Below are 144,179 nucleotides of genomic sequence, written 5' to 3' on the forward strand. Positions count from 1 at the left end.
CTCTGGGGAGTGGACCTGCGTGAGGACAGTCAGCCTCGGCTGAGCTTCCGCTGGCCATGGTCTCATGGGGGCACAAGGACCATGTCACTGATTGTTTCAAGAAGCCAGAAACCTGCATTCTCATGTGACTCTCCTATTTAAAACCAAGCAATTAATTCTAATGAAGAAAAACACCCTGAGTGAACAGATAGGGGGAGGGGTATCAAAAAAGTGGGTGCTGCAAGCAGGGGAATTTCAGGGCAGTAAAACTCCTCTGTACAATAATACCACGATGAGGGACACATGTCATCACATACCGCATCAAACCCATAGAGTGTACACCACCACAAGTGAGTCCTAATGTGAACTCTGAACTTTAGTTAGGAATAATGTATTCATATTGGCTCATCGATTATAACAAATGTACCACACCAAAGCAAGATGTTGATAAGAGGGGAAGCACAGAGCATGTAGCAGGCTGGGGGGAGGTGATATATGGAGACTCTATTTTCCTTTCAATTTTTCTGTAAACCTAAATGTGCCTAAAAAATAAAGTCTATTAATTAAAAAAAAATGGGTGCTCTACCCAAATTGTCAGGATAAGCTCATTAAGATGCAGTCTTTTAAGGCATTTATTCATTTATTTTTTAAAAAAGATTTTATTTTTTTATTTGATGGAAAGTAGCGAGCACAAGTAGGCAGAGCAGCAGGCAGAGGGAGAGGGAAAACCAGGCTCTCCGCTGAGCAGGGAGCCCGATGTGGGGCTTGATCCCAGGACCCTGGGATCACAACCTGAGCCGAAGGCAGATGCTTAACTGATTGAGCTACCCAGGTGCCCCTAAGACATTTATTTTTATTTTCATTTTTTAAAAAGTTTCTATTTAAGTTCCAGTTGGTTAACATACAGTGTAATGTCAGTTTCAGACGTACAATTTAGTTGTTCAACACTTTCATACGATACCCGGAATTATCATGAGTGCATTTCTTTTTAGCATAGCGTCCTGCAGGCTTTCTGATGGAGCCATCTAATTCAGATTCAAGGCTCGTGGGAAAGCTCACAGGAAGAGGAGGTTTCTTAGACCACCAATGGGGAAAGTGGGGTAGGGGCTGGGATAGGAGTTCAAATCCTTAAGAAGCTGGAGTGGGAAGGAGTAGGCATGGTGTGCACTTTGCAGGTGGGTAATATAATCAATCAAAACACACAACACTAGCAGGTTCCACGGCAAGGAGAGAATTCCCCGTGGAGGATGTAGGTTGTGGGGACCTACCATGGGGGTAGGGATGGGAAGTTGTCCAACTAAGGGGAGGAGTGTATAGCACAGACATTATTTAGAAGTACTATGCATGGTGATGATTTTTTTTAAGTAGGTGGCTTTTAGTTCTGTTATACTTTTAAAATTCTCTGCAGACAATGCACTCAGTGGCCTGATCAGGGCAGGCCCTTCCCATTGTTTTCCCTTCTTCCCCCACTGCACACTCACCACTGACAAACAAAGACACCGGATTCAAGGAACTGCCGCCATGGTCAGGGCCTTCAGATTTCACCAAGCGACCCTTCAAGGACTGTGGGAGACAGGTGTGATGGGACCCAACCCTCAGCCGTCTCTCTATATTTCAAGAGTTTTCTTTGTTAAATAGTTTTTTTTTTTTAAGATTTTATTTATTTACTTGACAGAGAGAGAGATCACAAGTAGGCAGAGAGAGAAGGGGAAGCAGGCTCTCCGCTCAGCAGGGATGCTGAGGCAGATGCGGGGCTCGATCCCAGGACCCTGAGATCATGACCTGAGCCGAAGGCAGCGGCTTAATCCACTGAGCCACCCAGACGCCCCTCTTTGTTAAATAGTAAAACGGAAAGTCCCTTCTGTTTAAGTCCAACACGGGGAGGCTCAAGATTCTTCTTTGCTTGTGCCCCTCCTCCAATATACAATTAGTTCTGTTAAAAACAGCATCGGCAACATCATTTGGGTGGCACCAGCAACAGAGGTCCTCTTTGTTCTTGGTAAGGAGAAATTTATGGATCACAGGGAATCGTCCTACCGCACAAGGACATCGGCCCAGAGAAACCTCCCTGGCTTTGTCTCATGAACAGAGACCTCCTGACAAAGGTGGACACTCAAGTTGTGACTCCCTTGGAGTCTACTCAGATGCTCAGATAATGGAGAATCCAGAAAACTGAACTCTGCTTCTCTGCCACCCATTTCTCTGATGCTGATCCTTGAGGCAGCTAGTGTGTTGTTCTTCCGTCCCCTCCGGGATCCTTACGAATCCTTGCAAAACAGCAGCCACAACCGAAATGGTGATGAGGATGTTGGTAACGACCACAATGGGGAGAGAAAGGGAGAGATGTGATGGCCAGTGGGTCTCTCCAACAAATCTAATCACTGCCGGGAAGGTGTGACTGCTTCTTTTATGCAGAGCATCGCTTAAAAATTCCGGAGACCCAGGCAGGGGGTAGGGAAACATGACACTTCAGTTGGAACAGAAGCACAGAGGAAGAAGACAGCTGGAAATTTGGGATGATATTTAGCACAGTGTGCATGGGCTTTCCCTAAGGAAGGATTTAAAGGAAACAAAACAACGTAGAATGTAAGTCAAAATTGGAGGCTTGAGCTTTAGCCGAATGCAGTCCTTGTAGAAACGCAGATTCCCTGTGGCTACATCTTTGGATAGTCCAAGAAGCAGAATTTAGGTTCTGGAAAACCAAACCAGCCAATAAGAACACAAAAAGATGCTCAACACCATTAGCTATCCGAGAAATGCAAATCAAACCCACAATGAGATGCCACTTGATACCCTCTAGGATGGCTAATATGAGAAGGACAGATGATGACAAGAGTTGGGGAGGATGTGGAAGAAATGGAACCCTCATACGTTGCTGAAGGGAATGTAAACTGGGATAACCACTTTGGAAAATGTTCCAGCAGTTTCTCAAAGGTTTAAAAGGGAGTCACCATATGACCCAGCAATGCCCTTCTAGGTACATATCCAAGAGAAACAAAAGCATACACTCACCAAAAAAACCTTGTACACGAATGTTTAAAACAGCATTATTCATAACAGCCAATAAGTGGAAACAGTCCAGTTGTCCATCAACTAGTGAGTACAGTGTGCTACATGTATACAACGGAATATTATTTAACCATCAAAAGAAATAAATTTCTGACACCTGCTATAATATGGATGAGCCTTGAAAACATTATGTGAAGAGAAAGAAGGTTAAGTGCCACATATTATAGGATTCCATTTATATGAAATGTCTAGAATAGGCAAATATGTAGAGACAGAAAGTAGACCAGGGTTTGCCCAGGACTGAGCTGTGGGGGAATGGGAAGGGGCTGCTCATGAGTATGGGGTTTCTTGGTGGGGGGGTAAGTGATAAAAAGTTTCCAAAATTGATTGTGGTCATGGTTGCACAACTCTGTGAATATACTAAAAATCACTGAATTGTACACTGCGGATGTGTGAACTTTATGTTATGTAAATCATATTTCAATAAAGCTATGAAAAAACAAAACCAGTGAGGTGAGGTACAAACATGAGAAATTATCTCAAAACGCAGAGGGTTAGTAATCCAGGTGACAAAATGAAAGACGAGGAGGCAACAAAGTGGAGGACTGGCATGCAGATACCTAGAGGTTCTGAAGGAGATGCGGAAGCCAGGAGCCTGAAAGTCACAAATAAAGGTTTAAGACTCCCCGGCCCCCCATCTGTTGATTCCTTGCAGAATCATTCAGACACACAGATACCTAGATGTATCTGGCTCCTACAAATGGCCCATAAGCACATTCAAAAATAACTTGATTCGCACTAAGAGTTGTTTGCTTGAATAGTTGGCAATGGTTTGGTTTGGTTTGTTTGTAAAATAAAAATGCCAACTCTTAGTGAGGCTAGGCGGGAGCTCGCCCCTCATGGATTCAAGTAGAACCTTCTGGAGAACAGTTTAGACATATCAAATCTGAGCATTTCTCATCCGCTTTCCCAGCATTTCCGCCTCTAAGAATCCACCCAGGGGTGGAGGGGCTCTGGAGAGGGAATGGATTTCCCCAGACATTTAGCTTCAAGAATATTATGAAAATTTGTACACATCTCACACGCTCGGTGATACAGAGATTTGTTGAATAAATTTTGCTATCTCTATGTAATTGTAGACTATGAGGCCATGAATGATGTTTTGGGAAAACACTTAATAAGATAACTACTTACGTGTTTTGCCTTATTTCATTTTTGTCACGGGAGGATAACAGCTTATAAAACAGCATACATACTAATTTTTAAATTTAAAATACATACACACATTATATATACTCATAAATAGAAAAAGAGTGATGGAGATCGAGATGGGAAAATCCCCTTACACATTAAATGGTTAACAGTGATTTTTGAGATTTTTTTTTTAAAAAATATTTTATTTATTTGTCAGAGAGAGAGAGGGAGAGCGAGCACATGCAGGGGGAGAGGCAGGCAGAGGAAGAAGCAAGCTCCCTACTGAGCAGGGAGCTAGACAGGGCCCCATCTCACGACCCTGGGACCATGACCTGAGCCGTAGGCAGACGCTTAACCGACTGAGCCACCCAGGTGTTCTGATGTTTATGTTCTTTATGCTTATTGAAATCTTCTCTGAAGATCATGCATGGACTACTGTAATGGTAAAAGTAACAATAAAAAGGATGTTTAAAAAAGCTCTCCAAAGACTGTCACCTCAGAGTGGAGTCCAATCCCTCAGGCTGCACATCAGGCCTGGGTCCAGCAGGCCGGACCCCGTCCGCCCGGCTCCCCCTCAGCCTTGGTCTGGTGCACCATTTCCAAACTTCCCTGGGAATGGGTCTGTGTTCTAGCAGCCATCTGCTGTTTCATCTGCCTCGACGTCCTCCTCCTGCTCCCCCGCCTTCCTTCGCACCTGGCTGCTCTCCCCTGAGTCACCTCTCTTGGGAAGCCATCCCTGGCCACCCAAGCCGAGCCCACCGTTTCTTGCTGTCACCCTACCCTGTGCGTGCACTCTTTTTAATAGCTCAAACAGCACTGCCATTATGTTTACACTTCTCTCTTTCACTGAGTCATTTGGGGATTAGGCTAGGATCTTAATCTTCCTTGTTTACTCAGAGTCCAGCCCGGTCCTGGATAAATGTTTATGGAGTGGATGAGTGAACGAAAGAATGGATTTCTCTGCTGAGCTTTGGGTTCAAGACAGCTGTGCTCCAGGGTTTCACAGGTCTCTAAAGGGAACGTTCCCCCAACTGAGCCCACTGGCTTCTCCCTCTGGCAACTGACTCCCCGCTAGTCTCTCGTCCTTAGCAACCTCGTCAGCAACACTCACTCTTTTGGTGCAGTCTCTGACCTTGTGATGGGAGCCCATCCCCGGACTGGAGCCAGGACCATGCACATCTCTTTTCTTCCTACAGAAATTCCCTTGGGCAGTCAATCCCACCGCCAGAATGGCTCACCTCGTTTTCCCTTCTTTGCCTGCACACTGCCACTGACCTTTCCCTCTCCCTGGCTCTCACCTGGCCATCTGCCATAGCCCCTCATCCAGACCCCAATAATAACGTCTACATGGCTTCTCTTTCCTCTAGGGTAAAGTCACTACTCTTACCGAAGCCTACCAGGGGTCCATCCCCAATCTAGCCATCTCTCCATCTCTCCTCCCTCCTACCCCTTTCACCCTTTCCCAGAGCAACCTAATGAGTTCTTTCCTTCCTCTGTGCCTCTTGCATGCCTTTGTTTGTCTGGAAGCCTTTCCCAACTCACCTGCCTCCCTAAGTCCTTCATCAAACCTTAATGTAAAAGACATTTCTCCCAGGAAACCTTCCTTCACTCCCCAGGTCCCTGTGAGGCACCTCAGATATAAACTCCCATAATTCCCTACACTTCTCCCAACATAACTCTTCTCTCAACAAACTGTTGAGAGCAGAAACATGAAAGCAGAAACAAAGTTCATGGACATTCCTCCAAAGTCTAGCAAAAATGAAGTCCTTACTCAAGAAATGGTTAATACTCAGTAAGCAAACAGATGAATGGATTTTTGCTTTTGTTTTTGCTACTGCAAATGCTGATTTAAACTTTGGGGCCAGACAGGACATCCAGTTCTTCATTTCCTGAAGGTCAGGAAGAAGGGGAGAAGCCCCACCACAGACAGCTGCTCTCTAACCCTGTCCAGCAGCTGGCTGACCCCGAGTGGGCTCCTCAGAGGGAAGGCTGCTGGGTTGGGCCTTTCCAGGGGTGCTTTTCATCTGATCGCCTTTCCAAGCATTCATAGCCAACTTCCCCATCAGTCATGAGTTTTTCCAAGACTTACAGGAACCTACCCTAAAGAGTAAAGGAAGTTCTCTGTATGTTTCTAAGTGCTACCTTTAAAATATTTTCAGCGTTCCTGAGTTAAAGGTCCCAGTACTAGAACTTTGGATCATGTCAACTTCACTATGGAGGTGCTGCTGAGCTGGGGCTCAGGATGGTTATCCACTGCTCCTCCCCTCCAAGCCAAGATAGAAAAAAAGAGCAGTGGTGTTTGGCCAAAATGCAGAGTTGGGGTTCCAAAATCTCTGGTAGGCTGAGTCAGCTTCAAAGCACCCCAGCACCCCTGGGGAAGTTGGAAAGTAGCTAGGTGAACTGGGTTAGTGTGATGGGTTGGAGATTTGATCAGCAAGTAATCACTCCCTTCTCCCCTCCCCCACCACCTCAGCGTTGTATGTACTTCCTATCTCCCTGCCTTTGAACTTGGCCATGTGATGTGTGTGTTGGCTCCTGGAATATGAGCAGACATGATGCAAGCAGAGGCTTGAAGAATGTGTATGTGGTTCTTCCTTCTTACGTTCCTTTTGTTCACAATGAGAATATACCTCAGGTCACCATTGCTCCTTCAGCTTGGTCCCCTGAATAAAAGTTTTAGGCATGATTAGTTTGAGATGGTTGTGCGATATCTAAGCAGAGATGTGTACGATTTGGGGTTTGGGGTGGTCTGGGCTAAAGTTCTACACTGGCCCTATCAGCAGATGCATGGCAATCAAACCCTAGAGATAGGTGAGCTCACCCAAGTGTGGGTATCAATGGAAAAGAAGTCCACTGTGTGAGTCTTGGTTTTCTCCAATATTTGGCAGTAAGAGAGATGAGAAGGAACCAGCAAGGAACCAGAGAAGGAGCAGCTGGAAAGGCAGGCAGATGACCAGGCCAGTGAGGCATTGTGGGAGCCAAGCGGAGAGAGAGCTCAGAGTTGGAGAGAGTGATCAGCGTGTCCAAAGCTGCCAGTAGGGCACTGGGCTGACATGTAGCCCAGTCTATCACTGGTCCATCACTGACAGTGATTTAGTGACAGGGATGCCATTGATGTCCTTGATAAGAACGTATTCTGTAAAGTCCTGAGGGCAGAAACATCAACAGAAAGGTTTCAGGAGGGAATAATAGGACAAGCATTTGCAAATGTAGACAATCCTTACCAAAGCATTGCTCCAAAATGAAGAAAAGAAATAGGGCTGTAGCAGGAGGAGGAAGTAGAATGTAGAGATTTTTTTTTTTTTAAACAAGCTTGAATGCTGATGGGAATTATCCGAGAGAGAGAGAAGGAATTAATTCAGATGGAGGAATGATAGGGGAGCCTGGGCGGGGGGGTTAAGTTTGTCCAGCTCTTGGTTTCGGCTGAGGTATGATCCCAGGGTGGTGAGATCGAGCCCTATGTCAGGCTCTGTGCTCAGCGTAGAGTCTGCTTGGGATTCTCTCTCTCCCTCTGACCCTCTCCCTGCTCATGCTCGCTAAATAAATAAATAAATAAATAAATAAATAAATAAATAAATATTTTTAAAAAATAATCGAAAAAAAGATGGAGGAGCGATAATATGGCTCATTGACTATAACTGGGAGGAGGCTGAGTGTACAGACTTACATGTCTGTACACATGTAAGACACGTAACCGTGTCTACTACCTAGACACGGTAGTAGGATACAGACATTCTCTTCCAGTTGTACCAACTTTTCTCAATAAAACAGGAAGTAAGGTCGTCAACAGAGAATGAGCATATGTGAGATGAAGAAGAAAGTACGACCAAGTCATCCAAGAGGGTTGAAGAATGAATGGACCAAAGATGTGTAGTTTGCATGCTGACTAACAGTGACTCCCGTGAGCACTTTTACCTACTAATAAAGCCTCACAACACACCTATGAAGTAGGGCCTGTTATTTGCCTCATTCACCGATGAAGAAATTGAGACACAGAGTGGTGAAGAAACTTGTCCAAAGTTAACACAGCAAAAAAGTGATGGAACCAGGATTTGAACACAAGCAGTCTGGCTCTGGACTCAAATACTTAATCACTAGATTAGGCTGAGTCAGTTAAACATGTGAAAGCCTGTCACAGAGCTGAAGTAAATGAGATAAAGTTTGAATTAGCATCAGTGGTACAACCACCGTGTGCTAAGCTCTATACAGGATGCCTTCATGACTCTCTGCAGTCATGGTTTTTATCGACCTCATTTTTCTGCCTGAGAACATTGAGGCCCAGAGAGATTCAGTTGTTTGTGAAAAGCTGCAGAGCTAAGAAGTGGAAGATCTGCGTTCTGAACCCAGGTGAGTCTGATTCTTAAACCCACACCCTGTACGCAATGCCAAAGAACCATTAAATCACGCGAGTGGGTCTACCCAGCCAAAGCCAGCTTAGTAGCTAAGTACCTCAGAGCCCTCCCCACATGAGGCTTTATCCCAAGCAGGAGGAGAACTTACTCTCTGGTCCTAACAGCAGGGAGAATTTAAAAGAAGGAAACTTTGCGGGGTGGGGGAACGCAGGTTGTCTTACTGACCATTTTTGGATGCCTGATCCACTCCGTTGGGAGGAAGGCTTAGAGGTACGTGGTGGGACACTTGAAATTTTGTATTTCGTTTTCTTTTGATCAAAGCTATAGCCTTAGATCACAAGAACATTCATTCTACTTATACGAGCATTTCCAAAAACGGTTTTCTCAAGAAAGAGTGCTCATAATGCATCATCTACACCGAACAGCCACCCACTTCCTCAAATGCAAGGAAGCAGACAGTTAAAGAAAAAAAAAAAAAAAAAAAAAGCCGAGAGGCAGCAGTTGTTGTTGATCACGACCTCGCCTCCGTGAGGCCTGAGAGTCTTTCGAACAGGAGCTCTGCTTCTCATGACGCAGAGTGAAGTATCAACTGGGATATTTCTGGTAAAACTGAAAGCAAGAAAAAGCAAGGTGCACAGTTCAGGAAGCACCAGCCCCTGTGGGACCGTTGGAGGCCTTGGGGGGATTCGGGTGCCATCCCCAAAGTGACAGACAGATGGATGGACCTTTCTTCTGAAAGAAAGGGGGACTCATGCTGGCCAATCAACTCCAAACCCAGGATTGCTTGTGAAGAACCCATAAAGGGGAACACACACACAAAACCTAGAGGGAAACATCGAGAAAGCGAGAAGGGCGGGAATCGTGACAGACCTGTCGCTTCGGCAGCTACTCACCCGAAGAGGGAGCAAAATGTCCCTGAAGTTGCCAAGAAACTGGGAGTTCAACCTGAAAGTGGAGGCTGGGAAAATAGGTACGGTCAATGTCTTTTTGCTGCCCTTGGGTTCTTATACTTGAACACCCCCATTTGCATGTTGGTCTACAGGGAGCTTAATCTACTTAAAAATGGATCTCTCGCCAAATCCGAGTCTGGGGGAAATTTGCATTCAAATTGATATGTTGGCTCAAAGTTCCCAAACTGGGAGAGGGGGGGTTCTTTTCTGGTTGGAGCTGGTGTCGGAATAGAGCTTGTTGGGGTGTGATGGGCTGAGGCCACAATGGGGCACTTTGGATGGGCTAAGTCTGCAGATCACACACGAAACTGAGAGTTTTTCTCTTATTTTTCATGAAAGGATAATATCCCTCCTGTTTGGACACTTGTCCGTATTTTGAGTGGTCTTTCCTGGGATCACAGGGAGCAGTCTTTCTGAAGTGCTTGATTGGTGAAGAAACTCAAAGGGTCCTGTTTGTGAGGCAAAAAGTAAACATTGAAGACCAGATAGGAATGTAGAGACAGTTGAAGGTATAATAAAGACACTTAGTTGAAGGGACAGAATGGGAGGAAATTCTTAGCGAAGCTGAAAAAGAGAAATGCATTGTAGATTAATTAAAAGATGATAGCGTGTTGTCTGAAATATTCTGGCCTTTAATCCATGCTTCTTATTAATGATCATAGTGACACATCGATTTTAATCTGTTATATAACTGTTATCATGAGTTTCTTTATATGGGTTACTTCTATTATGTAATCGATCACAGTAATTTGGGGGAGAGAAGTTGGGCTGAAATTGGTTTCCCTGTGTTTTACAACCACACCTGCACAGTGAGCTAACTTCCTTGACATTAGATAAGTTGGGGGGGGGGGCAGGGTTTCTCATGCCTTGGAAAAGTTTTGTTTTGAACGAGGTTTAGATGAGGTCTTCTACTGGTGGTTAATATGTTCCTAAAATAAGTGGTCCACTGCAAAGCCACATAACAGAGGGTAATGATGTAGATCTGAGAAGAGATTTGAAAAACAATCGAGAGTAATCAGAGAAGCCATTAATCTTCGTGTCCAGGGAGGATTCATGGTCCCTAATCAAGCTAGGAATCATTGCATGCTGAGGCTGGTTCCGAGAATAGGTAGTGTGCATAACTCTTACATAAGCAAGAGATTTTTCTCCTAATTACTGTTGATACCAGTGTAGTTGGCAAATGCTCATTTTATTATATGTCATAAAAATTAGTTTTTAGAAGTAAAACTTCTATGGTTTTGTTCCTTTTTAAGTGTCTGGCTTCTCTCCACCTGGGGTCATTCTAACATTTTACCATCGGTGTTTGAACAGGTCTTACTCTCCTGCTTAAAAATAGGAAATGTGAGATTAATGATTAAATGATTAATAGATTAAATGGTTATATGATCCCCCCCCCCCCAGCTGTATAGGAAATGACCACATTAGAGCTCAGTTTCTACATGTTCTCAGACCTGGGATTAGGTTGGGTAAATTTCATGATTTTACCAATGTTTATTAAATCATGGTCCCATGGATAGCCTCTATGAGAGTCACCTCAAGCACTTGCTAAAAATGCAGGTTTCTGGGCATGATCCTGACTTGTGAAATCAGAATATCTGGAGGGGGGCTCATGCACCTGTAAATTCGCAAGCACCCCTTGCTCCATCCCATCTGATGAAGGAATTCTGCTGTAAGATGTGTGGTCTACATGAGTAGACTTGAAGAACTACCATTCAGCCAGCATAGAATACAGTGTCTGGTCCTGGTGGGCACACAAAAACATTTGTTGACTAAATGAATGATGGACTGTAAGCTGATGATATTATTTAGTAGTATTTAATGAAAAAAATAATAACTACATCATGAAATATAAAGAAGCCCTTCTCACTATCCATGTCATTTACAAGTTTGTCACCCTCCAAGAGAATGGACTACAGCCAGAATATCTTTCATGAGTATCATGCTGATGAGAATTCAGATCACAAGCTGAGTTCTCCTAGGAGAGAGAGTCACTGACTCAGCCACAGGACCCCTGGTCCCCTCTCCAGCAACTGGTGTCCAGGTTGACTGTAAGAACTGGCTTAATGGTCTAGCAGAGAATCGCACAGCTGTTAAGAAGGTGTGTGGAATGGGGAGTCATGTCAGGGAAGTCAATGACCATTCTGTATATTGAGGAGGGGTAGGTCAGGGTTTCTCAACCTGCACACTATGGATATTTGGGGGCGGGATGGGTCTTAGTGATGGGGGCCTCTCCTGTGCTTTAGAGGATGTAAGCAGCATCCTTGGCCTCTACCCATTCGATGATGGCAGCACTCTCCTACTCCGACCAACTATGACAACCAAAAATGTCTCTAGACATTGCCAGATGTCTGGGGAGAGACATCTGTCCTAGTTGGGAACCACTGGAGAAGAAGATCATCCCAAAGAGTGGAACCCAAGTATCACCTTACGATTCACTTCCTGGGTCAGTTTTCAAGAGACCCTTCGTAAGCTGTAACTTCAGGGGGCTGAGCAGTGGCCTAGGGGGGATACCAGAACCAGCACTTGCTTATGGAAACAGCAAGGCTCTGACAAATGATGTGACACAGGAGGGGATTCCAGCTATTTCTTTTTGCCAGCTATGCTTCCAGTTTCCCCTAAACCCTGTGAGTGCGGAGTCTGGGTTGGAGTGAAAGTGAAAGTCTGTGAGAGTGGGGGAGAGGATCCCTCTCAGAGAGCTGACAGTGGGGTGTTGGGGGGGGTGCAGGGACTGGCTGGCAGGGCTGACCCAGAGACCACCAGCATGGGCCCAACAGTGCTGGGAGGATGTGACCCAGGCCAGCCTGCCTCTGCCTGGTGATCCTAGTGGACCACCCTGGAGGAAAGGGGAATGGAGAGCAAACAGATATGACTTCAGGTGGAGCCCAGAGCACACATTTCTCTGATCCTTTATCATCTTCTGTTTAGTCCAACAATGAAAACCATGGTAGCCTTCCACTGCTTTCTTGCTCTTTGAGTGAAATCTCCTTTTCCACCTATCTGTCCTCCTCACTGAAGCGTAAGCTTCAGAGGGCGGGTTCCAGGGCTCAGCATCTTCTCTTGCACATAGTCCAGGGGTCTGGCACCCCCAGCGCCCAGCATGCAGAGGGCATTGACCATCCAGGGAAAGCCCCCTTTCTGCCCCGTGGGTTGGGAGCACTCAGTGGGAAGATTACCTGTCAATTTCCGGACTGCCTGTATTGCCTTCTGTCTCAGGTCCATCTTATTTTGTGCTTGGTTCCCCCAAGTTAAAATGGGAAGCAGACCCTAAAGAGCATATGGACTCTGAGATCCATAATGAAAGGTACTGCGGACATGGTGTTTCAATTTTTCTTCTCCCCTCTGAAATTTAATGTTGAAATCAGAAACAATTGAGAAACAAAATTTCATTACTCTAGTCTCCCAAGTAGTAAAAGTCATAATGACAATGGTGGGGCTTCTTTTCCCTACTTAATTTTTTCTTCTGTTTGATAAATCATTATTTGTCTGATATAGTTTGTCTAGTTTGGCCTTTTAGAAAATCTGAGTAGAGAGAATGAAAACATTTTGTTCCTTAAGATTGTCCTAACTAATCCCAATTTATAAAACCTAAGGTTTTATTCCTGTTAAAAGAAGTCTGATTTGAAAGTATAGGTTTTTTTTTTTTAAAGATTTTATTTATTTATTTGACAGACAGAGACACAGTGGGAGAGAGAACACAAGCAGGGGGAGTGGGAGAGGGAGAAGCAGGCTTCTCACTGAGTAGGGAGCCTGAAGAGGGGCTCGATCCCAGATCCCTGGGATGATGACATGAGCTGGTGGCAGACGCTTAAGGATTGAGCCATCCAGGCGCCCCTGACAGTATAGTTTTAGATAAATAGATGCATCAATAGATCCACAGATACACAGAGATAGAATTCATATATAAAGCAGTTCTATGAATCAATAAAAAGGATAAAAGAAAATACACAACATGAAGAGGAATTTTACAGAAGAGGAATGATAACACCAGTAAACATATGGAAATAGGCTTAATCACGATAATCAGGAAATGTAAGTTAAAAACACAACAAACTTGTCACCCAGCAAATTGGCTAAAATGAAAGTCTGACAACACCAAGTGCTCTTGAGGACATGGAACAAAAGAAACTCTCCTATGCTGAAGACACAACCATTTTTGGAAAAGCATTTTAACATGGCTTTGTGAAATTGATGACGCACCAGCCCTCCGAAGTGGCCATTTCACTGCTCGGAGACAGTCCTTTGGAGAAGCTCCCATGCGTGGGAATCAGAATAGAGGCAGGGACGTTCCCGAGTAGCATTGCTTATAATAAGAGGGGCAGGAAGCAAGCCACAGCAACAGGTGGAAAAGGAAACTGCAGTATTTTTATTAAATGGAATGCTGCATAAGACCAAAAAGAAATTACAGTTACCTGTGCAAAAACGGAAACTTTGGCAGAAAAGGAGAGGTGCAGAAGAGCAGAATGGGAGTCATGTACATTCAGGTTAAAAACCCTATCTGTCCTTGGCCTCACTGTAAGGAGCAGCAAGGAGCTGACTCATATAAAACTCAGGTGATGGTTATTTCCAGAGGGAAAGCAAGGGAAAATACATCTGAGAAGCTTCAAAGGTGTAACTACAGTGGAAGGTACATGAGAGTTTATTTGATTATTGTAAGTAAAAGGAACAAAGAAATGAACACATGCTTAAAGTAGTTAACTAGTGAAGGATTTATGGGTGAGACATACACACGCATATGTATTATTATTATTATTATTTACTCCTTAATCCCCATTACCATTCCCTCCACACTCTTCCCCTCTGGTAACCATTAGTTTGTTCTCTATAGTTAAGAGTCTGTTTCTTGATTTGTATCTCTTTCTCTCTCTCTTATTTTTTTCCCTTCGCTCATTTGTTTTGTTTCTTTAACCCACTGAGCCACCCAGGCGCCCCTTGTTTTGTTTCTTAACTTCCACATATGAGTGAAATCATATGATATTTGTCTTTCTCTGACTGACCTATTTCATTTAGCATTATACTCTTTAGCTCCATCCATGTTGTTGCAAATGGTGAGATTTCATTCTGTTTTATGGCTGAATAATATATTCCATTGTGTGTGTGTTTGTGTGTGTGTGTGGCGGGGGCGGGGGAGGGTGGGTGGGTTCTTCTTTATCTGTTCATCAGTTGACGGACATTTGGGCTATTTCCATATCTTGGCTATAGTAAATAATACCGCTATAAACATAGGGGTGCATGCATCCCTTTGAATGAGTGTTATTGTATTCTTTGGGTAAATACCCAGAAGTTTGATCACTGGATCGTAGGGTAGTTCTATTTTTAGCTTTTTGAGGCATCTCCATAGTGTTTTCCATAGTGGCTGTACCAGTGTGCATTCCCACCAACAGTGCAAGAGGGCTCCCCTTTTTCCACATCCTTACTAATACCTGTTGTTTCTTCTGTCATTGATGTTAGCTGTTCTGACAGGTGTGAGGCGATATCTCATTGCAGATTTGATATGCATTTCCCTGATGATGAGGGATGGTGAGCATCATTCATGTGTCTGTTGGCCATTCTGTAGGTCTTCTTGGAGAAATGTCTGTTCATGTCTTCCCATTTTTAATTGGATTATATTTTTTGGATGTTGAGTTGTATCAGCTCTTTATATATTTTGGGCACTAGACCTTGTTTATTTATTTATTTATTTTAAAATTTTTATTTATTTATTTGTCAGAGAGAGAGAGCACAAGCAGGTAGAGTGACAGGAGAGGCAGAGGGAGAAGAAAAGCGGGCTCCCTGCTGAGCAAGGAGCCCAATGTGGGACTCTATCCCAGGACAGTGTGATCATGACCTGAGCCGAAGGCAGCCGCTTAACCAACTGAGCCACCCAGGTGTCCCTCGCCCTTTTTTAGATATGTCATTTGTAAATATCTTCTCCCATTCCATGGGTTGCCTTTTAGTTTTGCTGATTGTTTCCTTCACTGTGCAGATTTTTATTTTGATGAAGTTCCAATAGTTTATTTTTGCTTTTGTTTCCTTTGCCTCAGGAGACATATCTAGAAAGAGGTTGCTATGGCCGATGTCAAAGAGGTTACTGACTATGTTCTCCTCCAGGATTTTTATGGTTTCAGGTCTCATAATTAGGTCTTTAACCCATTTTGAACTTGTTTTTGTGTATGGTGTAAGAAAGTGGTCCAGTTTCATTTTTTTGCACATGGCTTCCTGTTTTCTGAAACCATCTGTTGAAGAGACTATTTCCCGTTGGATATTCTTTCCTGCTTTGTCAAAGATTAATTGGCCATATAATTGCGGGTTTATTTCTGGGTGTCCTAATCTGTTCCATTGATCTATGTGTCTATTTTTGTGCCAGTCCCATGCTGGTTTGATTACTACAGCTTTGTAATATAACTTGAAGTCTGGAATTGTGATGGCTTTACTTTTCTTTTTCAAGATTGCTTTGGCTATTCAGGGACTTTTGTGGTTCCAAACAAATTTTATGATTCTTTGTTCTTGTTCTGTGAAAAATGCTGTTTGTATTTTTATAGGGATTGTATTATTGTTTTATAAATGTTTTATAAATGAGTTGGGCTCCCTGCTCATCAAGGGAGTCTGCTTCTCCCTCTCCCTCTGCCTCTGCTTGTGCTCTCTTGTTCGCTCACGCTCTCTTAGATAAATAAAAAAAATCTTTAGAAAAATGACGAAAGCTAAAACAAATTCCAGAGTGCTTGGTCAAGCATGTTGGCACAAAGTATTATAGGCAACAAGTGCTCTTTGGTGATCCGCTGGCAGCTGCAAAGCCTCCATCTGACTGCAGAGGTTGGAACAAGCCAGGACCCACAGCTGGTTGTCTGTAGACTTTCTGCACCTCTAGACCCAGGAGAGAGGGTTTTCTTGGAAGAGCTACATGGTCCCAAAGTCACCAGGCCTCCCTCTTTGAGCATATTTCTCATTTTGAATGAACACAGATATACCGGATCCCCAGGTTGGGAATCCCAAGACCATGAAGCCCACAGTGAGCTGGTCTGTTTGTTTGGCATTCAACTTTGGTAGATGCTTGTTTTCTTTCTTTCTTTTTTTTTTTTTTTTAATCATTTTATTTATTTGAGAGAGCGAGACAGAGAGAGCATGAGCAGGGGAAGGGGCAAATGGAGAGGGACAAGCAGGCTCCCTCCTGAGCGGGGAGCTTGACATGGGACTCGATCCCAGGACCCTGGGATCATGACCTGAGCCGAAGGCAGATGCTTAACTGACTGAGCCACCCAGGTGCCCAGGTTGATTCCTTGTTCAAGTAAAAAAGCCTGCCCTATGTTGTCATCGACTTACCCTTAGTCATCAATTAAATTCTTTCCACAAGGTGCACATTTCCTGCTGCCCAAATGGCCTCCTGGCCATTTGGGGAAGAGAGACTGATGCTATTCTAAACAGCAGTGGAGCGAGGCTCACCTTGAGTGGTGACAGGGAGTCAAAATCTTGTTTTCTGTTCACTCATTGACAAAGTCCTCCCTGCAGAGGCCAGACAAGGTCGATTTAGATTCTGGACGTTGTGTTAGATCGGGGACTAAAGTATACTTGGATTGGCAGAGGTGAGCTCAAATCTCAGAAAATTGGACTTGAGTGAGATACCCTGTAGTCCTCGCATGGTATACACGGCCACAAGCGTCTTCCAGTCTCGGGACTACTGCTGTCTCTGGCTTGCAATTTACAAAGCCTCCGCACAGTGTCCAGTGGGAAACCATGTGGAGACTCGGCCTGTCCACTTCAGAGCTGGAGTGTGATCCCTTGGGTAAGGAATGCACATTATGGGGTTTTGGAAAGATCCTGGGAATGATTGAGAAGAATAAGCTGGTGATGATGACCCTTCATGTACCAGATGCTTGGAAGGAAAATAGTAAAACCTCTCATGAAGCAGCCCCACGGTTGGCTAACTGGATACAAGAGAAGGGAGCGTGTGAAGAGCCGACATGCAGCCCCAGCTGTGACCACAGTGACTGGCAAGACCCGCTGGTAACAGTGATGAACTGGGGACAACACCAGGGGACATCCCTGGGGCGGCACAGACCAATTGAGGGATCCTTTCCAGGGGATGGTATGTAAATTTTGTAGAGTTCCCAGACAGGAACTGAGATATGGAAGTTACAAAAAGAGAAAATAATTTACATTTCTTGTTTTATGCTTTACTTGTCACCATGTTGCTCCTTGAAATATTTTTTCCTTTGATCATTTTCTAAAAAACCAAGTATCACTTAAACAAAATTATACCCGTAGGTCTGGTAGCCAAATACAAAGACAGTCTTGCCTTCTGCTCCTGTGGGCTTACAGGCTAGTGGGGCACAGAAAAGGAGACAATATTAAGACAAGTCCTGTGGTGAGAATAGCCATGGGAGCCAGAGGAGGGTGTCTATGGAGAGGAATTCTGGTCCAGCCCCCCCACCCCCCACCGCCCCGCTGCCGTTCTTTTCTCTAAGGTATGGATGTGTGCTGTCTATAGCGAGTTGCAGCCTTTGCCATCTTTCTCAGGCTGGTTTTCCTGTACTACTTTCTGTTTCTTTGGAGAAGAAAAAAGCTTTGTAATTTTGGGTAGCTTCTCCTAGCAAAGGGATTAAACTCAAAGTCCTTAGGATCTGGCCCTGCTCACTTGCCCGTGTGTCCCCTGCCACCTTGCCTCCCCAGGCACAAACACAGACTCATACTCCAGACCTCAGCTGTATCTCACTTTTCTCATCTGCATGGAGCCCCTCCCTACTCAGGGCTCCCTTTGTAGAACCCGATTCCTACCCATGCTTTGGTCACAGCGTAGACATCTTGCCTTCTCAGAGTACTTTCCTCAGAAGGAGAGTAAAAGAATCCTTTCTCAAGCTTTTCAAACAGAGAGGCTTACAGCTTAGAGACTGTGGACTTCCTCTGAGGTAAATGTTCCTGAGGTGAATGTTCCTGAACTTGCCTACATGCGTCAACTCCACCCACCTAGGGTTTTTGAACCACAGAAATCTGTCCTATTCTGAAATACATAGCACCAATGTTCTAGGCCCTCACTGGAGAGAACAAACTCGAATTGCCCATAAAAACTGTCTAAGGGACGAATTGCTCATTGGCTTTTCTCGATAGGAGTGTGTGATAGGAGGTGGGTAGGAGGGTGTGTGGTAGAAAAAAGAATTCATGTGCTTAAGATCCTTTTGCTAATTTGCTGTGAATCCCAAGGCAAGTTACTTAATTATCAAATAGGATAATGATATGTATGTTGAGAGGAAAAAAATATGTCGTGCCCGTAGCACATGTTTAGGTGTTCAGCAAACTTCCTTTCTTTATAGATAATCTCATTTCCAACTCAGATCAAACTAGAGGCTGAACTTGGACTACGTGGACTTGGTTCCCGCACAGAATGAGCTCACTGAGTTATGCTTCCATATTGCACATTCTTTTTTTTTTTTTTTTTTTATCTTTACTGCAAATAATGACTTCATGAAATTTGCCCCAGGTTTGTGTTGTAAAATGAGAACGAGGAATGGACAATGCCATTGACACCTATGTGAGACTCTGTGTCAGAAAACTCACTGAGAAGGGGCACCTGGGTGGCTCAGTGGGTTAAAACCTCTGCCTTCAGCTCGGGTCATGATCCCACGGTCCTGGGATCAAGTCCCACATCGGGCTCTCTGCTCAGCAGGGAGCCTGCTTCCTCCTCTCTCTCTGCCTGCCTCTCTGCTTACTTGTGATCTCTATCTGTCAAATAAATAAATAAAATCTTAAAAAAAAAACTCACTGAGAATTCAGTGTTCGGAAATACTTTGTCTCTTTGGAGGGACTGGTGCACTTTCTCCTTTCTGCATAGTTGTGCAAATTATTGTTTCTCTTTTTGTCTTGGCTGCCAGGAAGCTCAGAGCTAAACTGAAGCTCAATCACAACTTTTATCTATTCACTTCACACACGTATATTTTCCTTTGTCTTTGATATAAATTTACGTGTTCATTGTAAATGAGCTTTCTGTTTGAACATGAGAAGCCAATTAAACCTTTGAGGAAAGGAGGGTGATTATAGGCAATGTATTAGCACACAATTCCTCAAATGTGCTGTGGCTAGGTTTTCCACTTATCGGTAGCAACTGGGCATGACAATTTTTTAAAGAATGGTGTTCAAAGAATGTCAGTGCTGAGAATGAGGGATTTTGTTTGTTTGTTTGTTTTTTAGTTTATAAGTGAAAATGTAACTCTATGGCCGCTTATATTCTTCCCCTGGAGTTGTGGGAAATGTGGTTGGTCCAGTCATGTTTCTCATTCATTCATAAAACGTTTATTTGCTGACTTCAATATGATAGGTCCTTTGCAAAGAGCATTCTCAATGTTGTGCTCCTCACACTGATAACACACGCTCACCCACACCTCCATCTTCCTAAAAGAAGTATTTTCAAATGTTGGTGCCACCACATTTTCTCCGTAAGCTGTGAGGTGTCAGTCACCAGGACTGTGACTGACTCAGGTGACAGCTACTTCACTTCCTTGCTTCCTCCTTATGCTACCCCCCCCCCAAATGTGTACACACAGATCTTAGTTCCAGATGGGACTGATGATTCTCTACTGCTGGAACCCTGGCCTGTGGCTTCTGAACCAGTCGTGTGCTTCCTTGTTGGTTTGGGAATTTCAAAGTGAAAGAGGAAGTGCTATGGTATAAAGATTTTAGGCTATGTAGAATTCTTTTAATATTTTAAAAGGAGCCAACTGTAGATGTGGTGTGGTAATTCAAAAGCTAGCTTGGAGTCAGACTGCCTAAATTGGATCCCATCGTCACTAATTGCTAGCTAGGGGATTTTGATCCTCAGTTTCTTCATCTGTAAAATGGGCACAATCATAGGGCTAACCAATACGGTTATTGTGAGGATTAAAGGACATGATCTTTGCAAAACCTGTAACATAATAGCAAGTACTGGTGTGCGCTGCATAAATATCACTTGTCACCATCACTGCACAGGCATTACGACACTGTAATAGGTACAATACCAAATCCTAACAAATCAGCACTGAGAGGGCCAGCCAGCATTATGAACATTTTGTTTGTCTTGGTCCAGTTTAATTCTTCTCTCTTTCGTTTCCTTTTCTTTTCTTTTTAAAAGATTTTATTCATTTATTTGGCAGAGAGAGACACAGCAAAAGAGGGAACACAAGCAGGGGGAGAGTGGGAGAGGGAGAAGCAGGCTCTCTGCTGAACAGGGAGTCCGAAGTGGGGCTTGATCCCAGGACCCCAGGATCATGACCTGAGCCGAAGGCAGATTTAACCAGCTGAGCCACCCAGGTGCCCCCTTTCTGTCTTTTCTTTAGATAAGCGGTCTTTGTAACCTCTGCAGATCTACTTTCCTGCTCAGTGTTGGTCCCAGTCCCAAGGCAACCAAGCTGGGCTATTGCTGACTAGCTATCTTTCGTTTCTTAACTCCTTTTATCTCCAATCTTTGAAAATAGAGCCCTTCCTTACATTTACGTAGCTTCTTTTTTTCTGTTTTCTTTCTTTCTTTTTTTTTTTCAAGATTTTACTTATTTATTTTAGAGAGAGATAGAGTGCAGGTGGGGACAGGGGTAGAGGGAGAGAGAGAATCTCAAGCAGAATCCAAGCCGAGCAAGGAGGCTGACTCGGGACTCGATTACAGGACCCTGAGATCAGGACGTGAGCCAAAATCAAAAGCCGACTGCTTAACCAACTGAGCCACCCAGGTGCCTCTCTTCTTGCTTTTCTTTCCTTTTTCTTTTTTGTCATCTATTTCCTAAACCTGTAAAGTACCTGAGTGATAACATTCCAGGAAGCCTAATGGGGAGTTTGTGCTAGGTCACTGTCCCCGTGCTGTTGTGAAAGGAGATGTTCCTCAGACTCCCCTTACTTTGGGAAGGAAAAGAGTGACTCTGGGCTGTGCCTGGCCTGGAAGACCCTCCCCCATGACTGAGGCACCACTTCCTCCAGAGCTGCTAACCTCTGCTGCTGTCATAAGTGTCCCTGGCCACAGAAGTGAGGGTGAAAGTTGTTTGTTTGGGCCTCCCTGGAGTCCGTGTTTAATGTTGGCAATCACTTCCATGGGGCTTACAGCAGCAGCAGGCAAGTTTTTCCAGTTTACTGTAAGAATCTTGCTATTGTGGCCTACCATTCATTTTCAGATCATTTTTATTTAGGTGTGCTTATGAGGAAACAGCAGGACCTTCACAATGAGGCTTCCATTTTCCTTTGGCCTCAACTCTGCTGTTGCAACCCAAGGTTTTTTGTGAGTGTATTCCTCCCCTCTGATATCCTTCTGCATTGTATTCTGTGTGCTCGTTGAGTTAGGGCTCAGAAGCCTGTTTTGCTGGTGGGTGAAAAATCTCACCATGCACACCACCCAGAGTTCTGATGATAACAGGGACAGAGTAGAGTTGTCCCCTTCTCAGCCAAGGCCCTTTGCGCTGGGTCCTGCCACCAACCTGCCTCCTCTTCACTTGGCACTGACCTCCTTGTGAACCATCCTGCTTTTTCACACTCAGCTAGGATGACCAGCTGTCCTGATTTGTCTGGAACCCAGGGGTTCCTGAGCTATGAGACTCTCAGTATGAAAACCAGGAAAGTCACCCTGCTCCTAGTGCTCAGTCTGAGAAAATAAGGCATTTGGGGACCATTGTGAGAGGAGCTCTGTATAGCTATAGAATTGAATTTTGGTGATGTCACACAGTTTAGGGTAAAAATGAAATTATAGGAAAATTTCTTTAAACCTTGAATTGTTCTTTTTTTTTAGTGCCCATAGTCCGAAGTCCTTCCAAATTCTTTCTTTAGCCTACCTGCAACTGTTATACTAGCTTCCTTTACCTATTTTTATGAAACTTAAAATTCTTGCTTATACTTTCTCTGGAAGGATCGGGAGCCTCACCTGTCAGCCATATGGCAAGGTACTTCCTTCCAGAATCACACACACACAAAATCTCTGTCCTGTGGGTCTCTGTATCTGGCCCCCTAGGTTTGCCATTCTACTTTCTGTATTTTCTTTTTGATTCTACTTCCCTCACCCCTATCACTATAGCCACCACCCGTCTCCTCCTGGAAGCCTTCCTGAATTGCCCAAGTGGAATAGTCCCTCCTATTCTGTGAAATTGCAACACTTTGTTCACTTTCCTCTTTTCTGGTTGATACATATTTATTGGATGCCTACAATGTGCTGGACACTTTACTAGGCTCATGATGTAAGAATATGAAAAAGACTAAGGTCTTGATCTCAAGTAGCTTGCAGTCTCAATGGGGAGACACTCAGAGGAAAGCAGGGCTCTCCCACTAAAGAGAATCAGAAGTTCTTTTTTTTTCCTCCATGCATAATTTTTTAAAATTATTTTTATTAACATATAATGTATTATTAGCCCCAGGGGTACAGGTCTGTGAATCATCAGACTTACACATTTCACAGCACTCACCATAGCACATACCCTCTCAATGAGAATCAGAAGTTCTTAAGTGAAATAACAGTGATTGCGAAAATTTAAAGATTTTGTTTATTTATTTATTTGAGAGCTAGAGAGAGAGAGAGAGAGAGAGACAGCATGAGCAGGAGGAGGGGGAGTGGCAGGCAAAGGGAGAAGCAAACTCCCTGCTGAGCAGGGAGCCTGATGCGGAACTCCATCCCAGGACCCTGGGATCCTGACCTGAGCCCAAGGCAAAAGATTAACCGGCTGAGCCACCCAGGTGCCCTCGATTGTGAAATTTCAAAAGTTTCTGTAACTAAAGCTTCCTTGCCCCACTTGAACCACAGTCCCTAAATATCTACAAGGGGTAAGTTTTCACTTGGTAATTCAAGTCTATTGTCTTCCAAGAAGAGACAAATCAAGTTTCTAATCCCAGGCTGCGATTCTCATTGGCCGCAGTAGAGGGCATTCGCAGACGGTGTAGTTGCATTTCTACCCCTAAACTTGGTTTCTACTGTTTCTCTCCAGAAAGCCCTGGAATTTAACCAGTCTCTGGGCAGCACAGTGTTGTCTTTATATTTTATCCTTCAGTGGCCTGAAATGCCCAGCATTAAAATGAAAGCAAATGGTAATTTGGTCCCTTTTGCATCTTTACAGATAAAAAGTGAGGTTCCAGATAAAAACTGTCTCTTGAAAGAAAAAAAAAAACAAAACCCACAAACCAACTCGGTTTAACTAAGAAGCCAGATCTGAGTGTAGTCAGGGGATGGAGCAGGGGGCGGTAGGGGGAGGTTTGTTGTTGTTTTTTTTTTTTTTTAAAGAACACAGCCCTTGAAGTCAAATAAGCCTGGATTTGATGTCCAAGTCAGTCTCTGGGCAAGTAGCTTTAATCTTGCTGTGCCTCGGTTTTTTCATTTGAAAAATGGGGGCAGTCATCCTGCCCACTTTATAGACCTGTTTTAAGAATCAAATAATGTGTGTACATGTCACTAGGCAATGAACTGGTGTTTTTATTATTGGAAGTATTTCTCCTTTGATGGTCTCATCTCTAATAATACTTTCTCCACCCAGCTCAGCTGCTCCTAGTCATAAGTAAACCGTGTCATCCCCTACAACTATACCACCCCTGAAAGCCCACTTTCAGGCTTCCAGTGCCGTGGTACCCAATTCACCCTTCAGTAATTCTCTGACCTCAATGAGCTACTGTTCCAGTGGTTCTACCACTTTTTCACTGCTGAACAGATGTCCTTGAGTCCCCCACCTCTCTCCCATGTCATCACCACGGGGATATCCCCTAACCCTGTTTAAACCCAATGATCCCCTTTCTGGGTGCCTGTACCTAGGCAACTGAACGTGGCTGAGGAGAATGAGACCACTGAGCTGTGTGGATTTACTTCAGTTTGTGACCAGTAATATCCGGTGGATAGTCAACAGAGCCAGCCAGGCTTACCTACCATGCCTACCTAGTAGATTTACTTCCCTTTTCCCAAAATCTTTTTTTCTCTCTTCAAGGCTTTATCACCTCCTCCTGCCTTCACCCTCACTTCTATATTTCATAGAGAAAAACATGGGCAGCTGTGTGAAAACCCCCTCCTTTTCCCACCACCCAGTGCTTTCACCTCTAGCAATAACCACTAGAGTTGGGCCACGGGGCTCCCATCTGGAGGCCCAGCTCTTGGAGGGCCCTGCTCTGGCCCGGCTGCAGCTGTGTTCTTCCTGGGGCAAGGCGCCTGGCCAAGGGGACATGCCCTGCTTGCTTTGGGACCACGTGGGACCATAAAATTCCCTACACCATTGGCCAGAGCCGTCTCCAGACACTCAGGAATGTTTTCCTGGGACCACCCCCACCCCGGGTGGTTGACTGTAGGGAGGCCCACAGCACAGCCAGCGTGTCCGGCTGACATGTCCCCAGGCACGTGTATGAGGCCCCTCACTGTGAGAAACAGAGTTGGGTGCAGAGAGAAGGGGCGTGAAGTACACAACGAGGCCTCCATTTGTGTTCTCAGTGGTGGATCCGGTCACGTCTTGTTCTGCAGTAACCCAGTTAAGCATCAGAGCACACCACTCCACCAAGAAGGTCGTCATCAAAATCACTAATCTCTGTACCTTGGCTCGCCAAGGGTGAACTCTCTGTCCTCATCTCACTTGGCTGCCCTGCAACATTTGACACGCTCAGCCATTTTCCCGCAGAGATACGGGCACGGCTTCCTGGACAGCACACTCCCCAGCTTCCCTTTGCCTCATTAGCCACTCTTTCTGGGTCTTTGTGATGGAGTCTCCCACCCCCCCGGAACTCTTAACTCGCAAGTGTCCTGGGCAGATCCAGCCACGTCCTTTAAGGGGCCCAGAGCAATATGAAGATGTGGAATCTCTTGTGCCAAATTAGTAAGACTTTCAAGAGGGTGACGGCAGAGCATTAAACCAAGCTCAGGGACGGGATGAGCGTGGGGCCCAGGAGGGCTGCTGCACAAGCTGTGTGACCAAGAAGCCAGCCCTGCTCCCATCACTCAGTTCCCTTGCCCTGACTCTCTCCTCACTAGCTGGGTGACCCCATCCTTTCCATGGCTTTACCTTCCTTCTGCACTGCTTCACGAGAGCCCCACCTCTCCACTGGGTTCTAGACTGCTCACTACTCCCCGGGGAGGTCACGTGGGCTTCTCTCTCCCAGCGAGTCTCTCTGTTCCTGCCCCTCCCCACGCAGTACACTGGCCTCAATAAAGGCACCAGGTGGCAGGGACTCAAGACCTACAAACCTCTTCCATCCACCTTCCTCTCTCCTACCTTTCATCTAATCCACTATGGAAAACTTTTGGATTCATTCCCATGTAAGGCCCCCTATCTGATTATTTCTATCTCTCGGGTATTAGAAACACATCGTGTCTCGGCTGAATCTACTGAGATCATTTTCCAGCCAGTTTTCCTGCTGCCACTCTTGTCCCGTATCTTCCTTCTATTCTCTGTACTGCGGCCAGACTCAATATCTTCAACAGAGAAATCAGGTTATGTCATGTCTTCTGTGAAACCTTCCATTCATGTAGAATGAACTTCAATCTAAGGATCCCTGCCTGTGGGATCTGAACCCTGCCCCTCTCTCCCCACCTATCCGTCATTCCTTGGCTCTTCTCACACTGCCCTTCAGCCAAGCCCATCTTCTAGTTCCTTCCACACAGTTGCTCAAGGCTCTTGTGCAGCATGTCTGTTGCTGTGTCTGAAACACGTGTCCCCAGATCTCACCACAGTCTTTCCTCTACCCCATTAGTTTCAGTTCAAATATTGGCTCTCTAAAGAGCTCTTTCCTGACCACAGTATCTAACACGGCCCTCCTGCTCCAGTCTGTCTTAATCCCAATATCTGATTTTATTTTCTTCTTAACACTTTTTATACCTGAAATGAGATTTACTTGTTTGTGCATCTGTGGCCTCCAACCCCCTGTAGACTATAAGCTTCCTGAAGGCAGAGCTTCGCCTGTTTTGTTCCCTTTGATATTACCACTGCCAACAACAGTGCCTGACACACAGCTGCTGTTCAAGGGATTTTTGTGGGCTAGCCGGGGACTGGTTTGTGGCCCGCTGGCTTTCTTCTATCCCAGTGAGATGAAGAAAGTCAAAATAAGACCAATGCATGTTTTTTCGCCACCCTTATGATTGCTGAGGAAGAGTTTGAACCAGAGAGGCAGATCTGAATTTCTTGTGGAGAGAGAGGTAGGACTCTTGGTTTCTGAAGCTCATTTGGACAGCATGTGGAGGACAGAACATTCACCTATTCTTGAGAGAGATCACAGGGCTCAGCCTGCTGGGTAAGTTCACAAGGGATACTTCTTGCCCCTTTAATCAATCTTCTTGATGACTGAATGTGGTCAACGAATTCTTCCACCTCAGACTCGGGGGCTGGGAGCCACGTTCACAGGCCTGCTTCCTTCCCTCTTCTCTTTAACTGGACACCGGTTCTCCTCTTTAGCATCCAGGGAGCTCCTAACTCACACGCAAGGTAGCTTTACTCAGGAAATGCAAATATTAAAATTGTATATTAAAGTTGTACAACTAGTTAGTACAATGGATGGCTGATTAAGGATCAAGGATGAGCAAGGGAGAGGCGGAAAGGAAGGAAGATGGAGAGTAGGAGAAAGATTCTAGTCTCCTATAATACCCCCAGCTAGCACTTCGGTGACTCTTTCCAAGGGACAAAATCATCAGTCCAGTGGTCTTCCATTCTGGTCTTTTCTCTCCATGCACCCCCCTGCTCCACACTCCCTACTCTACAAGCGGCTAACATTCCCTCTTCAGGGCTGGCTGTGTGGACACGTGACCTGTGTGTTTGCATGTGGCCCCATGCTCCCAGAATCCCGAGTGTGTTTTAGGGCTCTGCTCTTGCCATCTTGAAAGTCAATAATTTTTTTAAAGATTTATTTATTTATTTGAGAGAGAGAGAGAAAGAGCGAGTGAGGGAGGAAAGGGACAGAGGGAGAGGGAGAGAATCCCCAAGTAGCTCTCTGCTGAGCACAGAGCCTGACACAGGACTCAGTCTCATGACCCTGAGATCATGACCTGAACTAAAATCAAGAGTCAGATGCTTAACCGACTGGGCCACCCACACACCCCGAATGTCAGTCATTTTCCAATGAGGGGCTGCACATTTTCATTCTGCACTGGGCCCTGCAAATTATATAGTTGACGTTCTTCCACTTCGTAATCTGGAAACTGGGTCATCTTTGAGCCCACCCCTGACTTCAGGACCTCTTGTTCCTCCAGGTCATGCCCATCAGTCTATTGGTTCTACCTCCTGCCTGTATCGCAGATCTACCCTCTTGTCTTCTCTCCATTTCAGGGCCAGATGACAAGGCAAACCTCCTAAGCCTGGTCCAGCCTCAGGTTTTCATGATCTTTAATTCATTCCCTTGAGCTCCCAGTGCCTGCATGTGTACCTAGTTTCAGTGATCACAGTAAGCGCCACATAGCTCACGGAAACCACATGCAGGGGGCATCCAGCCTGGGGGGGCTCCCTTTCACCTCCTCTAAGTCACTGCTCTGCAAACACGGCTGTCGGTCGGAATTGCCCGGGGAGATCTTAAAAAATTTGGCTGCCTAGGTTCCCCTTCAGAGGTACTGATTTAAGTGGCAGAGATGCGGTCTAGGATTGGATTATTTATTATAAGCTCCTACAGGACTAGCTACACAGCAAATATCTATTGCCATGAGTGCTTCCAAAGGGCAGGCCCAGGGACGTTGCACCTACTCAAAGAATGCACGGCCGGTGGAGTGTCCTGGGAGGACTTGCTTTTGTAAGAACATTGCAGACTCAGAAATTGCAGGCCGTTCCATGATTTCCACTTGTCCACAGTGTCTCTTCTATCCCCAAAGGCATTAAGGAATGCTTGTCCTCAGTCAGAGCCCAGAGAGGGTGGGGGACTTGCTCACACCCACCTGGGTGAGTTGGGGTGCTGGCCTCATCCCAGCCAGGAACTCTGGACGGAAACCAGAGGGAATGGGGAAAGCCAGGAGAAACCCAGATATGTAAACAGAGACCCATTGTTAAGGATGACGGGGGAAGGTGGAGGAGACACAGTATAGATAAATATGGCTTGAGAGTCATATGGGCAGTTGACACATTCTACAAGACAGGAAGGGGCTTCAGATCCTTCCACAAGGATAAATTTACCCCTGAGGTTTTTCCTTTCTGTTTCAAATGACTTCAGAGTAGCTTTGTGCAGTGGCAGTATCGTAGCCAATGAGGTTTATCCGAGGCGCGATTATTGCTAATTCAAATGACTTCAGAGTGGCTTGTGATTATACATTTAATAGTTAACTAACATCTTTCTCAGGCCAGTGTTTGGTGCCTTTCCCTTTGTGAAGAAGACACTTCTCTCTTTGAGAGAAGACAATGGATTGGCTTCAGTAAGCTCACAACCTTCCCAAAGTTGTAAATGTATATATATGTACATGCAGATTTTTTCTTTCTTTCTTTTTTTTTTTTTTTAAGATTTTATTTATTTGACAGGGAGAGGTCACAAGTAGGCAGAGAGGCAGGCAGAGAGAGGGGGAAGCAGGCTCCCCGCTGAGTAGAGACCCCTACGTGGGGCTCGATCCCAGGACCCTGAGATCATGATCTGAGCCAAAGGCAGAGGCTTAACCCTCTGAGCCACCAAGGTGCCCCTGTACATGCAGATTTTCAAAGATATCTGCAACCTTACAAAGGCTAAAGCCACTGCTTTCTGTTTCCAAGCACAGGAAAGCATCTCAGAAAGGAACTCAGGGATCATGAGGTGTACTGTGATGGACACTTGACTCCTGTCCTCTGCCTGGCCCCTCCTGCCCAAAAGTATTTTCTGGGTGTTGCGTGTAGAGAGATGTGGAGAAACAGAAAAGGCTGACTGGGGAAACAGCACACGGTTTTCCCAGTCCATGGTCTTTTCCTGACCCAGTCTTCCTGGCCTGGGCCAACAGGAGGGTGACAACAATCGGGAAATTCCTAGAATTGCTTCTTGTTGCTGAATGGCGGGTCCCGGCCAGCTACAGGGCCGCATCCCGCCTGTCGCCCTGTAAGCCGAAGCCGGCCGTGGCCACCAGGGGGCAGCACGCACTGCCCGGACTGGGATGGCTCTGCGGGCGCCGCCAGACCCCGGCAGCTGTCGCCGGTAAACGGAGCCAGTTCCTGGCGGCCATTTCGTTAGCTTCAAAATAACGTGACCCTGTGGAGCCCATGACGGACTTTCGGACCCCACATATTGTATGGAGCGGGGGTTTACCGTCCTTCTATCATAAGGGGTAGGCAGCAAAATGACCCTCCACAACCTGGTAGCTCTAAGGTGGAACTTGGGACAGCCTGAAATATGCAGAACTTATTACAGCTCGCGCAATCACCCGTGCAAACTGGCAAACATCCGTTCTGTGGCGGTTTAAAAATTGCAAACTATTCTTCAAGACAGCAGAAGAAAAAAATTATGAGTTCCATTTGAAGGAGAGACCTGCCATTTCCGCTTTCAAGTGACCTGAGGCCCCCGGTCATTTATTTAACTGAAGGCTTCTGGAGGCTAGGTGGCATTATTATCACTTTCCTGATAAATATAATAGGCCTCCTTGGGGCTGTTTCCCGGCTCCCCCCTCTCGGAGGGGTTCCAACAAGATCTCCATGGGTGGCACAGACGTGGCCTTTGTAACCCTGCCCCCTTGAACAGAACTGACAGGAACAGGATGAATAGCTGAGTTAAGCTGCGTCTGTCTGTCTGGTTTTCTCTCAGTCTGAGGCTCACGGGGAATGGACATTTGGAACTGAGCCCTGCAAGTCACAGGGCACTAAGAGGAAAGCCCTTGAGCTCTGTGAAGAGCTCAAAACTCACAAAATCTACCTTGATTTCTACCCTTCCTGAGGGATGAATTTTTTTCCTAAAATTTCCTTAAGTTTTTGTTTCAAAATAAGAATATCCTTTAAAAATTATATACACATCCACACACACGCTTTATTTATAGATGCGCTTGTGTGTCTGTATTTATATCACCTTGGCCCTCTTGCCATTTTGGCCCAGACAGTTCCTTGTTGTGGGGCTGTCCTGCCCATCGTAGAGTATTTCACAGCATCCCTGCCCAATATCCACTTGATGTTAGTAGTACCCTTCCCCATTGTGACAACCAGAATATCTCTAGACATTGCCAAATATCCCCTCTAGACATTGCCAAAACCAAGAACCACTGATGGAATGATGTGTTTATCTATGTACGTATCTATCTAACTTAAACCTATTTGATTCAGAATCTGATTCTTACAGCCAAAACATTGTTGACTAAGACAGTGAAATTCTGTGAAGTGCCCAAATCTGAACACAGCAACTTAGCAGCAGAACCAGGACTAGATATGAGGTCTCCTGAACATGACCCAGTGGACCACCTCCTGCTTTCCTCAAGAGGACTTCTTTGTAGGGTCTCTGGTCCCACCAGCTTGCCTACCATCGTGACCTCCCTTACACTAAACCACCAAAATTAAGAGATTATATATATATGGAAGAAAACACCCTGGCTTATTTCTTATTTGTTTGGGACACCAAAATGAAGAATATGAATGAGGGTCCTGTGCAAGCTTCCTCACAGGAGTGTGAGTTTGTTGCTAGAGATGGCATGTCATGATCTTCCTTAGCGCCCATGACAGAGACAAGCTTAATGAAGGGCATTATCGCCAACCCTGGGAACCTAATCCCATCTGGAGAGATTTAGCTTGACGTGTTAATCTTCCCCACATTCCCATGTTTTCTGAGGCCACTCACCTCACCCAAGCCACCGTGGATGGTAGAAATAACTGTTTTTTTCCATTCAGAGCTCACATTAGTATTGGAAACTTTTGAAGGTCAGAAGGAGGTGAGAATGCCAAATAGTACTGTGTAACAAGCATGCAAGAAATTTGAGCAGATGAAAAGGATTATTTTGAAATTGACATCTAGTAAAATTTATTCATTGTGGTCTGCAGTTATATGAGTTTTGGCAAATGCCTGGAGTCCTGTGACAACCACCGTAATCAGGATAAAAAGAGCTCCATCATAAAAAAGAATGTCGTTCTGCTGTCTCTTCTTGTCAACTCTTCTTCACCAACCCTAGGTCTGGGCAACCACTCATCTGTTCTGTGTCCCTATAGTTTTGCTTTCTCCAAAACGCCTTATAAATAGAATCATGCTGTATGGAACCGTTGGAGTCTGATTTCTTTTACTCAGCAGAATGCATTTGAGAGTCATTCATGCTACTGCTTGTCTCAGTAGTTTTGTCTTTATCGCCAAGAGGTATTCCATTGTATGGATGTGGCCATTTGTCAAGTGAAAGACATTAGGGTTGCTTCTAGCTTTTGGAGATAATAAATAAGCTGTTTTAAATATGTGCCTGTGGGTTTTGGCTTGAACATAAGATCTCCTATCTCTTGGGTAAACTTCAAGTAGTGGGACTGCGGAGTTATATGACAAATGTGTGTTTAACTTTGTAAGAAATTTCCAAATTGTATTCTGAAGTAACTGAACCATTCTGTGTTCCCATCAGCCATGAATGAAGATTCTAGTTGCTTCTCATCCTTTCCAGTTCTTGATATTGTTCATTTGTTTTAAAATTTTATTTTAAGCATTCCTATATGTTTGTAGTGGCATCTCGTTGTGGTTTTATTTTATGTTCATCAAGTGTCTGCCCAAATATTTTGCCCACTTTAAAAATCAGTTTGTTTATTTTTTTATTGTTGAGATTTGAGAGTTCTTTGTCTCTTCTAGATACAACTCCTTTGTCAGGTATGTGATTTGCAAATGTTTTCTCCCAATCTGTGGCTTGCTTTTGATTCTCTTAGTGCCTTTCACAGAGAAAAAGGTTTTAATTTTGTTGAAGTCCAATGTCAAATTGTTCTACAGATTGTGTTTTGATGTCGAGTTGTTTTTGACAGTCTTAACCCAGGATATTCTGTGGATATCAAATATGTTTTATAAATGTTATGGACTCTTTGAGTCTCTCATTCAGCTCTTGCCTGCAAAGGTCTGCAAAAGGTTTTTATCATTTTTCTTCTCCAGCACTGCCCACATGAACACACCCACACACTTAAGCATTACAAACACAGATTTCCTGTGTCACGCGGAACCCTCAGCCCACCCTTTCCAGGCTTCCTCCCAAAGATCACAAAAGTCACATTTTCCAAAGTAATTTTTTTTTTTTTTAATCAAGCAGGGGAAAGTGCTGGAAGGTTGGAATGGTCCATGCTATTTTTTGTTGCCAAACACTCCAGAATGTCATTCTGGATCCCCTTTCTCAAAATCATGCAAATAGAAATGGTATTCTGGAAACTCATTTCCCGCCCCACCCCCCCAAAATATATCCAAGCCTGGTGTAACAAAGTCATGCTACAGATCAATGGACTTTAATCTTCAATCAACAGGTTAGCTATGATTATCTGTTTGTTTTTTGAAAAAACTTCCCATATGTTCAAAGGAACAGATGTTTTCAGGGGCTGCTCTTAAGTCTGGGTACAGTGTCCTCCCACTTCCGTCCAATGCGAAGCCAGCCATTTCGCAGTTGCTCCAATAAGGGAATGCAGGAAGGTGGGGGGCGGGGTGGGCAGGGTGGAGTTAAAGCACAGAAGAGGAAAAATATGATTCATTCCTGAGCACATGAAGTAAGTCTTTTCTTCCATTTTTTAATTCCACATTAAAATCTTTACCACTTCTTTTCTAAATGCACCCCATGCCAGTTTATTATAAGACAATTTGGTTATTTTTTATTCAATGACTCTCCATGTAGTGCCTACCTTGAGTTTAGTGAAATTGTCTTAAACCCAACCCAAACATTTCAAGTTACTTTTCATCCTGAAAAGGTCTCTTAGGCTATAAGATGCGCCAGGCCAGGGGACCTCAGAATTGGGAGCGAGTCCTGCCTGTCATGGTGTCAGTCACCGAGTCACCCATTCCTGGTTCCCCTTCCTCCACTTCCTGTTTGTCCATTGGTGCTTCCTGCTTTTTTGGCTTCTGCACCCAGAACCTTACATCTTAGTTTGTCCTTCAGTGACCAAAGTGGCTAAAAGCAAACAAATGGATAAAGGAGAAAGAAAGAATGATGTTCTTCTAGTTCTTCTGTGGGCAACAAGAGACGTGTTATAGAGGCTGTGAGAAGCATCAAGTGTGGCCAACCACAAAGGGACATATTAGGGCAAAGGTCTGTGTCTGACCACCGAGAAAGTGCTCAGATCAGACAGACGTACTGTGGCTGCTCACAGATGCATACAAAATAAATCCCAACATTTTTGTGAGGACCTCGGGCAATGAAAGGGAAACCCACGCAAAGCATTTTGTTTTCAGTCAGCTGATAACATTTGACAGCTTTGAAGTGGAAACAGAACTGCAGGATGTCGGTGGCAGTATCACAGGGGAAATTCTGCCTTCTGCCTCACTTGAGTACTGTGAAGCACAGCCTGAAATGGATAGAAATGCTGGTAAAGGACATCATTTTAGGAAAAAGTGAAATCCCAATCATTCCTCCCAAGTTGGCAGCTCCCAAGCAAGACATTGACATTGATGTTTTTCTGGAATTTTTTTTTGTGTCTCATGAATTTTAGAACGATTTCTTCTGTCAAACCCTGAAATGTTTTTTTACCAGCATTGCACAATATCATGGCAATGGACATTTTCATCCATTCAACAGCCCTCAATTACACGACACAGTAGAAGTGTAGAAATGTTCTGCTATGTCATTTTCTGTTCCTTTGACGTGCCTCACCTGCATGACATTGTTTGTCCTTAGACAGCCCAAACAGCAAACACTTGATCTGATTCCCAACAATGTATGCATCTTCCAATCTTCAGTAGTTGACTTTTCAGGAACAAAAAGTATTCTCTCAATCCCCTGTATGTATACGCATTCTTTACCACCTAAGAAATAGTCTCCCATTCTTGACATATGACTCAATATTGAACCACTTGTTACCAAGTGCAAGTTCACAATCTTTTGAGAACATATGGCTTTTTAGGTCCTGGTCCTCTTGATGTTATGAACCATTATGAAACTATTGGAGTAGTTTTTCTAATGTTGAAGTATTATTACATTCCTGGAGTACTCTAGACCCTTAGGATACATGAGTGACAAAACAGACAACCCTCTAACTTTGTGGAGCTTGTGGTTGATTTAAAATGATTTTTATAAAATGATTTAGGAATGATTCCTTATTTTTCTATGCAGAGTCTGTTCTGCCTTCAGTACTTCCGTGTGTGTGTGTGTGTGTGGCAATTAAATATTTACGGTTCTTGATCTTTTCTTTCATAGCTTTACTGAGGTACATGTTTTTATGGTACAATGCTGTAACATTTTTTCATTGTAAGTTTAGAATTCAGTGATTTGGGAGAAATTTATAGTGCCGTGCAGCAATTAGCACAAACCTGTTTTAAAACACTTTCAACACCCCAGAAAGTTTCCTCCTGCCCATTTACAGCCGTTCCTTGCCCTCACCTCGGCCCCCAACAACCATGATCTGCATCTGTCTCCATGGCATTTCCATTTCTGGGTATTTCTCATATAAGGAATTGGAACATGCCATCTGGTGCATTCCATCTCTGTCGCTGAGCACAATGTTTCTGAGGTCCGCCATGCTGGAACACGTGTCCTTACTTCATTCATTTCTTTTTACTTTTGAGTAATGTTGCATTCTGTGGATGGCTGCTTTGTGTTCCTTGTGTTTATCCATCCCCCAGTTGATGGACTCTGGATTGTTTCCAGCTCGACCATGAAGAATAATTTTGCCGGGAACATTTGCATCCAAGAAAGTTGGCGCTTTCACTTCTCGTGCTTTGATTCTTAGAAGTGGAGTTGCTGGGCACTAGGGTAAGCTTAGGTGTACCTTTTTAAAAACCATCCAGTGTAGGAAGAGTAGCTCCCCTTCTGAAGAGTTTCCTTTTTAAAATTTTTCCTCTTTATGGGAGCCCCGGCCATCCATTTTCTCTGGCCTGACTTTGAGCAGCTGGGGTAAGCTGAAGATGACATGGCCCAGCCAGGCTCCTGTTCCCTGAACACTTGCAGAAGTGGCTCTTGGGGGTCTCCATTTTTCCCCTTCTCCGGCACTACTGCTCTGCTCTTCGGAGCTGGTACAGATTCTTCCTGGGACCTTCCCCTCTGGGCGAGTGGCTCTCCCTCCACCAACACTGCATTGCAGCTTGGTCTGCCCTGCCTTTCTCCATTGTACAGAAATCCTCCTCCCCGCAAATAGCATGCTGGTACCGTTTTTTTTTTTTACTTTTACTTTCATTTCACATTTTCCCAGATTCTTACTAAAGTAATTTTTTGTCAATGCAGTGGAAATTTGGAAATGAGGTTAAACCATCTGAAATTCTGGGTGTTCTTCCTTCCTGAGCTCCTTCAGAGCATCCCCTTGTGCTCCCTCCAGCATTCCCACTGCCCTTTCTCTCTTCCCAAGGACTGCCTTTGTTTAAGCCCCAGAGACCCTCCAGGTTCTATGGTTTTAATGATGTCTTGGCTGGCAGCTTCAAGTTATACTGATGCGCTTTCTCTTTTTTTATTTCCCAAATAATGAATCCCTCATTCCTGCTGCCCTTCTCTCTAATCATAAACTCTGCATACATTATGGTCTTAGTAGAAACTGCCAGTGAACAGAGAACAGAAGAATTTGGGGGCCGAGGAGGACCTTAGCAAGCATCTTGTTAAACCACCAAACATCTTGTTAAACCACTTCATTTTATATATGGAGCAGCTAAACTCTGCAGAAGTTCTTCTTATTAGTGATAATAATAATAAAGCAAATCTATGCCCACTTTGCTTTTCAGAAGTGATCGTTTATATATTGTATCCTGCGGGCAAATAATCCCATGAGGCAGGGCAGGGTAAGATGCCTAAGATGACATAGCTAGCTCCTGAAATGCTCTCTTTTAAAACTTTTGATATTTGCATGGGTTTAGTTTATGTAAATTCTTTCTACAAATGGGACAGATTCTCCTTACTGATGTCTCTTTCTTGACTCACTTACTTTAGTCTCAAACTCTGTATTTTGGGAGACTCACTGAAGAGGGAGGTCACTGAGGAGAAAGCTAACACAGAGCTGTTAAAATAATCTTTCTTGTTGTTGTTGTTTTTAATAAAAAAAAATGACCACAAAGAGAAGACATAAAGACTACTCATACACCCACCTCTCAGGAAAATAATCTTCAACCCCACGCCAGTCTGCTCTGACTCTTGCTATCATGTTTTTCTGTGTTATACCACATTTGTATTTATGATTTTCCAGTGGAACATTGTGCCTAGATGGGTGTCAGTGTGTATTTTTTTTTTTTTTAACAAAATGGGGTTGCTTTGTCTGGACTATTTTGGAATAAGTAATTTTTGATCCATCTACATAAATTCAACATTTTCCCACATCATTATCATCCAATAAAGCATCATCTTTAAGTCTACTTAGTATTTTATTTCATAGGCATCCCATACTTCATTCAACCGATTCCATGTTTTTGAACATTTAGTGGTCTACATTTTTTAAACAGTAGTACTGTAGTGAATATCCTTATAAATAAACTTAATAGACAAACATTGTTATCTCCTTAACTAAATTACTAGACATTTTCATTGGTTGAAAGAGCATGGATGTGTTTGCAGTTTTTGATATATTAGGTCTGGTTTCGAGTTGGAGAGATATGTGAAGATGACGAGTCCATAATATTTGGGAGCTAAGATATTACTCCAGAAGAGATCGACCACACAGCTTGTCATGCTGTCAGCCCTTGATCATGGTGGCTTTTGTCTTTGTACCTCCCACTGTGTATTCTCTCTGGGACTCCTCAGGGGATCTTCTGTAGCCTAATAGTGAAATTCACGAACACTCTAACCAGAGGCATGCTGGACCATCTGTGTTTAATTAAAACCGCCCAGAATATGTCTTTTGCCAAATCCATTTTTTTTTCTAAATTTTATTTATTTATTTGACAGAGATCAGAAGTAGGCAGAGAGGCAGGCAGAGAGAGAGGAGGAAGCAGGCTTCCCGCTGAGCAGAGAGCCCGATGTGGGGCTCGATTCCAGGATGCTGGGATCATGACCTGAGCCGAAGGCAGAGGCTTAACCCACTGAGCCACCCAGGCGCCCCGCCAAATCCATTTTTTTTTAAAAAATCAGTTAAATAAGTGCATTGCTAGAGGCCCATGTTCTTGATATAGAGCTGGAGTCCTGCCTGAGTTGGCAAATTTAGACCTGTCGCACGTAAAATAGGATTACAACACAAATTAAGCAGTTGAAAGATGCTCTGTAGGTTAATCAGAAAAAAATTTAGAGCTGAAAAATGCATTCACGATGGTTTGTTTCCATCCTTTGATTTTATAAATGAGGAAACAAAGGCTCAGAATGGCCCAGAGAATTACACCGCTGGTTTGTGTCTGAGCTAGAACTTGAACCCAGGTCTTGTGAAGCCAGTCAGATATACCTTCCGATACACTATGCTGCCTGTCTCTCTGCCACAGGGCCAGGAGAGATAAGATCGAGTCGGCCATCTACCATGCTGCAGGGAAAGCCTATGGACTATCACTTTCTCTAACTTCTGTCATTGCAAACACCGATAATCAGTCACTCCATTTTTCCCATTGAGCCTGTGCTCGGTCTCAGATGTCGCGCACAGTCCCCTGTTAGAAGGAATTGTCACACAAGATGGAGCCTCCTTGTCATCCTTGCCACAGCTGTTTTTCAAGGTGGGGCTGCCCATTCCTCCTTTCCCTACACTGGGGAAGTTTGTGTGTGTGCGTGCGTGTGTGCGCTCACGCACATATACTGTGTACAGACGCACATACACACACCATCACCACCACTAACAGTTTGGGTAAAAGTTGACTTTACAGGAAATACTATCCATAACTGGGAGCATCAGGAGTCCCTCAGTTCTTCGCCTTCATTAAGTGATAAAATGACAGCGCAGGGGGACGCAGGGGCAGGATCTGTCCGGGAAGAATGTGTCCGTGTGTGGTAGGACATCTGTGTAGGATCATTCTGCTGTGCTCAGAGGAATAACTAACAGGTCTGGAAATGCAGGCCTGGGAAAATGAACAAGTTGAAGTTCAGGGCAATAGTTGATGTGTGAAAGAAAAAAATAAGCCTAATAGAATGTATTTATAAACACTTAATCGAATCCTGAAAAAAGATTTTGTATTATATATACATTTCGAACACCAATATGGAGGGCGAGTGTAATGAGCCCCCATGTATACCCGTTACTGAAATTACACAGTTTTGAGATTTTGTCACATTTGCTTTAGCCATCCCTTGTTTTTTCTTTTTTTCTTTGCTTTGCCGAGATCTTTTAAAGCAAATCCCTGATGCTGTGGACTTTTATTCCTCATCCTTCAGTATGCATCTCTAAAACACGGACATTTTGCTTCCTTCTTTTTTTTTTTAAGATTTTATTTATTTATTTGTCAGAGAGAGACGCAGCGAGAGGGAACACAAGCAGGGGGAGTGGAAGTGGGAGAAGCAGGCTCCCCGCGGAGCAGGAGGCCCAATGCGGGGCTCGATCCCAGGACCCTGGGATCATCACCTGAGCTGAAGGCAGCTGCTTAATGACTGAGCCACACAGGTGCCCCAATATTTTGCTTCCTAACCACGCTGACTGATCACAACTAGCAAAACTTATTAATAATTTATTGGTATCATTTCTCCCCTACCCATAATCTAATCACCTCAATTTTTTTTTAAGATTTTATTTATTTATTTGACAGAGATCACAGGTAGGCAGAGAGGCAGGCAGAGAGAGGGGAGGAAACAGGCTCCCTGATGAGCAGAGAGCCCGATGCAGGGCTCGATCCCAGGACCCTGGGACCACGACCCGAGCCGAAGGCAGAGGCTTCAACCCACTGAGCCACCCAGGCACCCCTCACCTCAATTTTTAATAGAGTCTTTTTATCAGGTTGTAGAATAAGAGAAATACATCGTGACTTGTATACCAGGTCCATCCTACTGCAAGAATTGTTTGTTGTTCACACTCTTAGCAGGATTGTAAGGTTAAATATCACTACTCCTGAAGACCAGGGGAAGAAGGCTGTGGGAACAGAATGGAACAGAATGTGGGATGGGTAGCCTTGTGCTTGGTCACGGGGGCCAGTCTTGATCATTGCCCCTGCTGGATTGCTGCGTTGAAACACTGGGACCCCTGGATTCATCCGGGCTCATAAAATGCAAATACATCAAGCATTTGAATGAGTTATTTATTTATGAATGCCAGTGACTAAGCAAAACCTCTTTTTTTTTTAATATTTTATTTATTTATCTGACAGACAGAGGTCACAAGTAGGCAGAGAGGCAGGCAGAGAGAGAAGAGGAGGAAGCAGGCTCCCCACGGAGCGGAGAACCCGATTCGGGACTGGATCCCAGGACCCCGGGATCATGACCTGAGCCAAAGGCAGCGGCTTAACCCACTGAGCCACCCAGGCGTCCTAAGCAAAACCTCTTAACTAGAAAAAATGACTAGCAGTGAGAATGGAAGGGTCACTACTTCTCCCAAGGCCCTTCTTGCTTCAGCACACCACGTGAACACCCAGCAGAGACTCCTTTGCTAGCTGTCCCACAGTCCTACATGATGCAAAGTCCTTCCTTGCGCTGATGTCTGGGAAGGCAATTAGTGTCCATACACAAACAGCCACACGTTCAACCCAATATACGTTTACCACCCAGTTGCCAAATCTCCACTTCACCTTGTGCTGAGGAAGAGGCAGCTCGAGCAGTGCTGAGTAGGAAGCATTCACAATTCTGCAAGTTTCTTGTTATTACACTTGGCTTCCTGTTATGCAAAGATAGAAAGAGGGGGGGCCTTGAAGTTTTGAAACAGATGGAGACATGCACCCCCAAGAGGCTACTGGGCTCTCAATTCCTAAGAAATGCAAAGCTCCAAAACGTGGACACCAGAGGGGTGGCCCTGGAAAGGTGCCCTTGGCCAAGAGAATTTGTAAGCACAGAAGACCTTGCAAGCCCGAGAAACAGGAAGCCAATTCTCTCCCTCCCTTGCCCCGTCTCCACTCCCCTTCTCTCTCTCTCTCTCTCTGACACCCCCACCCCGCTCTTGTCTCACTCTCTCTCTCTCCTTTATATTGCTAGTGAGACCACATTTTTAACCTCTTCCTGCAAAGGACAGTCATCTGGGCTAAGTGTCTTTCCAAAACAGAATTTGTTCTTCTAGGGTAAAATGTTTACTTGTCAAACAGTGAAGGGCATTTCTACAGACTATGGAACATAGGAAGAGTCAGCCTGCTCGGTTCCTGGGTATGGAGGCAGGTGTTCAGAAGATGACTTTCAGATAGCCCTTTGAATGAGGTTTTGTAAAGTGGTCTCATGAGTGAGTGTCCTGGGGAAGCCTGTGTGACTTACTTTCAAGTGCACAGAGCAATCCCCTTGGCTGCCCTCCGTCTTATGTCTTGTTGGTTTTTGCAGGTGGCCCGGTTTTTCATACTAAAATTAGAAATGAAACTTAGAATTCAAAGAAAAATCCAGGAGAGTAATCACAGGATACATTTTTCCTAAAGTTTCAATGCCAGGTTTTGAAAGTGAAAAGATTTTAAAAGTTCCCCAGGTCCCTGAATAGTGGATGCTTTAAAATGGAGAGCAGTTTGCCTTGGAGAGGGAAAGGAGAAAAGGAATAAAGAAAGTGAGCCTGGAGGCTCTGTAGTTAGAAAACCTAACTTTCTTCTAGCGGGGGCCGTGTTCCCATGGTCTGGCAACGGGACAGGCAGGTCTGGGTTCGCATGTGCCCATGCATGTGTGCTGGGACTAAGGAAGGCTGTACAGATCATTCTTCATCAGGGAGGCAGCGATGATGGGAGGCTGCTGTTTTGCCCGGCTGCCCAGCAGCTCCATCCTCAGCCTGGTTGGGCCGCCAGCCACAGTTTGTGGTGTGGGCCTGAGTGCTGGGCTGGCGTGGGTTAGCTCCTCCCTCCCACACCTTGGCCACATTGGCCTTTGGTCAGAATCCTTAGGTCTCCTGTAATGAGCATGGGCGGCGCGCTGGTAAGACATGGCAGGACTACCTAATATGTCCATTTTCCTGTCAGGGTGTCAGCACAGCCTCAGTGATGGGCTGGAGGTTTCAGTACCATTTTTTGTCACTGTTTTTTTTTCCCCCCCAAGACCTATTGAGGCTTGCAGAGCCTACCGTGTACAGGAAAAGTAGCACAGCATTGTTTATGCATAATATGGAGGCAAAATGGGTAGAGGCTGAAACAGGTATCGCATGTGATGGATTGGGAATAGTGGCCTTGGTCCTTTGCCCACTTCCCACTTACCCATCTGAGCCTGGCAACTACTACACGTTGATTCCCAGTTTAGGTGCCTCGCTTTACCCCTAGAATACATGCTTCTCTGTGGGCGCTGTAGCCTAGGTAGTGGTATTGGGCTTTGAAATCAGACTTCTAGCAGTAAAACTGGGGCAAATCATTTCACTTTTGTGAGCTTCAGTTCCTTGCCTGTAAGATGGAGATGACCTTGTCTGTAAGACAGATGGTGTTTCCCATAAAAAGTTCACATGAGATTTTTTTTAAGGATTTTATTTATTTATTTGGCAGACAGAGATCACAAGTAGGCAGAGAGGCAGGCAGAGAGAGAGGGGAAAGCAGGCTCCCCACTGAGCAGAGAGCCCGATGGGGGGCTCGATCCCAGGGCCCTGAGATCATGACCTGAGCTGAAGGCAGTGGGTTACACTGAGCCATCCAGGAGCCCTCGCATGAGATTTAAATGAAGTTAGATTTATGAAGTGTTTGCACTGTGGCTGGCACATGATAAATACTTAATGAATCTATCACTATTGATGTGCATCATTATTAGATCAGGGGTTAAATCTTTTATTGGCCACTCTACTTGAGTGGACACATGCGAACACATCTAGAAATCCCATGAATAGGTAAACTGGCCAATATTTGTTGCATATATGCCTGATAGAGGCTTGCAATTCATTCTAAAATGTTGATTTTATTCACTTTATAGATTTTTATTAGGAAACTTCAATTGGCCAGATGCTCTTCTAGGAGGTTTGTTTAGGTTGGTGAAGAAGTTGGTTGAACTCCCTGCCCCTGGGACCCTACTTTTTGATGGTTGAGCTTCCATTCCAATTTGCTTATCAGTGCTACTCTTTTCTCATTCTGATTTTACCAGAAAGAAAGCCTCAACTAGATGCTCATCTCTCCTTTAACAATTTGTGATTCTTGACTGATTAGGAATCCCCCTATTTTATACAAGGAGAGTTTGACAGGGCTGAGATCATCAAGAAATGGGACTGGGATTGGGGCAACCATGGGAAACGGGGTAGTAGAATGCATTTTTGTATGCCGAGGTGCACAATAAATACCTGAAACCCCACAAATTTCAAGTTCACTAATCTAGAGAGTTTCTTCTATTTTTTTAAACCCTACCCATTACCCAGCACCATGCCCTGCACATAAGAAATGCCCAATTAATTTTTCTGATTGGTTAATAAATGAGATAGGAGAGAAAGACTAGGTTTTTTTGGTTAAGAATCCATGTTATGAATCTTTTATTTGAGCATTAGTTTCTCTCCACAACACACACACACACACACACACACACACACAATCAGGCACACATGCACACATCCACCCCTCTCATTTCTTCATTCCTCCCAGTTAACTTTTCTGAGCCAGACACTGTGAGGGTGCTCAGGATACTCAAATGAGTAAGACATGGTCCTTCTTGCTCTCAAGAACCTCTTTGTAGCTCTAGCAACTTACCACCTGCAAACATGCAATAAAAGCACAAAGATGTTTATCCTTGAGGCCATGGGGCTTTCAGCCCACCTTTGGAGTCAAGTATACCTTTCTGAGAGAGAAAACTGAGATCAGGGACTCAAACACTCCTTTAAAAAGAACGTCTTGCTTTTGAATAGTACCTTATATCTTTAAATAAGCTCTTGCAGTACGTGGAAGGTTGTATAAGAGTGGACTGTACAAGGGCCTTGGCAGAAAGCGTGAGTAGGACTGAAACCCACTGGTGCTTCTCTCATCAAAATATTACCCTGGGTGGCTGCATCCACCCAACCAGAGGCAGAGGAACCTATTTCTTCACTCAATGGCCCTATGTGTTCCCCAAGGACAGTTCCTGGCCCAGGGATGTGAAATGAGCCTGAATTGGCCCCGGATCTTTGCTTACCACAGGATGACAACCTCCCTTCTCTGATTTTGCTCTTCCAGGTAGCATCTCCTGGTCCATCCCCAAACTCTTGGTGATAATGGATTTTCTTGCTGCACTTCCTCTTCCCCATATTTAGATCTACCACAAGCTCTCTTTAAGGGCCCAAGGAAAATAGCAATGTCTTCCATCTCATATCTAAGTTTATCTCCATAGCCTCAAGTTAAAAATGCTTCTGTCTGTGCTGGTGTCCTGTGTGCCCAGACTTCTCTTTGGTGTGTGAACCTCTGTTGTGTTACTTTTTTTTTTTTTAATACTTTATTTATTTATTTGACAGAGAGAGAGCGCATAAGCCGCGGGGGCGGGGCGGGGGAGGCAGAGAGGGAGAGAGAGAAGCAGGCTCCCCACAAAGCAGGGGAAGCCCGATATGGGACTCGATCCCAGGACTCCGGGATCATGAGCTGAGCTGAAGGTAGTGGCTTAACCAACTGAGCCACCCAGGTGACCCCTGTTGTGTTACTTTTCAGATCTGAGATTTTCACGTTACTCCCATCTCCCAGTTTTCACTTGCACCTTTCCCTCTGATCTCTTTCTTAACCCCCAGGGCTTACCCATCAACACCAGAGCTCTGGTGAAGTCCACAACTCTTGGTCCAGCTTTACATCTAATCAGGCCCAGAAGGGGATTCCCTTGCCTGCTCAAAACCATTTTGTCCTCCGACCTCCTTCCCTGCCTCTACGGACAGGTCTCCCAGACCCATGAGCTATTTGAGGACAGGGTTGCATCAGTGGATCTTATATTCCAGAACCTGACATGGTTCCTGGTGCACACGTGCGCTCAGCCAACGTACGGCAAACAAACAGATGGAGAAGGCTGCCTTACCCGAGGTCACCCCAAGCCTCACATGAGTCTTCGCCTCCCACTCCTCCTTGTCTGGGGGTTCCCCTCACAATCGCCTACCCTAGTCTGTCCTTCTCCCCTGCCACCGTCCAAACTAGACCTCTGGACTTGCACGTGGAATGTTGTACAATGTCTGGCTTGCCTTCTCTTTTTCCTTTTTTTTCTCTCTCTCCCTCCTTTGATCCCTTCTCTTTTTCATCTCTTCTGTCTTTTCTCTCATTTAACATAAAACCGAGTCCATTTTATGGCCTCAATATAGCCTCCCCTTAAGGCTCATGTTCTAAGAAGCAGACAGTAGCTTAGGCCTCTCCACTTACCATTATTCACAGTGATTCTTATAGACCAGCCACCCACAAGGTACATATCATGATCACAGCTTCACGGAGGAGGAAACCAACCCCCAGAGATAGAACATGACTCACCTAACGCTACAAGAAGCCTGTGCCCTCTTCTACTTCACCCTGCCTTCTTTTCCAGGCACGGTGTTAGCTGCTGGGGGTACAAGGATGAGCAAGGCCAAAGGCAGAGCCCCTTTATCTCCTTAGAGCATGTGTGGGGAGGGAAGACAGAGAAAGGACCAAGCAGGATGAGAGGGGCTCTGATAGACATGTCCTCCATCAGGAGGGAACAGAGCCCAGGGAGTGAGACTGGCTGGGCTAGGAAAGCCTCTCATGGGAGATGTGGCCTGCAGTAAGTCTTGAAGGATGAGCAAGGGCTTTCCAAGAGATCAAACTAGGGGTGGGTGGAGAGAATATTCCAACAGAGGGAATAGTGTGTTGTCATGAAGGAAGGGCAGTATGCGTGTGGAGAAGGAGCAGGAAATGCAGGAGGGAAACTGAAGAACTAGCTTGTATCTTTTAATGATGAAGGTGCTGGAGGATTACCAGAGGCTTTAGACAAGAGAATAACATGATCAGATTTGTGTTTTAGAGGGACCATGTCATAGACAATGTCACCAACGGACTGGAAGTGAGACTGGTAGAAGAGACATATAAGGGAACCCTTGTGGAAATCTAGGGGGAGAATAGAAGGGCCCACAAAAGCAGGGAGGTGGGTGGGTAGAGAGGAAGGCTGGATCTGAGAGTTGTTGACTGTGGTGACTGTGAAACGGGGCAGCTTTCCACTTTGTTTGGCTGGCTGGGAAGACATCCCTCACAGCACATCATGGAGATTTGTGGAGGTAAAGCAGGTTAGGTTTGGGTGTGTTTGTGGGTGTAAGGTGAAGGGAACGGTGGAGGGGACAGGGGAAGGTAGTACTTTTCACTAGCAACATGGTGACCTTGAGATTCCCATTGAAGTACATGTAGGCAGTTGGAAAGACAGATCTGCAGCTCGGGTTTCTGGGGGTGAAGCATGTATTATCTACTCCCTTTTCAAAGCCATTTAACATGGTTCCCAGACTAATGCTCTGCTTGTATCAACATTGAGAAAATACCCACCTTGGGATGAACTATTAGCATCTCATCCATACCTTCGGACCCATCTAAATGGAATCTAAACTGAAGTGGAGCTGAGAGCAGATAGAAGAAATATCTCAGAAGTAGACCGTAGAAGATTTTGTGATTGATTATTTTGGGGACTAGGGGTCAGAAGATGGGAAGATGAAGAAAGGAAGTGACAGTGCTTCCCAAGCTGACTTCTCTGTTTATACTTCTCTCTTGAATTTTCTCTTTTTCTAATTTGGGGCAGAGAGTAGCTAACTTCTATTACAGAAACAGAAACCTCTGGGCATGTGGCACTTCTTCCATTTCTCTTCTTTTCTTTCTGGTGCCCTCCCAGACTGCAGACTAAAACTCAGCATACACAGAACTATTCTAGAACTCGTCTATATTTTCTTCTGGGCCTCCCTTGCCAAGGTACGTGAAGTGGCTCCTTATTACCTGACTGGCACCCACACTCAGATCAAGGCTAAGCTTCTCGCTCTGCCACCCGAAGCCATGTCTTCTCAGGGATCTTTAGCTTGACTTTCTATTTGATGAAATGCTGCCCCACCGTTTATAACCCATTTTTGTCTCATGCTTAGTAACGATAACCCTCCGATCGCAGGAAGTGCTGACCAATAGAACTTTCTGTGATGATGGAAATCTTCTCTATCTGTGGTGTCCAGTCCTGTGGCCATGAGCCACATGGGGCTATTGAGCACTTGAAATGTAGCTGGTGTGACTGAGGAAGTAAATATAATATATTTTAATTCTACATGCACATAGCCACTCATAGCAAGTGGCTACTGTTTTGGATAGCACGTCTGAGGAGCTTCTTTTTTCTGACTCTCCTAAAGTCAGGGTGGGTTTCTGACTTTATTGAGGCCCTCACTTCCCACTTCCCCAGAGTGTTCTGTAAATGCTTAGCAGCTGCCTTCTGACTTCCTGCCTTCTCTGGTCAGCCTGTAGCCCCCTCTCCAACCCACAGCCTGGCTCAGATCTCCTTCCCACAGGGCTGGGATCATGCACTCGTGTGCAGTGACTGGCTCACAAGTGAAGCTTATCACAGTTATTATTTTCATTATGAGAAACAGCTCCATTAATAGTAACAGATTTCTTTGTTTACTTTATCTGGGAACAAGTCACACCCACAAAGAAGAGAGACTGTTCAAAGGAACTAACAAGGAAACTTAGCCAAAAACAAGTCAAACTCAAAGCCCACCAGGCTTCCTTCCCTGATACTTGAATCATCTCAGGGTGGGTTTGACTGATGAGCAATACTGAAGGCTAAGGTGGGAGATGGGTCTGATGTGAGACAGAAAACTCCCCTGCTTAGTCACTGACTCACTGGAGGCCCAAATGTCACCTTACCAGTGACATTGGGGCTACTTCTAGCAAGTGTGGAGGCTTATACTAGGCCATCCACACTCCAACTTGTAAGCATGACCCAGTGTGTATAGTCAAACTACCCACAATGAGGATGATAACAGGTACTCAGGAAACTGGGTGGATGTAGGGGTGAATGGAATAATTTCTGGAGCATGAAAGATGTTAGATAAGGCCTTGACCATATGTAGGCAGAAAAGGTGGCTGCCTACCAGTCCCAAGGGCATCCAAGCCCCTGTTGGCCAGGTCCAAGAATGAAAGACCCTCAGGCCTCCTCTTGCCTTTGCCAGGCCATTCTACAATGCACAGATGTTTCTAGAGGAGGTTTTGTTTCTGTGTATTTGTTTTTGTCATCGTTTTTCCCACAACAAAGCATAAAAACTTCACAGAATTAACCACAGAAAAATATCCCAGCAACCAAGTTCCATGCTTGAGTTAATTCTACAGTGTCTTTTTGGCTTCTGTCTCCCCCATCCCCCTTTAGTTTCTCCCACCACGGTTCCCCCATCAACAATTTCTTTGGGTCTCTGGGGGTGGCTCAGGAGACCCGAGTCATCATAATCATCATGTGGCATCTGCCCGTTTCTTGTTTCTTGTTTCTCTCCTTTCCTGGGCAGGCTTCATTTGGTAGCATCAGCCTGGAAGCCAAGGGATGCTTCCTCATTATGGCCCTGTTAGAAGGGTGAGTCTCCCTCTCAAGTGTGGTGCTACTTGAGGCGAATGGCCTGGCTATGCTGAGGCTATTGAGGTGAAGGAGAGAACCCCTGAATTTGCCAGAATGCCTCCCTCCTCCACTTTCTCTAAAGACTGTGGGTGTGAACCATTCTTTGTCATCTCTGCCTACTATCTGCCCTCTTTCTAGGACAGACAGGAGTCTTCACAGGTTACAGTCTCGACCCAGAGAGACACGGAGCTGTACCTGGTTCTTCAAATTCTTTTCTCCCAGTGTATTCCGGCCAAGAACCTCCTATCATTCCCTTAGATCATGTGCACCACCTTAGAGTACGTGGCTAGCCTCAGTGTGGCTGTTGTTTGAGCTATAGTTGGAAGATCATGAAGACAATAGTTAACTGAGGAGCAAGATCTAAGATAAAATTCTTAACTGGGGTGCCAGGAGACAGTGATATAAAGCAAACCCTTTGCAAGCATGCTGCCAAATGGTCATCAAAATGTCAAACTACTTCTTACTACAATCGAGTTTATGCACTGTTATGATGATGTCCGCCCAAGAGGAGGTTGAACCAAGTGTGCCTTGTCCCACTGTCCAACCTAGTATGACCTCTCCAGTCCCTGGTGGGAGGTGAGGGTGACTACAAGCTACAAGGGATGTGACAGGAATGTAGGTTCCTTGTGAGGATCAAGGGAGCATAGTTGTCTTCAGACAGCCATATAGGACTCAAGGGTAAACCACATAGAGTGATCACTCTGAATACGATTAGTCTGAGATGCCATATAAAATTCTGATATTTGAAAGTATGGCATGAACAGAAATAAAGTTTGAAAACCATAGGCCTAGAAGGAGATAGAAAGAAAAGAATCAAAAGCAAAGGGAAAAGTTATCAATTCAATACATTAAAGATAGAAGTGAAGGACGAGAGGAAGCTTGAGGAAGGAGTGACATTTTGAAATGCACCGGGGAGTTTTAGGAAGCTCTCAGAGATGATCTCCAGCTGTGTAGTGGAAGCAACGTCACCTGTTGATAAAATGAACAAGTAACTTTGGCTTATCTTGGACCACTTACATACGTCCAAGTTATATGTGTTTATATATGCTAGCTTGTTTAATCTCCACTGTGATTCCACAGAGTAGGTAGGGACTGTTACTGCCCTAGTTTAACAAGCGAAGAAACTGAGGCTCAGAGAAGTTGTGTACTGGACTGAAGGGCCCAAGAACCAGGAAAGGAAGGACTGGTCTCCAGCCAGCCTGGGAGAAACTGGTCAGAGTGGGGTTGGCTGCGTTCAGCGGCGTCATGAATGTTCTGGGGACCCACGAGGGCTGAAGATAGGGGCTGTAAGACAGAGACTTCTTCCAGCAAGAACGCAGTGCAGGTGCTGGGGGTGGGGGGTAGCCCATCTTCGGGGTCTGGTGTCCGATGTGGTGGACCTCTATAGAAGGGCGCTGTAGACCTGGCAGGGAAAGAAAGCAGGTGGGGATCAGAGGACATATCCAGCTGCACCACAGGCCTGCAGACCTGTTGTGTGGAGGGAAGGAGAGGTGACATTTATCCTGGTTGGGAGTTGCCCTGGAGACGAGCTGTGGACACCTGGACCTGATCCAGGGACAGCAGTGCTCTGGTGTGAAAACATGAGGGTCTGGATTCAAATTCCCGTTCTGTGTTCTGCTGGCAGATATGGTTTCCTTTGGGTCCCTGTGTGTCGTCAGCGCAGGGAACGGCCCACCCAACTGATCCCGTGGTCGGAAGGCAGCCATGGCGTGGCGCCTGGTATAGCAAAAGGCTGTAATCACTCTCAGAGGGCCGGGGACAGAGTGGCAATGGGTGACACTGGGCAGGAGCCTTCCGGAGGTGCCCGCCTCCTGGACGGTGGGGGCATGGAGCGGGCGGGGGGCTCGGGTTCCGCTGGGGAGGAACGTCAGGGGGCCCCAGCTCCTGCTCTGGGGCCAGTGCCCGGTCAGCTTCCGGCTGCCTCTGCAGCCGCGTAGGACTCCCCGAGCCCTCCGAGCGCGCACTGTTTTCTCTTTCTCTTGTCAGATACCAACTCCCACGCAGGAAAAAGGAAGCACCTTTTGTCAGATGCTGCGGCCACTTCCTCTTCAGAAGGCTCCAGCCAGCCTTTCTCTTTGCAGAATGACGGGGCCGGCGCCGGGCGCCGGACTGCGTGTGCATCGGGCCTCTGGCTGTCACCGGCTTCCCGGTCCCTGGCCGCCCCGCGCCTGGAGCAGGCTGCTCGGCTGCCTCTCGGCCGCTCGGGGCTTCGTCCCTCCTGCAGGCCTGGCCCCCTGAGCCCGGCCCGCCTGGGGTGCACGCAGCTAGCCTCTCAGCCCCCTGGGGCTTCCTCCGTGGCCCCGGCGCCCCTCATTCCTCCCACGAACGCAGCTTCATGTCCCTGAGCCAGCCTGCCTGTCTGTTCCTCTCCATAGCTCGGTCCAAGAGTGTGATGACCGGCGAGCAGATGGCCGCCCTCCACCAGCCGTCCGCCCCCAACCCGCTGGAGAGGCCCATCAAGATGGGCTGGCTGAAGAAGCAGAGGTCCATCGTGAAGAACTGGCAGCAGAGGTACTTCGTGCTGAGGGCGCAGCAGCTCTTCTACTACAAGGACGAAGAGGACACGAAGCCGCAGGTACCAGGCAGGCTGTTGGTCCCCACCGGCAGGGCTGTCGGCCTGCGCTCAGGTGAAGGAAACACCTGCAGGCCTTCTCCCTAGGCTACATGCGCACCCATCCCAGAGGTGTCCCCTCTCTCCTTCCCACCGGGTTTTAGATCCATAAACTGAGTGGCAGAGAGGACAGAGGGCTCCTCCTCTGGGAAGCCCTGAGGGGAGCACTGAGGAGCTTCCTAAACTCAGCCCTGAGGTGAAGGCTGGTGATCCTGTCTTGATGGTGATGCTGAGCATGAAGGCTCAGAGACAGCGGATTTGCCTTCAGGCAGATTGGTTTGTTTGTTTGGCCAACATTTATTGGGCATCTATTATGTACCAGACATTGTTTTGGGTACTTGAAATCAACCAGGGGGTAAAACAGATAAAAGTCTCTGCCTGTGGAACTTAGAAAATAAGGGAGCAGACAGAAAATAATAAATAAGTAAAGTATGTGGTTTGTTAAAAAATGACTAGTTCCATGAGATTAAAAAAAAAAAATGGGTTAAGGGGAGATCAAGCATCTGGGGAGTTGATATGATTTTACAAAGGGTGGGCAGTATGATTAAGGAGAGGCAGTTAGCCAGGTGGATCTCTGGTGAAGGAGCACTTCAGGCAGAGAGGAGAGCCAGTGCAAAGGCCCGATGGTGGAGCATGTCTGCTGTTCGCTGAGAATACCAAGGAGGTCAGTGTGGGAGCACCAGAGCTAGGGAAGGAGAGGATCAAAGGGGATGGGGTCAGTGAGGGGAGAGCGGGGTCTAGGATCACAGTGCAGATAGCAAAGAAGAAGACCATTGTAAGGACTTGAAGGTTTATGCTGAGGACTATGGGGAAGCATTGCAGGGTTCTTAGCAGAAAGGGGACATTTCTTTGGCTTATGCTGTAAAAAGATGGCTCTGGCTACAATGTTCAAAATAGATTCAGGTCCAGAGGAAGAAGGCAGGAGGGTAACCTAGGGGAGAGGTTATATTGTTTAGAATGTCAGTGGGGGTTGTGGGCTGGAGGAAAGTGATCAGGTTCTTGGTATACTTTGAAAGTACAGCAAAAAGGATTTCCAGATGGAGTGGGTGGGGCCCGAGAAGACTTTGGTCCTAAATCTTGGAACTAGTGATTCCTCCTGGCCATCATGGTACATGAAGGTGAAAGGGTGTGCTATTAACAATTACCCTGGGACCCCAGGTGTAAACTGCATATCTTGGAGCAACCAAGACGGCTGGCCACCCGTTTAGAGTCATGTCTGTGATGGCGAAAGAATAGGCTTTGCCAGAAGGAACTTATTAGGGAAGATACACTCTAGAACCTTCTGGATCCAGAAAAAAAGCCCCAAGAAGAGTAAGGATATTGAGGGTGGATGGCTGGGAATGTAAAGAAACAAGACAGTAATTTTGGAAGAGGACAGATCTCTTTAAGAATAAACTTGGGGAACTGTGACACATCAGCAGCACCTGGTTAACCAGGCCCTCCCCCTGAGTGTCTGTTACTGCAAAGGCTGAAGAAGGGCCAGGGACCCCACCAAAGACTGGGTTCTTGCTCAGTGACCCATGCATGGTAACCAGAATTCTTTTTACTTTATGAACAACCCAGACCCTATCAGAGCCAAGCAGTTATAGGCCAAGATGGTGGCAACTGGTGCGTGAGGAGCCGACGCAGCCAGTCTTCCCATCCGCAGAATGAGGGAGGTGGCACCAAGGCATTAGCCTTCCCCCATCAGCAGGAAGAACAACTCAGTGGGGTTTACTTCCCCCAGGTATAGACGGTGAGAGGTACAACATGTCCAAGCTTGTATTCTTTCCCTGGCTCTTCTCCCAGGAAACTGGCCAGGTAACTATTTAATTATTCTGGACACCTCTTTCTTCTTTTGTAGAATAAGACAATCATATCTGGCCTGCACTTATCACAGGCTCCAACGATATGAAGCACGTGTAAAAAAAATATTTTGTGAAAGCATAAACTTGATGCCAATGATTAAATAAATTATTGAAGGTCCTAGCTTCTCTCCTTTGCTTCTGAAGGAGGAAACTCAAAATCCTTCCAGGGATAAAGTAGCCTGAGATAATTAGGCAAAGCTTCTAGGATGAAAGTAAATTGTGGTTTTTTTAAGGAAATCTATTAATATAATACATAAGATCAGTAGGTTGAGATCAATAAGTCAAGTAAGGAAAAACTGCACAACCCCTAAATTGTGGTTTCAGCCACAATTATCAGCACTTGATAAAATCCAATACTCATTTTAGATATAAAAAGGTTTTTGAAAAGCTTTTAGGGATGGAATGATAATGTATTAGAAAGAAGATTTTACTGTATATAGATATGGATACTTTGATTACAAAATCTGCATGGTAGGAAATTTGGAAGATGTGGAAGAGAACAAAGCAGAAAATGAAAACGAACCCATTAGCAAGAAATAGGCACCTGAATTCTCACTTTTTCCAGTTCTTTCTATACATATACCTTTAGGAACTCAGCTATTCTAAATGCAAATTAATATAGTAATATTCTTTAATTTAAAAATTAACAATTCATGAATTTTTATTATGATAATCAAATATTCTTTTACAATGTTATTCTTAATGGTGGCAGAATAGTCTACCGGATGGACATTCTGTAATTTATTTAACTAATTTTCTAATGAAAATAAGTTGAGAATTTGGGCTGATATTTTTATACTATTATTACAAATAAGAGTTAAGTGGATATCTTTGTAGACTTTTTATATATCTGTAATTATTTCATTAAGATAAAGGAAATTTGTTAAAAATAAAGCACTTTCTTATGCTATCGTTTAACATTGTTTTGGGATTCATAGATATTGCAAACATCTAGACATGACATGAGGGTGTCTGGGTGGCTCAGTTGATTAAGTGTCTGCCTTTGGCTCGGGTCATGATCCTGGAGTCCGGGGATCGAGTCTCGCATGGGTTCCCTGCTCAGGGGGAGTCTGCTTCACCCTCTGACCCTACCCCCTCTTGTGCTCTCTCACTCTCACTCTCTCAAATAAATAAATACAATTTTAAAAAAAGAAAGAAAATATGACTATTTTAAAAAAAAGAAATGACATGAAAGTTACAGACATGAGCTAAATTCTTGGGAAAAAATAAAGGCGTATTTCTATGCTATGTTTCACACCATTCATGGTTCTGGATGGACTAAAGACTTAAATGTAAAAACAAACAAGCAAACAAACAAAAAAACTGAGTTCATAAAAGTCCAAGAAGAAAATGCAGTTATCTGCATAATCTTTGGAAGGCACGTGTTTTTCAAGCATAGTATAAGCAACAAAGACAGCATGAGGGAAAGGCTAATTTAATTACATAAATAAAAATATCTGTACCTTAAAAACCAACATCATAAAGTGAAAAAGCAAATAACAAGAAGAAAATTATTGTATATGTGTAAATGGTAAACAAATAATCTTAATATTTAAGGTATTTTTTCAAACCTATAAAAAAAATCCAAATAGCTCAATAGAAAAGTGAGCAAATGATGTAAACGAACAACTTACCAAAGAAACGTAATCCCCAATATGTGTATAAAAATTTCGGTCTCAGTAACAATTAAGGATGTGCAATGTAATATAATGAGACATCACTGTCCCTAGCAACGCTTTTCTAGAAATTTTGGTGTTGGTAAGGACAGGGAATAGGAATTATTATAATGCACAGCTGATGGAAATGAAAATCTGTACCACCTTTCTGGAGGGTAATACATGCTTTTTTAAAAAACTCAAACTCTTTGACCCTGTATTTCTAATTCTAGGAATTTAACCAAAGGGACTGCTTAAGACTGGTGTGGATATAATTTTTAAAATATTTTGTTTATTTATTTGAGAGAGAGAGAAAGAGAGCATAAATGGGGTGGGAGATTGGGCAGACAAAGGGAGAAGCAGACTTTCCGCTGAGGAGGGAGCCCGATGCGGGCTGGACCCCAGGACCCTGAGATCATGCCCGAGCCAAAGACAGCTGCTTACCTGACTGGGCCGCCAAGGTGGCCGAAGACTGATGTAGATAATTAAATTTACCTGTATATGTTTCCACTACAGTATTGTTTATAATAGTGATGTTGAAAACAGTGCCCAGTGGTGAGGCTAAGTTATATCAAGGAACTTTCGTACATTAAACAACAGAATACAAGTCTGCTTTAATGCCCTAAATTAATGCCCTAAATTAATACTTTTTGAAATGGAAAACTATCCATAATATTGATTGAAAACAAAAGCAAAAAAAGGCCTGTTTACAATGGAGGATGATGTATCTAACTGACCCCATTGTTGAAGGAAAAACTAATGAATGTGAATTCATGGGAAAACGGCTGGGAGAGAAATACGCAAACCTGTTAATAGTGGTTATCTCCTCTGAGCACTGGAGTTTCACGCAGAGCACTGGAGTTTCATTTTCCAATCTTTCTATAACGTATAATTTAGTTATAACTTTAAAAAGAACACACACATTTCTATCCCTTAAAAAAAAATCTCAGATAGAAACCCCAGTAATCTTGGAGCAATCAGGTGAAAAAATGCCCTCAGGTACACAGATGATATATATATAAGCTGGTACAATCTTTCTAGAAAGTCATTTGGCCGGATTTATAAGAGCCAAAAGCTTACACCGAGTTATTTTATTTTTAGGAAGTAGTCCAAGAGAAATAAGATACATGCAGTGCTGTTTATAATAAGAAAGTTTGAACTTAATGTCCAACAAAGGAGAATGATTAAATAAATGATGGAACTCTGTCTGATGGACTCCCGTGCTTGCTTCCCAGGAAGCCTGGGGCTCGACAGAAGGCAGTCTGTGCATTTTTCCCCACTGAGGTCTCAGTAAGGTCTGTCCAGCTTTAATAGCCTAATGCTTTGTAAATCTTTGACTTAGCTTGATATAACTCATTCCAAAAGGTTCTTTGTCAGGGAAATTGTTTAAACCAGAACCTCAGAAAACTGCCCTCGAGTTCCTGCTAGAATGATCATTCTGGACAATCCTCCTTCATTGTCCCCTTGGCTCATCTCCCTGCTTTTCTGGGACCTTAGCACAAGTGGCTGACTGTCAGTGGCTGGGAAGTGTTTCACAAATTGCTCTCTGGTGGCCGAGCTGATCATGATGTAGCATTGGCCAATTTCCTTGGTGTAAATACCCCAGCATGGCTGATTCAGGCCTCCAGCATGACATCACTGAACAGAGTTGAGAAGAAGGGCGCAAAGCACAGTGTTTTATAGTATTATAACCACACAGATAGAACAGGTGTAAATAACCACATGAACAGAAATAATAGTAAAATACAGCAAGTCACTAGGAAGTGATGAACTCTGCGTATTATTACCTTTATTTTCAATATAAAATATTTCATCATAAGCTTCTATCATTAAACTTTTGATAACGGCCGTGTTTAACAACTGGCTTACATTGTTCCTGCAAGTGTGACAGTTCATTCTTGCGAACCTCTGTTTGGGGCACCCCACCGCCCTGGCTGTCCGCCCTGCTTCATTGTTGTAGGACATGTGACCTCCTCCTTCCATCTTTGTACAGAGTCCACCCCTGTTGACTTGCAATGTGGGGGAGAACAGCCACTGGCACCCTTCCCTGTCCGGGGCCATTCCTCCCTTCCCATCAGTGTCCCCGCCCCCACTACTGTCTCTCTTATGGCTTCTCTCTTCTCTTCATTTATGATGTCCAAGCCTCTTGTGCTCATTTCAGGAAGGCCTTGCAGTTTGCCATTTATGACTTGGTGTGAATACGTTTAACTCTAATGTTCACTTCTTCCCCCAGAGTAAGTGGGATTTTTAAGTAAAGCCTTACTTGTCATTCTGAAATCCCACTGACCAGGGTTTGATTCATAGCATTCTGATTAACTAGCACTGTGATCTCAGATCAGCCAGTTAACCTCTCTGACCCTTACTACCTCATGTCTCCAGTGGGGAAAATAACAGTCTGTCCTTCAGAGAGTTCTGATTTAATGTGATAAAATAGGAAGATTTAATGTGATAAAATACTCAGGGCATTTAGCACAGAGCCTGGTGCCTAGTAGCTGTTTGATGAATGGTACTAACATATTTTGCATTTTATTTTTACTGTTTTTGGATGAAAGTGATATGCTAGCTTTCCAGGTTGCTCTCTGCCTACCTGTCTTCCTCTCCCATCCCATCATTATCCTGTCTGCCCTTCAGCTGAATTTTAGGTGACAAAATTACTGCTTCCCTTAAAGGGCCAACTTTTGATCTTTCAGGGTTGCATGTATCTACCAGGAAGTACAGTCAAGGAGATTGCCACGAACCCGGAAGAGGCGGGGAAGTTTGTCTTTGAAGTCATTCCAGGTAGGCAACCAATGTGGGGACAGAGCTACATTATATTCCCATCTTACTTCTGGATCCTAGAAGTCAAGGCTGAATCTGTCAGCCAGCTAAGCGACTGACCGAGTAAGAATGCATCATCATTCTGTATGTAGTTAATGAACCTATACTAGCTGATTAGCTAGCAGCCAACTAAGCGGATGCACACTTGGTTCGACCCTGTAAGCATCTCATGAGGGCACACTTGGAGTCAACGTATACCACTAGGCGCTGACTCGCTACTCTGGAAAGTACATCAGCCCTGCTCACTAAAAGGAGCCCGGTTTCAAAGTTGATTGGGACCTTAAAACGAACAGTTACAGTGTAAACCAAGTGTTGTGAAATTGCCATTTTGGTGGGTCAAAAATGGTCTATGGTCAACAGTCACATGTGGTTCAACACGACCTAATAAGAAATGACAGCCACGAATACTGAGTGCTTAACACATGACAGGTGCTGAAAGTCCTGTATCGTGTATGTTAGCAGCACACAGGAGGGGGCTTCTGCCCAGGGTAGAGCTCTCTTCCTCAAGTGCATCTGGGCTAAGGGGAGTTGGTCCACTCTGTCTCAAGGGGAATTGGTGTTTGTGTGAGCCTGGCACACTGAGGCTGCTTCTCCCTGTCTCGGGCTCCTTTGCCAGTCCAGCCTGGCCAGGAACTCCACACAGCAGGGGAGGCCACCAGTGCCCTGAGCACGCGCCCCTTCCCTTAACCTCCTCCTTACCGCTCAGGGCAGCGTTCGCATAAGACACAATGAAGAAGGCAACGTGGCCATGAGGTTAGAGTGCCTGGTCTGGAGCTGGCCTGCCCTGCTCTGAATCCTGGCCCTGCCACTTTCTATTTGGGTAGCTGTGATCAAGTTATTTCATTTCTTCCTGCCTCTGTTTCTTTATCTGTGACATGGAGACAATGAAGAGGATAGTGAGAATGAAAGAAAGAACTCGATTTGGCACAATGAAATCGAATGGGCTATACCAAATGGCCCATTTGGTATAGTGACTGGTATATAGTTAGTGCCATGTCAGTGTTTGATATTTGGGGATAAATAGAGGAAATTATAAGGTAGAAATCAATCCTGAAACTTGCTACTGCTATAGGAAACAAAGAAAAACAATTCTTAAAGTTCAGCTTTTCTGGGTGGCCTCCTTCCCAGCGGGCACTCCTTTGTTTTTTTTTTTTTTTTTAATCTGAAGTTCTGTCCATCTCTCTTCCTCCTCAAAAGAATAGTTTATTTTTTAGTCTCTCTTCCCTGAGAAAGCCCCACTTCTTCCTACAAGATTCCTCTAGTCCAAGGACCCCTTTCCCAGCACAGCTCATGGGATGCAACCATCCATGGTAACGTGTGTCCCAAGCCTAAATTTTCCATTATGGGTAACCCTACTGAGGTCTTCCTTCAGATTCACTGTGGGCTTTGCACCCAAAGCCCAGTGCCCTTGAAGATTGCTAGGCTACGGTATCTCATTATCACGTACACTTGCAGGCCCCTGGGTGTGCTCATGCATGTGCGTGCACACACACGTGTCTTGTAAGAACAAACAACAATTCTAAAGCAATAATAAGGTAGGGAGCCATTTTCCCAAAGGTTTCCTAAAGGAGCCATCATTCTCAAGTCTTCATTCAACTTAAAGAGAGGCAAGCCTCACTTTAGAGACTTTTTAGTTCCTCTTTTTGTCATGATCTTAGGCAAGACGATTTTCAGGGACTGATGCTGGCCCAGGAAATGGCCTTCCTATTCAGGGCCCTCTCTCTGTGATCACCTGTGTCGCTGGCACAAACGCCAGAGAGAAGCCTTTCCTTGTAGCTCTGCTATGTGTTTCTTTCTTTAGAGCAGGCAAAAATTTAGGGCAAGCCTTGCTCTCCCTACTTACCTCTAGCAGAATAACTATCTGTTTTCCTTCCACCCAAAGGAAGTCATCAAGGATACAGAGTTATTCCTCTTGTTGCATTTCATTCTCATACTGCCTGGTGAGATGTAACAACAGATTTATTGAGTACCTGCTATGAGCCAGGCACTACTGTAGGAACCGGGAATCCAGAAAAGAACAAGCCTACATGATAGTCTAATGGGGGAGACTGACAGGGGACTGCTTATAATGGAATAAGCGCAACGGAAAAAATGAAAGCAAAGAAAGAGAGAAAAAATTCTGGTTGAGGTGGGGATAGTGGCCGGTCACTTACCATTTTATTTTTTATTTTTTTTTACTTTTTAAAAAAGATTTTATTTATTTATTTGAGAGAGAGACAGAGATATCAAGAGAGAGCATAAGCAGAGGAGGGGGATTGGAGAGGGAGAAGCAGACTCCCCGCCGAGCAGGAAACCCAACTTGGGGCTCCACCCCAGGACCCTGGGATCATGACCTGAGCTGAAGGCAAACACTTAACCAACTGAGCCACCCAGGTGCCCCTCACTTACCATTTTAAATAGAGCAGACACTCCAATATGCCCCACATTAATTGTTTTATAGGGCAGCAAAAGATTTTTAAAGTCCCTTTGCTTTTGATCTCTTGAACCTATCTAATATCATGGAGCTTCACCTTCTTTACCCTTTGGGATGACCTGATTTAGAATCCTTGTCATCGGGTCATTGGCTTTTGATCAGAAGGATCAGTCCATCAAAGCCCTGGCCTGTCAGGAGCATCCTGAGAGCTGGGTGTGTCTCAATGGAGTTGAGAGACAAAACTAATGGCAAAACTAAAAGATCTCCCAGAAGTCAGAGTAAACTGAAAAGGCATGTTTTTGCTACACAAGAGACTGGAGAATAGGCACGGAGGAGAAGGGTGCCAGATAAATTTCGGCCAAGGTCAAATTGGAAGCCATAGGGGCTAGTGGCAATTGGTGGGAGAAAGATCAGGGGCCGTACCTTGAGTGTGGTGGTAACTTTCTGGGTGCCAATGGGCAGGTCTCTTTGCATCTCTGGACTGGAGTTCCATTAGCTACAGAGGAAATGATACTAGAGCCCCTTCTATTTCAAAATGATATTGTGATTCCTACAGGATTCTTTAGTTCTACCCTGACCACTTTTTACTTCCCATTTTACTTCTGGAAACACCTAGATCTCAGGAGTGGTCAGGGCCTCCATGGACTGACCCTTCTGGTCAGAAGAGCTGATGACCCAGTGATAGGATGGATTCCGAATGGGGTTGTCCCAATGCATAAAATAATGTGGTGATAGTAATGTAAGTTCAAGAGATCAGAACTGAAGGGATTTTGAAGGTCTTTTGTTGCCCTGCAAGAAAAGACAGGTTCGGGCACAACTGGGGTGCTAGAACAAACTCTTTTTGAGAGAAATGCCTTGATGTTGTGAGAAGAATGAGTTGGTGCTTACACAGACACTTCGAAATTTAATAGCCTCTTGTCATTGAAAGAGATTGCTATTATGTTCTTGTCCTTCCTAAGACCTGTGTTTGATGCTTTCCTTCTCTCTTTTCCTTCTCTGACCCGCTCTTTCTTTTTGTGGCTTTCTTTCATTCTTTCTCTTGGCATCCTCTCCCTGTTCCACCCCCTTGTCATTTCCTCCACCCTTTTGTCTGACAACACAAACCCAGGAAACGTTACATATGTCTGTCCATAATCGTGGGCTTAAAGTCCAAATGGTAAAGAAAGTCCTAACAAACTTCATTTGTCCATCAACTATGTATTAAGAACCTGCCATTTATAAGGTCTTGTGCAGGTAGGAGAGTAGAAATTCTGAATAGGAAGCACTGATTTTGTGAGAAAGGCACACACGTGCTCATTGAGTTGCTGTTATCCTCCCCACCCCAACGGCTGAGCTCATGAGTAGCTTAGGAAAATATCAAAGCTGATGGTGATGGTGTGATGGACTGAAGTCTTCAGAATTGTATGGGCTGAGCCTCTTCTCTAACACCGACACTGCCCCCTGAACTTCTCTTCTTTTCTGCTAGGAAATGGCTTCTCTCCGCCACGGGAGCAGATCTCAGCCCAAGGCATCCTCCTTGCAAACCACGGGTGTTCAGTGGTTTATGTATGGAGTTAGGGTTTCGGGTGTATCGATGTTTGGTTCCCTTGAGGAAAAGCAGATAATGCTTTTGTGTTGTTTGAACCAAGGAAGCCACTGAGTTTCAGCTTCCCTTCGCTTCCCTTCGTCCCGGCCGCTCACCACTCGAAGACTTTCATTACTATTCCTTTTTCCTCCAGCCTCATGGGACCAGAGTCGCACAGGACAGGACTCCTATGTCCTCATGGCCAGCTCTCAGGCCGAGATGGAGGAGTGGGTTAAATTCCTTAAGAGAGTCGCTGGCACGCCCTCTGGAGGTAAGGACTCTGCAGGCTTTCCTGGGCAGGTGTCTGTGACAGCTCAAAGATGGGGAGTTAGTAGCTCCACACAGGATCCCTCCCTAAACAGTGTTCAACAGAGACCACGAGAGGACAACTCTGAGGTTATGCTCATTGCCAAGTATCTAGCTTCGCTCCCTGCTAGATCAAGAGCCAACTCTAGATTAGCTGGGTGGACTGCAGCCTTTGCACCGCAGCGGCAAATGTGTACAACACTCTGTGGCACCAGGATTCTGCCCGGTTATGGGGTCATGAGGCCAGAGGGTGATGGCAAGATCTATGCTGAAAGCTGGGGGAGGCTGATCAGCACAGGAAAGTGAAACGGCTGGCCAAAACTGGGGTGGTCAGACTCGGGGGAGGTTCAGGAACTGTGTCCCACCCCCAGGTGCTTGGTGAATTCAGGGTGAGCACTTTTCTGGGATCCATGATTTACGTGTTTGAGTTTTCTGGCAACCCCGGTGTTGGGTCCACACTAAAGGAGAAACTGCTGTGAAAAAAATATCTGCAATTAACCCAGCGTCCACAAGAGCCAAAATAGGGAGAGAGCCCAGATGTCCATTGACAGATGAATGGATAAAGATGTGATATATATATACATATATATGAAGATATGTATTATGTGTGTGTGTGGGCGCGCGCGCCCACACACACACACACACATAATGGAATATTACTCAGCCATCAGAAAGAATGAAATCTTGCCCTTTGCAACGACACTAGAACAAAAACGAACTAGAGGGTATTATGCTAAAAGAAAAAAGTCAGAGAAAGAGAAATACCATGTGGTTTCACTCATATGTGGAATTTAAGAAACAAAAAAGATGAACATAGGGGAAGGGAAGGAAAACCATAAAAGACCCTTAACTCTAGGAAATAAACTGAGGGTTGCTGGATGGGAGTTTGGTGGGGCAATGGGGTAACTGGGTGACGGGCAGGAAGGAGGGCACGTGATGGGATGAACACTGGGTGTTCTATGTAAGTGATGAAGCACTAAATTCTACCCCTGAAACTAATAATACCCTGTATGTTAACTAAATTGAATTTAAATACAAATTTGTAAAAAACTAAAACAAAACAAAAACATCTGCAATTGACAAAACAGGTGAATCCAGCATGTGTTTTTTCCTTTCTTAAAAATATGAGGAACTGATGTGGGCCATCTCAAGTGATCACTTTCTGTCAACTTTTTAGGGACACACTTTCTGTCAACTCCAGGATACCTGTATATAATTATTTATTAACTGTGCTGCCTATTATTTTGGAAGTTGTGTGGGGGAGCTTTTTACACTTCCAATATTAAATATTTATTGGATTGCCCAATGGTTTCTTTAGAAATTATGAGCACCTTTAGAAATTATGAGCACCATAACAATTTTGTGGAAATTTGAAAAAATATAGGAAAATAATTACCCCTACAACCAGCAGAGGAATTCTTATGCTTTCCTTCCAGGTGGTATTCATATCTCTATTCCTTTTTTTTTTTTTTCCCCAGAATGACAAGTATGGAATATATACACTACCTTTTATTTTATAGCTAAAGGCTTTTTCCCATGTTGTTATATCGATTCATTTCAGGGATTATTTGGTTCCAAAAAGTAGAAATCGCATGCAATGATGTTTAAACAAAGAGGGATTTACTGGGTTGGTACAGTAGCTACTCAGACACTATGGGAGAATTGCCAAGAGGACTCAAGAGGGTGGGGACAAGAACTGGACTATGGGCCCAGAGCTTATTCTGTTGGATTCTCTGGGGCAGTGCAGCATCGCATTCTGCTTTTCTCCAAGTGCCTGCCTGGGTTTGCGTAAGTTAGCAGTGCTCTGGGACTTACTCATGCCCGTGGCCCCAGACAGCTGTGCCAGCTTTCCTGGACTTCTCCCTCAAGCAGAGCAGAGGCTGAGCTCAACCTCAACCACTCCATTCCAAACTCCTGAGAAAGAAGACCTACCTGGCTCAGCTGGGGTCAGGAGACCCCTTGCAGACTCAGGAGCTGGGCCAAGGAGGCAGTCCTGCAGCCTGCGCCCTGCCTAGCGGGGTGGGGGGGGGGGGAGCTGGGAGAAAAAAAGTTACTGATGGGACACCCAGACTCCAGAGTGCCTGCCACCACTCTCTGAACAGCTGCATCCTATTACAAAAAGGGGAGCGTGGTTTCATTAACCATTTCCCAGTTCCTAGACACTTCTTTTTTGCTATGCTAATCAGTCCAAGATGAGATTTGTATTGATTAAAGCTCTCTTTTCTGCCGTTCAGCTTGGGGAGGCTTAGTGGTGACCCTCCTTGTTGGCCCCAAGTCCTGTGGACCGTTTCCTGCTTTCCCTAGCCCAGCGCTTTAGGCAGCCTGCAAGTTGACAAGAATAGTGGATGTTGCCTAATTTTGCACATATTCTGAGTCAAAATGTGGTGCTTGCCCTATGAATAGCCCCCATGCCTTATATGGTGCTCGGCTTAGCCTTGTCACGGGGAGCTGCTCTACTGGGTCCCACTCCAGGTGGGGATTTCTTCTTTCCCCTACCACGTGAGAAGCCAGTCAAGCATAAATCCTGCAGGCCAGGGAAAGTCCGAGGGAGGAGAAAGAAAGAGTACAGCATATTTATTTATTCAAAGAACAGAATTTGTCCCTGGTGTGGCATTTCAGATGTTCCCAAAGCCTCTAGTTGCATCTGAATGATAGATCTTGGGAGGAGAAGTCATTTTAAGACAACAGAAGGTCCAGTCTGAGACCATGAAGCAAGCCTGACATTTGTTCTTCCTGTTTGTAAGTCAGGAAGCTTCTGTCCTGAGGAAGCAGACGATTAGTCCGAGGGGCCCAGCTGCCGAGGAGCAGGGCCGGGACTGCTGCCACTATAGGCAGCTTTGTCACAGGAGACACTCAGAAGTGCCTCTGAGCCGGGCCCACTCAATCTGCAGGGCACACCCCTCAACCACTGGAAAGTCACCGAGAGATGCTGCTGCTGCTGCCTCTTTCCAGCCCCTCCTGATACTTTCTATGGCCTTTCCCACCCAGAAAAGCTCTCTTCTTAGTCTCTCCAATACCAGCATCCTCGTTGAGGTGCCCTACCATCTTGTCTGAATTACAACAGTCGTCCCAAAACCAACTGCCTTGCTTTCCCCCCGAATACCCAAGGTATGTTCCTGCCTCAGGCACACCGCTATTTGCTCTGTCTGGAATCCTCTTTCCCTGGGTGGCTGTGTGGCTTGGTACTCTGCTTTTTTGTAGGTCTTTGCTCAAACATCAGTGAGCCCTCCCTCCATCATCCCATCTGACATTGAATGCCTCCCTTGACCTACCCTTGACCCTTCCTCTCCCTCTTTCCTTCTTCGTTTTTCTCGTGAGACTATCCTCTAGGAGCTTGCTAACTAGTTCACTCATTTGTCCGTAGTTGGTCTCTCCTGGTTAGAAGGAAACCTTCAATCTACTCGGCAGGAATCTCTTTCTTCGTTTTGCTCAGTGCTGCATCGCAGAATCGAAACAGCGCCTGACACAGTGGATGTGAAGGAACGGCCTCCCCTTCCCATGGTGATCCGGGGTTCTACTCCCGTAGGCTCTCCTCCTTGCGTGGTGACCCTCAGCTTACCTGGGAAACTATGTGGAAAATGGGTTGCTGCCTCTAGAAGGATCTCTCCCGAAGTGTGTTAATGGTGAGCTTTGGTGAGACTCTTCATGGTTTGTAGATCCCTTAGAGAATCTGATAAAAGCTGTGGAAGCTCTTCCCCCAAAAGGGTCCCTTTGTACAACCCAGGTACAGAGTCCAAACTATGTTTTAGAAGTTATTCTCATGCCGGTTTTGCAGAGCCAAGGCCCTTCTTGCCCCAGTCTCTTTTCTGGCTGCGGTTCTGCCTCGACAAGAAAGAAGGCCCACGTCGTTCCCATGACACGCCCAGCTTTTCCCTCTTGGCTCCTCCTGCCTCCTAGCTGCTCTGAACATTCCTCTCACCTTGTCCCATTCTGGGACCATTTCCGATGCATCTCCACACATCCCAGAAATTCTTGGACCCCAGCTAGATGTCCAGCGATTTAACTCAGTTCTGACACTCTCTGCCTAGAGATAGAATCGGATTGCACGGGCAAAGGGCTCGGTCCTGCAAGACGTCTCCCCATTTCAGGTCCCAGTTTCAAGTCCAGATTGTTACCTGTGCTTTTGACCCAATGGCTATGGATTGGAGGTTCCAATGACCCCTTCCCTGGGTTCAATTAATTTGCCAAAGGGGCTCCCAGAACTGAGGAAACCAGTTTACTTAATAGACCACCCGTTTATTATAAAAGGACCTAACTTAGGAACAGCCAGATGGAAGAGATGCATGGGTCAAGGTGTGGCAAAGACCATCTCAAGGAATACCAGTCTCCCCTAAATCTTCGGGTATCCATCAACCCAGAAATTCTCCAAACCCCATAGCCTTTTAGGTTTTATGGAGACTATTGCAAATGTATGATTGATTAAATCATTGACTGTTTGTTCTGGACTTAATCTCCAGCTCCTCCCAGTTCTCTGGAGGTCAGTGGGTGGGACAGAAAGCACTAATTCTGTAATCACTAGGTTGGTTCCACTGTTAATCAGCACACATCCAAGGCGCTTTTTGAAACTTGCCTCATTAACATAACAAAAGATACCTTTATCTCTCTCCTCGAAGCAAATTCCAAGAGTTTTCAGAGTTCCATGCCAGGAAATGGGTGAAAGACCAAAAACATATTTCTTATAGTAAATCACCATGTTACTCCTTGGAAAGCAGCACCCTGGTGTGCCTTGGTGCTCTAGGCTTTTCATTCCTAGCCAGACAATTTATCTCTTTTTTCTGCACTAATCTTTCCTAAGGGCCTGGCTGGAAACGTTAAATTTACTTTTTTTCCCAAAAGTTCTGGATGCAATTCCAAGTTTTCCTAATTTAAGTAGAAGAAAAGGAAGGGAGGTGAGCTATCTGGGCTTTGAGTGACTAACTAGTCCCTTTTTCTCTAAACCACCCCTCCCTCCGTTGGAGGGCTCTGTGTTGTCTGGATCCTCACCCTGAAGCCAGGTGTCTGCCCCACCCCCAGGGAGCAGGTAGGCCACATTGCAAAATGCTGATTGGTCAGAAATCGTGCCTAGTTCTGCTCTGACCAACCAGGTTGTAAGGCCCGGGCCAGTCCCGTGTTTTAAGCATATTTGTGTGTTTGCCAGCACTAGGCAGAGTATATGAACAGTAGGTTGTTACATGCCTTGGGTTCCTTTTCTTCCTCTTCTTTCCTAAGTTGTCCACATCCTTCAGAACATGATTTCACAATCTACAGCAGGGTTAGCCGGTGGGAGTGTCCTATCTCTGTGATTCATTGTTACTCCGTGTGTTCTGATTCTTTTTCTCTAGATAAACTGGATATTAAGAAGGATGGCTTCTTTCTTTCTTTCTTTCTTTTTTTTTTTTTTTACAGTCTCCCCAAGAAGGTTGATTTTTCCTTATTTTCAGTAGTCCCTCTCTCCCTGGAGACAGATACCTTTCTTTTTTTTTTTTTTTTTAAGATTTATTTATTCTATTTGAGAGAGAGAGAGAGAGTGAGCATGAGCTGGGGGAGGGACAGAAGGAGAGAGAAAGAATCTCCAGCAGACTCCCCTTTTAGTGCGGAGCATGACACGGGGCTCGTTCCCATGACCCTGAGACCACGACCTGAGCCAAAATTTAAAGTTGAACACTCAACCCACTGAGCCACACAGGAGCCCCAAGACAGATACTTATTCATTCATTTACTCAACAAATATTTGTTGAGCATGAGCCAAGCACTGTGCTAGCCCTGGGGGTACCGCAGTGAAAAAGACTAAGTCTCCTCTAAGTCTAATAGAAGACAGAAATGAATCGACCCCCGAACCGTAACATTACAACTGGGAAAAGTACCATAAAGGAAGAACCCATAATGCACAGTGGGGAGAAATGTCTTTGTCAAGATGTTTAGGGAAAGCTTCCCTGAACTAGTGATGATTAAGCTTAAATCTGAAGGGTTAGTAGAGGCTAAGTAGGCAGAGGAGGGAGAAGAGGAACAGTATCTCAGTCAGAGGAATAGCACATACCAAGGTCCTGTGACAGAAAGGAGAACAGGCTCTGGAGTGAGTGGAAGGTGAGAACAGTGGACATAGCCTCGCTAAAGCTGTCGGTCCTCCTCCTAAGGCAGCTTGGATGAGGGTGGTGGTGGTGAAGATGGAGAAAAGTAAGCAGGTGTACAGAACGTTTCCAAGGCAACGTTGCCATGACATGGGTGTGAATGTGGCATGGAAGGAGAATGTGGTGTCGATGGAGTCTTTGATTCCCAGCCTATGAGCCAATGGAGGGATGAACACTGGGTGGGTGGGTGTGTGGGGCATCGCAGTACTCCTCCTGGCAATCCCTCCTGCTCTCACCTGTCCCCTTGTGATGCTGAGAGTCCATTCCAAGTCTCCTGGGCATGTCTGGCAGGGTTGCTGCACTATTTGCTAAAATCTTCTCAACGGGAGGGGGGAATCGTCTCGATTTACCCCACAACCCACCTCCAAGATCATTCTCTCTGAAGGCTTGACTGAGCCACGTGCAACTCTGAAAGCATTTTCAGACGAGGGTGGGCTGGCTTCATCAACACTAAGTGAAATCCTGTGTTCCTGCCAGACACTTTGATATATGGAGCAATGCTGGTAAGGGCTTGTGCGGGGATTTTTTTTTTTTTTTTAACCCACCTCCATTCTATCCCTTGAATGGCAGTTGACAATTAGCTGCTAAGTAAAAGGAGGCACTTATTTTTATTGCGGGCCCTGACAGCTTTATGTTCACTCTTTAAAAGCCAAGACTCATGTGTGTAAAGGTGAGTGGGGAGGGGAAGTAGTGTGGTAAGGAGGGAGGGAGGGCCAGGGGCAGGTGCCGACAGATCCCATGATTTCCGCGCTGGAGTCAGAACCTGAGCGGTATTTACAAGCATGTGCTGATCTGGAAGCGAGAGAGGATGGTTCTTCCAGGTTGGAGAGGAGGGAAGGCTTGAGGCTGGTCCCGGCAGAGGCTGTGATTCCTCGGACCCCATCATGCCTCATGTTCTTAGGATGCCGCAGTGGGACCTGGGCTGTGGCTTTTCTGCCCTGGCACTGCTCTCTTGCTGGAATTTCAGGAGGAAAACCCCCAAGCTCCGAAAGAAAGGTATTTCTTCCCCATTTTGTGATTCAACTCTTCCACTAGAAGGCACTCTGCCCAGCTCCCATTCCCTCTCCTATGGAGATGGGGCTGTTCCTGGAACTGACCCCCTGGAAAGCAGGTAGCAGGGCTGGGTCAAAAGGCGAGTGGGTGGGGGGTGCCTGGGTGGCTCAGTGGGTTAAAGCCTCTGCCTTCGGCTCGGGTCATAATCCCAGGGTCCTAGGATCAAGCCCTGCATTGGGCTCTCTGCTCAGCAGAGAGCCTGCTTCCCCCTCCCTCTCTGCCTGCCTCTCTGCCTACTTATGATCCCTCTCTCTCTGTAAAATAAATAAATAAAATCTTAAAAACAAAACAAAAAACACAAAAGGCCAGTGGGAAAGAGGGGACAGGGGCGGGGCAGTCCCTCTGGGCTGGACCAGAGGCAGCGTGGGGAGGGGCTCTTGTCTTGAACCCAGGAGTGTATGCGTGATACAAAGGGGAGGGATGATGAGGTTAGAAAGGAGTTGACAGATAATCCTTCCACTTTCACTTCCCCAGAGCAACTCAGTATCCTGGGGCTGCCTTGCAAATCTGAGGAGGAAGCTTAGAAGTAAAGGGTGGAGGATGGCCACAGACAGAGACTAGGAAGCCGCCTACCCCTTTCTTCTTCCCCTTGAGACTTAATGATGTTTGAAATTTCACCTAGACAATTGTATTCCACTGGCATTAAACAAGAAAGATTAAAGTATTGAATTTAGAATCATGAGGTAAATACAACAGTGGACAAGTTCCTAATCTAAGTCTCAGTTTTTCCATCTGTAAAATGGAACAATAATATCTATTTTGTAAGGTTCTTATGAGGACTAAGAGCACACACGACACCTTCTAGGGCATGTCTTCATAAAATTAGCTTAATTAATTAAGTGCATTAATAATTAGAATTATTACACTATGTATTAGAAGTAATCAATTAAGATTTGTACCCATTAAGATGGCAATGTCTCTATTAATAGTGACTGGTCCAGAGTGAGGAGCAATTTTGAGTGACTGACTGGCTGGCCAAGGGCAGGAAGAGCAGGGGCACTAGTTCCTTGAAGGAGTGGGGGCAGCCTGGGAGGCAGGGGAGCCGGAGGTGGAGAACGATCTTCAAGTGCCTCCCGCCCCACTGTCTGCTGTCTTCTTCCTTCCCTCGTTTCCTTGGGGTCTAGGCTCTTTCATGTCCACCGAGGATCAAAGGGTAGTGATCAGGATTGAGAAGTCAGAGGTAGTTGTGACTCAGGATTGGGTCTTTGGAGTTCCAGGAAGGTTTTCTATTCCAGACTCCTCATATGTGATTGGAGATGGAGAGTGACAAAGCTTGATTGAAACAAACAAAAGAAAACCAGGATACTCTTCCTCTTCTGTTGGTCCTGTGGTATCTACAGCCTGCTGTGGCCATTTCTTGTTGGAGGGAAGAGCTCTGACTGATTTCTAGGCTGGAGACGTGTAGTTCAGTGTCTTTGTTGTATGGGTAATATGGAAACAGTGGGAGTGCTAGGAAGCACGTGAGGTTGAGGGAAGGCAGGCCCAGGACACTCCAACATTTAGAGGACAGGGAGAATAGGAAGAATCATCCGAGAAGGCTGAGGAAGTGTGGCCCGTGAGATAAATTGAGAACCAAGTGGGAGTGCCAAAAACCATGTGAAAAGTGTCTCAAGAAGGAGTGATTTGCTCTGTCACATGGTGCTGATAGAGCAGTTAAGAGGAAGACGGAGAATTTGACTTCTTGGTTTCAAAAATGTAAAGGCCATTGATCTCTTTGACAAGAGCAAGTTTGGAGAAGTGCTGATCAGAGTACTTTTAGAAGAGAAGGGGTGGAGGATGAGAGCAATGGGAGACTGCCGGTGAAAGCTCTTCAAGGACTGGTCCATCATGTGCCAGGCTCTGTGCCAGGAAATAAAAATAGAGGGTAAACCAGACAGGCTGTCTGCCTTTGAGGAGCCCACAGTCCAGAAGAAGAGAGACATGTTTAAAACTAAACTACCTGAGAAATGGTAGGATAGAGCTATCTATGGGAGCTCTGGGAGGACAGAGGAAGGAGGGACCAGTTCCCTCTAAGGAGAAGACAGTTGGAACTCGTGCTGCTGAAAAATCAGGTTCCCGGGTGGGGAGAAAGAGGAAGGGTGTTAGTTCCAGAGTTTTCAAAAGCAAAGACATTTTTTTCCTTCTTTTTATCCTAATCTCCAGCTACCAGAGAGGCTGGTCCACAGCAGATACTCAGTTTGTATTTGTTGAATGATTTTGTGAATTCTAGTGGGAGGAGTTTACAAGAAACAGGGCTGCAAAAGAAACCATCACAACAATTTTGACAGTAGCAGTGAGGACAGAGAAGAGAGATGGTTTAATTTAGAAAGTGCTGATCGGTTTGGAGGGAAAGAGAGGGTATTGCAGACAATCCTCACACTCACACTTCAGCTAATGAGGTTTGTTGAGTGCAGGTACCTTGTGTTGATGGCTTTGTACTCTCTGTGCCTAAGAAAGTGCCTGATGCTTTACTGCTTGAGTGACTGAATGCTATTTATTGGAAAGTAGTGATTTGGGAATGTTGGGGGTGGGACGAGAGTGAGATTGGAGAAGACACTGGGGGAGCTGCCATTAGACTTTTGATGCAAAAGGATGGATGGATGGATGGATGGATGGATGGATGGATGGATAGACAGACAGATAACTCTGAACCAGACATGTGGATTTACAAGTTATCAGTCTATAGGTGATATCCAAATGTACTGAATCATGGGACCTTGCCAAAGAGAATATCTAGAGGGAGGAGACGGCTGAGTTGGAATGCCAGGAAGCGACATACTAAAGGAGCAGGTGGAGGAAGGAGCACAGTAAAGGAGATTGCAGAGAAGCCAGCAAGGACATGGGAATAGAATGAGAACAGATGGCTTTGTCATCACGTAGGGATAAAGTCTTGATGAGGAAGGAGAATCAACAGCATCAAGAGTCTTCAGGGAAGACCAGCAGGGTGCGGAATGGACATAGGCAATGCCTGGCCATTTCTGGCACTGGAAATTTTATTGAGTGGATTGGATGGAAAGACTCAGGCTAATGGAACCAGACTGGGATGGGCTGAGAGGCTGAGAGGTTGATAAGTGAAGAAGTAGAGCCCGTGAGGCTGGAAGTAGACATGTTCTCTTATGAGTATACTGATGACGACAGGAAGACAAGTAGTGGTTGTTTGAGAGCTGGGACAGGAAGTTATTGTTTAATAAATTGGCAGACGTGGACGCACTTGGGCCCTTTCAATTGAAAAAAGAAAAATTTAAAATACAAAAGAAGTGAAGTGAAGTCCTAGAAGAGGTGAGAAAAGATGGAACCCACAGGCCGAGAAAGCAACATTTTAGAGGAAAGCACAGGGTTGTTTTCTTCCTCTGAGAGCAGACAGACAGACAGGCAGAGGACGAGGGACCAGAAAGTCAGGGCCTGGGGATGAGGACATCATCATGATGTCCTCACTTAGGAAGAGAAGTTAAAGAGGAGCCAAGGTCATCTGCTGAGACAGAGAAGGGGAGAAAGGGGTGGTGAGTGCAAGGCAAGTGGGGAAGATTTGGAACCATGTTTTTACCGAGATTGGGAATATGACCTTCCATGATATGGAGTGCTATGTACCCTGGGAGCTCTGGGAGCTCTGGGTGACCAGATGGAGGAGTGGAGAGGGTACTGGGAATCAGCAGAGCTGAGATGATGGAGGAGAGATGAGGGTTGGGATGTGGGTTTGCTGGTGAGAGTGACATCACAATGATTGAGTGCAGGGCCTGGAAGGGATAGAGGATGAGCACATCTCCCTTGGGGAGAAAAATTACAGGACTTGCTACCCAGAGGGTTGCAAGAAGGAGCTGGATTCCAGGTCACCTGCAAGCAGAGCACTTGCCTCTGGACCTCGGGAATAGAGCTCCCATCTGACAGCACTGATGTCTCCACGTACATCCCCACACTGTGTTTGGGATATGGTTCCTTGTCAGGGTCCAGGGGCCCCCTTCGGCCTGAGTTTCAGCTGCTCTGAAACCCATCTGCCTCCCTCTTTGAGGTGCCCCTCACGGGATTTTTACAAATGCCGTGTGGTCTATGTTTTAAGTCAGATTATTTCAATCATTCACAGACACATAGGAACCAAATTCTACACTGCTGTAGATATTCTCTAATTGTTTCTTATTATATTGCATGTTGTCCTTTCATTTCCATGACTCAAGTGCAATCTTACTGAAAGCAAGAACCATATCCTACGTTCTCTTGCCTGTATTACTCATTCCACATGGCCTGCTGCTGACACTCAATAAATGTTAGTGTGAAGCTGCATTCTTCACCAAGGAGATCTCTACCAGTGCCTAAACTAAAGAAACACCACAGTTGTCATTAATCATGGAAAGCACTTGCTTAAGAAGTAATTCTTTTATATATATATATTTTTTATTAAATTTTTTATTTATTTTCAGCATAACAGTATTCATTGTTTTTTCACCACACCCAGTGCTCCATGCAATCTGTGCCCTCCCCAATACCCACCACCTGGTTCCCCCAACCTCCCACCCCCTGCCCCTTCAATTCTTTAAGTAATTCAGCAAAACATACTCTCTATCTACCTTGTGCCTGGCTGAACACTGGGGATGAAAAGAGAGCATCTCCCTATTTCCAGCATTGGGGAACCTAGTCATGCAGAGGGTATGGGCACATACAAATAATTACCATACAGTGTCAAAAGGGATTGTGACATTTGAGAAGGAATACAGGTACACAAAGTAGTGACAAAGTCTCTCAGGCTGGGGTCAAGGAAAGCTTGGCAGATATGATGATATTTGAGTCAGGCTAAGGAAGACAAATAGAATTCCAGCAAACAAGGAAGGAGAGATGAACAGACTGGGCAATGAGAAGACCATCCAAGGGCATGATGGCTGGAGAGTGCTGTGGGTTTGGGGAACATCAGGGAGAGGCGTCTTCAGGGGCATGATCTGAAGTCAGACAGCGGGGTGGGGGGGGTCAGACTGAATGCCAACCCAAGCAATGCCAGCCCCAATTTTCAGACTCTAGCCACAAAAATAGTTCATCAAACAGTCTCACTGAAATGCAGTAAGTAAAACAGACAATAGTCCAGTGGATTTGGTTGGGAGTAGAAAGTACAAAGACCACCCCCCCCCCCAACCCCGTGCTCAGCTCCACCTAGATTCACCTCCCTCACTTCCCAGCATTGGATGTGATGAGGGAGGGGCTGCAGAGGAAGCCCCTAGGACTTTGAGGGGTAATTTGGAAAATGCCGCTATGACAATTGGGCAAGAAGTAGATGACTATTAAGAACAGGGTTGGGGGGCGAGGGAGTGTGCTTAGGTAAACTGGAGGTGGTGTAGAAAGGTAAGCAGCAAGAGAGTTTTTTAGACGTCAGAAGAGAAGAGACCACAGCTGTCATAGGTGAGAGAGTGGTCTAGCCTGGCTTAGGGCAGAGGCTGGGAGTGCAGAGGACACAGTAGATTCAAGAGCTCAGGACAGCTCTTTGCAGGTGGAATCCACATTAGTTAGAGACTGGATACAGGGGACCCACCAGAGAGAGACCCATGGGGAAAACCAAAGGACTTTGGGAAGCAGTGTCCTGGTAGTGGAAATGGTCATTGTAGCAGGGGCCTAATTATGACAGAGGGAAAATCAGGCAGAGGTGAGCCATGACCTATCTTCTGAGCTTCCAGGAACCAAAGGGCCTGGGTACCTGGTAGGAGAATGGGTAGCCAACAATTATCCTGACTTAAAAACTAACCTTGTCATACCACTGGGAAGGGGAAATTATAGAGCCAAGTACTGACAGGGCTGGGTTAGAGCTGGTCCACACATGCTTTGCTGGAGGCAGTGTAATCTGGAAAAATATTTTTGGACAACAATTTGCATACCATTGAGTCATAAAAATGTTCAAACCACTTGACCTAGTAATTCAACGTGTGGGAATCTGCCCTAAGGAAATAGTTCAAAAGAGTAAAAAGCCTGTGTTCACCCATCCAAATGTTAATTAATCAATTAAGCAATTAATTAGAAATTATACATTGCACTGAATACATTCCAGGAAATCTGCTTGGTGGATAAGCATGTTCATTGTGGCGATTTTAAAAATAGTAAAACATATGGGGTGCCTGGGTGGCTCGGTCAGTTGGGCAGCCAACTTTGGATTTAGGCTCAGGTGACGATCCAGGGTCCTGGGATCAAGCCCTGGGTCAGGCTTCTAATCTGCTCGAGGCTTCTCCCTCTCCCGCTGCTCCTCCTTGCAAATCTTAAAAAAATAAATAAATAAAAGTAGTAAAACATAGTAAACAATCTAAATTATTAAAAATGCTGCAATGGTCTCATACAGTATCAGACAGCCGTGTGATAGACTGTTATATTTTGAAGCTATATGACACAAGCAGAATTCAAAATGGCCTGTTTTCTGCTTCAGTTAAGAGTACATTTCCTTGAGTTTACTGCCTGGGCTTGAATTCTGAATACCATGCCTTGGCACCTGACCTTGGCAAGTTCACTAGTGCCTCTGAGGCTCAGTATCTTTCGTAGTAAGGTGAGTATAACAATTCTACTACCTCATGGGGTTACTGTAGAGATTAAATGAGAACAGGTATGCACAGTGCTTAGCACAATTTCTAGCCCACAATATGTACTCAGTAAAAGCGAGTTGCTATTTTAAATTTGTAAGAATGTGGGTCAAGAGAGAAAGACTGACAGAGACTGCCCCAAATGTATAGCCCCAGGAAATATAATGGGTGACTTGACTTTGCCTTTCATCTAGTATCATTGCACTACAGCTTTTGAGGTTACAGGCAACACAAACAAATCCAGATCTGGGCAAAGCACTTTGACCTACCAGTTCATCCAATGGAAGTCAGAGTGATGGGCAGGTCCTATCTTTCTCTTCTCAGCTGTGTTTGGCCAGCGTTTGGATGAGACCGTAGCCTATGAGCAGAAATTCGGCCCCCACCTGGTGCCCATCCTGGTGGAGAAGTGTGCAGAGTTCATCCTCCAGCATGGCTTGAATGAAGAGGGCATCTTCCGACTGCCTGGGCAGGACAACCTGGTGAAGCAGCTCAGAGATGCTTTTGATGCCGGGGAGCGGCCCTCCTTTGACAGGTACCCTGTCCTCACCATACCCTCCCCCTGCCTCACTTGGGCAGGGACACTTCTCTCTCAGCTGAGCTATAGGACTTGCACAGCTGCGTCCCCAATCCTGGCTGGCGATAAAGAGAGCCTTCTGTTTTGCTGATCACTTACAGGAGGAATGACATGAACTAGAACTAGGGCCTTGCTGATGTAGTGGGAGGGGGAGTGCCATGGTGGGAGGGGAGGAAAATGGGACCTAGCTCGAGGCCCCCACTGCCGGGCAGATGAGGACTGTGGAAGAGCTGAGCTGGCTCTGCGGTCCGACTCAGCGTGGTGGAGAACGTACCGTCTCTATACCCAAGCGCTCTGATGTTCTTCCACAGTTTTCTAGAAATGGCCAGAACCAGGACTTCTTGTTAGTTTGGGAGACTGCAGTAGCATCCACCTCTGAACTTAGTTCTGAGCCTTTTTGGAGAGAGTACATACTGATGACTTAGCAGACTGGCGTCCCCCCACGTCTCCCTTGTGGAGGTTGCTGGGGTTTGGTTGGGGCCTACCAGCTGTAGTGACATTTCTTCTCGCCATCGCCTGCCCACCCAACCTCCTGCTGCTCCCTAGTCAAGGTTTCCCGCTCTGCCGCAGCCAGCTGGTACACCCTCCACCCCGACACTGGACGCTCTCCACCTGTTGTGCAATATTCACCCTGGTTGCCTGTGTGTTCTTGTCCTGCTGGCAAGAAAGAGCCATTGTTCTTTCCAAATCAGCAGCCCATAAATCAAGATTTGGGGAGACAGGCCTCAACTCTATCCAGTTTCCAAAGGTTGAAATTCCCCAAGAGGTTATTTATGACCTAGGAACAGGGTTGATCCTGGGAGAATCATGAACAGCTACATGCCATTAGGTCCCTCCCCCTAATATCCTCCCCCATCACCAGCAATGCCCATTCTCCCCCTGAAGCATCTCTCATACCACCTGTTCTCTCCAGTCTCACAGCCACTGTCTGAGTCTGGCCCACCACATGTCCGTCTCTGCTGCCCTCGGCGTGCAGTAGGTTAACTTATCAAGGGTGCTGTATTTTTACAGGAAAGCAATGGGTGGAGTTGTTATTGGAACTGTAGCAGGTTAGGGGCATCAAATTTACGGACCTCTCAGCAGCACTATAAATTGCATTTCATTATCAGACACCTGTTCAATTAAGCTCACCAACTTTGTATTCCATTTTCTTCTTATGTTTTTAATTAGCTTTGAGTTGATCAAAAGATACAGGTGAGTTGTTACTAAAGGGATGTGAACAGTCAGCCTGGAGGGATAGAGGTGATTGTAGGGTTTTGTCAGATAACCTGCCCTGGGCTTGATTTTATGGACCTATAAAGTCAGCCTGGGTGGTGGAGTCATAGTCTTTGATTCCTGGGAAATATTTGGGGCTGGAAGAAGGAAAGTTACACAGCTTGTCATGACCCTTATACCCCCAGAAATAAGAAGTAGAGTTTACACACCCAGAAATAGGAGGGGTCACCTGGGGCTCTTAAGAGTCCTCCCAGGGCCGAGACTTAGGTCTACGTAAACCTTGTAAGTACTTATCCAGACCTACATTGGTCATATGTGTAGTTCTAGATCCCCCAAATTGTCTCACTGGAATGAAGAGAAATGAAGGAGCTTTTATTTGGTAGATTCTAGAGCAGCTAGATCTGATTCTCATTAAACATATAAGTGTACATTTTAAAATCTCTTTGTTGAGCTTCTGCCACCCACAAAACTAATGGGCTTCTGATAGCTGTAGTTCTCTGAGACACATACAGACGTGCCGCATTTTAAGGTCCGTGCTACCACGGAAGGATTGGCAGAGCCATCCGTGGTGCCTGGGCTAATCTCTGGGAGATCAGGGGTTGAACTCAAAAGGAACCTGGCTCCTGATTTGCCCTTGTCCTTGACTTAAAAAAAAATAATTTAAAGATGTTTTATTGGGTTGAAGGAAGAACAAAATCAGGAAAAACCATGCTGGAAATTTAGACTATAACTGTGACAACTGATTTGACCCTGTTACAATGGGGGCACAGATATTAAACCAAAAATTTCCTGAAATAATTGTATAATTTCCATTGTGTTAAGTGCTAAAATTGAAAACTGGATGGTACTCTGAGAACATAGAACAGGCCCCCCCCTTTTTTAAAGATCTATTTATTTATTAGAGAGAAAGTGGGGAAGAGGGACAGAAAGAGAGAGTCTTTTTAAAAAAAATTTTTATTATGTTACTCACCATACAGTACATCATTAGTTTTTGATGTAGTGTTTTATGATTCATTATTTGCATATGACACCCAGTGCTCCATGCAATACGTGCCCTCCTTAATACCCATCACTGGGCTAACCCATCCCCCCATCCTGCCCCTCCCCTCTGAAACCCTCAGTTTTTTTCTGGAGTCTGCAGTCTCTCATGATTCATCACTCCCTCTGATTTCCCCCACTTCAGTTTTCCCTTCCTTCTTCTAATGTCCTCCATACTATTCCTTATGTTCCACATATGAGTGAAACATATGAAAATTGTCTTTCTCTGCTCGACTTATTTCACTCAGCATAATCCCCTCCAGTTCCATACATGTTGATGCAAATGCTGGGTATTCATCCTTTCTGATGGCTGAGAAATATTCCATTGTCTAAATGGACCACATCTTCTTTATTGATTCGTCTGCTGAAGGGCATCTCAGCTTAAGTGGACTTGTAGTTCAGCCCAACCCAGGACTCACTTTCACAACCCTGAGATCACAACCTGAGCCAAAACCAAGAGTGGGATGCTTAACGGACTGCATCACCCAGGTGACCCAGAACAGGAGCCTTTTGGCATATTCTGGTGGATTTGCAGAGACCCTCCAAAGAGAAATGACATTTACACTCAGACACACTAAGCAGGCACGAGGGGTTAGTCAGGACAAGCAGAATTATCTTCCCCCAGTAAAATGAATCAGGAAGCTTCCTCTGGTTTTAAATATTCCCAGATGATTTATATAGATAATTGTACTCTTTGGTTATAACTTTGAAGCATCTACACTATATCAATGGTTATAACCCTTTCTTTTTTCTGTAAGATATTTTTGCTATCATAGTTTCTTCTGATCAAACTATCTAGTAGTTTGTGGTTTTGTTGTTGTCATTTATCTTCAAAAGATTCTGTTTTTTTAATGTATCATTGATACCGTCTTTCTTATTTCAAATTGTTGTTGGCAACATTCGTTGCTTGGGTGTATTTTGTATTTTGGGGGCTGTGCCAGGCAGTGGACAGAATGTCAGAGAATGGAACCGTGGAGGCAGGAGGCCAGAGAGGAAGCTGTGGCAAGATCCTGGCAAGAGGCCATTACCTTCTGAAATAGAGCAGTGAAGGCTGGGGGGCAGGACTTAGAGCAACTCACATGACATTCAGGTAGGATTGAGGGGCTTGGGAAGCTAACTGGATGTGGAGTGAGGGAGAGGCCCTGGATTCTGACTAAGACCATAGAGAGGGTTGCAATGCTGGGGCATGAAGAGGACCCAATCTGGGACTTTAGGATAATGTGTGTCAGCAGGTTGTCTTTCTGCCATTTTCTTGGGAACTTCTCATGTATTTTGACAAGAGAGCTTTGCCCAGGAATATTTTTAGGCAGTGAGTCAGCAGGGAAGGCTTTTCCAGAATCCCCACCTTAAGTGAATGGTTCCCACCCTCAATTTCCTGAGGCAGCAGTGGACCAAAGTCTGGGCTCTATGCCAGTTCATGGTCTCATTTTGAGGCTGCAAAAGCGGGGCCTTTTCAGAAGACAGCTCTGAACACTGGCTATTAAAACAAACAAAAAGTACTTACTCTGGAGGTCAAGACAGAGCTTTACAGTCAAGTCCTGACATTCTCATTTCTGCCCCCTCCAATGCCTCCCTTCTCCTCCTTCTGCCCAAACTGACCCATCCTGCCCCTTCTCCAGGAAGCTCTTCTACCAGCCAATTCTATATTCCCCATCCCTGAAACCAAGGAGACACTCACGTGGTCTGAACCTCTTACCACATCATAGTTTTTCAAAATACTACCTGGACAGTTGCTTAAGAATACCGATTTTTTTTTTAATATGAAGCAAATAATTTCTTCACTAATGAACTTCAAGCATATGGTAGACTCAGACTTATTTTCTCTTATGGAACTGCAGAATAAATGCAGGAGCTCTATAGCCACGGGTCAGTGGACTTTGATGAAGGGCCACGTATGAAATATTGAGGCTTTGTAGGCCCGATGGTTTCTGCTGCAGCTTCTCAGCTCAGCTCTTAGCAGAGTCTTTGCACAAAATGAGCCAAAGACAATGCAAAAATGAATGAACATGACTGTATTCCTGTGACTGTATTCCTGTATTCCTGTGACACTGTATGGAGGCTGAAATTCAAATTTCATATTTTCACAGGCCATGAAATAAGCTTCCTTTGAGTTTTGTTCCCAACCATTTAGAAACATAAAATCCATTCTTAGCTCAAAGGCTGTACAAATACAGGCAGTGGGCCAGATTTGACTCCTGGGCCAAGGGTTACCCACTCCTGCTGTAAGCTGGAGAAGCTGAACTGGAAAAACCTGAGCTTCCTTCGTTAACAGGCAGTCATCTGAATACCGTCTATGTGTCTGCAGCAGGACCTCTGCTCCCCACCCTCCCTTCCCCATGTTCTACCTTCCCCCTGCTGTAACTCCTTGTCACTCTTCAGATTGTCCCCATGGCTCCCCAACTCTGCACTGGGTGTCCCTGTTTTTCATACTTCCATACAATCCCAGGTCCTGGGCTTCCTGGTCATGGTACTAACCTCACAATATTGTAATGACTTGGTAACATGTGAGTCTGCACAGCTCTGTGGTTCAATGAGGCCGAGTGTCCTGTGTAACCCTCAGGGTCCCCGCTGAAATTGCAGTGCTTGACATAGTATCTTGCATCTAGTAGGTTCTGTCAATGCTTACTGACTGAATGCATGACTGTGCAAATATGTAAATGAATTCCAGAAATGTTTTAAGCTCTCTGAGGGTTTAAAGAGATCATGGACCACAGACATAAATGAGTTATCGCATGAAAAATTAGAGACTAAGTAGAGGATGCAAAATTGTGAGGCACTAAGGGACTTGGAGAAAAAAGAAAGAGATGAAGACAAAGATAATTTAATAGGATCAATGAAAAGATAGACCTTGAACTTACCTTTGAGGTAGTTGGGTAGAAGAGATAAAGGAAGAAGTATTGGGGGTCATTATTCCAGAAGATTAGTAAAGATGTTTTGTTCAGATACATCTGTATCAGACTCTACTCCTTGGCAAAACTCCCTTTTGGAACCTGAGGTTCTATTTAGTGGGTCAGTAAGGGGAGGTGAGAAATGTTCTGGAATTTCACTTTCAAAGAACACTGCTTATTTTTTTTGCAGAGAGACAGATGTGCACACAGTGGCCTCCCTGTTAAAGCTCTACCTCCGTGACCTCCCGGAACCCGTGGTTCCCTGGAACCAGTATGAGGGGTTCCTGCTCTGTGGGCAGCTCATGAATGCGGATGAGGCAAAGGTCTGTATCTCGTTGGAGTTAGTTGTCCTGCTTTGGAAGAAGGTGTTGGTTATTGAACTATTCTGGTGGGCAAGCAATGGTGGGTCAGGGAACCCATAACTTTGAGTGAGATACTTTTTCAAACTGGAAATTTGTCAGCAACAAAAGGCAATTGAAGCCAATCATCGTGACAGACTTGCTGAGTTGTAACAATCCAATGCAGAATTGACCATCACTGAATACACTCAAGTCACTTTAAAATTAATAAGAGACAGAGGAAGCTTCTGAGAAGGGTTTCAAGCAATACGGCCTTGCTGAGACCCCGTGGGACACAGGGACAGAGCTGACACCCTGGAAGTCAGGTGAGAGGTGAGAATGTTCTAGTTCCGTGGTGAATGAGTGTCAGGCATGGGCATACAAGGAATGCATGTGCCAGAGAAAGGAAGGACAAGGAGCTTTTCTTTGTTCTTTTCCACTGCAGCTGCTTACAGGGCTGTGGTCAGTGTCTGTGAATGCCTGCTTATTAGAACGCATGCATTTGCCTGCAGGATTAGTGCTCTTAAGTAAATTGTTTCCAGAAAGGTCTTACAGTCAATAGTCACTACCCTGGACTCATGTTAATTAAACACACCAACCAACAAAAGAAACCAGGAAAACCCATCTAACAACAGAAAAACCTTCACGGTTTTTAACCAGGATTTGCAAAACCAAATGCCTGAGAAATACTTTTATTAATACTACTAATAATTAGGGTCTAACTCCCCGCTTTGGGGGTGTTAGTTCTTAGCACTACTGTGTTAAAGCTCTCTTTGGCAAAATGGTGCACAGAAAAGCCTACAGTGAAGATCTGGATTTAACTTGGATTTTTGTCTTTAGGCAAATTAAGCATTTTCTACTAGAGTTTATTTACAACAAAACATTCTATAATGGCAGAACTGGTATATAGTTGCATTGATCAATATGATAACCTCTAACCACACATGGTTATTGGGCACTTGAAATGTGGCTAGTTCAGCTAAAGAACCAAATTCCTAATTTTATTTTGTTTTCTTATTTAAATAGTCACATATATCAAGTAGCTGTTGTACTGGACAGCACAAACTGAGACAAATTTCATAATAACATCTGCTATACTTAGGATTGTTTTGAGGACAAGAGATATGAGGTAGGTGAGTGATATTTTTAAATGATCGTTTTAAGGAAAGGTTTATCCTCTATTTTAGAATTTATTATATAGTATACCCCCAGAAAACAATATATATATAATGATATGTGTCATTATATATATTATATCATTATATTATATATAATACATTATATAAGATATTATATGATAATATATTGTATCATTATCATTGTATTATATCATTATATCATATATATCATGATATATGTTTTATATATATACACACATATACACACACACATGGTTGTCATTTTTAAACAACAGAACAATAGTACCTTAGACCTGGTAGAAAGCATAGCTGTGAGAACTTCTCTCCTGACTCAGGACAAAGAGCCTCACCATTTAAGTGGATCCTGGTACAAGAAAAAAGGTGATTTTGTATTTCAACATCAGGAAATGAAAGGGATGATACAGGTGAAGCTAATACGCTGGAGCTAGTGTAGCTATTTTCCAATACAAAAGTTAGGTTGCGTGATCTCATATAGATCTTCCTCAGTAACAAAACGCAAATGAAGCCAATCATGGTGTCAACCTTCCTGGGATGTAACAATCCAATGCAGAATGAGACTATAATCAAATACCCAAAGCCACTTTAAACTTAGTAGCTGAGTGCATGATTTGGGGCAACATTTATGAATTTTTTTGTGGGGGGTGAGACGAGGACATGACAAATCTTAATTAATATAGACATATCAGCTCCCCTTTGTGGAAGTAACAACACTTTATGGAATGAGGTTTAAAAGTTGGCTAGAAAGACCAGGCAATCTCTCAGCCCCTGGCTGCAGGGAAAGCAAAGGAGGTACACAGATGCAGATCTGACAGTAAGACTCCCCCCACCACCCTGCCCACCGAACTTCCCCACTTTGGACCTGCTTCTCCCAACTTTCCTCCATCTCATCATCTCTGAGTTTCTAATCTGGGGTAATGTTCATCTGGACAGGGCAGAGGACATCAGCCTCCCTTGCTGGTGAAAATGTGGCAGGGGTGGTAGCTGGGAGCCAAGAGTCTACAGAAAACTTTGTGAAGAATTTCACTCGTTCAACTGAAGAGGATGGAATCCCAGTATGAAGCAGGCATCCTGGATACAGAGGGTCTGCACCAAGTCACTGCACTCGGGCTGACAGGGCTTAGGATGCAAAGGAGGAGTTGCTCAGGGTTGACGGAACCTGCGTGTCTCATGTTAACTGACGCACTTTTATAATCACATTGTTATCGGCAATGACCACAGACCCTACAGGCAGCTGCGGGTGAAAAGAACTAAGAAAAGCTCTCTGTCCTTCCCCTCCCTGGCACATCATTCCTTGTATGACGGTCTCATGGAGCTAGAACATTCTGACCTTTACCTGTGCCCCACCGCCCCCCCCAGATTAGTCAGCCTATCCTGTGTCCCAGCAGGTCTCAGCAAGGCCATATTGCTTAAAACCCTTCTTAGAAACTTCCTTATTCTCTCACTACTGATTTTTTTTTTCTTCTCTTGGGGTATTTGGTTTTAAATACCAAATAGCTTGGGGTATTTGGTTATGATCCAGTTCTTTACCGGAGTGTTACATCTCAAGCATTCACTAAGCAAACAATTATTAAGAGTATGAGTTGTCAAATCATGCTTGCCTTAGAGTAGCTCTGAGTTGGGGAAGAGGATATGACAAATAAAAAAATGGGCTATAGAAATATCCGTAGCCTCTCCATACTATTTTTTTTGCAGCTTCCTGTGAATTTATAATTATTTCAAAGTAAAAAGCTTCTTAAAAAAACACAAAAAGTATGGAACAGGAGTGACTGCCCATGCTGCTTCTGTACCGATACATCAGTTATGTTCCCCATCTTCCAGAGTCTCATTGCTGGAGAGGGCGCAGACTGGTTTACAGTGTAAAATCTCTTCCCAGGCTCAGCAGGAGTTGGTGAAGCAGCTGTCCATCCTCCCTCGAGACAACTATAGCCTCCTGAGCTACATATGCAGGTAAGAGTCCCCTGGCATCACTTTCTAGCTGTATCAGAAAAAAGCCCCAGTTAGAGGAGGAAAGAGGGTCTCTTTGAACTCACAGCTTCTGGTCCAGACCTTGGGAAGGTCAGCCATATTCACGCAGCACTGAAGTAGTTCCCTTTATCCACAAGATAATTTCAAGGATCCATTCCAAGTCTGATTGGCAAGCAAAGTGAACATGCTTCCTCCTTCAGGCCTGCCCCAGGGCTGCCTGGAGTCCTGGGACATGCAGGAACACCCAAAATCTTTATAATGTTTCTAGCACTATCTCCCATCTTCCCGACTCTGGGACCATAATTTAGTGCCCTGGAGACATTCATGGCAACACGTAGCATGCAGATTGATCCAGGTCGGTCTAAGCTGGGAGCCTAGATCTCCATGCCAGACAGAGCTGAAATTTATCTTCTTTTTAAAAAATAATATGTTGTAGTATCCAGGTTATAAAAGTGATACATGCTTGATTTGGAAACCAGAAAAATACAACATACTATAAATAAGAAAAAATAATACACAGTGTCCTCACTCAGCAAAAATCACTATTACTGCTTGGGCATATTTCCTTCTGGATATTTTTCTTTCTACGAAAGATCTTTACATATATCAATATAAAATATTGGGGAACAATTTTTTGTATATATTTGTATCCTACTGGTTTTGGCTTAATATTATATTGTGAGCATTTCTCTATGTCATAAAATAGGATTATAAATGACTAAGGTATTCCATAATGTTTCCTCATTTGAAAACATCACCATTTATTTGGTAGTTTCTATGTATTTGGAATTTTAAGTTGTTTCAGCCTATCCATTTAAAAATAGTTTTTGGAGAAGGTATTTAGAAATTCCGTTGCCAATATTGTCAGGTTTTTTCGGTTGTTGTTGTTTTTTTTAATAAGGAAGCTGAGAGCTTCGTGCCTTCATTGGGTGGAATTATCGTAAAAATTCTTTCTAGCTGTTGATCACCCACTGAGAATTCGAGATGCTTGGCACTGTAATCGTAGTCCCATTCCCGAGACTAGAAGGAAGGAGATGGGATCCATCTCTGAGATCTCTGTGGTATCTGGAAGTGCTTCCTTCTGGCAGCTTCCTATTTCCTACTATGGGACTTCCTGGCTGCCCACAGGTTCCTACATGAAATCCAGCTCAACTGTGGTGTTAACAAGATGAGTGTGGATAACCTGGCTACCGTGATTGGTGTGAATCTCATCAGGTCGAAGGTCGAAGACCCTGCTGTGATCATGAGAGGTACAGCTGGTCCCGTGGGGAAGGCAGGTGCAGAGGAAGTGACAACAGTTACCTAGCTATCAAAGGGCACTGCAATTTTCCAAGCATTTTCAGTTGATTCCCTTGTCCCTACTGTGAAATAGCCCTGTGAAAGGAGCGGGGCAGAAGTTACGTCCATTTTCCAGATCGCAGCTGAGCAGAATGGTGAAAAATTGAGCCAGTGGTCACACAGTACAAAAGGCTAGCACAAAAACAGTATTTTTTAGTCTTGTATGACTTTTAAATACCCTTAGCCAGAGAAAGCAAGTTTGCCAGTAAGTAGAGAAAGCAAGTTTGATTGTGTAAGATAACTCACAAAAGGTTACTTGTGAAGTTGTGTTGAAAAAGCTTCTGTGGCTGTGTCTTGGTTTGGTGAGCAGAAGTGCTGGCATAGAGTACTGATGTCTGCCATGCATTTGGGGAGGCAGTACACCTGGCACGTATTTACTGTGTGTGCAATAAGAAATGAGATGACATGTTGAGGACCACATCAGCGGAGAAAGATGTCTTCATTTTCTCTACTGTATTGCTTAGTTTCTGATCAAAGACTGACCCATAGGACTGTATAGGCTGAAAACAACCCTCTTTTACCCCACTCCCATATCCTTCTCTCCCTTCTCTTTCACCACAGTCTCCTACCTCAAGCAATTTAGAAGGGTCCCACGAAGAGTAAAATGGGGACCTTTTGGGCCCTGTGGTTTTAGAACCAAGTTTAGAGACATCCCATGGGTGGAGACTGTGAGGACTGCCCACCTCTTGCCATGGTCCAGGTCTACAAATCTCTTTCTTCTTTCAGGGACTCCTCAGATCCAAAGAGTGATGACCATGATGATCAGAGACCACGAAGTCCTCTTCCCCAAGTCCAAGGATGCGCCCCTGTCACCCCCTGCTCAGAAAAATGACCCTAAGAAACCTCCAGTAGCTCGAAGCTCTGTGGGCTGGGATGCCACTGAAGACCCTCCAATTTCTAGGACAGATAGCTTCAGTAACGTGGTAAGGTGCAGAGAAACTTCTTCCTTCCCTCTGACTCTTCCCTTAGTCCAAGTCATTCCATGTAAGTGCTAGTCTAGGGTGGAAGTTTGAGCAGTTTTAGAGGATGCCGTGACAGTGGGCACAGATGGTACAGACCCATTTGAATGCATCTTGAAAGCCTGACCTCTTTCAAAATCTAGTCTCTGTTGGCATCCTGGAGGTGGGGTTAGTGACACGTGTGCCAGTTTCCTAATGACTAAGCAGTGAGAGTCCTCACTAAAGCCCACTCTAAAAGGGAAGCCTTTCCAAACACAGCCTAGGAAAGTTCAATAGGGGAAATTATATATCACATTGTAAGGGTTTTAGCAAGAGTTATTGAAAATTCCAGGTCAAAGTCCAGAGAGAACTGGTTTCCCGCTAACCCATGAAACGTGATTTCTGTGATGTGTTCATGTAATATTTCTCATTCCCTGATAAGCTGTCTCAGCAATGTCACTTCCCTCATTTGTACTAAAAGGTCGTGGCTCACATTCCCAATGTCAAAAAACTCTGCAACCTCTGAAATGTAGAGTAGTTGAGGCCAATAATTTACAAAGTTCAAATATTTTTATATATTTATAGAGACAAATACTTAAAAAAAAACCAACCATGAACTTTTTGTAGCAGCTTGATTCTTTTTATGTGACCAAGAGATAAATTTAAAGTTTCTGGTTGACCTGGTAATGAAGTTGTCTATAGTACTGTTAATCCTGAGGATAATTAAAGAAGTATGAAAAAAAGATAGGTAGTGGTAGTAGTTATGATTTTTCTTAGGTGATGTCTGTACACGATGCATTTTACCAACACCCTCAAATTAATATTTAGAAATGCTCATACTTCATGTAATGAAATCCAATTAGCAGTCCTTGGGAGTAGACATCGTGACGCTTATTTGACAGGTTTCTATTTATTGTAACAGTATGGGCAGCTATGGGCAGACACTGTGATGGGAAACTTAAGTAGGTCACCTCTGGAGTCCTCACCATAACTCTGTAAGGCAGAATTTGTCATCCACATCTTGTTTTTCAGGACTGGAGGCTCAGGGAGGTTGACCAGTGGGTTGAAAATGGCAGTACTAGGGCATTACAGAATGGGTTTTAGTTTCTAGTTCTCACTTTGAGGCCCCAGGGCTTCTGTTTCCAGGTGGGATTGAGGAAACAAGTGATAGATTAGAAGGAGAGCTTAGGCCTTGGTTTTCTGATTTTAGGGCTCATTGTTTTTCTTCTTTTTTTCTTTTTAATTTATATATCTATGGTTCAAAAAAATTAAAATGAGAAAAACTATATATTAAGAAATCCTGCTTCCTTTGCTATCTCCATCCACTCCATCCTTCCTTGCCTTTATTTGCTTCGTATTTATCCTTCCAGTGTTTCACTATACAATTATAAACAGATATGAATGTAAATTATTTACATTTTTATGCAAATATATTCTCTTGTTCGCTCTCTCTCTCCACACACACACAAGTGTGCACATGCACACACACATACGTGCTACTCTTTATCTTTATCTTGCATTTTTCCACTTAAGAGTATATCCTGAAGACATTTTTATGTCAATACATGGACAGACCCCTCATCTGACCAGGTTGCAATTAATAACCTTGACCATGCTTCATCTTATACTTAAGTAGATGTATTTCTGGGATAAATTCTCAGAATTAGGATTGCTGGGTCAGAGGTTAAGTAGATTTATGTGTAATTTTTATTAAAATTGTCAAATAGAGGTTGTGCCATTTTATATTTCCACCGTCAATGCACAAAAGAGCCTGTTTCCTTATAGTTTCACTAGCAAAATGTATTTTCAGATTTGGGGAGATGTATTATTGATAGATGAGAACTGATAATTCACTTTTTTTTTTTTTTTTGAGAGAGAGAGAGTGAATGCATAAGTATATATGTAAGAGGGTGTGGGGGGACAGAGGGAAGAGGAAATCTTCAGCTGGGCCTAGAGCTCAAGGTGGGGCTTGATCTAATGACCCTGAGAGATCATGACCTGAGCTGAAATCCAGAGTCCAAAACTGAGCCACCCAGGCACCCTGATATTTCAGTAATTTTAATTTTGATTTGGGTTTTTTTTTTTATAATGAGAGAAGTTGAACATCTTTTCTTATGTGTAAGGTTTGTTGCATTTTTCTTTTCGTCTGTGAATGGTCCGATCTTATCCTTTGTCCATCTTTATGTTGATTGTTGGTCTTTTTCTTGTCAATTTTTATGAACTTTTTATATGAGAGAGTATCTCGTTGTCCATGATATGTATTGTAAATATTTTTGCTGGCTTGTCATTTCTTTTTTTATTTTATTTATGGTGATTTCTTTGTTTTATTTTTGTTCTTTTTAATTTGGGGAGTCATGGAAACTTATGTAAGTTGAATTTATCACAGTTGTATTTCATGGTTTTTGGATTTTGAGTTCTAGTTAGAAAGGCCTCCTCATCCTAAAGCTATGAAAAAATCCTACTTTAAGACTCTCTTACCACTAATAGACAATTGATTTTTAGAGCATGAGTTAGTTCCTTTCAGTGCAATATCCTTTCAAAAAAAAACACCACACAGATAATCAATAATGTGATGAATTAAGAGATGGTCTTCTCATTAAGAGTTTCACGGGTGTGCAGCCCGGAGATTCTTTCTTTCAGGTTGCTAATCCTTATCTTGGGAACCTGACACATGGTAAAAACCGATGTGACATCCATGGCCATTTCTTTCTAGACCAGCGACTCGGACACAACCAGCCCCACTGGACAACGGCCGAATGATGGATTTCTGGAAGAGAGCAGTAAAGCCCCCAGGGAAAAGCTAGGTGATTGGAAGCTGCAGTCACGGAAAAGGACTCAGACACTCCCTAATCGGAAATGCTTCTTGACATCAGCGTTTCAAGGTGCCAACAGCAGCAAAGTGGAGATCTTTAAAAATGAGTTCTGGTCACCTTCCTCAGAGGTAAAGGCCGGGGAAGGGCACAGGAGAACGATGTCTCAAGGTGTGCCCCCCTGCCCAGACTCCCAGCGGACTTCCACCTATGATAATGTCCCTGCCCCGCCCCGGTCCCCTGGGGATGAGGCAGCTTCCGGCTCTTCCCACACTTGTGACTCCAAGAGAGAAACTCTTGCCAGCTCCCCCTCTGAAACCGGGCCTGGAAAAAAGAACTCTGGGGAAGAGGAACTTGAATCCTTGCAGAGGGTGGTCCAGGAGCTGCAAAAGGAAATAGAAACACAGAAGCAAACGTATGAGGAACAGATTAAAAAGTAAGTCACCTGCGAGGGGCCTTGGGCAATCACTCAGCTTCCATTTTCAGAAGCAACAGGGATTGTTCTCCTCTGCTGAAGAAGTGATGTTAGAAACCTTGAGTTTAGAGAATGCAGTAATCTATAGCAGTTGGGCGTAATTGAGGAAAGAGGTAGAGGGAATGATGAGATGACTACAGTAGTAAAAACTCTTAAGTTTTAGGTTAAATTCATGAAAAAGTGAAGTGTGTAGCTTATGCAGCTTATACAGTTTTCAAATCATGATTCTTTAAGGGTCAACATGCTCTAAAAATTAAGAGGAACTTTAAATTTTTTTCATAGAAATGTGAGTCATCCCTTCTGAAAATGTTTACTGAGCACGTACTGTGTGCCACACACCATCTCAGCTGTTGGGGAATAGCACTGAGCAAAACAGACAAAAGTCTCTGTGCTTATAGAACTTCCCTTCTATCAGGAACAGACAGTATATATAAATAATTAAAATATATGCTATGTCAGATGCTGGAACATGCTATGGGGGAAGATAAAGCAGGGCAGAAGTTTGGGGGATCCAAGAAGGGGGTTCCTTTGTTTAACAGGATGGTCAGGAAGGCTTCACTGAAACGGTGACACTAGGGCAAAGGCCTGAAGAGACGAGGGCATAAGTCAGGCCCACTTGTTGGGGAAGAGCAAGCCGGGTAGGGAGAAGTAGAGGTGCAGAGGGTGTGGAAGGGAGCAGGTCAGTGTGTTTGTGCATTGGAAGAGTGGTGGTGGGCTGGAGCAATGGGGAGTCGCTGATAGGAGAGAGGGCAGATGAGGGCAGAACCCTTGCCAGCCACCTTAAAGCCTGTGTGAGGCCGAGCTTCTAGCCAGATCTATTTGACTAAAGCTTCACCAAATCACTGGCTTCTCACTGAGCCCAGTCCCCCCAAGGGTGAATGGAAGGCCTACACAGAGGCTATTGCCACAATTGTCATGCACATCCCTAAGGCGCTTGGACACAATGTGGCCTCCTGGGTAGATAAATTATTTTCTTGAAATCTTTTTCACACCATTGACTTTTCATGAACGTAAGCTCAATCCAGCTTAGCCCATATGAACACGAATCATGACGTAGTGAAATGTGAACTAGTGGGGCTTTCAAATTATGGGTACTTTTTAGTCCATTAAGGCTCAGACACATGAAAAGAAGACTTTGGTGAGCCCTGATTCCTTGTTTCCTACATAGAGGGCTGCCCGCCTAAAAGTAAAATGGAGATCCTTTGTCTAAGGACCTGAAATCAATCATTTTGTAGGACTACAACACTCAAGTGCGATCTTGTCTGTGATGGAAGCATCCTCGGAGGAGAGAGGAGTTTGCTACTGCACTCTCACGTGAATGTCACTGGCAGGGTAGGGCAAGCCCAGTTGCCATGGAGGGGCCTTTCCTCCTGCACGGAACCAAGTCCTCTGAATTCACCCATCAGAGGGGTCCTCCATCCTCAACAGAGAGAGGAGACTTAATAGTCCATAGCACCTGCTGTGAGCTTCGTGTTTCAGACACACCTTCTCATGTAATCCCCACAGCAATGCTGTAAGATAGATAATATCCCCATTTTACAGAAGAAATTGGGGCTCGGGTAGTTTAAAAAGATTCCTCAGGGGGCACACAACTAATCATCAGTAGGGCTGGGATTTGAACCGGGTCAGTCAGGCTCCTGAGCCCACCCAGATTCTACCTCCCCACCAACAGCAGTGGTCAAAATCTAGCAGTAGTTCTCTCAGTTGAGATTTCTCCCAAAGCAAGATAGAAGCAAGAGTAAACGTGGAGAAGAAAACTGGATTTGTAATGAGAGGGCCAGAAGGAACAAGACTAATTTAGCTGTAGGAAGAGATAAGCAGGGGAAGGCAAGGCTCCAAAGAAGGGCCACTACCTGGAGAATCCGCCAAAGCCCCTGAAGACAGAAGCCAGGCTGGGCTCAAATGGGAACTCAAGTTTCTACTAAAAAAAAAATAGGCCATTTGGGGTGGGGAGTGGGTGCTGGACAAGAAGGCCACACCTCACAGAGTGAAATTCTGAAGCAGATTTCCAATCACACAATCTCCCCGCAGTCCTGAGGTTTCCTCTCTGGGCTTAAAAATGGCATTGTACTCTCGTTCTTAGGAGTTAATTCAGCAAGGCTTGGAAGAGCAGGGAGCACCTGTGACTAGACTAAGGTTTGGGCTAATAACAGGGAAACATCCCGGAATTCAGAAAATTCTTTACCTGGAGCAGATTCAGAAGTGAGGGTGGGGCTGCCATGGCCCCTGCTCCCAAAGGGTAGCTCCTGAAATTCTCCAAATCTCCTCCCCGAGCAGGCCTTAATAGGAGAAGGCAGCACTGCTACTCTCCCTGGCAGCAGGATGGGCAGGCAGTCATGTGTTCACAGGTGTTGGGAATCTGGAATATGGGGCTTCAACCCTCAATCAACATTTCTGTCACAGGACATGTGCAAGGTACTGTGGAGGTGGAAAAAAATTTTATATATATATATATATATATATATATATATATATTAGAGGTGGTTCCCTCTTTCCCTCTTTATCCGATAGAAGATACAAAACGTAGAACAGCATGAAAAACAACAACACAGAAGATGTTATAAGATCGTGTTAAATGACAAGAGTGGGGCTCAGACATGCCCTGGGAATTCAGGTTTACTGGGAAGTCCTCATGTGGGGGGTGGAAGTTGGATATAGGCCTTGTGATGTACAAAGGGGAATGGATAGTATGTGAGCAAGGGTGAAGGGAGAGTCTAGAGGTCATGCCCTGTTCTTTCATTCTGTTATTTCCTTCCTTGTAGCCTTGAGAAGGAAAATTATGACGTCTGGGCCAAGGTGGTAAGGCTCAATGAAGAACTGGAGAAGGAGAAGAAGAAATCCGCAGCCCTGGAAATCAGCCTCCGCAATGTGGAGCGCTCCCGGGAGGATGTTGAGAGGAGGAACAAGGCCCTGGAAGAAGAAGTCAAAGAATTTGTCAAATCAATGAAAGAGCCCAAAGCTGATGCTTGAGGGTTCCAAGCATACCATGAAGACAGCCCACAGAGGCCCACCCAATGCACTCCCTTTCTCGGTGCTACCTGATGACTGAGAGGCAAAATTACTCCCTAGGAGGGAGAAGACATTTGAGGAGAAACATCACTTTTCCTGGTAAAATAAACCAATGGAATTGGCAGGAAGATGAGGGTGAGCAGGGACGTGTGGGGACATCCATGACCTCTGTGGCTATATTCAAAAGGATTGCATTATTCCACTGTGGTCTCAGGCCGAGTGAAATGGAACTTTCCATGCTGGGCGACTATGTCCAAAGGAGACATTTGAAGCAGGCCACATCCCAGGACCTGGCAATAGACTGGCCCCAATCAAGGCTGGACTGAGGCATTAGTTCTTTTTTTTTTTCTCTGTGGAACAATTCATCTAATCAGATGGCCTTATGATGGCCTTGAGACACAGGGACAGAAAATTATATTTAGCTTTCTTGTACTCACCTGTGGTGAGCTGGTGAGCTGTGTTTTGGGGGGCTTCACCTGCTGATCAAAGCCCCATTTTGTACCCCCCTTCCATGATGCACACTCTCTAGGGCTGGAAAGTCAAAATTATTATTAGACTAAGACAAAACAAGCAATAAACCTTGTATTTATGAAGGCAAAATTGATGAGAAATCATATTCAAATAAAGAGAAAGGAAAACAAGGAAGAAAGACAGAAAGAAGAGAGAGGGAGGGAGGAAAGAAAGAAAGGGCTGTTGGTAATCCTTACACACACGTTTCTGAGCCTTAGTAAAAGGTGCCCCTTCCTTGAGGCAGATGCACTCCTCTCCCAGCACATGGCTGGGTGAGCAGGGCCTGGGCTGGATTCCAGTCCGGACCTGCCTTTCCGTGGCCACAGTTGTATACTGTGGGCCTGTGAACAGAGGCCTTCTCACTATGGTGGCACTTCCTTGGAGGCTGGGTTGGGGGTTTTAGATAGCAACAATCACGATAATATTCTGTTTCACCAAAATGCAAGTGATTTCACTCCTGAAAGGGACCAGAGGCCCTGGAGAACAGCTGGGAGAGGGGCCTTCGAGCAGACAGCTGACTTCTCCTCCTCCATTAAGGCAGCCTAGCAGAGGGCCCTGGTGAGGCCCATGCCTCACTAAGTAGGAGAGAGGGCTCTTTGATGGTGCTTGTCATTGTTCTAATCAGGTGATTGCCAAGCTCTTTTGACCATGTACTCCATCGGAAGAAAATACTTGAGCAGACACCCTCCAATAAATTTCTTTACTTAGAAATCACATACCGGTACTACGACACGACTCTATCATACATATCCGAAAACACACACGGGACAGACTTTGAATAAGGATGAGGCAGAAACACATATAAATAGATGTCCTCCAAGGCGCCTTCTGCTCTGGAGGCCATCAGTCCGATTTCCCATCAGGTGTTCCCTATTCTCAGTTTCCGGACGTCATCCCATTGTTGCCACACGTTTACTTGAACTCTTGAAGCCACCTGGCTTCCTCAGAGGTTTGAGATCGATGGTTACTGTGATGAGAGTAACCCGGCGCACGTTTCCTCCCTTATTCCTTTTTCTCCTTTTGTTTTCTCACTTTTTCTCTTCTTCTCTTTGTTTTCTTCGCTCTGGTTATTTCTGTCCCTCTCCCTGTGGCCATGACACATTACCCACAGAGCAAAAGGTACAGACAGGAGGGTCAGTGTGGCTTAGTCCTGCCACACCCGCCACCAGCCACCAGACTGCTGGAGGGCAGGGGCAAGACCCAGCACATTCTCTTGGAGATGAGTTTATAGAAGACTGGGGGGAAAGGAAAGGGGGTGATTTGGCACATCATTAAGGCAATAAAATATTTGATTTCCTGGGGCTTGTTTCCTAATTACAGAGAGGCAAACATGGAGACACTTGTTGAACACCTAATTTACACTGAGGAGAGTCTGTAGTTCTGCCGGGCGTGGGTTCCTCACACTGACCCTCTAGGTGCTGAAACCAAGCTGAGGACGGAAGTAACCTCAAAATTCTAAAGGGAACATTTGCTCGAAGGTGCAAAGAGGAGGACCTGAAGTCTGTGTTTGGAGGTCAGTGTGGCAGGACCTTGCTGGGGCTCGGAGCAGGCGCTCAGGCTGAGTAGAAGGGCTGCATTCGAATTCCAAGCTTCTCCTGGCCAGATGACACCTCTTGTTCTATTCCTTCCACCAGGACCATGAGAGAACACAGCAGCCACTCCAACCTTGGAAGCTGGAGTGTCTATTCCTCTTCATGATCTAGGGGGCAACCTGGCTGGCTAGAGGAACCCTGCTTCCTCCTCTGCCACTGTCATAGAAGGAGAACACAAGAAGCAGGAGTTTTTCTATACCCTAGGCCCTGTGAGGGCAAGGAAGGGCTTGCAGAGTTCTGGGGTCTGATGCCACTGGCCTCCGTGCCCCAAAGGCTCCGTGTGAGGCAGAGCACGGGATAGCTCTAGGCTTGGTCTGGATCCAGAAGCCAGTCTTTGGAAAGCAGCTCACAGAGACAGACCTACGTCACCCGTGTTCTGTTAGCTCTCACCTTTAGCTCTCCCAAGGGCAAGATCTACTAAACCTGACTTTTTCCATTCACCCGCCCCCTCTTCGCCTTGCCTCTGTTCCACCTGCACAGATAATGAGAAACTAAAAGAGGTCTGCAGTGGGCCCACCAAAACCCCTGGCCTTCTTCCCCACCCGTACGCGTCATTTACCGCACAGCCTCAGGTATGGCACGTGTCAGCCCATTTTTCTCCCAAGTCTGAGGCAGAGCTGAGGGTTTTCCAGTAAGTTAGTGCGCCAGATGGGACATTTTGTATGAGGGCACTGGCTGAGACGATTCCTGTCTTTGTCCGCTTGGGCTGTTATAACACAAAACCACAGACTGGGCGCCTTGTCACAATAGATGCTTATTTCTCGCAGGTCCAGATGCTGGGAGTCTGAGAGCAGGGTGAAGCGAGGGCCCCCTTCAGGGCTGCAGACGTCTCGTGTGTCCCCACGTGGTGGAGAAGCTCACCATCTCCGTGACGTTTCTTTTCTGTCACTCATCCCGTTCAGGGATGCCACCAACCTGATGCCTTCATCTCTGGGGGTTAGGATGTCGACACAGGAATTGGGGGTCGGGGCACAAACATTGAGACCACAGCAATTCCCTTCCGGTGAATCTGGGTCAGAGTCTGAGGCCTGGAGTGGGACCTTCCTCACGCAGAGCCCGGGCAGAGGATGTAAGCACCAAACGTTGTTGTTGTTCTGTTCAATTCCTTAAGCCCTGCTCAACAGCCCAGTCATTCCATTTAAAAAAGCTCAAAGCTTGGAGACTCCGAGGGAGCTCCTGGCAACGGAGATGGACGGACGAGGAGCCCCAGGGAACCGCCGCTGTTGGCCAGGCTCCCAGGGCTCAAGACAGGGGGATGTGCGCACACGGACGTCGTGTAAACTTCCACATTCCACCACTTCCTCTGCAGATACCGTCCGTGGTCAGGCCGCGGCTTGCCGGGGACCAGAGAGATCACTTAGAGGCCGCCCCTGCAATTCAAACACCCTGCCTTTACAAGAACTGCACACGGGCCTTCCTCCCGCTGGACGAGGCCCCAAAGGTGGTCTCGCTACTACTGGAGGAGGCCAGGCCGGCCTTTGGGTGGCGGCAGAAGATCTGGAGTTGGAGGGCCCGTGGATCTGTGAGCTTCCCAGGGTGACTTCAGACAAGGAATGAGCAGAGAACGCCAACGCATAGGTCCATCTTGCCTTGGAGGCGCAGAAACTAACTTAGAAACCCCCTGGGTTTATCTAATCCAATCTGTTCATTTAACAGATAGGGAAACTGCGGCCTGAAGGCAAGCTGAATCGCCCGGGCTCACATATCAATGCAGAAGAGGATTAAAGTTAGAGGACTCTGTGATTCCTCTAGCCCACTATCTAGTGATTCTCCACTCTGTCCGGGAGTTCCCCCACCAGGCCATGACCACAAGGTGAAACCCATTGAATGTCACCTGCTGAGTCTGTCCGGGATAGAGACCCAGCCTCACCTCTTGGTCACAACCAACGCTTGCTTGGCTCCCAGGATGCCATTTTCCACCTACTTTATATTACTGATGCTGTTTTAAGACAGTGGTTCTCAGTCTTGGCTGCACTATAGAATTACCTTAAGGAGATTTACCAAAAAATTGTGATGCTCAAACCCCACCCCATGTCAACATGTTAACTGAATCAGAATTTTGGGGGGGTGGAGTCTAAGAATTTTTTCCTTAAAAAAACTTCCAGTTAATTCTAATATGCAGACAGAATTGTTAAGCATGGTTCTAAAACTGCTAAGTTTGACACAAGTCCTGACTAACGATAATATTAAATCTACCTACTCCTTTTTTAAATAAGATTTTATTTATTAGAGAGAGAGTGCGTGTGCAGGAGAAGGGGATGGGGGTCGAGGAAGGGGCAGAGGCAGAGGGAGAAGCAGACTCCCCGCTGAGCAAGGAGCTGACACAGAGGTCGACCCTAGGACCCTGAAATCCTGACCTGTGCTGAAGGCAGACCCTTAACCAACTGAGCGATCCACCCCGCCTTTTTTTAAAGATTTTTTTTACCTACTCCTTTTTTCTTTTTTAAGATTTTATTTATTTATTTGACAAACAGAGATCACAAGTAGGCAGAGAGGCAGGCAGAGAGAGAGAGGGAAGCAGGCTCCCCTGATGAGCAGAGTGCCCGATGCGGGGCTTGATCCCAGGACCCTGGGATCATGACCTGCGCTGAAGGCAGAGGCCTTAACCCACTGAGCCACCCAGGTGCCCCTACCTACTCCTTTTTTCTATCCCCAGTCAACACTACACATTCTCTGTCCTCCCTACTTGCTGGTTTATCTTGTGCTCATTCATTTAGGATAAGAAATGCTTAAGAGATAGTAAAATGGACTTCATTACATACCCATTTTTCAGAAGAGGAAAACTGAGCCCAAAGTTGTTACTAAAATAAATCTCAATATAACAGTAGCTTAGACATGAACAAATTCAAGGAGCCTGAGATTTCTTTTATATATGGGAATGCTCTCAACTTGCTTTAAGAAGGTCAGCAGTTGACAGCTTCATTTTAAGAGTCCAAAGCACGGCTCTGATTAAAACCATCTTCCTTTCAAACTCAGATTGAGAAAGCTCTATCAGGAGACTTTGGGAAATTAACCACAAATGTGATATATCTGGGAGACAGCCGTGAAGCCTCCATTAATCATTAATACCATCTTTATATTAGTTACCTGGTTCCAAGCAGAGAGCTGTGTCGTGAAAGGATGAGAGCCTGGGTGGGTAAGATGGTTGTGGGTGGAGGGAATAGTGTGGTGTGGGGGCACAGGGCACATAGTCTGAGGTGGGGTGTGGGGACAGGGCCCTAAAAGGGGAAAGGGGGATTTAAGTAGCAGCCTGCAAAGCTGGTTTGTCCTCAAGCAAACCTGACAACTGGTCCAAGTTGGCCCTCAGACCTCCTTTTCCGGTCTCTGTTCTTAATTAGTACCACCATCAACATCATAACCGTAACTAGCGCTCATAAGCAACAAATACATTTGCTTTCTGTCAGACACTGTGCCAAGCACTCTGTACGTGACGTCGCCTTTAAATCCTTGGTAGACTCTTTGGATTACGCGCTACTCTACTTATTTCACAGGTGTGGAAATTGAGGTTTCAACGCAGCAGAGTGAGGGCCTGAGTCTATCCAGCTCGTTGGATGCTATGTCGGCCTTGACCTCATGTGGGAAAGGAATGCAGGATAGAAAGCTATCTCTAAGTGGTGATGAACTAAAATAAAATTTCCAAGGACTTTTTTTTTTAAATATAAAGAATACTGGTACAAATCCAGGAAAGGGCCCCTCATTTTGCTCTGATTCAGCATCAAAGTGGAGAAATCTCAGCAGGCAGATGCCTTCCCCACTGCCCCGAGTCACACCTGCCTGCTCGTCCTGAGGGTGGCAGGCAGCACAAACCACTCCAGGCCTTTACCCGGAGTACATTCAAGGTCCCATGCTGTGAACTCCACACTGGAAAGTTCTCGTGGGAGTAACTCCAGGATCGGGGTCTCCCAAGAGTGTCTGGCTCCATAGTGCTGAGGAGTGAGTGTCTAAGACCTTTTTGCTGGCTCTCTTCTCATATCCTTCACTCTCTTTTCCATTTAGAGACAACTTTTCTCTTTCCACGAGCTGAGAGGGGGCCCTCAAGTGGGCTTATTGGATAACTTTGAAGGATGTACTGCCCATGAGTCCTTTAAGAGAGAGTAAAAACCCTCTTCCTAGTCCGTGTAGAAACCTTAGGGAGTCTACACGAACCGGGTGGTATTGGTGGGAGGAAATAAGGACACAATTCCCATCCTTTCCTCAACTTAAGATGGGTCATAAGTTAAATACCGACTCTGCCCTGTGGATGTTTACAGGCTGAAAGAGCTCATTCTGGCCAGAGGCTTGCAGCTGCTGAGTGTAAGGCACGGAATGTCTTCAGCTTGCTTCGTGTGGTCTGATTGCTTCTGTAGCACTCCCAGGGGACCCGTGAGCGGAGCAAGGATCAATACGTGACTCCTTGGGAAGCAGGGCCGTGTAATGATGCACTTATTCGGACTTGCCCGCTGCCTTTTGCATTTTACCATTACCGATTCTCAGCTAAGATACAAAGTCCTCATTTCCCTTCGAAGTCACTCGTTCCTGGCTGTGAGAGAGGGCAGGGCTTTGCCTGTCAGTGTCCTTTTAGGGAAAGAGCTGGGGGAGCACGCGGCCCGCCCGGCTCAGCTGGCTGGGTAGACATCAGACACATTCTGTGGGAACTTGAACTTGATCACCAGGAAGCAGGTGGTCTGGATTAGGTAGTGTGTCTATTTTCGGGCTGGATGTTACTTAACTTCAATGGAAATCCAACCCCAATCAGAAAAAGCAAACACCATGCTCCACCATACTGAGTTTGCTTACTTGTTGAAATGCTGGTCATTTATTAATGTGAAACTCATACCCTCAGAATTCCAGCCATAATGTTCATTAAGATTTCTTATGTTGGGTTTCAAGGACTCCACTGAAATCAAGTAGGTGCACATCAGTGCCGTGGCTTGCCACTCATGTTACTTATGTAGGCACTGACTGTCACCCTGGTGTGTCTTACTTGCTCTTCTGAGAGTGTTGGAATCTATCGCCCAAAGAATCTGAGGGTTACTGGACAAGCAAAAACTTGCAAATCACACAGCATCTGGCAGCAGTCATGCCAGTCTTGAGAAAGCTGATCTCTGTGCAGTGATAATCTGGACAGTTGTGTTGCCAATGATATCTTTACTGTGTTTACATTGTGTTTACAATGATATCTGCAGCACACGTAAGCTGAACGCAAGATATAGCAAAATGTTGCAACACTTGAGTCTTCCTCCTGCCCTTGAGTGTTTTAGAAGAACTACATTTGAATAAGGACATTAAAAAAATACACTTGTTGAGGGCTTCCTGTTCCCTAAGCATGAAGTACTCTGCTTTACTTGTAATATCTCTATTAATTCTCACAGCCAACTATGAGGAAGTTTCTAGTATTACCTCTGTTCTACAGATGAGGGAATGGAGGCTTTAAGAGGTTAAGTCATTTGCTTAGACTCATACTTAATATCTTCTTTCTGAGAGATAATTTTTTTCATTTGAACACTTGAAATTAGTATGTCCAGTGTGTGTTTTTCCTAACGCAACCAAGTGTTCTGACTCCATTCTGACACTATCAACCTGGAGACAGCATCAGACCCCACATGTTAAGGGCTCAGTCCTACAACAACACTTCCTGCCCCAACCTTTCAGATGCCAATCGGGGTCTATGCTGCTGACCAGCAGGATACAGATCAGAAGTTCCCTGCACCCCTCCTTGGGTTTGGTTAATTTGCTAGAGTGGCTCACAGAATTCAGGAAACATTTTACTTATTAGAATACTGGTTTGTTATAAAAGGATATAACTCAGAAACAGCCAGATGGAAAGGTGCCTGGGGCAAAATATGGGGAGAGGGCTTGGAGCTTCCTCGGGCCACATGTTCATGTATTTGCCAACCTGGAAGTTTTTCAAACTCTGTTCCTTGGTGTTTTATGGAGGCAGCATTACATGGACACGGCTGATCAAAGCATCGACCACTGGTGATTAAACTCAGTCTCCAGCCCTCTTCCCCTCCACAGGTAAATGATGAGACCAAATGTATGGACCGCTGAGTCAGCCCTAGTGTTTGCTATCCATCTTCTTTCCCAGCATTCCCATTTAAATCGTTATTTTTATTTTTCATCTAGCATATGATTTAATTCCTATAATTTAAACGCATGTGTAAAATTGAAAGTTAACAATGATCATAACAACAATAACTGCTAACATTGATGGGGCGCTGAATATTTTCTGCCAGACTGTTCTAAGTGCTTTATTTGTATTAACGGAGTTAATCCTAACAAATCTCTCACAGCTAGATAGCAGCATCCCCTTTTCACAGCAAAGCAATTTGCTTCTGCTTTTGCTCCTGCCTTTGACTGTGGCTCTGCTCATTGTCTCCCGTTTAGAGGAAAACATTTTTCTGACAGTTTCTAGGGTTAAAGATGGAGCTGGGGCAGGTTTAGGGCAACGCTAACACTTCGGAAAATCTCCAGTAATTGGCTGAAATGCTCCTGTGACAAATTGGCTTTTGACAAATTAGTCTGCTTTCACGTATGAATAGCCACGCTGGCAGGGCCAACTGGAAACAGATTTACTAGAAACCAGGGTGGACTGCGGAGGGAGGCGACGGCATAAGCAAGTTCACACCTGATGGGGAGAGCATCAGGGCAAGGCAGAGGCCTGGTCCTGAGTCACTGAACTGAAGGCCTGGCTGAGGGCGGGGGCGGGGTGGGGGGGTAATGGTTAGAAACCCCAAAGACCGGGTCAGAAGGGAGAGGGAGTTCGCCATGTGGAACGAGGGGGTGAGCGCCGCCTGCCTCTGCCATGTGCAGCCATACAGCCGAGGGGGTGAGCACAGCCCCCCGCCTCTGCCCTGAGCCATGTGCCCTGACTTCTCACCGGGAGGAAGGGGGACCTTTCCTCCACATGAAGGTACAGCCAGCTCACTAAACCCAGAACCTCAGGGCCTTGTCAGCCCACAGTGAGCAGGACTCAGCTCACTCCAAGGAGCCATAGGCGGCCAGGGGACTCTCCAACAGACAGCAGCAGCGGGGCAGAAATGGCAGCGGAGCACCCTGAGGAGGAGGAAGGTCAGGCACGCCACCCTTGTTACAAGGAACTCAGAGACAGAGGGGATAAGAGGGTTCTTAGATCTCAAGAGATTTCCCAAGAAGTCCATCTTAAAATAGCTCTTTATTAGTAGATGAAGCTGTTATTATTATTAATATTACTTATGGCAGATGAGAAGCTCTTTTTATAGATAAAAGGGTTGATATTGGGGCACCTGGGTGGTTCAGTCGGTTAAGCATCTGCCTTTGGCTCAGGTCATGATCCCAGCATCCTGGGATTGAGCCCACAGTCGGGTTACCTGCTCAGCGGGGGGTCTGCTTCTCTCTCTCTGCCCCCCCCCTCTGCTTATGCTCTATCTCTCGCTCTCTCTTGAATAAATAAATAAAATTTTTAAAAAAAGAGTTGATATGAGAAAGATTCAGTAACAGAGAGAACAAGTAGGCTGAAACTTCCCATTCTAAAATGATTTCCTTTCACTAGTCTGGGTGGTGGATGGTACCAGTCAAGTTTAAACAGGAGTATTATCTCAGGGGAACTGTTCCAAGGTTGTAATTATTTATCTCAAGGGGTACTAAACGTCTTAGAGTGCTGCCACACCGCTCTGCCTTATAAACCTTTGCCTGCCAGCAGCACCAGCTCAAATACCTTTGCTCGATGTTGGGGGCACTTAGAGAACATGCGACTCTTGTGCATGCGTACACCCTTGGTCCTCGTGTTCCTTCATGGTCACCCCGTGAGGCATCACCTTCCTCACCTGTGACCTGGGATAATATGAGAGACGTGTGCTGCCCACCACACAAGATGACCATTAGGACCAAGTGGGGTGATGTGTGTGTACACACATGAGCCAGTAGCCTGAGTATTAGAATAGTATTACTACTACTCAGTAATAGTAACATATACCACTGCACTTCATGACCCCCCAGAACAAGCCTTCAAGCAGGCTTTGTGTCCCATGTGGCTGTTGATATGCCGGCTCTCACAGTAAGACTCGCCACCCGGCCATGGTCTCCCAGCAAGGCAGACTTTCTCCCCAGCTTCTCTGAGTACCTGGGGCTTGAGGATGAAGGTGCAGGCCCTCAGCAAGGGCATCTGGGCCTCCTGATGTAGCCCGAGAAAGCAGGCTGTTGACGCACGTAAAATCACTAGAGGAAGTTTCTAGTCCTTGACCCAGTGTGCCCCTGAGGAACCTCTGATGCAGGCATGTGCTCACACAGCCTGGGGATGGTGCTTTTTGCTTTCCAGGAACCATGTTCACACCAGAGCACTTGGCATGGAGCAAACATCTGGAGGAGATGCAGAAACCAGACTGATGTTTCCAACCAGAAGCCTCATGTGCTAGGACAGACGTTCGAAGAGCCTGAGATGCATACAGAAGTTTCCTGCTCCCTCCTCCACACCACCTAGAAAGCAGTTTTTAAAAAACAAAACAAAACAAAAAACCATTCCCCCTAAATGTTCTTTAATAACCTTTTAAATTATGATTTTGAAAGTCATTGTTTCAAAGCAGCCCTACATGGTGGACAGTGACTAACATTCGACATAGATGTAAAGTCTCCAGTGAGAGAATTACCTGAATCTCAAACCCAGTTCTACTCTATCCAGCGCCTACTGCTTTGACTTTGGCATCACCATTGGTGATGAAAAACTCCCAACCTTGGTGTGTCAGTTTTCTAGGGCCGCCATATCAAAGTACCCTTGACTGGATGGCTTAAGTGACAGAAATCTATTTCCCCACCATTCTGGAAGTCTGAGACCAAGGTGTCAGCAGAGTTGGTTTCTTCTGAGGTCTCTCTCCTTGGCTTGCAGATGGCGGCCTTCTCCCTGGGTCTTCACATGGTCTTTCCTCTGTGTCTGTGTTCTAATCTACTCTACTTATAAGGACACGGTGTCATATTGGATTATGACCAATGACCCCTATGACCTCATTTTACCTTACTCACCTCTTAGAGGCCCTATCTCCATAAATAGTTAATGTTTTGGGATACTGGGTGTTGGGATTCCAGAAGAAGGCACAATTAAGCTCAAAATACTCATCATCAAAATAAGCTCATCACTTAGATCTCTAATGAAGAGGGATCATTGCATTCAGAATCTCTTCTGCAAATCTGTATATATCTTAATATCTTCAAACTTGAAACCATGGGTTATTGTTGCATTTTGTTTTAAATTTTCTTTTTAAAGATTTTATTTATTTATTTGACAGACAGAGATCACAAGCAGGCAGAGAGGCAGGCAGAGAGAGAAGAGGAAGCAGGCTCCCTGCCGAGCAGAGAGCCCGATGCGGGGCTAGATCCCAAGACCCTGAGATCATGTCCTGAGCCAAAGGTAGAGACTCGAACCCACTGAGCCACCCAGGTGCCCCTGTTTTTGTTTTCTTTTAAAGATTTTATTTATTTATTTGATAGACAGAGATCACAAGTAGGCAGAGAGGCAGGCAGAGAGAGAGAGGAGAAAGCAGGCTCCCCGCTAAGCAGAGAGCCCGATGCAGGATTCGATCCTAGGACCCTGGGATCATGACCTGAGCCGAAGGCAGAGGCTTTAACCCACTGAGCCACCCAGGCACCCCCAAGCACCCCTGTTTTAAATTTTCTATCACAGAAGGCCAATGGCATCAGAACTCTAAAATCTTGCTGACCCATGGGTACTGTGAGAAGGACACTGGATAGGGGTAAGGAAACCTGGCTTTAGATGATGAGAAATAGCATTTTTATTTGACTATGTATTAAACTATAATTATTATTAATATTTTTATTAGTTAGCTGTAATGAGGCAGTATCTCACTTGACCCAGGAACCCTGAATGCTGAACCTATGCTCACTCAGGTTTTACTATGGTGGGTTTGTGGAGACGAGCCAGACAATAGCGCATTCTTTATTGTTGCAAAGGTTTTGGTCCAAACTACTGTTTAATCCTCCAGTGACCTGGGCTGGACCTCGTGGCAGCACCAGGCCCCTTATAACTGGGTTAGAGGTGGATTTGCACCCTGTAATCTGGCAAGGCTGAGCAGTCTCCTTGACCCTTGCCTGCTGCCTGCTCCCTACCCTTGCCAATCTCACCACTCTGACCCTGAGAAAAAGCAAATCTAGGAAGAAGAAGTGATTTTTTACACTTCCCTCCTAGTAGCTGAGGCTTTTGGGGTCAACAATGAAGCATTCATGAAAGCCTGGAGGCATCCATTGTTCGCTGAAGGTCCATAGAAAACTGCCAGTGTCTGGGAAAATGTCCCCATAAAAGTGAAGATGGTGTTTTTTTATTTTTATTTTTATTTTTTTAAAAGACTTTATTTATTTATTTGACAGACAGAAATCACAAGTAGGCAGAGAGGCAGGCGGGGATGGGGGTGTGGGAAGCAGGCTCCCTGCTGAGCAGAGAGCCCAATGCGGGGTTCAATCCCAGGACCCTGAGATCATGACCTGAGCCGAAGGCAGAGGCTTAACCCACTGAACCACCCAGGTGCCCCAAGACAGTGTTTTTTAATGTTTCTTGCAGACCATCAGCCTAGCAATTAAACTCAGTGTGAACAAGGGAAGAAATGGAAGGCAAGTGGAACAATGTTGGTTTCTCTCTCCTGCCACTAGTGGGAGCTCTAGATTCATGTCTCTCCATCAACCCAAAAATGGGTCAGATATTTTGGTGGGCCTGGCACTAGGGATTGAGAGGCTCAGGTGAAAACTACCCCCTGCAGTGTTATCTTCTGGGAGTCATTACTTCACACAATTAGTTTGGTAAGAAAGACTTGGGGCCATCCCCCACTGACACATTGTGAGTTTAAAAACTAGAGTTCAGGGGCACCTGCGTGGTTCAGTTTGTTAAGCATCTGCCTTTGGTTCAGGTCATGGTCCCAGGGTCTTGGAATCAAGACCTGCATCAGGCTCCCTGCTCAGCGTGGAGCCTGCTTCTCCCTCTTCCTCTGTTGCTCCCCTTGCTGTGCTCTCTCTGTCTCTCTCAAATAAGTAAATAAATACTTTAAAAAATAAAAATAAAATAAAAACTACAGTTCTAGATTTGCGGGCCAGGGTCCAGTGTACAGAGGTCCAAGATGTCTGATAACCTGCTTCCAGCCTGGCCAGGACCAGGACAAAAGGCATCCATCCTAAGAGGCCCAAACATGCACCCTGTCCTGACCTGTAGGATCTCTAGCAAAAGCCTTGTTGAAACAAAGTGATTTTTCTTGGAGAGTCCCCTCTAAATATCTTTCCTGAGAACCAGGGATAAGGAGATGTTGCTGAGGTAAGTATGGGCATCCTTGAGCCCACCAGATTCATCTCATTAAGGCTGACATTATTATTTTTAATTCCCCAGTTCTAGCCATATCAGTTTTCCGCTCTGTCCAAGTCATTGTTTAGGAAGGACAGCACTGAGTACAACTCTGGGTCTGCAGCTGCCAGAAGAAACACCTGCTGAGAACCAGACGAGGAAAGATTCTTCTCTCAGGCCTGAGAACAAGGTCCAGCCAGGAACAGGCTGGTTTCATTTCACTGCCCTTAGTTCGTAATAATGCATTTTTGGGTAAGATTCTTTGATTAATGTTGGTCTCATCCACTCACCTGTAAGAATCACGGGGCACAGACTGTGTCCATCTGATTCATGCATCAGATCCAGTGGTTGGCAGACTTCATGGCCCACAGCAACCGAGTCTCTCGAATGGCAGTTCCCAAACTGTGTGCCGAGGCACCCTGCCCCAGGGTCTGCAGCAAACGCACAGGGCACCACAATGTTTTACCTTTCTGAGGGGAACATGGGTATCTTCAACAACCATGACACCCAGAGCAGACTACCAGCTGGAGAGTGTGTACAGTTTCAACATGAAATCATCTGCATTCCTTTCGATGACATCGAATCTTTTGAAGTTTGGCCTTTGGTTGTTGCTATGAAAAAAGACATGAGTTGCACAAAATCAATGTGGAATAGGAAACCAGAGTGGTGGGTCCAAGGTTATGCCAAGGTTTGGAAAAGCACACAGTGGCCAACAAGAGCACAGCCTGCTCCTAACTGTGGAGATTGAAAAGTAAACTGAAAAAGAGTATAAATACTTACTAGATTGTTTGGACTTAACTACTCAATAAATGGTGCCATTCGATAGTTCTTTTGGCACAGGGATGAGAGAAGCCCTTACTGAGAAAGCAAGAGTCCCATGAACTGACGTGTGGGAGCCTCTGGCTTCGTCAGCGTTGGTTGACTGACTGATGGCCTCAGGATCACAGTTCTGTGCCCGGTCACTCTACCTACAAGATAATTCAAAATGAACTGAAAGTCCCTGTCTGAGAAAAAGAGTCACTGAACTTCGTCCTCAAGAGGAGAAGAGAGTTCAGCCACTGAGCTCTCTTCTCGAGCAACTCACGGTTTACTGAACACTCTTACCTATCAGCCAGGCCCTAAGCTATCATTTCTTTATTTTTTAACTTGACCTCACCGAATCCCCTCGGCAGTCTTTTGAGGGCGATCATTGCTCATATTTGTACAGGAGGAAAAGAGCGCAAAGATTGCAAGCGGCAGACACAAGGCTTGAGAGCGGGTGTGCTTGATACTAACATCCATTCTTTTAGTCATTGTAACAATAATGATGCTGATAAATGTTGATAATTTGTCATGATTAGCTATCATTTTTTTTAAAGATTTTATTTATTTATTTGACAGAGAGAGATCACAAGTAGGCAGAGAGGCAGGCAGAGAGAGAGAGAAGCAGGCTCCCTGCTGAGCAGAGAGCCTGATGTGGGACTCGATCCCAGGACCCTGAGATCATGACCCGAGCCGAAGGCATCGGCTTAACCCACTGAGCCACCCAGGCGCCCCGATTAGCTATCATTTTAACTCATTATATTTTTAGTACTATTGCTAAAATGTAAGCTGTAACAGTACATTAGACATCGCATGAACAATTTACACAGATTATTCCATTTAATAAGAAAATCTTAAGAAGGAGGCGTTGTTAGGACAGTCACTCCTATTTCACTAAATCACAACACATAAGCAACAATCGGTGTGAAGGAGGTTGGGTGAGGCCACATGCTTAGCCCAGCATCTCGCTGCCTTTGCAGGTACAACCAAGTTTTGAATTCAGGCTGTGTGTGCTCTGTGCTAACACTGTGGGCCAAAAAGGGGGAGCTTCTGGAGAAAACTTGGTTACTAGACAGGGAAATTACTTAGAAGCAAGTAATAGCTACCAATGCCAAAAGCAGGAAGCAGGTAGGTGAGGCTCATTAAATCCCAACATTTTGATGTCATTTTCCATGGGGCAGTCCTGAATGAGCTGGAAGTTTCTAGAAACATAAAGGCAAAGAAAGCCAAAGTTCTCTTCTTAAGAGTCAGTGGCTCTTTCCAGAGAAGTTGTAAAGTCATCTGGGAGCTCATGGGCCTCTCAGCACCGGGGTACTTTACCTACATAGAGACTTAATTGCTTGAATTCGCTGTACGGTGATCTGTATGGTAGTGACCAGATGAGAGCCTTGGCCTGGGCATCCTTGGGGCCCCTCATCCTCTTGACTTCTACAACCACCTGTGCAGGCCCTGAATGCAGATATGCCAAGAAAAAAAATGCATTGAAAAGGAAAATATCATGTCTTGTCTACTCCACGATGGCAGACAATATTTCTCTTTGCTAGAGGGAATATTGAGGAAATAATATTTTCCAAGTTCATCATCCCCACCTAAATAGGTAAATGGAGGTGGGGACATTAATCAATGGGTCTGGAGCATTGGACTGGAGTGAGCCTCACATACATCCCAACATGGGTTACAGGGCAGGTAGGTCCCTTGGGTCCAACCCCTGCTCTAAAACCTAGAATGGAATGCCCAAGGTTGCTTCCAGGAGTTGCAAAAGGAAGGGTTTTTAAAGAAAATGTGCTTTGTCTCAAAGCCCCGAAGAACCAGTAGTCTCCAAGAAGTACACAGTCCTTGTCACCAGCAGGCTCCATCTCACCGAAAAAAGCCTTTTGCATCATTTCCACCTAAACGTGTGTGTGTGTGTGTGTGTGTGTGTGTGTGTGTGTGTGATATTAATCACACCGGTCAGCATGAAGTAAGATTTTTCCACAACAACAAATATATAAAATATATAGAGAATTAGATTTTGGAAAGATATTCAATAACACAGCTCTGGATTGATTTTCAGGTATTTTTTGACTATCATGTATGTGCCAGGTATGTCTGTGCTTCTAAAAAAAATTGTTCACAAGAGTCCATTTTTCTCTCGAGACTGACAAATGCCCATGTATTTCTGTTACATTTTCACTGATGTGTTCCACCTCCTAGCACAGCACCAGCAGAACTGCCCCTGACAGTGCAGGAACCCCTGCCTTCTCTGGGTCATGTTCAGGGATGAATCTTTAACGGGGGCTGGGCCAAGTCCAGTGGCTTGACCTGTCTCTCCCACTGAGGCTGCCACGGTCACTGCCCTACTTGATCCGAAGTTCATTTATCAAGAGAGAGGATGTAGAGGTCTCTACTTTGAGATCTTGGGCAGAGAGCCAGGTAGTAGACTATGAACAGAACAGCCAGCTGGTGGTAGCTGGCAGTTTTCCAGTAGAAGTCTCCAGCTCTGCCCATCCCTGGACACACCCACTGCAGCAGTGGGGGTCTCACACTCAATATTTTATGACCACAGCTCTTGGTTTTCCATTCAGACATCCTCCTCTCCTTCATCATTCTTAGTCAGCAGTGTCTCCAACCAGTCATCCAAGCTACAAAACACTGAATTGTTCAGGGTTCTCCACACCCTGATCTCTGTTCCAATCACATCCATTTCCTCACAAAATTATCACTTGAATTCATCTTCTCCTTTCCTCAAATCCTTACTGCACTCCCTCCCTACCTCCAATAATTCTCAACTAGGAAATAGGACAATCTTGGGCATCAGTGATGTTGGTGAAACAGATGACCAAAATAGCCTGGATCACAGTGAGTGGCCACTGGGTCAGAAGAGTCAGTGACCTGCATCTGTTTTGGCTTCTGCAACTGGGGCAGTGGGAGACAGTCTAGTATCTGGTACGAAGTGAGCTGGTGTTCTGACAAGCCAAGCACCATTGTTTCTGGATTGGAACAGGATAAGCCAGGCATCTTCAATCACTATATGTTTAGCTTAGAAAATTCAATTCTGTTTCTATTAAACACTATTTATTGAGTTCTTACCATGTTTTAGGTTCTGGTCAAGGCCTCAGAGATACCAGGCATTGAGTAAGAGCAACACGAGTCATGCCTCATGTAGGAAACTGACAGCGTAGCCAGGAAGACAGACACAAATCAAGTGTGTTGAATGATACAAAGGGGGGGGGTGGTTTCAATAAAACATAAAACTGGAGGATTTCACCCAGTCTAGGGGGTCATGGAAGGCTTCCCTGGGGATGTGGTAAGAAAAGGTAAAATATTATGCAGTTAGGTGGGAAGGGCAGGAATTATGTCCGAGAGAGACAAAGGAGGTGATTTTCTTATTCATCTGATTTCAAAATACATTGGATTTCAGTAACATATAGAAATATTTTCAAATGTGGCACACAGCCACAATCTAGCTGCTTCTTTGAGACACCTGGTTTTAGTGTCACTGTGGTGTTCTCAGATATTTCCACTGACATATCTCTAAGGCCTCTGGAAGCTACATTTTTTGATAAAGTATCATATTGTATTTATAAGTCATTCATTCAACAAATATTGATTGATGACCCACTAGGTTAGGTGCTGTTCTGGGAGCTGCAGAGCAGATGATACCTGGGATGGGAATAGTGGTACGTGTGGTACGAAGATTGCTTATGTATTAGCTCAAGGGTAAAACTGAATCTCCAGGAGGATACCCCAAGTTGTAGCCTGTTACTATTGTGTGCACCGTGCACATGGCTCATAGCTCCAGGGGAGCACGTGGACCCCAATCTCAAGAACCCTGGAGTAAGTAGTAGAAAGGGTTGTGGTTGGGGAGCTCTTGGCTCTGTCCTGCCTTGAAAGCAATTTCTGATCCAGGAAGTTTCCGTGTCAAACAGAGTCCAACTGGATGAGTTCTGAAGCCATTTCTAGCTCTACAAATACATAAATTTATACATCTGCAGAGTTGAAAAAGACCCCAAATGCATCTTTCCCACCAAGTACTTAAATTGGTCTTTAGTAGAATCCTGAGGAAAGAGTAGCTAAGTGTTCAGGCCACTTAGGAACAGACACAAGAACCACAGACCGAGAAGCTCTACCAGAGAATGTTTATTCAGAGACAAACATACACAAACACACAGAAGCTTTGCTGTGAGATCACCTTCCCCTTATCTCTGCAATGCTGACGGAGTGTACATGTCTGTCAAAACTCTGCTCTCAGAGCTCCATGAGTCAGCCGGAAGTCAGGCCACAAATAGGGCCACAGTTAACCCGAGAGGTAGGTGCCTTTGCTTTCTGATCCCTCCACCACGCTCATTTCTCTGGTGATATGAAAATATAATTCTCTGGAGCCCAGGGGGAGGTTCTGCAAAGAGCAGAGTGCCAAAGGTAAATAAATCTCTGTCTTTCTGGAAGAGAAAGAGGAAGACGATCCGACCTCCAGGATTCCTCTCGCAACATTTTCCAAATGCTTACTGTGGAAAAGTCCTGGCTAGGCGGTATCCCTTTTAAATCTGGAATTTTCTTCTGACTGGTCCTTTGCAAAGCTAAAAATCTCAGGAGTTTCCATGTTGGCCTGTTTATGTGGGATTTTCGTTGCCAACAGTGAAGATTGCAGATCAACCCCATTTAAAAGTGTGTGTTCCAGTCCCCCCAAATTCTGGTGTGCCCGCTTTATTGGACTTCAGGAAATTGCTTTGCCTTTACTTAGAATGAACATCAGGAAAGCAGCCTGAGAGCTTTTCATGGAAACCCCCCAGGGTTATCAACATGGTGTTTCCCCCTCTTAAAACCAACTGTGCGTGTGCTCACAGAAAAGTAGGATAAAGTCAGTTTTATATGCAGCCTTACGAGAGAAGAACAGAAAAATGTAACAGGATAAGGGGAACAAAACTTCAAAGGCAGCCCAAAATTTTCAGCAGAGGGGAGTTGGGCTTCCTTCTTTTACTTAGTAACACCATTAATGACATTTATTGCTTCTTTATCCCCTGCGACACACTGTTCCAAGTAATTTTTATGTGTTCACACAGTTAATTCTCACAGTAAGTCTATAAGGTACGTGCCTTGATTCTTCTCACTGGGCACATGAGGAGACAGAGGCATAGAGAGAGGGCTCAAGTAAGAGGCAGGCAGGCTGGCCTTTCAGCCTCTAGGAATCACTGCTCCTTCAGGAGCAGAAAGGAGGCAGAGCTGGCCGAGGGATGTGTTCATGGCTTTCTATAGGTTCTCCGGAGTTTGGTAGTCTAGGGAAAACTTAGCTCTCTCTTCCCACATCGCCAGTCAGCTGCTTAAGTGGGAGCATTACCCACTATCAGAGACTACGAATTCTTGAAGTTCCTTTAGTCCAAGTGGAGGCAGTATTCCCCCCTTGGGGGTTCTTGACAGGGTTCCGGGTGTGTTACAAGGATTGAAGATGGGGTACAGCTTGTGTTTAGTGAGGGAGGCAGAGATGTTAACTATCCCACAACACGAGGGACAGTCCTTCACAACAACACATTTTTCTGCCTTGAATGCCAATCGTGCCTCACTAATAAACACCAACTCGAGTTCTAAAATTCCATTTTAAAACTGAGAAACTGCCATAGAAAAGTGAGGAAACTTTAGGGTCACTTAGCAAGCTTGTAGCGCTATCTATAGTAGATCTAGATAGTTCTAGAAAAGGGCTCTTCCTGATACAACAGAGCGTCCCTAGAGGTCAAAACCATCTTTCCCAACAATCCAAGATACTTGCTTTTCTCGTTTTTATTCTCTCAGGGAGGGTACAATGCAGTTTTCCAGAAGCTACATGATATGTGATGATATATATGTATAATGAAGTGTGTCGACGTTTAGTAGATCTGTGAACAAATATTTTCCAAATGACAAATATTATAGAATTATTCTTAGGTGAGATAGCCATTAAAAGTGCAAGAAGACCTCTAGTCATGGAATGAACAAGTCACAGAAATAAAAGGTACAGCGTAGGGAATATGGTCAGTGATATTGTAATGGTGTTGTGTGGGAACAGGTGGCAGTTCACTGTGGTGAGCACAGCATCACACAGACAGATGCTGACTCACTATATTGTACACCTGAAACTAATGTAACATCGTGTATCAATTATACTAAAAAAAAATGCTTTTAAAAGTAGAAGAAACCAACCCTTCCGATTCTGCTTTATTCTGGACTTCTGGCATCCAGAACGGTGAGGCCAAAAAAATTTGCAGAAAGGTCAATAGATTTCAATGTAATTAAGTACAGAGTTCATGAATACGATTTCAGATTTCACTTTGCCACTAACATGTAAGAAACTATCGTTCACTGAGTTTTAATATAGTATCAAAGAATATCCACAATTATCTGAACTGGCTATTAAAATATGTCTTCCTTTTTTTAACTCCAAATTTGTAGGAGGTCAAATTTTCTTCATCTCTTCAACCAAAACAACCTATTGCAATGGATTGAATGCAGAAGCAGATAGAACAACCCAGTTGTCTTTTATTAAGTCAGACATTGAAGGGATTTGTAAAATTGTAAAGCAGTGCCAATCTTCTCATCACTTTTGTCTTGGAAAATATATTTGTTATTCACAAAATATGTTATTTTATATTAACATGCAATGAGCTTATTAATTTTAAAATTGATTAATAAATACATATCTAAATATTCTCACTTAAAAATATAATAACTGTAAGTAGTAAATACAGTAAATATAAATAGATAGAACCTACATATAGTTTTTTGGGATCTTCAGTAATTTTTAAGGATGCAAAGGGGATTTGAGGACAAAACATTTGAGAACTGCTGCCCTAAACCATACCCTTTTAACTACATCTGATTCTCCTGGGTAAGACCAGACACTTTTTCAAAAATTATTCCTCAGATGATTCTGATGTAGACCAAGAACTACTGGAATAGAATGCCTCTTTGTTGGAGAAAGTCCCATTGTAATGTTGAGCTGTAGGAACAATGCCAGGATCAAGTGCAGACCTTAGAAGGTCTCCTGGGGACTCTAAAGATGCTGTTGACTTTGCATCACCAAAGAGCAGATGTAAACTCTCCAGCTCTGAGGGGGCAAGGAGGCACCCAACCCAATTCCTGATTCTTCTTAACTAAGAGAAGAAGGTGATGGTCAAACAGAGAGAATGAGTCTCAAGAGGAACATTTCCAGTTCTAGACACAATTGCTAGAGCTCTGGGCTTGGTAGGGGAATGTCAGAGACCCAGTTGGGGGGTTGTGATTCTCCATGTTTCAACTAACTTCAAGGCCAGAGAAGTAAGTTGTGGGCCAAATCTGACACACAGAGATGCATTATTTGTACTTTGCAGAATGTAGAACCAGATGGAAGCATTAAAAAAAATTGCAATTCCAGATTTCTAGCTCATCTTAAAAATTGGAAGATCTGGCACCATGGGCCTAAACTCTACCATGGCAACAATTGTCTGTTCCTGTACCAGTGCTGCTGTCAACAGGTCCAGTTGAGAGCTGGTGTGCTTGATACTAACACCTATTCTTTTAGTCATTGTCGTAACAATAATGTCAATAATTTCCACAGTCTCCAGGCTGCCTCACTGTTTATGTGACTTGCCTGGACCTGGGGGTTGCCATCCTCATTTTAGACAGCTCAAAGAGAAGGGTGGGATCATTTGGTGGTATAAGAAGAAGACAAGGGTGAGGGCTGTCCCAGTGCCTCTACTATTCTTGTCCAGAATGACAAGATGGCCACACAAACTCAGGGTGGCCTAGCAGAGTCTGAAATCTGGCCCTGGGACTCGAGGTTGATCTAATTTGCCTGGGTGCAAGGATGAGAGGCCAAGAGTTTGATCTTTCTATTACCAATTTTAAGTTATTGTGCTAGCAATAGCACTAGTCATAGCTCTAAAGGGCTCAGATTAGCTGAATGTGATTGATTCACTGCATCTTCCTTGTGAATATAAGAGCTCAGAGAAACCAGTATTCTCCAGTTGTGTCTTTTTGACATCACTTGTGTGATCACGGAAAGAAGAGTTGTTCTGAATCCTTTCATATCCTCCATACAGAAATTTCTGGCTCTGTTGCTTTATTTTCATGCTTGGTCTTCGTTTGTTAATCCAGTTAAGAAAAGCCACCTCCTTCAGCAGTGGATCCAAAAACATCTACCAAAGATAAGCAGTTGTCATGGCAAAAAGCAACAAACCGAAAGGTGATGGATCACGGGACTTGGTTATTGTACTTGCCCTGGGAATCTGCCCTGCCTCCAACCTTTCCTTCACTCCATATGTAGCTTTTCAACACCATGTTTCTGGGTTGCTTCAAAAGCACTTTGCTTCTCACTTTGCAATTCTTCAAACCAATGGCATTCAATGACATTATGTAGATCTGCGCTTACTGAATAATATTGCTTGACAGTCTTTATTTGTTAAAATCTGGCTTTTGCTCAAATATGTTCATAAATTTTGGAAAATATAGAACATAGTCTATTAGGATCTGGAATTTTTTGTTTGTTTTCTGCTCATCAAAAACAACAATGACAACAACCCCAACTACTGAAGCAAACCTTAGGGTAAAAGTTCACTAAAAACATCTTGGCTGCCTGTTAGGTTGAATCCCGACAATAAGAAGTTGCAGTACCTAGGTCTTAATGATTAATTCTGCCACTGACTAATTAGTTGACTTTAATTTTTGCTTAATTTTTCTGTTATTCCTTTGTCCAAACAGTAAAAATTCCAAATTAGAATTTATTTAAAAATCTAATAAACAGAACAGAAAGAGGGTTACAGCTCTAGCTTAAGCATGGTGTTTAGCCATGTTGAGTCACCAAGTTTTTAAAACCTATCACAATTTGACTTAATTTAAGAAACAAATGTTCCTATTAAGGAAATATTTTCCATGCCTACATGTATTCAAAATGTGATTTTGTGATGATGAATTCATTTGTAGTATCTGCATTTTGGAATTAAAGGGAGGGGAAGAATGCCCGTCCTACCCTTGAAATGGAGTAAAAAATAGTTTCAAACTGTGCCCCACAGAGAGCTTGACATGCATTTCCTATGTTTGTGGGGAGGAAGAACGAAGACTCAATCTGAGCCTCATGAAGGAAATCCAAGTTCAGGGTGCAACAAACAGGAAAACTATTGACATCGTATAACAAAGGATTAATTGCACACAGTACATACAGCGTAATATATGCCAACAAATCAGTTAGGAGGATATAAACAATGGGTAAAAGAGGGGAAGTCTATTGAAAGAATAAAGTGAATTAGTCAAAAAATATAAGCAAATATATTCAAATTCACCAATCATTACAGAAATAAATTTCAATGTGTTCATATTTATTGTACTTAGAATCTGTATTGGTTTCCTACGGCTGCTGTAACAAATTGAAATGGATTGTCTCATGGTTATGGCAGCTAGAAATCTGAGATCAAGGTGTTGGCAAAGTTGGTTCCTTCTATGGGCTGTGATACAAGATCGTGTCCACGCCTCTCTCTGCTGGTAGTCTGCTGACAATCACTGGAGTTCTTATCTTGAAGACACACCATGCTGACCTCTGCCTTTGTCTTCACACAGTGTTCACCTCATGTTTATGTCTATCTCTTTGTCTCAATCTATCTTTTTTTATAAGGACTACAATCATGTTGGATTACGAACTGCCCTCATGACCTCGTTTTAACTGACTAATCTTTGAAGAGCCCATTTCTAAATAGGGTCACACTCTGAGGTATTGGGGGTTAGGGCTTCAACCTATGAACTTGGGGGCACAGTTCAACAAGAGCAGCATCCATTAAGAAAAACAGTAGTGGGACGCCGGGGTGGCTCAGTTGTTAAGCGTCAGCCTTAGGCTCAGGTCATGATCCCAGGGTCCTGGGATCGAGCCCCGCATCGGGCTGCCTGCTCAGCGGGAAGCCTACTTCTCCCTCTCTTACTCCCCCTGCTTGTGTTCCCTTTCTTGCTGTGTCTCTCTGTCAAATAAATCAAATCTTAAAAAAAAAAAAAAAGGCAGTAGTGTTGAATACTGGAAACTGTAGAGAAACAGTATCTTGTATACAGCTAATAAAGCAGAATTTGTATAACATTTTGGTGATGAACTTCCTAGTAGCTCTCAGGATGATATATTCTGAATGTGCATGTCCTTTTCTCCAGCAATTTTGTTTTTATGAATATAACAAAATTTAAAACAGGCAAAGTCAATATGAAAAAGAGAACCTCTGAAGGTAAGACTTTCGGGGCACCTGGGTGGCTCAGTCACTTAAGCGTCGGACTCTTGATTTTGGCTCAGGCTGTGATCTCAAGGTTGTGAGTTTGGGCTTCGTGCTCAGTGGGGAGTCTGCTTAAGATTCTCTCTCTCCTTCTCCCTCAGCCCTTCCCCCTGCCTCTCTCCCTCAAACAAATAAATAAATCTTTAAAAGATTTAAAGGTAAGCTTTTCAGGGGGGTGGGGAGGTTGACGTGTTAGGTACTGTTACTGTTTTCAGTATAGTAAGTATCACGGTCAAGTAGATTTCAACCTCCAGTCTCAGAGCGGCTCTTCAACAATGAACCCTCTTAGGCTTGATTCATGATCCTCTGAATAGCCCACGTGGGAACGGAAGGACAGCTACTTTATTTTCCTCTGGCTCTTTCCACTCCTGTAGCCTGCTGGGCACTAGCCAACTTAGGTTACCACATTTAACAAAAAAATGCACAGGACACCCAGCTAAATTTGAATTTCAGAAAAACAACGAATGTATTGTTAGTATAAATATGTCTCGTGCACTATTTGAGATATACTTACTCCAAACAAGTTATTGATTGCTTATCTTAGATTCAGATTTAATTGGACATCTATGCTTTCTCTGGCAATCTGACACTTGGCTCCAAACTCCACAAAGCAGGTGCACCTGGCCTGGGGGGAGAATTAGGATGCTGTGACACGATTCCACTGCATATCCCTTATTCAGGCAAGGTCTCAGTTACGCTTTGGCAGGAACTTCATAAAAACAAAGAGCAAACCACAGCACCGATCACCGCAGCAAATGCTGTACCAGGAGCTGGTCTCATGTAAATATTATGTTAATTAAAACAGATGGGTCTACAGTATAAACAAAACAATCACAGAGGGCTGGTTTTTGTTCTGTCTGGGTTCCTTTATATAGTAACTCAGTTCCCATCTTGTTAGCACTCTTGTCTTATCAAGCATTGAACTGGGGTATAAGGAAGTTTAAATTACCAGTGATTGGAGATCCGTTTTCTAAACACTGGGAACAGATGGTTTATTGCCTGAAAAGCATGCTTCTTTTCAGGGAGTGGAGTGTTGAGCTTGGTTATTTCAGGAAAATGTGTTGTTGTAGGGCTCGTACTGACGTCAGGTTTGCCACACTGATGAAGTGTGTCCCCCCACACACACCCCCACCACCCCTGGCTCTGTTCCTGCCATTGAGTTTGCGTACTCGGCAAAGGTCTCATTCTTCGTGCCACCTGCTTGCTTCTTCAACATCGCATTGGGCAAAAGCCTACTTACTCCTCCTGTGCAAACCTCTTGCAGCTTCCAAAAGAAAAAGAGCAACAACCATGCAGAAGATTTTTGAAAGCAAGTGTCATTTGAGAGTCTACAATTGATACAGTTGGACGTTTTCCCAACTGAGCTTCAGGGAGTCTAACAGAAAGATAAGTTCCTTTTTTGGCCATTTTTTAGGAATCTCGGCTCCAGCCCAGGATCACACGTTCCATTTAGGTGTCACATCTTTTTCTTCTCTTTTAGTCTAGAACAGTTTCTCCACTGGTCTTTGCCTTTCATGGACGTTTTTGAAGAGTACAGACTAGTTACTCTGTAGCATGTCCTTCTAATGGGTTTCTGTGATGTTTCTGCGTTCTGAGTCAGGTTAGGTTATGCGTGTTAGGCAGGAACACTCGTCAGGTGTTAGCACTGAATTTTCTAGCACCATTCCCATGCGGTGCGGGAAAGTTGGCCCTGTGTCCTGTGAGTGAAAATTTTCCCGATTTGACCATGGTGTTTCCTGCCTCCCACCAAAGAACCGAAATTGAACTGAATGGCCTGAATTTTTTGTAAGATTCTCAGAATCACATTTAAGAGTAAGCATGGATCGAGGTGTCCATGTGTTTGGGGTTTTCCTTCTCAGAAAGAGATGAGCACTTTGAATCTGTGCTGGCGGTCTGAGGAAGGTTGAGAGAGGACAGGAGCTGGTTCTTGTAAACTGACAGGTCGGGCGAGTGAGTTGGAGATAATCGCATAATCCATTTATAACCACCCAAGTTAACAAGCTCTCACCTTCTCCAAATAGGCCCCTTATTTACAAATAGTCACTTCTGGTGCAAAAGTGGGCTCCCGTCCATATGACTGGAGTCACATGCATCCCGTCTCATGGCATTATTTTCCTGCAACACCAACCAGACCAATTCACATTAGGAACGCTATCAGAAACTGTCTTCGTTGCATAAGCCGAGTTTTGAAAATGATATTTTCTTTCATTCTGTAAACACATTACCCCTCAAAATGATGTGCAGCCATGTCTCCCCAATTCAATCCCAGGCTGTCTCAGTCACTAAGAAACTCCTGGAATAATGGTGGTTGGTCCTGTGCCGCCATGTTCAGTTCAGACCACGTGTGGAGAATGGGTCCAAGAACCACCTTGTGAGAGACAACCACAGATGGAATTATTTACAGAACAGAATGAATAGGTTGCTAAAGAATTCAAAATCAAGTCAGAAGAACGGCTCTCCAGGCCTTCTTAGTCCATCCCTGGCCCACGCTCCATCTTGGGTTCTTAGCTCTCTTTCCTCCATGACTCGAACTCTTGTGTAGGCCTCATCAGTTCTCCTGATCCTGAGGGACAAGGGCTGTGCTCTCTGCTGACACTCTTGTCAGATAAAGCCTACCAGCCGGGACATCAGAGAATTCTCCCCAAAAGAGGTACACACTGATTGTCCAATAGAAGGAATTTTAGCTCACTTGGCTCTGTCTCTATGGCCTTCAAATCCCACATCCTGCCATAGAAATGAACTTCCTTCCAGAACAGGCAGCAGGGGCCATCTGTCCACCATGCCTGCTACCCACTCAGGGGGCAGGTCTAGTCCAGGTGCAGACCTTCTTTCTGTTTCCATCTGGCTGAGGGAGCTCACTGTGTCTGGCTGTGTGCTCAGAGGCACACCATTGCAGGAAATGGGAACAGTGGACCCAGATGGCCAGGAGAGCTATTTGCCTGCCGAGAGGCTGTCATAAAGATGGATTCCATGTGTATGTGTCGCTCTAAGAGTTGTGACCTGGGCTGTTACAAGGGACAGAGGAGACATTTCAATTCCATAGAAGGAAGAGCTCCCTGTAACTTTCTGCTTACCTTTGTCTCTCCTGCAGTGACTTGAGCACATCGTGACCCATGCCATCGGATAGAGTATCATGGAGGCAGAGCCCTCTAAAACTGTAACAGGTGCCTTTAAGAAGGTAAGGCATTCCCTTCTCTTTACTAATATTTGCAGAAAAGATTGAAAGTACTTTGGTGGGTTGCTGGGGGGCAGTTAATAATGTTTACAAGTCTGTTCTAGCCTGAGATTCTATGAGGTTCAATGATCAAATTTCAATGAAACTTAGCCTGAATGGGCTTCCCAAAGTAATCTCTCTTTCATATGCGTCATTCTAAATTCAAAGAAGAAATATCTCTCGGTTGTGGACCAAGAAGAGCTCATTTCATTTTCCAGCTATGTCTCTGCATTCATGGGATTTATAGAAAGTTGTGTGAAATGGGAGAACCACATAACAGAAGCTCATTCTCTGTTTTAGAAGCTAAAGCCAAGACACTGTTTCTTCAGACCATGTTCTCCTAATAAATCAAGAAGTTTTAGTCCACCTGGATCTATGGTGAGATGAAAACGTAAAAAAAAAAAAAAAAAATGGCAGGGGTGGGGGGGTAGTGCAAAAGACATTTCATCTTAAGGAAAAATAAGCTGCAAATAATTATCGTCAAAATAACGTTTCCATTTTTATTTAACACGATGACTCTGAATGTACACATTCGGTTTATGAACACAGTGTAAAATATCTCCATCTTCCTTTGAGTCTAGTCATTACTACAGAAATTTGGACATAAATGATGAACACAGTTCACGCAAGAGAAATGTGCATGCTTTAGCTGGCTGTGTGGGACTGTGGTTTCAGCGGGTTTCCCGCATCTGTGGAGGTTCGTCAGGTGGGCAGGGCCATGTGCACCTCCTCAGTGCGATCAAGCCACACGCACACACAAGACAAGCGCTCATGTGTGAGACAAGCATGCCCAGCACAACAAACAGTCATTCCTAGTTGAGGCTGTTGCCTTACCAAGGCATTTCCACGTCCAGAAACACCCTTTTATGCGGCTGATGTACAGCATTCCCTACTTTCCTTCCACCAAATGTGTGAAGTCAAATGTCCTCGTTGGGAGTGAGAAAATGCAGACTCAGCCATGTTCCTTTTTCACCAGAACTGCAAAGGGTGAGGCGTGGCCCACAGTGACCCTGTGGAAAGGTCTGCCTCCCTTAGAAAAGGCAACATTCCTTCTGTGTGACAAACAACTCATAAATGGCTTTGCTGCCAAGCTTCTGGGCTTTACGGGCTGTTGATGGGTCCAGTAAGAAGTATTATGTAAAACTCCTGTTTGTAGAAATCTGATTTACTTGAAGAATACAGATTCCAAACAAAGCCAAAACATATACTAACAGTTCTGGGGGAAAGTATTTACCATTAATTTCTTGGACCAAAAATTATACACAGGGAAAGAATCAAGCATTCTGAAGCTAAGTCCCTCGGGAATCCCTAAATTAACAATTTTTAAAAATATTTATAGAGTCATTGGTCTAATGACAAATGGATTTGTCCAACTGAGTCTCTGAATTGGTGGCAATGGGTACAGTCAGGAGGAAGAACCTAGTTTGGGGAATGAAAAGCCCCAGTTAAACTCCGCCTCCACTCACTGACCCGCAATCACAGCCCCTCACAGCCTGACAATATTTGCCTCTCATGGAATAATGACAACCTATTGATTATTTTCTGGGAGGCCTACACTTCAGTTAAAACTACCTATCCCGTGAAAACTCTGCTATCCAGTTAAAACTCTACTGTTTACAAAGGAGTAAATACGCCAGGGGGTTCAGAGCACGCCTACAAGACACAAATATACAAAGTGATGGCAAGCTTGTTGCAAGTCCTCTTAAAGTAACAGGAATTCTGGTGCAAAAAGACAGATGAAAACACAGGCCATAAATTGTAAAGGAGCCATACTCTAAGGAAGGCATTATTTGAAAAGCACTATTGTATCCAAGAGGGAATCACAAACATTAAAAATAAAATATTTGATATTCTACACTATATTACAAAAATAAATATACCCATCAATAAATAGGAAGAAGCCTAGAAATTTTACATGAATATTTTGGTTGTTGGCTGTCGAAGTCCCTCTGCTGCAGTCCTCCTCGAGAGTCATTTAGCTCTGTCAACTTCAGTGATGATAATTCTTCCATGAAAGAGTAAAAAAGACGGGTGTGGCATGCAGCCAAGGTCTACGACCAGAGAGGACATCCAGTGACTCCTACTTCCTAAGGATCTGACAATTTCATGGCTTTGCGTTAACACAGTGATGGAGGAGAGGTGTGGACACACTGCAAGTGGCCTGATGGGAGCAGGGGTCCCCTATTTATGGTTTATGCCTTTGCATTTCTTGGTGAAAAACAATGCAACTAACAACATTTGAAGAACCAGTATGTGGCTTTAGATTTTCATATGCCTTTAACAGAAGAGCGATTATAAGTGCTTGCCACAAGGTTTCCCCCAAAACCTGGCCATGTAGGCAGAGAGCGTTCAGAAAGCAGGGCCTGGCACATTCTAGTATTCTAACATCAGCTTGCTAATAGCAGCGGGGGGCCTGCACACATGTCTCCTGAGAGCACCCTGCTTGGTTTTCAGGAATTTTGCAAACCACTTGATATCACATGGATAGCTTGAAAGAGGCTCTGGTGAAATCTACCACTGAAATCTATAAATCTACCATTGAAATCTACAAATCAAGATGGCTGGCCATAAAGCATTTACCAGCATATCACTGTCGTACGTATTTTATACAGAAAGAAGATTTTGCTTGATTTTTATCTAACCAGGACGACCCTGCTCAGCTGAGGTTTTACTTTATGTCTATTATAGACAGCATCCTTTAGAAAGGAGAAGCAGTACCATAGAGTAACTGAGCACACACTGTGTACCATGGATAGAAATGATGCTCCACACCCCACTGAGGGCTCTAAGGGTGGCTATCCAAAGCATCTCTCTCTCTCTCTCTCTCTCTCACACACACACACACACACACACACTCATGCTTGCCATTGTATCTGGAGGCTTTTTCATAAATGAATGATTCTGAGCTGCGTGGCCATCTCAGGTTGTCAATCACTGTATACTCACTGATGGTCGAAACTGCACTTCTGTGGAGCACTGAATTCCCAGGATCTGCCCTCTGGACATCAGTGGACAGTGGATGTACAGAGCAGATGTCCAAATTGGGCAAAATGTCCTTCAAAATAGCTTCCCTTACCTCTATTTTCCAGTGGAGTTTATAACCCCAAGAGGTTTGTGAAAGGGAGGCTGATGGTTTCCCAGGGTAAAAAAAAAAAAAAATGCAAGACTTCTTAAGGAAGCATTCAATGGGGTGAGTGGGGGACAATGTTCTGGAAACTGCATTCCTAGAAGTGTGAACATCAGCGTCAGATGCCTGGAGGAGTCGAACAGTTTGAGAACTGCACTGCTCTGGTTCTTCCCGCACAAAGCCCATGACCTTGCATGGATGGTGGAGCTGGCGGCTGCTAAGATCAGAGCCAGAACCTCCGCTGTGTCCTTCCGATGAGCCAGCTGCCGGCAAATCCACTGGACCATCCCCATCAGGAATGCTTCCCAGTCCCTTAGTCCTGGCCAGTTCCAAACTGGGAAGATTTGAGAATGGGAGGATTGGGAAGCCTACAGGGTTTCTACCATGGCGCCAACCTGATTCAAAATTCAGACTTAACTTTGGAGTCATTTGTTTATGTGTCTATTTATTCATTCATTCATTTAGAAATATCCTTTTGGACTGGTTTTTTTTCTTATATTTAAGTATTTTTTGTGAACAAAATATTTCATAAATCAAATCAAATTAGATATTGGGAGGAAATCTAAAAATTAGAGCACTAACTCCACTCACCCTGATAGCAAATGCTTTCAGGGTCCCTTCCCAACCCACAGCAAGGGCAATGAAGGCCAGTGAAGAAAGGGACACAGGAATGAGAAAAGGATACGAGGCACTGGGGCAGGAGAGAAAGAGGGAAGGAGAGGGGTGGAAAGAAGCAAAAACAGCGGTGCAGAGGCAGGGGAGAAATATTAAGAACTGAAGCAAAACATTAAAAAGAATCCAACAGACAGATCCCTTCTGATTTTCCTCCTCTTGATCTCGGGTAATTTTATTTTGTCCAAAAGACTTAATTCTCCAGTTAAAACTGCTTATAATTTTACACACACATCCTAGGATAGCATCTGTATCCTTTTCCCTCCTCTCCTGCGAGCACCCTCCCCGCCTCCTCTACCCTCCACAGCAGTAAAGGCCAACACACTTGACCTTGCAGTCCTATTATCTCAGGAACATCATGAAATCCCCTATTTTCTTTTCTTGACCAGGTGCTGCCCTCTAGAGCGCAGTGGTGGTCGGTGGGGCTCATCCTTCGCTATGGTGGCTTCAGGCCACTGCCTCTGGAAACCATTTGGTTTCAGTATTAAATAACCCCTCCCCTCAAACATGCACCGTCCCTTACCTGGTCCTGCAGCTCTGAGCTGTGGCACAAACTCAACCAATAAACGCTACACCTACCTATCCAATAGTATGTAGGAAATGCAATCCTTCCTAGGAGGGTGAAATTCTTGGTGCTAATTATCTTCACATAAATCCTACTCAGAGAAGAGTTGGCTGAGAACGTACCACTGGTTTTTAATATATACACATTTGATTGAATCATGCACACGTGTGAGTATGATCTGTCTCTATGGAAACAAAAGAGTTTTATAAGTTTACCTATGTACACATATACATACACAAATATCTATCATCCAACATGCTGTTTCTGCTTGGGGCTTGTTGTTTTCAAATAAAAATAGAGGACAATTTGGGGGGAGGGTTGCCACTTGCTATTGGATGTGGCATTGCCGGAATATGGCGAGTCCAAAGAAAAAACAGATTGGAAGGGATGAGACTGTATTAGCAAAATATGCATTTGATACAACAAACCGACCTGCCCATTTCCCTAAGGCAGCGAGCCTTTATGATCTGTACACTCTTATTAAATAATCTCATTAAATAGGAACACAAAATGTACACATTTACAGTTATTAAATAAGCCAGGACTCTTCTATCTGCAGCCACATTCAGACACTGCCATGCCTTCATATTTGAACTTGTAGGTGACGACGCCCTTGTCTAAATAGAGGATGGAGATGGGCTCTAGCTTGGTGGGCACACAGCAGGCTTTGGAAGCCTTCTGGGAATTCTTGAGGTGGACCAAGGCCTGGATAATTGCATGCTTTGTGGGTGTGAGATGCTCTGCCAGGGGGTAGTTGCAAACCCCACGGCATTCGTAGGCTTCGTATCCAGGTGGGGCGATGATCCAAGAGTCCCAGCCAATCTCCTTGAAGTCAATGTAGAGCGGGGTCCTCTTGCAGTAGTTTCCTTTAGCGTTCCTTCTGATGCGGGCTGTGGAGTCATAGATGATGTTTGATCTCATCTGCAGCAAAGCTTCTTCTCCTGGCCCACTGGAATAACCGTCCAGGCCCAAGTTGTCAAGCTCCAGTAGCTGCTCATGGGCGATCATTTCATTCAGTTCCTCCTTCCGTTCCTTCTCGCTGCTTTGGTCATTGGAAAACACGACAAGCAAGGGGACATGCTTATTCCGGGCACTGGTGTCTATTTCCAGTTGTCCCCTGCCAGCATCCTCGCTTCCGTCGTGTCTGCTCTCAATGTGGACCTCCAGCTGGTGGGTGGATGAGCCTGACTTTTGCCAACGTCTAATGGCATCGGTGACATCGAAAGTCTCCCACTCGCTGTTGGTGCCATAGATCTCCCCTGACACCAAGACCAGCATGCTTCTTTCACCCTCTGTGTCCCCTCTGCTCTCAAGTACCTCAAAAATGGTAATTTTCCGGTCTACTCCATCGTATATCATGCGATCTCTCTGCACCAGTGTGTACAACCTGAGTTCAGCCATGATGACCTCTTCGTGGTGAGGAATGGACACATTGAAGAGGAGAGGGTATTTTCGGAGTCCATTAAAACTGGCTGGCTGGGAAAACAGATCTGGAAAAAAAAAAAGACAAAAATCAGATTTGTAGTGTGTCACAGAGAAAAATAGATGCTTATTTATGCAATAAGAGGGCCTGTCTGTGCGGGAAGCTTGATACAGAGGAACGAGGGGGACCATCGATGAAAATAAACACAATGTTACCTTTTTCCGACAGAAAATACTGAAAGGTCAATGGCAGAAAAAACTGACTTAGGCTGCCAAGGCTAAGATAGAAAGTGGCTGCCTTTTGAATGGGAGAAACTCTCCCAGTCTTGCTTGCATTGGTTTCACTTATCAGCCGCAGAATTACAGAGCAGGGAGGGACTCTGGAGACCGTGCAGGCAAGCCCCCAATTATCCTAGCCAGTAAAAGGCCATCAAATGGGAGGTGGGGTGGTTGTTCTTTTTTGGAAGCTTTTCAGGAATAAGCATCTCATGGCTTTCCATATTTGCATTCATAATGGGTGAAGATTCTCCACATGGTTGGCTGAGAACTGGTCTTCCTTAAAGACCTCCATGTAGATCAGAGGTTGGTAAACTATAGCCCATGGACCATAATGAGCCTGCCACCTATGTCTGGAAATAAAGGATCAGGGAAACAGAGACTGGCCCATTTATTTCTATGTTATCAGTGCCTACCGTTGCACTATAGTGTTAGAGTTGTGACAACACATGGCCCACAAAACCCAAAATATTTACTATCTGTCTGGCCCTTTACAGAAAGAGTTTGCTGACTCTTCCTTTGACACCAATGTCTGACAAGGTCGACAAGATAGCCACAAACCAAGGGGGTCACAGCAGTTGAATTTTGGGTGTGTGGACTTCAACAAGGAGGAATGGGAGAAAATGAACCCTGGGATAGATGGGTTGCTTTAGTCTTGTACCCTTAGCAACTGGCGTGGAGTTTGGCACATAAGAATCACTCAGAATGTTTATGAAATAAGGTCCTTTAGTCTCAGAAGTTCATTTCCAGATACTATCACGTTGACTTCCTAGGTAAGAATTTATAGGTGCCCAGAGCTTCTGTACCCTTGCCCCAGGTAAATACAAGACTACAAACTATGCCTGGAGGCATTTGTCATCCATCAAAATTCCATGATACCAGAGCGCTAAGGACACCCAATTGAGGGGTTCCCCGTCATCTTTGGCAGTGTTTTCTCAACTGTATACCTAATTCATTATTTTAGTAGGGTCCCTGCTCCAGATTGTACTCTTAAATATTTTTCTTTAGCTTTATATGATTTTTTATACTCTTTAACGTCTCTTTTAGGCTTGCCCTAAGCAAAAGCATTCATGAAATGAAGGGCTTAAGGTGGTTATCATGTGGATTTTTTTCTGATCCAAATTAATGAAAATGTATAATAATTTTACGTGATTCACAGCTTTCTCTCCATAGGGTACCACTTAAAATCATCTCATACACGGCCAGTGGGAAATACTGGTCAATGAGATGAATTTAAATGCTCTAGCATGATTCTTAAAACTAGCTATAACCAGGCCTTACCCTCTTGATCTATCCACAGTTCCCACTCATCCCCTAGAGTGCCTGGAACATTGAAATCAAACAAGTTGTATTTCTTGAAAGGCTAAAGGAATTGTAAACCCTCCTATTTAGAGTAGACCGATATCTTCACCATTTGCAAAAACATTCCTTTGCCCTGATGTACACCACACCTCTGGAGCTGTGCTTCTGACTCTTGGAAAGCCGTCTCCCCTCCCTTCCACCTCTCTAGTTGTGACCCCTCCTTTGTGGGATTTTCCCGTCTTCACCTCCCTATCTAGAAGTCCACTGCCTTCTGGGTCACTTAAATATTTACTCTTTTTAAAAATTTTTATTTAAATTCTAGTCAGTTAACATATAGTGTAATATTGGTTTCAGGAGTAGAATTTAGTGATTCCGATATTTACTTTTTATATCTCTCCTATAAGCTTTGCCATTTACATCCTTACATTTCAGTTTTCTTTTTATGAATGGGTCTTCCCAAGCAGATTGTCATCATGCTGGCAGGGAGCCCAGCTTAAATTCCTTCAGTGCCTCTGAGCTACTGGGATACCTTAAACAGAGGCAATGTTTTCAAAATATGGACTAGTCAATGATTGTGGACATCACAAAAGATCAAATTGATTTATGGGCATGGCATAGGTCCTTAATACATCAAGTAACTTGAGAGTTGTCCCCTCTTATAAGAATAGAGAGACTTTCCTCTCCTTGGACAGGGAGCATGAGACCAAAAATAGGGGAGTAGACTGGTTGCTCTATGCATGAGAAAAGTGCAGAATGAAAGCTCATGGTCATGGAAAGAGGGGATTAATTACAAAGGAGCACAAGGAGACTTTTGGTGGTGATGATTATACTCACTATATTCATTGTAGTAATGGTTTCAGTGGATGTTTATATATTATACTCACTATATTCATTGTAGTAATGGTTTCAGTGGATGTTTATATATACCAAAACCTATCAAATTATATACTTCAAATACGTGCAGATTATTGTATGTCAATTATACTTTAATAAAGCTGTTAAAAAATAAGTTCACTGTGTATGTGCAACTATACAAAGTAGTAGATGAAGATGTTGCATTCTACACAAGGGAACTGATGTTTGTTGAGCATATTTAAATGTGCCAGTGTTTTGCAAACACTGTTTCATTTGTTTCTTACAAAGACCATTTATTGCTATTGTGTTCATCTTACACCTGAAGAAATCAAGCTTCAATGCAGAGGACTGACTTCCCCAAGATGGCAAAGTGAAGTCAGAAGTGGTAGGAATTAAAGTCATGTTTTTTCTACCTTAGAAGTCCTCTTGCTTTCCCCTGATTAGTTAGATTGGGAGGAGGGTTTTTTTTATTTTGATTGGAGGTGGGGGGGGCGGGGCAAGGCGGGGTTGATCTTTGTCTCCTAGGCAGTTGCACTGTGCAGATCCAAAGAGGCAAAAGAAAGTCAAGAACAGCCATTAGTGCCAGCCCAGTGCAGGATCCATATCCTTGGGGCTGAGCATTCCTCCTGAAGACCCGCAGAGCCGCGAGCAGCGGGGGTGTCCACAGATAGATTCGCTCCGGCTTTTGCTGGTCTCCTGTAATAAGACCCTTTGTAAACTCCACTGCCTGACCTGCATCACCCAAATCCTCCATGGGAGAAGTGAGAACTAAAAATCTATTTCTCCCTGGGGATGTGAACATTTCCCACCTACCCTCCAAACAAGGCACCCAGGGCTCAGTGCTCAGAAGTGCTAGGAAAGGTTCCCATGGAAGGAGGAGATTTATTTTCAATTCAGACTCACCCTCAAAAGGAATCTGTAATTTCAGTTTGCCATTTTCATTATGTTACTAAATGTTACTGAGTAACATTTCCGATGTGTTACTAAATATCTAAAATTTTGGCACTTATTTAAATTTTAAAGGGGAATGATATCTTCAGGACTGATCAATACCCACTCCACATTTCCTCTAATGCCTAGAATTTAAGGAATTCCTTAGTAATAGCTAATGATTGTTCAGCAATTCAGAGTAAATAGAGCACTTTCTTACTCATAACCTCTTTGAAATCGCTTAGTTGTGTTACTTAGGTATATTATGCCCAATTTACAGATAATAAAACTGAGATTCAGAGAAATTAAGCTAATTATCCACAACTACTAAGTCAACCCTGCCTCAAAACTCCAAATCCCAAGCTATTTCTGTGTTACTGCCTTTCTGCTTTTAAGAACAACTGGTCAACATCAGTCAAAACCCTCTTCCATGAGGGCTGTCATTATCATGTACCTGGTTCACGACAATGGAAATATTAAAGAATTAATTTCTTTGGACCTATATCTTTTAGCATGCATATTAGAAAAAATATATATATATTTGCCATCTAGCACCATATTAAATAAAAGATTAACTTGCTAGGTCATTACATTTAGTTACTGAATAAAGCTGGGGTGGGGCTAACATCGTTTTTCTGCTGATATTTAAGGCTTGTGCATTGCTCTTCATGAAGACACTGAAATAAGTTGGATCATTAAGTGGGCCGTGCATACTTCGTGGACATTATAAAGAGTGATTCAAGGATGTACACGTCACACAAACACAACAATATTTTAGGAAGAACCTCTAAAATACAAGTTTTTGTCCTGTCTGAATATTTCTTAAATAAGGTCAGAAAATGGAAACACATTCAAAGTTTGAGTGAAGCACAAGTCATGACTATGGTTCTTGTCTATTTTCATTCTAAGTAGAAGTTGACATTTTTTTTTTTTTTTTGTCAATTCAAGGACAAATGGAAACAGAGACCTATCTGGAAAATGACAGACAAAGGTATAGAAGTATCCCGACATTAATTTCTTGTATTACTGTGGTTCAAATTCAAAAATTTAAAGACCAAATTATGATGTCAAAATAGCAGACACTTTATGACTTTGGATTAAAAGATATTCTTTAGTACCTTTTAATAGCATTTAGGAAATGACCATGAAAATGGTATAGACCAAAATGTGCACTGTTTTTGAGTATCAGTGTACATACACCTTTACATAGATGTGTTCACCCCATCTATATTATTTGAATTTATCGCCTCTTGGAAAAAAAAAAAAATCCAAGCCAAATTTTGTCAATACAATGTCAACTTACCTTCATTCTTGAAACTCCTAATGATGTTGGCCGATGGCATGGAGGTCCGATCTGTTGCAAATTTGTTGTAGAGTTCCAACATATACTCGGGTGGGTCCACCTTGGCTGAATCCTGCAGAGGGATGTCAGATAGGTTCAGTGTCTTGAGAAATTCGTTTTTCATGCTCTGCAGCAACGTGTTGAAGTCGACACCATCTTGCTCTGAGAAGACATCATCGAAGAGGGGCATATCTTCTTCCAGAGGCGACTGCTCTAGGCTCATGATGGGGCTGCCAGAAACCGAGTGAGCCACCAGGCAGAGGAGAGCGCACAGCTGCAGTTGCAGAGAACCCATGACTCTGCTCAAGCCCCCAGGCCAACCCAGGAAGGTTTAGCTCTCCTGGGCTCTAAGTGGCAGTTTTATCTTGTGCAGCGTTAATGTCTCGTGTCACTGGAGACAAGTTTGGAAACTCTTCGCCTCTCTCTCCCTCCCCCCTACCACTCTTCCTCTCCCCCCAAAAGTCAGGTTGCAGTAATTGGATAACAAAATCCCCTATAGGGGCCTAGCCTTTCTTATCTCCCTAGTGTAAACTTGTGCACTAGATTTTGTTTCTATCTCGCAATCCTTTTTTCTTTTAATGAGCATTTTATAAACATTTCCACATTCTGACACTGGCTGAGAGATAGGACAATTTTCTCCTTGCAGAAGCTCTGCTTCTCTTCCTTTCAATTCACTTCCTTTTGGCAGGAATGCCTAAATTCTGCTTTTATGTGATTCGCTTTCACACATGCATAGAATAGATACCGAGAATCAACACAATACACATCAGTGGCATCACAGATTAATTCAAGTGCTGGGGCTTCCATCTTCACAGCAACTGTTCAGAAGAAAGACCAAATATCCAACACCTCCAAGCTAAGTTAATAACTATAAATGCACTTCTATAACTTTCTAGAAGCTTACATTTTTAGAAACAGGGAAGTATAAACTTCGTGGTCAAGGGCCTTTTTCATACAGATTTGATCTGGCTAAGTGGCTTTTGAAAAATAGGGTGAGTGTTTCATTATAATAGCAACTCAAATTCATTAGGTGCTTTCCTGTAAACAGGCGTGGTACTAAGTGCTTTACATGGATCACCCAATGTGCTCCCTAAAATCACCCCATTATGATGCCCATCGCACATATGGGTCGCTAAGGGTCAGTCACTTGCCAGAGGTCACAGAGCCTCAAAGTGACAGAGTCAGGATTTGAACCTAGGCATTCTCACTCTTATGAAAGGGAAAAAACAATCAGACTTTCAAGCCAGTGCTCCTGAGACTGGAGCAAGGGCAGAGATGCTGGAAGGCTAAGTCCCACCCTCGCCCTTCCCTGGAGGGTCCATAGTCAGGAGACAGGGATTTGCAGTTGGAGCTGGACCTCAGGTCCTTCACTGGGGTGATGAATTGTGAGGATGACAAAATCTCTGCCGACTCCATCTTAATGGCTACGTCAAATGGGCCAAGTGGCTCCAAGTCAAAGTTTGGGAAACCACATTATGGGGCAGATAAAAAATGTTTCTTTGTCCGAGAAACAATGGTGAAATTGATGGTTTGCCTGCTTTAAGAAAGACAAATCAAGTTCATCTGTCTTTCCAGCCCCACTTAGTGGTGGTAGCGGCTCGGTGCGGCCATGATGGTCCTGTGGACCGCCCCCCTGAGGCCGTGGGACTGCTGTTTCCCTACTTGTTCAGTGCACTCCCTGTGCAGTTCAGGTGCCTGGCGCTGTGTTCAGAAGGCTGTGTCTCGGTATTTGGTACACTGGAATACTCTCTCAGTTTCTGAGTTACATTTTCCAACGTTTACCCCAATTAGGTCAGCTACAGTACCTCCACTATCCTTTTTCCTGTAAGCTCCCTCCGGAGCTGTCTTCTGATCCTTTCCCCAGCTAAAATGTAAGTTTACAACAGTTTTTTGAACTGTCTTAGAAAGACTTGTGTTTTGAGGAAAAGTCTCTCCTCAGAATTGTCCAATTGTTTCGTAGCTGTTGATTTTGATTCCGTCTTCTGTCTTGGGGAAAGCTCTTGTTCCCACATTGAAAAGATAGTTGTAGACTGGAAACAGATTATACCCTAGCAGATCCAAAAGTGAGTGAGTCCAACCCAACCTGCGGGTGGGCTTTACCAGAAGGCTCCTGACAGCATACCAGCAGGGTCCTTGTATCGCGTCCTGCCTCAGAACAAGCACCCGTTTCTCTTCACACACACAGATGTCAACGCACACTCCAAAACTCTGAATGGCAGGCATGTGCGTGTAACTGCCACAGGACAGCTGAGTAAGTGGCGGCACTTGGAGCCCGGGCGCACGGGCTTCATGGGTCAGAAAGAGGCACTGACCTCCCGCCTTGCTGAGTCCCAACCCTTTGCATTCTAAGGGGAAAGACAGGCCATTGAGATTTCCTGTACTTGGTGTTAGAGGTACTGTTGGGGTTGACTATTTGGACCGGTTTCTGCATCATAAATGTTTATATTTTGGGCAGACTTAAAGATGAAATAGGAAAATGTCTATAACCACATCCCAATACCTGTGACCTCTTGAAATTCAAGGTTCTTAAGCCCCACACCTGTGCTGGGGTGGGGGAGGAAGGGGATCGGGCTCCCTGCATGGAGGAAAGGGCCATAAGCTTCCAGCCTCTTCTAGGCCTGGGATGCCTTGCATTTTAGCTGCAGAGTCTCTATCCCCATGACTTTACCTAGAAGTTTCTCCCAATGGCTCTCATCTGACTTTAAAAGATCCAAATATTTTCACATTCTTTCCTCAATCTTGATATTCTGGACACAATCGATTCTATTACTCTGCCCTGATTATTTATTTTAGATTCTGCTCATTTGGAATGTGTTGTAATTCATTTAGAGTAGACAGAAGATGACAGTTTTGCCAAACCAAAGATGAAAAGCACATCTAGATATTTTAAGTGAATCCCCACTGGTGGAAAGCGAAATATTAACTACATATCATGCTTTGTCAATCCTACTGCAAAATGCTCCAAAGTCTCTTCTTTACAAAGTCTGGGGCCAACTTTTAAAACTAGTTCTTGTAGCTGGACACACTTAAAGGATCTGACTGAACTCCATTAGATTCTCCAAGCGATCTGTGATCAGGGAAGGTTGGATCCATTGGAACTCGGCTGTGCCCATTAGGACCGAACAGATCCTGAATAAAGATAATCAACAAAATTCTCCTGACCGACCACAGGTCAGTGAAGTTAGGAGGTCTTTGAACATGACTCCAGGGTTTTGGAAACACTTGCACCTTGGACCCCACTTCAGAAACATGGCTCCACTCTTGCTACTAGCTCAGGAATTTTCAGGACTTTGAGGTAACCCTTCTCAAACCAGGTATGATAATAAAAATATTTAGTCAGCTATACAGGAGGTCCCAGCCAATCAAAACAGATTACAAGTCAGAGTGCCAGAGCGATATCCCAGAGACCCCAAGTTTTACTTACTGAGCTCTAGACCTGGGGGAGATTGGGGTGGGATGCTGGCATATTTGCTTCGACCTCCACCTGTATGGGAATATTTCGATATTTTAGCCGGCATATTACCATCGTACAATGTATAACAGGTGAATGCGAGTATCACCTAAATTTCCTAAGCCAGAGCTCTGCAAGCTACATGCTGTGAGCATTTGCTAACTCAGCACGAGGCTAGACAGCCTGCACTGATCATTCCCTTGCCTATTGCTAGAATCTGTTCGCTGGCTGTCCTCTCGTTCTCCAGCCCAGGTCTTGCCCACCGTACTCAGACCTAGGCACCCTTTGGGCTGCCTCTGCCCCTCGGATGGCTCCGAGAGCTTCTGCCCTTCTCCTCTGTTATTATCTGCCCCAGCACCTCCTCTAGGATCAGAAGTTGCCTCAACAGTGGCATTTCTCATCAATCCAGATCTCAGAATCCGCCTTTTCAGTCGGGGAAAGTGTTCCCTTGCCTCTTCTGACCCCACAGCATTTAGGTTGCTACTTGCCTGAGGCTTATCAGTCTGCCAAGTGGTTCTCTCACAGCCACACACTTCTTGCCATCTCCTCAACTCAGGTCCTCCCACATCTGTGATTTAAATAGCCCCTTACCTCTTTCCTTCTGTAACTTTCCACATGGGCCTTTCATTCGCAAATAAGGCCTCTCCTGTGAATTCTCATCAATAATTAGGCTAGCGATAAAAAACCTCAGGTCTTTGTCCTTCCTTTGAGAGTTCTTGTGCGCACCTGCTATGTGCCAGGAACTGTGCAAAAACAAAACCTGAAGAAAAGAGACCAAATCTATGACCTTGTAGAGTTGACTTTCCAGCTGGGATAAGAGAGAGGATAAACAAATGTACAAATAAAGTGTCTGTTGAGTGGTGATAAATACAGCAGAAAAAGCAAGCCAAAGTAAGAGGATAAGAAATGCCATGGGCAAGGGGTTGCTATTTCACTGTCAAGGCTAGGGTGGGCCTCCCAGGTGCAGGTGAGGGTACCAGCCATGCAGGCCCCCAAAGGAAGAGCATTTCGGGCAGAGGTTATTAAAGTCAAGTGAGGGGGAGAGTCACAGAGAAGATGAGGTCTATGGATAAGCAGGTGCTGAACCAAGAAGGAGGTCATGAATTTTTTTTTTTTTAAGATTTTATTTATTTGAGAGAGAGAGAGAGCACAAGCAGGGGAAGCAACAGAGGGAGAGGGAGAAGCAGGCTTCCTGCTGAGCAGGGAGCCCAATGCAGGGCTCGATCCCAGGACCCTGAGATCATGACCTGAGCCAAAACCAGACACTTAACCAACTGAGCCACCCAGGCACCCAGGGTTTTTCTTTTTAACAGCCCTACTACACAGTCACACAGCTTTGACTTTTCCTATCTGTCACTGACCATCCCGTCTTACAGGTTTTTCATATTTCCACAAAGTTTTCACAACCATTACTGTATGAATATATTTACTTACTTGAAATGTGGGTCTGAAAAAGAGAACCTGCCTGCGGAGTGGTCAAATAACGTTTATTCTCTGTAGACCACCACCGGCCTGGGAGGTACGTGGAAACTGACAGTCTGCGCCACATCACCTCTTGCCTGGATTGCGGTAACGGGCTACTAACTGCTTCTGTCCTCACCTCCTAGCAGTTTATTCTCAACATGGCACCTAGGTCCTGATACGACATCGTATCATCACTTCTCTCCTCACTCAGAGAAAAAGGCAACATCTTACCAAAGCCCTCGTGGCCCTCCGTTACCTCTCTGGGGTCAACGCCTTGCTAACTCCCCTCCAGCCCAGGGGCCTCTCTGGCATTGTTTAAACACTCCATGCATGTTCTTGCTTTAGGGCCTTTGCCTCAGCTGCTCCTCAGCCTGAAACAACCTTCGCCCTTCCCCCACATGGTCACTCTCACCCACTTCAAGTCTCTGCTCAGAAGTAACCTCCTCCATGAAGGCTGCCCTGAATGCCCTATTCAAGATGGCAGCCTGCTCAGCTCTCGTAAGCCTACTTACCTGCTCTGGCAGTTCTTATCACTCCCAATACAAGACGTAATTGATTAATATAGTTTGCACATGGTTTTCTGTCTTTCTCTGACACTTACTCCTTATTGCTTGGCAAGACCATGTGTGCCACAATATCAAGGAACCTCGTTTTGTTCACCCATGTATTATAAGTGACTAGATCTTTACTTGGCATGTAGTGGTTAATGCATAGTCACTTAAGGGATAAATCATAGCAAATATTCAAATATTCTCTTCCTTAGATTACTTAATGTCATAAAAGCACAAATGTCGTTTAAAATAAATATCCATTATTAAAGTAGGCATGCGTTTTCTTGAGACCCACTCTATGTATCTAGATGAGTTTTTATACCATAATAGACCACTCATCTAAAACTTCACAAAAAATGAATTTATCGTTCCAAAACCTTATTACCATACGCACAAAGTGTTTACATAAAGTATATAAAAAGTGTGAAGAAAATAATAAAACTGAAGTAACCATGTATCCACCACCCAGTTTAAAAGTGGAAAAGGCCAGTTACTATCTTTAAAACCTATAGTGAGGGGCACCTGCATGGCTCAGTTAAGCATCTGCCTTTGGCTCGGGTCATGACTCCAGGAGCCTGAGATCGAGCCCCACTCGGGTTCCCTGCTCAGTGGGGAACCTGCTTCTCTCTCTCCCTCTGACCATCCCCCTGCCTATGCTCTCTCTCTCTCTCTCTCAAATAAATGGGTAAAATTGTAAAAAACAAAACATAACAAAACAGGGCACCTCGGTGGCTCAGTTGGTTAGGTGGCTGCCTTCATCTCAGGTCATGATCCTGGAGTCCCAGGATCGAGTACCACATCGGGTTCCCTGCTTGGCGGGGAGTCTGCTTTTCCTGCTGACCTCTCTCATGTTCTCTCCCCTCACTCTCTCTCTCTCAAATAAATAATCTTTAAAAAAAAAAATAACAAAACAAAAGACCTACAGTGAAACCAAACCCTTCCCAACTCATCTCCTTCTCCTCAGCAGATGTAACTACTAGACTGAATTTTCCACTAATCGATTTGTTACGTTTTTATGATTTACTACATATGAACAAATCTCTAAAAATACAAAGTTTTGCCTATTTTAGCTTTATAGATAAATTGAATCACACTATAATTTCTCTTGTGTGACTTGACTTTTGCATTCAACAGGATTTTTTTGATGCACATAGGTCAATGAACATGGCCATGGTTCATTGATTCCCCCTACTGCATAGTTATGGGTTTTATAAATATATAAAGATTTTATTTGTCCATCACACTGTTGATAGACACTTGAATTGTTTCTTCTTTCCCCATTCAATACTGTGCTACTACAAATAATCTTATTGCCAAAGTTTTCTCCCAAATGAGTTTCCCAGTTCTGTTTCTCACAGGAGGAGTTCTGTCGTTCCACATCATTGCCAACTTGTGTTGGTTGACTTCAAGGACTCTGGTTGTGGCTGATGGACTCCCTCTTCCCTTGCTCTCCCCATTCACTCCTGGCATCTGCAACAGAGCATGAGATTGTCTTCTGGACAAAAGGCATAGTTTGAGTTGGGAAGCAAGCACTGGTTTAAAATATTGTGTTGGCTCCCGCAAGGCTATAATGAATGATTCAACCCATGTAAATCATGACACCCAGGAGCAAAAAATGTTATTGAGGACCGGAAAGGAGACTTATATAAATGTGGCAACACTCCAAGTTCATGAATAAGAAGACAACATAATAAAGATGTCAATATTCCCTAAATCATTACACGGCATCAATAAAATTTCAGTCACAATCCTAACAGGACTTTTAATAGAGCTTGAAAAGATAGCCCTAAAATTTAAATGTAGGCACAAAGAGTTGAGAATAGCTAACATACTCTCGGAGAATTGGATGAGAGACTTTTCTTACCAAATATTAAAACCCATTAAAAATCAGCGATAATCAAGATGATGTTGTGTTGTTATAGAAATAGATCAAAACAGAAAAGAGCCTGGCAGAAGACTCACAAATATGAAAAAATGACATATAATAGCTGGCATTTTGCAGGTTAGTGGGAAAAATGTCAGTGATTTGATAAATGGTGCTGGGATCATTTATTGGAAATATTGATTGCTTATTTCACTCTTTATGCAAAAATAAAATCCAGATAGATTAAGGCCTTACTATGCAAGAACAATTTTGAACCTTTGTGTTGGTGCTCTAAAGGTCCTGGGGAGAAGTTCTGGGAGAAGGGTGCTTTTCTTCCTAAGAACTAGTATCTCATCTACGAGCTCCAGCTCTTGAAAATAACAAGAAGATAAATGGTTATCTTATCTCCCTTTCCTCAAAAAAAGAAGAAAAGACAGCCTCACATTTAGAAAAAGTATATAAATTAATATTATCCATCAAAACCCAAAGAGACAAAATACTATTATGATTATCAGCTAAAAAAAAAAAAATCTTCACCGAGAATTTCTTAGAATAACGAGTTCCCCAATTACATTTTAAATGGAGGGTTTTTTTTTTCCTTTCAGAAACACATTTATTCATGGAGAGAGACAAGCTTTTGCATGTTACCAAAGATTACGTTATCTGTATCTTAAGTAACGTTTTCATAGTTCTCTAAAGCTAACAAAATCTCTTTTGGCATGTGCTCCTTAAGCAGTAAAGGCTGAAAATGAAAATGTCCACTGACCTAGGAAATCTTAGGAGTGGCATAGACTGTCCATCAGCGTGCTCTTGGGATCACTCGAGGTGTTTGACAGCTGTGCTAAGCAACCATCCAGAGTGTAAAGACAAAGACGTAAACCCAGCCAGGGCGCTCTGCCACTGCACTGAGATAAGTCAAGCCCTTTAACACCAGAGGCTGCTAAGGGTTTATTCCACACTCTCAGCAAGATAAGCTGCCATTCACGCCTCACAGGACACTCAGATCTGGAAAGCAGCTTAGAGGAAAAACTAAAGAGACGCGCATAAGTATAATTATTTCAGGGTAGGAAACTAGTAGATTTCTGGTTGTTTGGACTCCAGTTCCATGAAGAGCCATAAAAAGCATGTCTCCCGGGCTTTCCAAACATGGTAATGGGGAACAGGAGAGAGGAGTAACTCCAAGGTCCTACACGAAGTCCCACTGCGTGTCAGCCATTTGCCCCCAGGATCCGAGACTCATTTTGTTATGGTGGAATTCGTTTCCCCATTTCACGGATGAAACTGAGGTCCAAATGATTAAATGAACCCCCCTAAGGTCATACAGAGTAGAGATTGGAGAAACTTGGATTTAAACTCCCTGCTTCCTCCGATTTGTCCAAACAGGCTGATGGTCCATATGGTTGGGCTGTGAGAAGGTGAATAGGGCATGATATAAAACCTTGACTGCATGGTTAATCAGGTGGGGAGTGCTGGACTTCTCTGTGCTAGCTCTTAACTTGGTTTACCTGAAGATGGAATGCATACTTGAAGGTTTTTGGGTTTCCAAGGACGGTTCCAATTTCCAATGTTTCTGTTCTGTCCTGTTTCCCCAGGACAAGCAAAATATGAGTCCCCTTTCTTTTTTTCACTAAGAAAATATGGTCACCTTTTCTGTAGAATTCAGTGTACATACATTTTGCACACACATTCCTTCTTTGAGATCACCACCAGGGACTTCCCTGGAGGGCTGCAAGGTCAGGGCAAACACGCTCATGATATTGAACTTGGAAAGTGGCCAGTGTAAGTAAGATGATGGATACCTGGAAGGAAAAAAACAAATAAACATGGTTTTGTTTAAAAAGAGTCATTTCCACCCAATCAGTTTGTGAATATCAGTGTCCTAGTCTGAGAATGTATGACCAGAAGGAATGTTATCAAAGTAACCCCTTGCTCCCCAGTTTCATGAGCCACCAAGGCAAATCCTAGAACTGAGAATCGTTGTGTCTGAAAGTGGGAAGGAACACCAGAGGTCAGCATAGCTGGCCTCAGATCTCTGCAGGAAGAGAGAAGGAAGGGGAGAGAAATCACTGAGACCTCCTTATCAATGGGCAGGCACTCTTCTGAATACTTTCACTTGACAAGTTCAGAAGGTTGCATGCCAGAAGGGCTTCTTGGAGAAGGTCTTCTGTATCAGAGTGATAGCCTAAGTGTGTTGTGACAGCACCGTTGCCGGGCATCGTGCATTTCCTTGTGAAATCACAGTCTGCGTGTGACCCATCTTCATTAAATGTCATGCGTACAACAAAGAAAAAAAGAAACTTGAAGCCACGAATAAATTTTGGACTTAGGTAATGTTGGAAGAGCAAATCTATTTACGGAATCAAACTTCTGGTTTCTAAATGAAGAGAGATGGTCACTTCTTCCTTAAAAGGCTTCATTACCCGCCCCCCCCAAATGTCTTTTCATTATTTCCCTTCAAAGGAAAAAGGTCAGGTTACAGAGTCAAGTTCCAATCTAATCACATGATGTCATAAGACAGCAATTCTGTTTAAACGATCTTTACAAAGCAATGTGAATATATGACCGGAAAAATGACAAAGTGAATTTTAGATAAGTACCTTCAGTGAAGCATGTTCTGGTACAATTTACTTGGTGTGGAAGTCCAGGAGACCAAAGTCATTGATAAGGTTGTTCACATGCCATCCAAAATTATTATTAGTGAACTATCTATCAAGGCTTTGTGTTTTAGACTTGTTGGTTAATTACCTCTGGGGATTTTGTGCAGTTGGGATTGATAACAGCATCTTAAAGGAATTCTAGTGAAGAATAACAGAATTCTTTAAAAAGCCAACCAGACAGCTAAATGGAGTTTGGCTGGATGAATAATAGAAAATTATAAGAGTTTTCTGCAGTTGCCTGATTCTCACACTCTTACCACACAGCAATCATCGGTTTAGCTAACATGAGACACTGGCGTAATAAAGCCAAGTGACCAAATTTGTGATAAAAGAGATTCCAAAATATGCAGCCCCAAGCTGTTATTCCAGGCACAAGAATGGTCATTCTCTGTTGCATGGTTAACATACTTGTGAGTTCTATCAGCTGTCCTGAGATAAGATTAGAATGCCTGTCTTGTGAATACCACAGACAATTTGAGGGCAGAGGCTGTATTCCATTCATTTATCCTTGGAACCGAGGATGAAGCTTGGCACGTAGTACCTGCTCAATGAAATCAATGAACAAAGGAGCACATTTCTGATATGACCCCATTCCATACTTATCCTCTTATATTTTATATACTACTGTACAGAGAATTAAGCTGAAAGTTGTTCAAAGCAATCTACATTCAAATTAAGGATATCAACCTACCTAAATGTCTCACTCTTCCTCAATTCTGTGGATGCATTCTAACCCCTAAAAGTACTTATATCTCTTGCCTTGTGTCATCCATCTTCTGTCCCGACCCACTGCTCTCCTATGGCTACCTACTCTCCTTTCTCAGGGGTCTCCTTTGAAAATATTGAGGTTCTCTTCCTGACCATTTCTTTATGGAATGAGTGTGTTAGTCATACTAGCCAGGGTTTGACCCATGGGAATTCTGGTCCTCCAAATGGTGGATGAGACCAGAAGGATCTAGGAATCCTCTAATAAGGAGGGCACATCCTTCCCAACCTCTGACTCCCTTCCCTAGGTCTTCAAGATGAAGGTCTCTGGACCCCTTCCTGTTCTTAATGTGTTTTCTATATAGTCATTTTCTCTTCTGGATTGGATTGATTGGATTGTGATCCAAAAGGAGCCAAGGCGACTGTTGCTACCCCTAAGCTTTGAACATGCATACAGCCAGAGAAAAGGCATTCCTCTGCTTGGTCCAGTCCAACTCTCTGGGTGACCGTATTAGGTTTGGAGCAAACTCCTCATGGAAACAAAATGGTTTTGGTTGGAACCTCCCCCTGCTCCATAAATGTTGTTTGCTGGAGCTTGCGGTGGTGACATCAGGCAGCTCTCTCAGGAGTCAGGAATCTTGAGCCCCAGCCAGAGGCAACTTATCATGGCTAATAATTCATCATTCACCACCAGCACTAGAACAAATGTTTATTAAGCACCTACACTGTGTAACGCACAGTGCCACAAGGCTGGCAAGGAAACGAACCGCACTGGCCACCCTGACAGGCATACCAATAACAATAAAAGGCTGCTATTTGTTTAGGTCTTTCTGGCATTGAGTCCCACGCTTTATGCTCATTCTCTCATCCAATTGTCCTCCCAACCCTATGATCAAGGTGCTAGCATCATCTCCATTTTATAGATGAAGGTTTGGTCGGAGGACCAGGAAGAGGAAGATCTAAGATTGACACCAGCTGTGTTCACTCGCAAAGCCCAGGCATTCCCTTCAACACGGCATTCCCCTAAGAGGGGGTGACTGGATGGAGAGGAGGCAGGTGACAAAGACAGCACAGCCGGGAGGAGGAGAAGTCATAGGGAGCAGAATATTGTCTATGATGGAGGGAAAGAGGAAAAGATGGAGGGAGCAATAGCCACATGTGAGGTAGTAAAAGTTAGAGAATTTCATCCCTAATGTCCTCCACTTCCTCTGGGAAGTGAGAGGCAATGTCATCTGGTAAGTAAAATGAGTGTAAGGACAGGGCAGGGGTGATAATGGTGATGATGAGAATAATAATAATAATGATAATGATAATGGCAAATATGGAGTCCACTGTGTGTCTGACAATGCTCTGATTTCTTCACACGAGTAATTCTTTTTCATTCTCGCAATTCCAAAAGACGGAAATCCGAGGCTCGAAGAGATATACACTAGACCTACTGTGGAACACATACCAAGTGGTGGAACTGGGACTTTAACCCAGACAGTCCGCCTCCAGAACCCAAGCCACTGAGGGGAAATCGAGAAGCCTTGTAGGGACATGTGGAAAGATAACTTCAAACTTACTTTTCAATTAAAAGATAAAAATTGGAAGTAGTGGTCTGAGAGGTGGCATGGGGGCAATTTTTCTCGTAGTACTCTTGAACTGAAAACGGGACAGCAAGGCCACCATGTCAAGGAGGTAGTTGAAACTGAAGTTCAAGAGAAAAATGAGTTCATATACGTATGAATGCATCGTAGTTTCCAAAATACACCTCCTATACATATAATGCATCGTAGTTTCCAAAATTTTGACTTAGTGAGCGATACAATTCACCACATATGTAAATCCCAACCGTTATGAACGTCCCTAAAACATATCATTTCCCTCCATCAAATACAGTAAAATATAACATAAATTTTAAGCAACCTTTATAGAATCTTAACCGGTCCATACAAGGAGAACCAGAGCCATTTCCATGAGTGGCCCACTGCTTTCTATGCTCCTCGGAAGGAAACTTCTGCAGGGCCTCACACCGTCTGCGGCGTGCTCAACAAGCTTGTGGCTTCTGCGCCTTCTTTGGCATGTCTTTACTCTGTGATGCTGTCAGAATAGCGGTACCCCCATGTCAGCTGGTGATTGAATCTGTAAATTTCTACTTTTTTGATTCCTAGGAAATTCGTTTGAAATTGTGTAGATTTTATTTTTACCTTCGTGGCTTGAAAACACAGAATAAAATGTATTACCCAGAGTCTGACACATTTAGCCTAGGACTTCCTGTGGTCAGAAAACCTTGATCCTTGCTCTGATTAGGCCATTTTCTCAATCCCCCAAAAGTCTTACTTTTGCAATCAATAAATAAGGGGAAATGGTGCTGGAAATAATAAGGCTTGGTTCTAATCATTGTTATTACGAATGTAGAGATCAATTCATCTCCCTGCTTCGAATCTCTTTATTCTCCCCCTTTTAGGTAAAATCTTGTTTTAAAATTTAATATCTACTCTACCTTTTATCATGTCCTAAGTTATGAATCAAATCCTTTTGAAAACTTAGAAGTTATTTCCAGTGATTAAATGAATACACAGTTAACCCTCATTCAGTGAGAAGGTGTCATTCATGGGAATGGCCCGTTCCATTTATGCCAGTTAACACAGCCATTAGAATATTCCACGTGAGAGAAGCTCAAACCCTGAACTCCAACCAAGTCTCCATTTTGTGTCTGAAACAAGAAAAAACGTCAGTGAGAAGTGCAGTCTGCACGCCCAGGAGAAATGCAGAGTGCCTGCCAGCCTGTCCTCTCGTGGCTGCCTGGTGTGAGTGATGTGACCAGAGTCAACAGAGGTGAGGTGAAGGAGTCCGAACGAGA

General features: G+C 44.5%; 2 protein-coding genes across 2 annotated transcripts; one reads left to right on the forward strand and one right to left on the reverse strand.

Annotated features, from left to right (window-relative positions):
- Positions 1-9,063: 9,063 nt before the first annotated feature.
- Positions 9,064-94,329, forward strand: ARHGAP25 (Rho GTPase activating protein 25). The gene is made up of 11 exons (XM_080813941.1): positions 9,064-9,504; positions 50,255-50,454; positions 56,683-56,770; positions 60,941-61,057; positions 75,095-75,302; positions 80,676-80,808; positions 83,857-83,930; positions 85,077-85,198; positions 86,013-86,209; positions 88,938-89,470; positions 92,272-94,329. The coding sequence occupies exons 1-11, from the start codon at positions 9,444-9,446 to the stop codon at positions 92,477-92,479; spliced, it is 1,941 nt and encodes a 646-aa protein (XP_080670067.1). The 5' UTR covers positions 9,064-9,443; the 3' UTR covers positions 92,480-94,329.
- Positions 94,330-125,064: 30,735 nt separating this feature from the next.
- Positions 125,065-130,937, reverse strand: BMP10 (bone morphogenetic protein 10; the record flags this gene model as incomplete). The annotated part of the gene is made up of 2 exons (XM_080813876.1): positions 125,065-126,005; positions 130,604-130,937. The coding sequence occupies 2 exons, from the start codon at positions 130,935-130,937 to the stop codon at positions 125,065-125,067; spliced, it is 1,275 nt and encodes a 424-aa protein (XP_080670002.1).
- Between the last annotated feature and the right edge of the window lie 13,242 nt (positions 130,938-144,179).

The sequence above is a fragment of the Martes martes genome, assembly GCF_963455335.1.
Source record: "Martes martes genome assembly, chromosome: 9".
In the NCBI taxonomy this organism is placed as follows: domain Eukaryota; kingdom Metazoa; phylum Chordata; class Mammalia; order Carnivora; family Mustelidae; genus Martes; species Martes martes.

Coding starts and splice junctions, on each gene's coding strand:
- ARHGAP25 (XM_080813941.1), top strand. CDS start 9,444: ATGTCCCTGAAGTTGCCAAGAAACTGGGAGTTCAACCTGAAAGTGGAG. Junction 56,771..60,940: donor TGTCTTTGAAGTCATTCCAG/GTAGGCAACCAA, acceptor TTTTTCCTCCAG/CCTCATGGGACCAGAGTCGC. Junction 89,471..92,271: donor TATGAGGAACAGATTAAAAA/GTAAGTCACCTG, acceptor CCTTCCTTGTAG/CCTTGAGAAGGAAAATTATG.